This window comes from Hemitrygon akajei, chromosome 9, assembly GCF_048418815.1.
Source record: "Hemitrygon akajei chromosome 9, sHemAka1.3, whole genome shotgun sequence".
Lineage (NCBI taxonomy): Eukaryota > Metazoa > Chordata > Chondrichthyes > Myliobatiformes > Dasyatidae > Hemitrygon > Hemitrygon akajei.
The window spans coordinates 149,568,902-149,713,080 of record NC_133132.1 but is presented as its reverse complement, the minus strand read 5'-3'; the positions used below and the strand labels follow the sequence as shown (position 1 = coordinate 149,713,080).

The 144,179-nt window shown below is 40.8% G+C and overlaps 1 protein-coding gene across 1 annotated transcript; it reads right to left on the bottom strand.

Annotated features, from left to right (window-relative positions):
- Positions 1–56,291: 56,291 nt before the first annotated feature.
- Positions 56,292–130,581, bottom strand: LOC140732686 (adhesion G protein-coupled receptor F4-like). Its single transcript, XM_073055370.1, has 17 exons — positions 130,564–130,581; positions 130,281–130,419; positions 120,453–120,519; positions 116,059–116,223; positions 115,679–115,825; positions 98,572–98,799; positions 91,130–91,236; positions 88,513–88,571; positions 87,373–87,491; positions 84,893–85,065; positions 81,000–81,170; positions 66,839–68,215; positions 62,779–62,820; positions 62,634–62,690; positions 58,875–58,941; positions 56,588–56,642; positions 56,292–56,376 (listed from the first exon to the last, which is right to left on the bottom strand). Exons 2-17 carry the CDS (start codon positions 130,392–130,394, stop codon positions 56,292–56,294), a joined length of 3,033 nt encoding a protein of 1,010 aa, XP_072911471.1. The 5' UTR covers positions 130,395–130,419; positions 130,564–130,581.
- Between the last annotated feature and the right edge of the window lie 13,598 nt (positions 130,582–144,179).

The window sequence follows — 144,179 nt, the reverse complement described above, 5'->3', positions numbered from 1 at the left end:
TAAGGAGCGGTGAAACCACTGACAGAGGCCATTGGACTGTGGGTGATACACTGTGGTGTTATATAGCCTGATGCCAAGGTTCTGGGCTATTGCAGGTCAGAGGTCGATATGAATTGGGGAACACAATCAGAGGAAATATCGGATGGAGTACCAAATGGGCGACCCTGGTGTTCAGCCACATCTGTGGACATCATTGGTGCTAGAGTGACAACCTCTGGCGACCTAGTGGAACTGTCCACCATGGTAAGGAGGTGCATAAACCAAGGCGCGGTGGTGCGGGGTGTGGGGGGGAGGAGGATCAACATGGTCCACGTTGACATGGTCAAACCGTCTCTTAGGGACCTCTAAAAGTGCCAGTGGTGCCTGGGCATTATGGTTAATTTTTGCCCACCAGCACTCCATACAGCTGCAGTCCAATCACTCACATTCTTTCTAAGGCCGTGCCACACAAACTTTGATGCCACCAGTTTCTGTGAGGCATTCTGGCCCAGATGTGAGTATGGAGTCAAAAACAGTCTGCCTCCAGTTTGCAGGCACTATGGGGTAAGGGCAACTGGTTGAGACATTGCAGAGAAAAGAAACCTCGGCTTCACCAAACTTAATATCAGCCAACCACAGGCCTGTGACTGCTGTTCGGCAAGCCCGGACCTTTGGGTCAGTAGCTTGGTTGGCTACCGTGCCGGCATAGTCAACCCCCATGGTTATGGCCTCAATGGCTGGCCATGAGAGGCAATCAGCCATAGCATTATTTATTCCCTTGATATGTTGTATATCACTTGTGATCTCTGGTGTGTAGGCCCTCTAGAAGTAAATTACAATGGCAGACAGCAAGAGAGAGAGACCATAAAGCTAATAGTCAAGCATGCTGTACTTCCTTTCGGGAGGTACAGAGCTGCCAGCTAAAGAAGGCAAGTGACTACCACATGCCTCCAACCAACTATTTGGGCACAGCACCCACAGCATTGTCTGAAGCATCAGTTACAATGGCTATGGGTGCAGAGGGTGTGGGTGCACCAGTAGGGTCACGTTGGAAAGTGTTATCAAATGCCCTGGTCATGTCAGATGACCAGTCAAGCATGTGATTATGGGTATTGCCTTTAAGCATGCAAGACAAGGGGAGCATAAGTTCAGCAGTTCCAGGAATGAAACCATGATAAAAATTTACCATACTTGAAAACTCCAGTAGTTTTTAGTAGTGTGGGGCAGTAGGAAATACACAATAGTGCCTACTTTTGATGGGAAAGGATTCAAACCCTCTGTGGGGATGCGATGGCCAAGAAAGTCAATGGTTGACAACCCGAACTGGTGTTTAGCAGTGTAAATAATGAATCCATGTTCAGATTTGGACATCTAGGTAAACAAAACGAAAGTCTAGATCTCTCAATACAGAGTCCATCAGCCATTGAGAAGCCTATGCTGCATTTTTTCAGCGTAAACGTGACACGCAGACATCAGAGTCATGGACCATATGGAGGGACTATTCCACTAGTGTACAGTGGCAAGTCTTTCCATGTTGGCAAACTCAGCCTTCACGGTGGTCAGCTTTTCTGGGTCCAGTCTACGAGCACAGGCATGCAGTGGACCCAGAAAAAAAGCCAAAATGTGGGCTTAGGGAGGCTCAAATTCACCCAGCAGTGAGTAAGCTCACATACGGTAGTGCATACTCTTGATAGAGTCATTGTGGGGAACTTACTGGAGAAGCAGGGTAACAACCCAAAATTCTTGACGTACAGAGGCCATCAATTCTTAAGATCAACTAACAGTCCTTGGGCATACAGGAAATATGCACCGAGCAGAGGTCTAGCCACTTTAGCCAGGACTAGTTTGCAGGTGTAATATTGCCCACAGAAGCAGAGCATCACTCGTGTCCCAAAAGTCTGGATCCTGTTTCCATTGGTGACCTTCAGTACAGTTTTGAAGCTCTTTGCCTTCTCATCAAAACACACTCAATTGAGCACTCGTGACACACAGGAAGTGCCACCTGGAAAGGGTATCCATAATGAACAGACAGACAATGCTGGCAGCTGAAATCCATGATGTTCACAGACCTCTAATGTCCCAATGCGTTGTCACTGTTGAAGCTGCAAGACAGTCGGCACTTCCTAGCGTTTGTACCAAAGCGAGCACGGTGAAAACACGGGCTTGGCATTGCCGGTTTCTCAGCTGAAGGTGTCCTTATGTGGGGGCCTCGCTACCAGGCTTATTGAGATAGAGAAACCAGGAGGAATGATGCGCCACTGCCCAGATGAGTGTAGACCATCAGCCATTTTAGCAAGTTCCTATACTCTTTCACAGGTGCACTAGCGAGGGCTAGGAAAGCTTGATCAGGCATTTGCTGCGTGAAGAGTTCTTTAAAATAAAACAAGGATGGTGATTTCCCAGCAGAGACAGCATGTGGTCCAATAGTTCTGATGGCTTAGCATCACTGATGCTGGGAAAGGAGAACAAATGTTTAGCGCAGACTCAGACTCCACTGGTCCAAAAGTCTGTAAAAGTTGAGTTTTCAGCGATCAGTATTTATTCTGTTCAGGCAGCTGTTCTAATAGACTCACCACTCTCGCAGTTGTGGAATTTCTGAGTGATGCTACACATAGTGGAATTTGGTAACCAAGCTGATCTCCAGCTAGCCCACACAATTTAAAAGCAGAATACGCCATTAATGATCTGTGGAATGAGGCCCGGGCTAGTGTGAAATTCAACGTGGAGTCACAGCAATTTGTCACATGATGGATTTCTTGATTGTTAAACAACAAACTGTAGTTCCTGGTACAGGATGTAGAGGCAGAGAACTGTTCGCTATTCACAGAAGGCCCTCCAAATATGCACTCAAACTTCAGTAGAAGGCATGTTTGTAGTTGTCATTAGCAGTAATCCAGCAGAAGAAACCAGCCACATTCCAATGGTTTTGCGTGCATGGTTTAGATGAGGAATGCATCCTTAGACAACATAGTCTCACAATGCTTTATATATTTGTTTATTTAGCAATATAGTGTAGAATAGGCACTCTGGCCCTTCAAGCGACGCAGTCCCTGACAAGCCCAATTTAACCCTAACTGTACTCGGTACATCTTTTGACCGTGGGACAAAACAGGAGCATCTGGGGAGAACCCATGCATTCCACGGGGAGTATGTACAAATACATATAGAGGACTCTGAGATTGAAATCCAGAGTCTGAGAACCTAAGCTGTAATATTGTCCTGCTAGCCACTACACTACCATGGTGCCCAACATGTTACTATAGTAATACTGCTCAAAAACCCCAACAGTCACTTCCCCAAAATCTCTAACAGTCGTTATTATTATATTTAAACTCACCAATACTTTATGAAAAAGATTTGAGAGATAGGGTGAATTATCTGTTGGAAAGATGATCAGACTGTTGCAAGAAGCACAAGGTTGTTAAAGTAGGTGATTTTAACATTTCATATATTGACTGGGACTCCCATACTGTAAATGGAGTAGATGGGATCGAGTTTGTCAAATGTGTTCAGGAAAGTTTCATTCATCAGAGTGTGGAAGTTCAAGTGAGAGAGATTGTGATGCTTGATCTGCAGTTAGGGAGTGCAAAAGGGCAGCTGTCAGGAATTTGTGTGCAGGGGAACACTTTGCATCTAGTGACCACAATGCCAACAGTTTCAAAGTAAATATGCAAAAAGATAGATCCGGCCAATGAGTTGAGGTTCTAAATTGGAGAAGGACCAATTTTGATGGTATCAGAAATGGTCTGGGAGGTGTGGATTGGTATAGGTTGTTCTCTGACAAAGACGGGAGGCCGTCAAAAGTGAAATTTTGAGAATACAATGTGTACAGGTATCTATCAGTATAAAAGTTAAGGATAACAAGTGCAGGGAACCTTGGATTTTAAGAGATACTGAGGCTCTTGTTAATAAAAGAAGGAATATGTCTTGTTATGAACCCGCAGGTTTTGTTTACCATATAACCGTATAACAATTACAGCATGGAAACAGGCCATCTCGGCCCTTCTAGTCCATGCCAAACGCTTACTCTCACCTAGTCCCACTGACCCACACTCAGACCATAACCCTCCATTCCTTTCTTGTCCATATACCTATCCAATTTTACTTTAAATGACAATACCGAACCTGCCTTTACCACTTCTACTGGAAGCTCATTCCACACAGCTACCAGTCTCTGAGTAAAGAAATTCTCCCTCGTGTTACCCTTAAACTTTTGCCCCCTAACTCTCAACTCATGTCCTCTTGTTTGAATTTCCCCTACTATCAATGGAGAAAGCCTATCCACATCAACTCTATCTATCTCCCCTCATAATTTTAAATACCTCTACAAAGTCCCCCCTCAACCTTCTACACTCCAAAAAATAAAGATCTAACTTGTTCAACCTTTCTCTGCAACTTAGGTGCTGAAACCCAGGTAACATTCCAATAAATCTCCTCTGTACTCTCTCTATTTTGTTGACATCTTTCCCATAATTCAGTGACCAGAACTGTACACAATACTCCAAATTTGGCCTTACCAATGCCTTGTATAATTTTAACATTACATCCCAACTACTATACTCAATGCTCTGATTTATAAAGGCCAGCGTTCCAAAAGCTTTCTTCACCAACCTATCCACAGGAGATTCCACCTTCAGGGAACTATGCACTATTATTCCTAGATCACTCTGTTCTACTGCATTCTCCAATGCCCTACCATTTACCATGTATGTCCTATTTTGATTATTCCTACCAAAATGTGGCATCTCACACTTATCAGCATTAAACTCCATCTGCCATCTTTCAGCCCACTCTTCTAACTGACCTAAATCTCTCTGCAAGCTTTGAAAACTTACTTCATTATCCACAACACCACCTATCTTAGTATCATCTGCATACTTACTAATCCTTTCTTTCTTTTTAAATCTTTTTATTAATTTTTAAACAAACATAAATGAAACATGAATACAAAGTGTTTGAGAGTACATAGTTGATAGTTTAAGTAGACATTCAAATATATAATAATCAGTATACATAGCCTCCCAAACTCATATTATTTATGAACAAAAGAAACAAAAAGAAAAAAAACCAAAAAAAAGAGAAGAAAAAAACACTAACCAACATGAGCCATTGCATAATGTTAGATATATACAGTAGTGCCAATAACTCCGAACCTCCATCCAAATAATTAAGGATAATAAAAGTGAGGTTTAGGAAAAGACAATTTAACTCATATGAAAATGTTGAATAAATGGTCTCCAAGTTTCTTCAAATTTAACTGAAGGATCAAAAACAACACTTCTAATTTTTTCTAAGCTCAAACAAGAGATAGTTTGAGAAAACCACTGAAATATAGTTGGAGGATTAATTTCTTTCCAATTCAATAAAATAGATCTTCTAGCCATTAATGTAACAAATGCAATCATTCGTCGAGATGAAGAGGATAAACGACTATTATCCACCATTGGTAAACCAAAAATTGCAGTAGTAGGATACAGTTGGAAATTGATATTCAGAACTCTTGAAATAGTACTGAAAATATCTTTCCAGTAATTTTGTAAACAAGGGCAAGACCAAAACATATGGGTCAATGAAGCAACATCAGAATGACATCTGTCACAGGTTGGATTAATATGAGAATAAAATCAAGCAAGTTTATCCTTAGACATATGAGCTCTATGTACAACTTCAAATTGTATTAGGGCATGTTTAGCACAAATAGAGGACGAATTGACTAATAGTAAAATTTTCTCCCACTGCTCAGTGGATATAAGACAATGAAGTTCTTCTTCCCATTCCTTCTTAATTTTTTCTGATACTTCTGGCTGTATTTTCATGATCATATTATAAATGACTGCTTCTAAACCCTTTTGACAAGGATTCAGAGCTAAAATTCTTTCCGTAATGTCCAATGGACATAGTTTCGGAAAAGACTGTAACTCATTATACAAAAAATTTCTAACTTACAAATATCTAAAAAAATGGGTTTTAGGTAAATTATATTTATTAGATAACTGTTCAAAGGACATAACGCTATCATCCAAAAACAAATCACGAAAACATGTTATACTTTTTGTTTTCCATAAAAGAAAAGCTTGATCCATAAAAGAGGGCCAAAAAAATAGTTAGATATTATAGGGCATGATAAAGTAAACTTATTCAAACCAAAAAATTTACGAAATTGAAACCAATTTTGCAATGTATATTTGACTATAGGATTAGTTATTTGTTTATTCAATTTAGATAAAGAAAAAGGAAGTGAAAATCCTAAAATTGAAAACAATGAAAAGTCTTGTACAGATTTACATTCCAAATTTACCCATTGTGGGCAAGCAGCTGTAGTCGATTCTTGTGTCCAAAATATTAAATATCGTATATTAACTGCCCAATAGTAAAATCTCAAGTTTGGCAAAACCAAACCGCCCTCCTTCTTAGGCTTCTGTAAATATTTTTTGCCTAGTCTAGGATTTTTATTCTGCCACAGATAAGAAGATATTTTGGAGTCAATAATATCAAAAAAAGATTTAGGAATAAAAATTGGTAATGCTTGAAATAAATATAAGAATTTGGGTAATACCATCATCTTAATAGCATTAATTCGACCAACCAATGACAAAGATAGTGGAGACCACCTGGTAGCAAGTTGCTTAATTTGGTCAATTAAGGGTAAAAAATTAGCTTTAAATAAATCTTTATGTTTTTAGTAATTTTAATACCTAAATAAGTAAAATAATCTGTAACAACTTTAAATGGTAAATGTTTATAAATTGGAACTTGCATATTTAATGGAAATAATTCGCTCTTATTAAAATTCAATTTATAACCAGAAAAGTTACTAAACTGAGCAAGCAAGGATGAAATAGCAGGAATAGATCTCTCAGAGTCAGATATGTATAGTAACAGATCATCAGCATATAATGATAACTTATACATCCCCTCCCCACGAGTAATACCCAAAATATTAGGTGATACACGAATGGCTATAGCCAAAGGTTCCAAAGCAATATCAAATAGTAAAGGACTTAAAGGACAACCTTGCCTTGTACCACGGAATAACTGAAAAAAAGGAGATCTTTGATTATTGGTAAAAACCGAAGTCAAGGGTTTATAGTATATTAATTTAATCCATGATATAAATTTTGAACTAAAATTAAAATGCTGCAATGTATTAAATAAATATGGCCATTCAACTATCAAATGCTTTTTCAGCATCTAAAGAAATGACACATTCTGGTATTTTGGGTGAAGGAGTATAAATAATATTAATTAATTTTCTAATGTTAAAAGATGAATAGCGATTTTTAATAAATCCAGTCTGATCTTCAGAAATGATTCTAGGTAATATATTTTCTAATCTAGTAGCCAAAATTTTACTAAAAATCTTAAAATCCATATTCAGCAAGGGTATAGGCCGATAGGATGCACATTCAATAGGGTCTTTATCTTTTTTAAGAATTAAAGAAATAGAAGCTTCATAAAAAGATTGTGGCAATTTGCCTATAATTAACGCATCTTTAAAAATTTTACAAAGCCAAGGAGAAAGTATAGAGGAAAAAGATTTTAAAAATTCTGCAGAATAACCATCTGGACCAGAAGCTTTACCAAAATTCATTGAAAAAATAGCCTTTTTTATTTCAGTTTCCTTTAAAGATGGTGATCGGTTGGAGCTTAAAAGAGTTCAGAAGGAACTCAGAGTACAGATAAGGGGGGCAAAGGAGCAGTATAGGAGGAAGCTAGAACAAAAGCTGCAGAAAAAAAGCATGAAGGAGGTGTGGGATGGGATGAAGATCATCACCGGATGCGGTGCAAAGCGGGGGGCGAACATAAGTGGAGATGTGGAGAAAGCGAACCAGCTGAACAACTTCTTCAACAGGTTCGACAGCTCAATCTCATCCTCACCGCAGAAATCCACACCAGGCTTACTTCCCTCACAGGAAAATAGCCACTCACAGGAGACCTTGCCCACGCCCAGGATTACGGCTGCACAGGTGGAAGGTCAACTGAGGAAGATCTGTACCAGCAAGGCGGCTGGACCGGATGGAGTTTCCCCACGATTACTGAGGGCCTGTGCGACTGAGCTGGGAGAACCACTACAGCGCATCTTCAATATGAGCCTGGAGCAGAGAAGAGTACCCAGACAGTGGAAAACATCCTGTATTGTCCCGGTACCGAAGAAACCACAACCAAAGGAGTTGAATGACTTCAGACCTGTTGCCTTGACATCGCACGTGATGAAGACCATGGAGCGGCTGATAATACAGAATCTGAGGCCACAAACCAGGCACGCCCAGGATCCTCTTCAGTTTGCGTATAAGGAGAAGGTGGGAGTGGAGGATGCTATCACGTATTTGCTGCACAAATCACTCTCTCACCTAGAGGGGGTCAGTTGTGCTGTGAGGATTACATTCCTTGACTTCTCTAGTGCCTTTAACACCATCCAGCCCAAGATCTTAAGGCACAAACTAACGGAGATGGGAGTAGACTCTCACACGGTGGATTGGATAGTGGACTACTTGACAGATAGACCTCAGTATGTGCGGTTGGGAGACTGTAGGTCTGACACGGTGGTCAGCAGCACAGGGGCGCCGCAGGGAACCGTACTCTCTCCGGTCCTGTTCACCCTGTACACATCAGACTTCCAATATAACTCGGAGTCCTGCCATGTGCAGAAGTTCGCTGATGACACGGCCATAGTGGGGTGTGTCAGGAATGGACAGGAGGAGGAGTATAGGAAACTGATACAGGACTTTGTGATATGGTGCAACTCAAACTACCTGCGTCTCAATATCACCAAGACCAAGGAGATGGTGGTGGACTTTAGGAGATCTAGGCCTCATATGGAGCCAGTGATCATTAATGGAGAATGTGTGGAGCAGGTTAAGACCTACAAGTATCTGGGAGTACAGTTAGACGAGAAGCTAGACTGGACTGCCAACACAGATGCCTTGTGCAGGAAGGCACAGAGTCGACTGTACTTCCTAAGAAGGTTGGCGTCATTCAATGTCTGTAGTGAGATGCTGAAGATGTTCTATAGGTCAGTTGTGGAGAGCACCCTCTTCTTTGTGGTGGCGTGTTGGGGAGGAAGCATTAAGAAGAGGGACGCCTCACGTCTTAATAAGCTGGTAAGGAAGGCGGGCTCTGTCGTGGGCAAAGTACTGGAGAGTTTAACATCGGTAGCTGAGCGAAGGGCGCTGAGTAGGCTACGGTCAATTATGGATAACTCTGAACATCCTCTACATAGCACCATCCAGAGACAGAGAAGCAGTTTCAGCGACAGGTTACTATCGATGCAATGCTCCTCAGACAGGATGAAGAGGTCAATACTCCCCAATGCCATTAGGCTTTACAATTCTACCGCCAGGACTTAAGAACTTTTTAAAAGCTATTATTAATGCTTTTTGAGATAGTGATTTAGATGCATATCATATTTTTTACTGAGTTAAGTATTGTATGTAATTAGTTTTGCTACAACAAGTGTATGGGACATTGGAAAAGAGTTGAATTTCCCCATGGGAATGAATAAAGTATCTATCTATCTATCTATCTATCTATCTATCTATCTATCTATCTAAGAATACACTATCCTCTACTGTTAATTTTGGAATATTCAATTTCCTTAAGAATTCATCTATTATAGAAGAATCCTCAGCAAATTCTGATTGATATAAGGAATTATAAAAAATCTTGAAAGGCTTTATTTATCTCTTTATGGTCGATCGTCAGAGTGCCATCTTGTTTACGAATCCTAGTAATCTGTCATTTAACCGAAGCAGTTTTCAATTGATTAGCCAATAATTTACCAGACTTATCTCCATATACATAAAACTGGGTTCTAGATTTAATTAACTGATTTTCAATTGAAGAGGATAATAACAAACTATGCTCCATTTGAAGTTCCACTCTTTCTTTATAAAGTTCTTTGCTAGGGGTCACTGAATAAATCTTATCAATTGCTTTGATTTTATCAACCAATGTTAATATTTTAGAATTAGTTTGTTTCCTAACTCCAGCAGAGTATGAAATAATCTGTCCATGAATAAATGCTTTAAAAGTGTCCCATAAAATTCTACTAGAGATCTCTGCTGTCGAATTTGTTGAGAAAAACAAATCAATTTGTTGTTTGATAAAATTAACAAAGTCTAAGTCCTGCAATAAAATAGAGTTGAACCTCCAAGATTTAGCATTAATAGATGAATCCATTATCTTAATAGATAACTTCAAAGGTGCATGATCAGAAATGGTAACAGAGTCATATTTACAATCGATAACATCTATAAGTAAACGGTGATCAATGAAAAAGTAATCAATTCTTGAATAATTATGATAAACATGAGAAAAGTATGAAAACTCTTTGTCATTGGGGTGTAAAAAATGCCAAATTTTGAAAATTCCTGAATCAGTCATAAAGGAATTAATAAGAGAGGCCGATTTATTCAGAAGAGCTTGGGTGGGCTTGGATCTATCCATCGAAGGGGTTAAACAACAGTTAAAATCCCCACCCATTATCAGCCTGTGCTGATTCAAATTGGGAAAGGATGTAAATAGACACTTAAAAAATTCAGGACAATCAGTGTTTGGAGCATAAACATTGACTAAAACAACTTTTTGACTAAAATGTAGACCAGTAATAAGCAAAAATCTACGTGGGTCTGAAATTGTTTCATGGTGTATAAAGGAGGTTGAAGAATCTATAAAAATGGAAATGCCTCTTACTTTGGCTTGAGAATTCGAGTGATATTGTTGGTCTTTCCAAAACCTAAAAAAGTGTTGACTATCCACTTTCCTTACATGAGTCTGTTGTACAAAGATAACATTAGCATTCATTCTATGGAATACTTTGAATATTTTTTCCGTTTGATCGGATGATTTAAACCATTAGTATTCCAAGAAACAAAATTAATAACCCTATCCATATTGACAATATTTATTATGATTAACACATAAGGTTAAAAAAAAGATGAACTCATGAATCCGGAAGAGGGAAGTAAGTTCAAGGAGGAACCGGAAGTCACGGCACTGCAACCATTTTTGTAGTTTCATATGAGCCCATGAAGTAAAACTAAGCATAAAGCAAGCAAAAAGAAAAGAAAGAAGAAAAATCCCCCTCCCTCCACCCTCAAAACCCCAGGAAAAAAGCCAAAAAGAGGCAAGCAAGCAATCTAACACTAAAATTACCCCCATGTCTCAAGACGGCAACTCAAACAAAAAAAAGGTGAATAAAAGATACAAACCACCCATATTATAAGAAAGGGTTGGCATAACAAAAATTAAAATATAAAGTTAGTATTATATATATAAAACAAAAGGATTAAAAAAAATTAAAATGATATAACCCATAAATGAATAATATTGAATTAGTGTTTTAAAAGAAAGTTTGAAACTTATTCAAACACATCAAAACGGATGTGACGTTCCAAGCACTAAGGTCTTTCAGGAAGAAGAAACAACATTTTATTTTTTAAAAATCTTAATATTTAAACATTGAAAATATAAAAAAGTGTATATGAACTTAAAAGAAAACCCTAATGAATTACTTTCAAAACTAACAGATTAATAATATGAAAAAATAACAAACTCAGAATAAACCAAAAATGGACTTTTACCATGTATAAAAAATACATGTAAGCCATACATAAAAAATCACATCATTTTATAAAAGATCCAAATCTATAAACTAATTATTACATTAGTCAACCCGATAAAATGTTATCCTTCAAGAAATCTTTGAGCATCCGCTGGAGATTTGAACAGCCGATAAGTTCCGTCTTCAAGAGTAACTCTCAAATGTGCTGGAAATAACAACGCTTGCTTGTAGCCTTTCTGATGAATTTCCGACATAACCGATTTAAAAGCCATTCTTGCCCTTAAAACTTCGGGAATGTAGTCTTCCAGAATACGGAATTTAAAATCTTGAAAGCTGATCATACCCTTTTTCCGTGCAGCCCGAATCAAACGCTCTTTGGTATGAGGATAACGGATCCGGAGAATTACTTGTTGTGGTTTCAAACTTGAATCTAAATGAAAACGAGAAATGCGATGTGCACGGTCGATTATTAGAGGGGAATCCAGTACTTCTGAGCCGAAGACATCCATTAAAAATTTGGAGCAAAAAAACAGTGAGATCACCATTCTCAACTTTTTCCGGAATCCCAATTAACTGAAGATTTTGTCTTCGAGAGCTGTTTTCAAGATCAGTGATTTTAGATTTATAACGATCCATCTGTTGAGAAGTCAAAGTTTGCTGTTGTTGCAAAGATTCAATTATACGATCTCTCTGGCGAGTGGCTTCTTCAAGAACTAAAATACTTGCTTGTTGTTTTTGTGACTCCAGTGTAAGTGCTTGAAGTTTTGCGTCAAATGTCTTTAAAATTTCATCGAACGTAGAAAGCTTTGCGGTTAATTTACTCTCCAGTTTTCCAAGTCTGTTGTCCATAAGATTCGCAATTGCTTCTAAAGTTACCGGTTCTTTCGTCTGTTTCGATTCCTTTGCTTTAGACATTTCAGCGAGTTGAAAATGATTCAAACAATTGAAAAAAATTTCATATGTTTAAACCCCTTTAGAATAGGTATAAAAAGATCAATTAGGGGGTGTTTGTAGGTTAAAAAAAAGTAAAAGGATTGGAGCAAAGCTTAAAACCGCTTCACTCCATAAGTGCCATCTTGAGACCCACTTACTAATCCAATTTACCACCTCATCATCCAGATCATTAATGTATATGACAAACAACATTGGACCCAGTGCAGATCCCTGAGGCACACCACTAGTCACCGGCCTCCAACCTGACAAACTGTTATCCACCACTGCTCTCTGGCATCTTCCATCCAGCCACTGTTGAAACCATTTTATTACTTCAATATTAATACCTGAAGATTGAAACTTCCTAACTAGTAAGGCCTTTGACAAGGTGTCAAAGGCCTTACTGGTCCATATAGACAGCATCCACTGCTTTACCCTCATCAACTTTCCTAGTAACCTCTTCAAAAAATTCATTAAGATTTGTCAAACATGACCTTCCACGAACAAATCCATGTTGACTGTTCCTTATCAGATGCTTTCTATCCAGATAATTATATATACCATCTCCAAGAATACTTTATTTACTCACTTATATATGCATATGTTCTGCTAATCTTTTTACCTTATCTTGTTTAATATTACTTTATTCATGTAGTTACTAATAAAATAGAGTTTATAACAGAAGACTCAGACTCCAGGTGTGTCCATTTCTCCTGGTTCTTTTTAACTTGTTACGGGGTACATTACAAAATTGGGGGCTCGTCCAGGATATGATAAAAAATTATGGGAGCCATTCTAAAATTTGTTGGGGGCTTGATTAACTAGTTGATTTGATTGGGGAAATTCCCTTTCAATTTGTGTGAGTGGATTAACAGCAGAAATGGATGTTCAGGAATTTCTGGCAGGGCCAGACACTGTGGCTGATTTGTGAAAAAGGCTGATTTGTGGGAAGTTGTTAATGCATTGAAACTTAGAGAGGCTAAGAAGAGTAAGGCAAAGGGGGAACTCCGAAGGGTAATAGTTGAGCACTATATTTCTACAAAGTACTTTAGTGAGGAGGAGTTAAAAATGTTCCCTCTAAGTACAGAGGAGATCCAGTTATGACTAGAACAAATTAGGTTAGAGAGAGTTAAATTAGAGGACGAAGGAACAGAAAAACAGAGACAGTTCGAGAGAGAGAAATGGCAGTGACAGGATCAAGCATCAGGTAGTGGTAATGAGCTGGTGGTACCATTTAATATCAGCCAAGAAATTAAGTTAGTACCACCAATTGATGAAGCTGAAGTCAACCAGTATTTCCTACACTTCGAAAAGGTGGCCCAGACTCAGAAATGGCTGAGGGATGAGTGGGCTGTTACATTGCAAAGTGTGTTGAAAGGGAAGGCTCAGCAGGCATTTTCTGCCCTGACCCTTGAACAGTCAAAGAATAATGCCAGGGTTAAGGATGCTATGCTTAAAGTCCATGACTTGGTTCCAGAAGTGTATAGACAAAAGTTCAGAAAGATTTAAGGAAGTCCGGGAACCAAACTTTTGTGGAGTTTGCCCATGAAAAATGGGTGTACTTTGATCGTTGGTGTACCTCAAAAGGGGCGAATGAGGGCATTGACAATTTAAGAGAGTTGATGCCGATTGAAGAATTTAAGAAGTGTGTTCCCGATGATGTAAGGGCATACTGAGATTAAAAGGATGCCGCTACCTTGAGGGAGTCTGCTAGGTTAACAGATGAGGTTGTTTTAACCCACAAGGTTGAATTTACTCCGGATGGGAGTTTCCCAGAGAGTAGCTGGGAGGATTGGGGCAACCTGGAATTTGAAACTGGGACTGGTATTGAAAGCCTAGAAGAGGCAGCTGTCCCGATTGCCTGTGTTCAGGTTGTTGAAGCACCTGTGAATTTCCAGGGTGCTGAACCTTGTGTTGAAACTCAGTTAAGATCTGAGGTGTCTGACTCAGTTGAAAAGAAATGCAGTCTTTTTGAGTCAGATAGACTTGGTTCAGTGAATAAAGGGTTAACCTTGGTGTCCCCGGAAATTGAGGATTCTCAGTCACTTGTGTTAGACGGTGTTCTAAAAGTTGGTGATGAGTTGAAAGCTGATGAGGTAAATATTATTGAAAATATTGAAAAAGGTGCAGTTTCTGAATTTTTGAATAAAGAACTTGTGAAGTTTGGACTGGTTTCGTGACCTTTGACCCTGCTTTCAGGAAAATGGCCTTTTGCAGTATGTGTTAGCTTGTTAAATTCTGTTTTAGCATCTGGAAGTAAACAACTGCAAGGTCATGGAGTTATTTTTCATAATTGCAATGTGGAGAGAAAGGGTTATTTTGGTTTTGAGAAGCCACCTGTCTGGGTCACTATGGAGATGAGTCGCACGAACAGAATAGATGGATTGTTTGGAAATTTTCATAGTGTAAACATGGTCATCGTAGGCTTACTGATGGTACTGAGTTTGGTAAACACTGGGGATGTTTATTCAGCAGTACAGCTAACAAGCAAGCCTATGGCTGATACTGATGTTTACCCCGCGTGCGCAGTAGCCCGAGGCATGTCTAGAAAGGCTGCTGACGCAGATAGCAAAGACAGGGGTTTAACTTCTTTTTAACTTTTTTTTTATTTTTAGTGAACACAAACAAAAACAGAAACACTAAACATATGCTAACAAAGCCAGGGAATCACACATAAGCAGCAACAAATATATAACTATTAACTTTAAATATACAAATAAACAAGAAAGTTCACTCTAAATACTGTTGGACAGAAGGAACTATATCTAAAAGGAGTCACAAATCAGAAACATTTACAGAGATTACCCGAAACATTGACAGATTTGTACAGTCTTTACAGCTTTCTGGTTATGGGAAGTTTTCAGAGTATTAATGTATAGTTTGAAGTCTGACGTAAAAAAATATAAATGAAAGTTTCTTATTGCTGTATTTGCATTTATGGATATAAAATTTGCTGTAAATTATCAGAAGATTTATGATAAAGAAATGTTCTCTATGAGATTTGGTATTATTAGTGAACCCAAATAAGACATTTTCAAAACAAAAAGTAAAATCCGCATTAATATATCATTCTATAAATTGACAAACATCAACACAAAATATTTTAACATATTCACAATCCCAAAATAGATGAAATAAATCGTCTGGATATAAACTACAAAAAGAACAGTTTGTTTCAATATCAGAATTAAACCTTGTCAAATAAACATTGGTTGGATAATATCTATCTATAATTTTAAATGAAATTTCTTTAATTTTATTCCTCAATAAAAATTTATTAAATAAGCCTCAAATACTCCTCCACCTCAGATTCCCCAAGTGACTATTCCAAAAACTAACGGCCGTAGGAATAGAAGTAATGTCTTTTTGAAACAAACTTCTAATACCTTTGTTATTTTTTTTGAAAGACAGAGGAAAATAAATCTTTCCTACAGCCGTACTGGATGGATCCAAATTGGGTAATTCAAATACCAAATATGACGTATTTCTAAACAACATAATTACACCAGAGGGAATTGCATCGATAACAGCAGGAAATTCTTTTGGAGTCACAGGAAATTCAAAGGTGGATAAAAACTCAGTATAACTCAGTAAAGTACCACTTGAATTAAATAACTGTTTAACTAACAAAATATTATTATCAAACCAATCTTTATAAAACAAAGATTTATTCTTATAAGTTATGTTGTGGTTATTCCAGATAAAGTAACTATAGGGAGAAAAATTGTGTTTGTAAATCAAAGACCAAGGTAAAAGTATCTGTTTATGAAACTGAGATAAACGGAGAGGAACTTTGTCTATTTTGTAATTACATAAAAGAAAAAAATTTCAATCCACCAACCTGGGAAAAGACAAAAGAAGGAATACAATTCCATATAGAAGTAGGATTATGTAAAAATTGTTTAATCCAATCAATTTTAAAAGTATTATTAAGTCTCTCAAAATCAAGAAAATTTAGAATAGTCATAACTATTCATGACAGCAGATTTTTTATATAATGAACTTTGTTTTTCCATAAAAAGTTAAACAACATGGTGTCTATCTATTTACAGATTTTTTTAATTGACTTATAAGGGGAGAGCTGTATATATAATCCTGGAAAGACATTCTGCTTTACAAAGCAAAAGCCGGCCTTTCAAAGATAAGTCCCTTTGAAGCCACTGGTTTATTCTTTTTTTGGTTTTGTCTATAAGAAGCAGAAAATTATCCACACACCTTAAGTATTCGTTTTTAACAATAGTTATGCCCAAATATGTAACTTTGTCTTTTACTGGAATATTATTAATTATAGATTGAGTGCAACCTTTAAGAGGAAACAATTCACATTTGTGAATATTTAAACAGAGGCCTGAGGTTTTGGAAAAAACAGAAATACAGTTTAAAGCCAATGAGATTTCCGAAACATCATTTAAGAAAAGAGTTGTATCATCTGCAACCTGATTAATCAGAAAATTGGAATTTGCACAAGAAATGCCTTTTAGAGGACTAGACGATGGAATAGGTGAGTAGCTGAGCACATAAAAGGAAAAAATAAGGTGAGATAGGACAACCTTGTCTCACCCCCCCCCCATTCACATCAAATTCGGTGAAGTCCCCAACTTCAACTTTTTAGAACTATTAGCATTTGTGTACAAAGCCTTAACAGTCTTAGAAAATAATGGACCAAATCCAAATTTACCAAGAGCAGTGAAGATAAACTGATGTTTAATAGTATCAAAAGCTTTGTAGAAATCTAAAAACAGTATAAAACTATCATTTTGAACAAGATGAGAATAATCAATAAGATCTAAAACTAATCTGACATTATTAGAGATATGACGACCCTTCATGAAACCTGACTGCGTTTCATCAATAATAAGTGGTAAAACTACTTTCATCCTGTTAGCAAAGATTTAGGCCAGAATTTTATAATCACTATTGAGAAGGCAAATAGGACACCAATTATCGATAAATAATTTATCTTTTCTTGATTTAGGAATTAAAGTAATAAGGCCCTGTGTTAAAGAAGTGGGAAGAAATTCTTTATCAATACATTCTAAAAACAATTTTAGTAAAAAGGGAGCTAGGGTGTCAGAAAACATCTTATAAAATTCTGCAGTCAGACCGTCCACAGCCAGCGACTTATTATTTTTTAAATTTGAAATGGCAGCCTTAACCTCTCCCAAGGTAATAAGAGCATCACACAGGTCTTTCTGATCATTGGACAGGTTCCTAAGAATATTAATATCATTCATGAAATGTAGTGTAGATGCTTTACAATATTTTGAGCATTTCAGTTTACTATAAAAAGCAGAACAATATTTTGCTATTTTTTTGGAGTCCTCTGTAATCACACCATCAATATTAAGCTGATGAATTGAATTGAATTGGGCATGCTGCTTTTCTAAATGAAAGAAATAAGCTGTACTCTGTTAACCCTCTTCCAACCATTGTTTTCTAGATCTCACATATGCACCTTCTGCCTTTATAAGATAAAAATGGTTAACCTATCCTTTAACAAATCCAGCCCCTCTTTATCTTTCCCTGAAAGGTTATCTGGGAACAATTCACATAAATTTGCAATCTTTGAGATCAATGATTGTTCTTGCAATTTTCTTTTCTTTACTAAATCACTACTGTATTTCCTAAAGAATTTGGCAGATCCAAATTTAAAAAGTTCCCAATTTGTAGATAAATTATTCTCTACCATCACTTTATGCAAAAAGTAGGTTGCCAGCTTTTTAATGTGCAAAGAGATAACTTCATGGTCCAAAATGGAATTATTTACTTTTCAATAAGATTTAAAATTGGATTCAGCTGAAGATAATGCAATTTGCATATGGATAGCTTTATGTCTGTTAAAGGTGAGGGAAAAAAATAAAAGTGACATTATTATTTCTTAAGGTATCGGATAGTAACCAGTAATCTAGCCTAGACATGCATGTGATAGATTTATTAGTCCAAGTATAATTCTTAACTCCAGGAAAGTGCTCTTTCCAAATATCTATGATATTAAACTTCTGAATAAAGCTAGTAAAGTTATTATAAGTAGAGTGTTGCCTTGGTGGCCATCGATCAATATTTTCATCTAATACCATATTAAAGTCTCCTCCCATAACAATAAATAGATCAGGAAATTTAGAGAGCCAATAATCAAAATGTTTTTCCAAAATCTCAAGTAATCTATCATTATCATTTCTAATATTATAACCATAAATATTAGCAATAACAAACATTTTACGAACCAAAAACTGTCCATTGGTGTCCACCTCAGAGTGCAAAGCATCTCCTTTAAAGTTAAACATCAGAATACGAACACCTGCAAAATGTTCAGAACTATGTGAAAATCAAACATCATTCCCCCACTGGGATTTCCATAGTTTAATGTCTTCAGTCACATAGTGTGACTCTTGGATTAAGAGAAAAAAGTGAAAAAGACAGTTTTATGAGAGACTATATATATATATATAGACACACACACACACACACACACACACACACACACACAAAAGAATTCTTCATCTCTAATAATAAACGTTAAAAAAAACTATCCCAGTCCTATATAAACAAAGGCCAGACTCGAATATTAGTAGAGGTAGTAGACCAGTTGCCACACCAACATGTTACCATTCTGCTCGTATCTCTTTACCATCAATGAAAGCTCAGGTCCCAGCAAAGAAAGCACACTTCCCATCTTTTCTAGCAGCCTCCACCAGCGGCCTCAGTTTCTGTCTGGCCAACTTATCAGCTGCAGGCAGGTTCTCGGCAATCCTCAGGCTCTGCGAGAGCAAGTATTCATTTTTTCTGGCTTGTTTCCATACCAGATCCCTTGTGGTTCTGTTTGAAAATCGAACAATGGTAACCCGAGGCTTCTTATCCCCTCTTATCCAACCTAGACGATGTACAACATCCACATGTAGTAGAATCTCCTCCTTGGCCTCCAGAGCTACTGCTTGGCATATTTGAGTTACTTTATTTTTAATATTTTCATCTGTTTGCTCTGGAATGCCGTGGATTCTCAGATTCCACCTTCTCTGATAACTCTCGGCCTCATTCAGCCTCAGCTCCAAAGTCTCAATTCTCTTTTCATGGTCCGTGCAAATCCCTTTAATCTGCACAACATCAGACTTCAGGGTATTCACCTCTTGAAAAATAAAGTCGAGGGATTTCTTAATATCATCGATGCTATTTTTATTGTTGCCAATTCTCAATGCCAGATCATCAGACCTATCGTTAATTAACTGCGCTATAGTTTGTAAAGTGACCTCTGCTTTCTTCTTTTTAACAGCAGGCTTCACCAGAGTGTCAAGGTCTGACTCAGGTAAAGGCTCCAGGCTGGGGTCAACCTTCGGATTTTGAAGCTGGGAATAACTGTGCTCCCGTTCCAAAGCAGCAGCACTAGACGTTTCCAAAGGCACTCCAAGCTCCGTATCTTCAGGGAAGGACTGCACCTTGTTTTTTTCTGCCACTTTTTGCTTTCTTTCTTTGTTCCTGGGCTTCTTTGAAGGCATTAAAACTTTCCAGAGCACATGGTATCATCCACCACGTGACAATAAAAAACACAAAATATATCTTCCAAAGCCAAAGAAAACATCAAAAATGGTAAACGATTGAGTATTGAGCAACACTGGACCAGGATTGTGACATTAAAAATTTGAGATGAAGATCAACACACTATCTCAAGCATAAAAACTTGCCACTTCACTGGGCGCCATCTTGCATGTCATCCGACAGGGGTTTAACTTATGAGAATTTGTCAGAGACTTTTCTACCTTCCATGATACATCAGGATTTGGGTAGTAAGGAGGATGAGAAAGGTTTGTCCTTGTCCAGGGATGAATTTATAGCAGAGTCAAGATTCTGAAATTGCTGCATTAAAGGAGACAGCTCTTACAGAAGAGGAGGTTCAGAGAGAGTCAGTAGGATATTATCTTAAGGAAGGGGTGTTAATGAGGAAGTGGAGATCACCTACTGTGCCTGCAAGTGAGGATTGGGCCATTGAACATCAAGTGGTGGTCCCAAAAGTTTACAGGGCTGAGATTTTAAACATGGCTCATAATATGCCTATAAGTGGACACTTTGGAGTGAGAAAGATAGTAAACAGGATTCTGAAGGAATTCTACTGGCCTAATTTAAGAAAGAATGTTGTGAACTTTTGCAAGACTTGCCATACCTGTCAGGTTGCGTGAAAACCTAATCAAGTGATCCCAGCAGCACCACTTAGACCAATACCTGCTTTTGGTGAACCTTTTTCTAGGGTCATAGTGGATTGTGTTGGCCCATTGCCAAGGACTGCAGCTGGCTATGAGTATTTGTTAACCATCATGTGTGCTGCGATTAGATTCCCTGAGGCGGTGCCTCTCAGAAATATCGGGGCCAAGGCTGTGGTAAAAGCGCTTATAAAAATTTTCACACTGGTAGGTCTACCTAACAAAATCCAATCTGACCAGGGCAGTAACTTTACTTCGAAAACATTCCAGGGGATAGTTAAAGAGTTGAGAGCTAAGCACCTTGTGTCATCTGCATGTCACCCGGACTTCCTGGGGTTCAGTCAGTTTGAACTTGCTTTTGGTCACAAAGCTAGGGGACTTTTGATCCTACTCTAAGAGCAATGGTCAGATCAGAATGTAAGTATGAGCGTGCTTAGTTATGTTTTGGAATTCAGAGACAGACTTAACAAGGCTTGTGACCTTGCAAAGCAGAATTTACAGCATTCTCAGCTAAAGATGGAGCTGTTCCCTCTCCTTATCAACCCCCTTCAAGCGAGATTTAGTGGACCATATGAAATAATTGAGAAAATTTATTCTTTGAATTATGTCATTAGAACTCTTAACCAATGCAGAAAGGCTACACAGCTCGTCCACGTAAATATGATCAAGTGTTAACATGACCCCAAACCTGCACCTGTAAGTACCATTATGACAACGGAGGAGATTGTGGTGTCTGGTACTGGGATACCTGAAAAACAACTGAAGAGCTTAATTAACAAGTATAAAGATTTATTCCCTGACATTCCAAGACCGTGCATAGCTGTGGTCCATGACATAATTGTAGATAAATTTGATCCCATTAAGCAACACCCTTACAGAATGAACCAAGACAAAAATAAAGTGGTTGAACAAGAAATTGAATACATGCTAACAGCCAGCACAATTTGGCCATCCACTTCAGACTGGGCGTCACCTTGCGTGATTGTCCCTAAGTCTGATGGGAGAATGAGATTCTGTACTGATTACAGGAAAGTTAATGCAGTAACTAAGACAGATGCTTACCCCATCCCAAGAGTGGATGACTGTATTGGCAGAGTGGGGAAGGCTAAATACCTTATAAAGATTGACCTGTTGAAAGGTTACTGGTGTGTTCCTTTGACAGAAAGGGCTAAAGAAATAAAGAAAGGGGCTTATATTGATGACTTGGTTGTATGCAATGACACCTGGGAAGAGTGTATCTCAGCAGTAGAGAAACTGTTTGAAAGGCTGTCCAAGGCAAGTCTCACTGTAAACCTTGCTAAAAGTGAATTTGGCCATGCCACTGTCACATATCTTGGCTATTTAGTGGGCCAGGGCTAACTGGCACCTGTGCAGGCTATTGCTGAGGTTCCCGTTCCGATGGGCAAGAAAGCGTTTTGAAGGTTTTTGGGAATGGTTGGGTATTACCGTATATTTTGTAAGAACTTCACAGACATCGCTCTCCCCCTAACGAAACTCCTAGGGAAGAGTGAAAGATTTGTGTGGAATGACCTTTGCCAAGAGGCATTTGACCACCTAAAAACCATTCTGTGTTATCACCCTGTTCTCAAAGCCCCTGATTTCAATAAACCATCTTCAATCGCGGTAGACGCTAGTGATGAAGCTGCTGGGGCAGTATTGTTGCAAAAGGATGATGATGAAATTGAACATCCAGTAGCTTATTTCTCAAAGAAATTTAATGTGCATCAGAAAAATTACGCCACTGTTGAAAAAAAGTTGCTAGCACTCATTTTAGCATTGCAACATTTCAATACCTACCTATGTCCTGCGCAGAAACCACTTATGGTTTACACAGACCATAATCCATTAGTGTTTCTGAGTAAAATGAAGGATAAGAATAGAAGGTTACTTAACTGGAGTCCGATCTTGCAAGAGTATGACATGGAAATAAAACACGTCAAAGTTAGTGACAATATTATAGCAGACTGTTTGTCTAGATGTTAAGTTTGAGTTTGTATTGCTTTCCTATGTTACCTGATAATTACACATGTATTGCTTTAAGCTGTATAATCGATAGTGAAGATAAAAAAATCCTGTTTCATCAAATTTTTTCCTAAAAGGAGAGAGGTGTGATGAGATCTGAAGGATTATTCTAAAGTGGACTGTTCCTTTAAACAAGAGAGAGAGGAAGCAAACAGCTTGTGTGCTATTTCAGCAGCAGGGAGAGAGAGAAAGTCTGTGAGCTGCCTTGGAAACTGAAAGGTGGAGCTATATGATGGACAGTTTGTGTTCTGCACTTGTGAGATATATACAAGGTCAGTTGACTTTTTAACCAGACACACATTGCCAGAGGCAAGGAGGACGCTGGTGAGCTTTGTGTGCCCATGACAAGTGTGGGGATTTTGCTCACAGTGTGGACAAAGGAGTGACCGGTGGGGAGCTATCAGTGTGTTTAACCCTGGCCTGGGTGGATAGCACACTGTGGAAAACTGACGTTCCACTTCCTGTGGTCACAGGTGGTGACTTCAATTAAGTTTCGGGAGCAGGTGGACAACGTGGAGGATCAGCATCGGCACTGGCATTGGAAGATAAACCAAATCCCTATCTCTCTCTCTCCAACTCTACTCAAATCAAATTCCAGAACTGAACTGATTACTTACTATACCACCATAAGACTGTATCACCTAACCTCCTGAGCTGGGAAGCTTGGGAACTTTATTTACTCACTTATATATGCATATACTCTGCTAATCTGTTTACCTTATCTTGTTTTATATTACTTTATTCATGTAGTTATTAATAAAATAGAGTTTATAACGGAAGACTCAGACTCCAGGTGTGTCCATTTCTCCTGGTTCTTTTTAACCCATTACGGGGTACATAACAGGCAGTCAAAGGACTCAGCTTAAAATTTACATTAAAAATTACAGCAAAAGTTTAGAATACTTCCTTCCAATATTTTTCAAGACTTGGGCATGTCCAAAACATATGAATGAATGAAGCTTCTCCATTGTTAGACCTGTCACAGTAGGGAGATATATCCATATAAAAATGAGATAGTTTATCCTTGGTCACATAAGCCCTATGGACCACTTTAAATTGTAGGAGGGAATAACAGGCACATAACAATGAAGTTGTAACCAGTTTAAAAATCTCATTCCAGATTTCTTCAGAAATTGAAGTCTATAAATCTTGTTCCCAAAGATTTTTGATTTTGTCTAAAGAATCATTTCTCATTCCCATCAACATATCATAAATATTGGATATTGAACCGTTATAAACAGGTTTCAAACTAAGAATTTCATCTAATAAGTTCTTATCAGGACTTTTAGGAAATGTATATAATTGAGATTGCAGAAAGTCTCTAATTTGTAAATATCAAAAAAAAGTGGGTTGTTGGTAATCTATATTTAGTTGACAGTTGTTCAAAAGAAGAAAGACTTCCTCCACAAACAGATCCTGGAAACATTCAATACCCAATCTATCCCATTGTTTAAAAACTACATCAGTCATAAAGGGCTTAAAAAAATTAAGAAAAATGGGACTAGAAAGAGAAAATCTCTATAAACCAAAGTGTTTTCTGAATTGTATCCAGATACTCAAGGTGTGTTTAACTACCACATTTTCAGTTATTTTACTTAAAGATAAAGGAAGTGAAGATCACAAAGAGAGATAATAGAAAATTTAATAACAGAGTTAGCTTCTAAAGAAACCCACCCCAGTCATCATGATTAATATAATATAATCAAAACATAAGATTCCATATATTAACTGCCCAAATATAAAACCTAATTTTTTTTTAACTTCTGGAGATTAACTTTATTTTTCCATATATAAGAGGATAAAATAGAGTCAAGAGAATCAAAAAAGGATTTAGGAATAAAGACGTGTAAGGCCTGGAAGAGGTATATAATTTTAGGTAAGATATTCAGTTTAATAGAATTAATTCAGCCAATCAATGATAACAAAAGAGGTGACCAATTTGATAATGTTCTTTTTATATAACTTAATAAAGTAAGAATTTTTTCTTTAAATAGGTATTTATAATTCTTAATAATTGTTACACCCAAATAAGTAAATTGATTTCTTACAGTTTTGAAAGGAAGATCAGTATTAGTTGATACCAGATTATTCAAAGGAAATATTTCACTCTTATGTAGGTTCAATTTATATCCAGAAGACTGGCTAAAACAAGAGAGCAGAGAAAGTGCAGAAGGTAATGAAGTTTTGGCATTGGAAATAAAAAGCAATAAGTCATCTACATAAAGTAAAATTTTGTGGGTAGTACCTTCTGCAAAATACCAGTGATATCACTAGATTCTCAAAAGGCAATAGCTAAGGGTTCTAAGGCCAAGACAAAGGGCAAAGGATTCAAAGGACGACCTTGTCTGGTTCCACATTGAAGGTTAAATGGTTTAGAATTCTGAGAACTAGTAAGAACCCGAACAGAAGGAGATAAATAAAGTAATTTAATCCATTGAGTAAAATTGGGCCCAAAATGAAATGTTTCTAAAATTTTAAATAAATAGTGCCAATCAACCTGATCAGAAGCCTTCTCAGCATCTAAGGATATCACACATTCCGATATCTCCTTAGGAGAATAGATACATTTAATAACCAGCGAATATTAAACTGGGAATATCGATTTTTAAGAAATCCAGTCTGATATCAGAAATGATGGATGGTAAAATATTTTCAATTCTATGAGCCAGAACTTCAGATAGGATTTTAGTATCAACCTTAAGCAAGGATATTGGTCTATATGAAGAGCATTCAATTGGGTTCTTTTTTTTTTAAGGATAAGTGAAATAGAAGCTTGATAAAAAGATTGCAGAAACCTATCCAACTTAAAAGAGTCCAAAAAGACTGAGGTATAAGCAATGAAGAAAAAAGCCTTATAAAATTCTCCAGAAAATCCATCAGGACCTGGAGCCTTCCCAGAGATCAGTGAATGTACAGCCTCGGCAATTTCTTCATGAGAAATAGATTTATCCCACTGTTTTTGATTATCCACAGAAAGTGTAGGAATATTTAATTGGTCTAAAAATTATTCATTACAGTATTATCTTTAGGAGGGTTGGAACTATGAAGTTTAGAATAAAATTCTATAAAGGTATCATTTATTTCTAAATGATCAGTTGGCCTGACACCATTAGCTTTACAAATGTCTTTAATCTGTCACTTAGCAATATAAGTTTTAATTTGGTTAGCCAATAATTTACCTGTTTTATCTCCATGAATATAAAATTGACTTTTATCCTTTAGGAGTTGAGTTTCAATAGGATATGTTAATAAAAGATCATATTTAGTTTTAATTTCAACCCGTCTTTTATATAGAACAGGATCTGAAGCCAAGGCATATTCTTGGTCTAATTGTTTCAGCTGATTGGCTAAATTAATTCTCTCTTTATTAGCTTTTTTCTTAACACTTGCAGTTTAAGAAATGATTTGTCCTCTATTATATGCCTTAAAGGCATCCCATATAACAATGCTAGAAGTTTCCTCCACCATATTCTCTTCAAAAAAGAGAATAATTTGTCTCTCCAGGAATTTAAGAAATCCTTGTCAGATAACAAAGTTAGATTAAAATGCCAGAATCTGTTTGTTTGAGGAAAACCAGGAAGATTTAAAGATAAAAGCACAGGAGCATGATCAGAGATAGCAATCTCTTTATATTCGCAAGATTGAACTAGTGGAATCATGTGGCTATCAATAAAATGTATTGACATTGCCAGAGAGAGATGGAGAACAGGCAGAGAGAAAGAAAAAAAAACAAGCAACTAAATATTGTCAGGGATGGGGTAAGAAGGGGAGGAGGTGCATTAACAGAATTTAGAGAAGTCAATGTTCATGCCATCCGGTTGGAGGCTACCCAGCCGGTATATAAAGTGTTGTTCCTCCAACCTGAGTGTGGCTTCATCTTGACAGTAAAGGAAGCCATAGATAGACAAATCGGAATGGGAATGGGGCGTGGAATTAAAATTTGTGCCACTGGGAGATCCTGCTTCCTCTGGCGGACCGAGCATATGTGTTCAGCAAAATGGTCTCCCTGTCTGCGTCGGGTCTCACCAATATATAAAAGGCCGCATCGGGAGCATCGGACGCAGTATACCAAGCCAGCCGACTCACAGGTGAAGTGTCGCCTCACCTGGAAGGACTTCCTGGGGCCCTGAATGGTGGTGAGGGAGGAAGTGTAAGGGCAAGTGTAGCACTTGTTCCGCTTACAAGGATAAGTGCCAGGAGGGAGATCGGTGGGAAGGGATGGGGGGGGGGAACGAGTGGACAAGGAGTCGCATAGGGAGCGATCCCTGCAGAAAGCAGAAGGGGGGGGGGGGAGATGTGCTTGGCAGTGGGATCCCGTTGGAGGTGGCGGAAGTTACGGAGAAATATACGTTGGACCTGGAGACTGGTGGGGTGGTAGGTGAGGACAAGGGGAACCCTATCCTGAGTGGGGTGGTGGACAGATGGGGTGTGGGCAGATGTGCGAGAAATGGTAGAGATGCATTTGAGAGCAGAGTTGATGGTGAAAGAAGGGAAGCCCCTTTGTTTAAAAAAGGAAGACATCTCCTTCATCCTGGAATGAAAAGCCTCATCCTGAGAGCAGATGCGGTGGAGACGGCGATCGTAAATAATTTTTTTTGCATCATATTTACTCAGGAGATGGACATGTAGTCTATGGAAGTGAGGCAAAGCATTGTCAACTTCATGGACCCTATAGAGATTACAGAAGAGGAAATATTTGCTGTCCTGAGGCAAACCACATAGATAAATCCCCAAGGCCTGGTAAGGTGGTCCCTTATACCCTAAGGGGGGCAAGAGCAGAAATTATTGGGACCCTCACAGAGATATTTAAATCATCCTTAGCAACAGGTGAGGTACCAGAGGATTGGAGGATGGCCAATGTTGTTCTGCTGTTTTAAAAAGTCTCTAAGCATAAACCAGGAAATTATAGGCCAGTGAGTCTGACATCAGTTGTGGGAAAGCTATTGAAAGATGTTCTGAGGGACTACGTATATAAGTAGTTGGATAGACAAGGGCTGATTAAGGTTAGTCAACATGCCTTTATGCATGGTAGATCATGGTTCAATTTAATATCAGAGAATGTATATAGTATACAACCTGAAATACTTACTCTTCACAGACATCCCTGAAACAGAAGAAAATAACCCCAAAGAATAAATGACAGAAAACGTTAGAATCCCAAAGTCACCTCCCCCTCCTGCGCACAACAAGCTGTAAAAGCATCAACTCTTCACCCCCAGCTCTAGTAAAAGTATCAGCCCCTGCCACCTACCATACAAGCAATAGCAAAGACCCTGAAGATCATGACCCAGAGTCCATCAAAAGCCACTGTCCATCCCAATACTTCAACATCTCAAACAGGCTCTCTCACTTACTAATGTGGGAGAGAGAGATTTTGCTCCTGCAACAGATGAGAAAGAGACCAACAGCTCACTGTTTTACTGTTGCAATCTGCAGAGTCATTTATTCAAGTTCCCCTGACTTGAGGGCCTTCTTTTAAAAGGCAGCAAACACCGCTGTCTCAATGTCACAATCTCCCGTGATACATCAGTCAGCGACACTAGTGACAAATCAGTTCATCCCCAGTGCGCACGCTGAAGGTGTACATCATCCAAGCCACACCTGGAAATCCTGAAACACAGGCAGCTCAATGAGTTCTGAGAGCAAGAACACTCCACCATGAAGAACCTCAGTTTGAGCACAACTGTAGATCATGAAGTCTGACAAGACTCCAGCCACCTTATAAAGGGAAAAAGAGGCACTAAAAGAGAAGAAATTTAACTGTTTCATGTCAGAACTGGAAGAAGTTGGCCAGGTCTGTTAATACCTCTGGAGCCATCTTTAGCTCCTCCCACTCTGGATCCAATCTTATAGAGTTTTTCAAGGAAGTTAGCAGGAAAGTTGGATGAAGTCAAGGCAGTGGAAGTTGTTTACATGGACTTTAGCAAGACATTTGACAAAGTCCCACGTAGGAGGTTGGTAAAGAAGGTTCAGTCACTCGGTATTCAAGATGAGATAGTAAATTGGATTGGACATTGAGTTGTGGGAGAATCCAGAGAGTAGTAGTAGATAGTTGCCTCTCTGACTGGAGGCCTGTAACTAGTGGAGATGTGCAGGGATCAGTGCTGGGTCTTTTGTTGTTTTGTCATCAGTATCAACAATCTGGATGATAATGTGGTTAACTGGATCAGCAAATTTCCATATGACACCAAGATTAGGGATGTAGTGGATAGTGAGGAATGGTATCATGGCTTACAGTGAGATCTGAGCCAGCTAGAAAAATGGGCTGAAAAATGGCAGAAGGAATTTAATGCAAACAAGTGCAAGGTGTTGCACTTAGGTAGGACCACCCAGAGTAGGTCTTACACTGTGAATGATAGGGCACTGAGGAATGTGGTAGAACAACAGGATCTGAGAATATGGGTCCTTAATTCATTGAAAGTGGTGTCACAGGTAGATCAGGTTGTAAAGAAAGTTTATGGAACTTTGGCCATTATAAATCAAAGTACTTATGTTATAGAACCATAAAACATTACAGCACAGAAACAGGCCTTTTGGCCCTTCTTGGCTGTGCCGAATGATTTTTCTGCCTAGTCCCACTGACCTGCACCTGGGCCATATCCCTCCAAACCCCTATCATCCATATACCTGTCCAAGTTTTTCTTAAATGTCAAAAGTGACATTCACCACTCCATCTGGCAGTTCATTCCACACTCCCACCACTTTCTGCGTGAAGAAGCCCCCCCAATGTTCCCTTTAAACTTTTCCCCCTTCACCCTTAACCCATGACCTCTGGTTTCTTTCTCCCCTGGCCTCAGTGGAAAAAGCCTGCTTGCATTCACTCTATCTATACCCATCATAATGTTATACACCTCTATCAAATCACCCCTCATTCTCCTACACTCCAGGGAATAAAGTCCTAACCTATTCAACCTTTCGCTTGTAACTCAGTTTCTCAAGTCCCGGCAACATCCTTGTAAACCTTCTCTGCACTCTTTCAACCTTATTAATATCCTTCCTGTAATTAGGTGACCAAAACTGCACACAATATTCCAAATTTGGTCTCACCAATGCCTTATACAACCGCACCATTACATTCCAACTCTTATACTCAATACTTTGACTTATAAAGGCCAATGTACCAAAAGCTCTCTTTACTACCCTATCTACCTGTGATGCCACTTTTAGGGAATTTTGTATCTGTACTCCCAGATCCCTCTGTTCTACTGCACTCCTCAGTGTCCTACCATTTACCTTGTATGTTCTACCTTGGTTTGACCTTCCGAAGTGCAATACCTCACATTTGTCCGCAATAAACTCCATCTGCCATTTTTCTGCCCATTCCTTCAACTGGCCCAAATCCCTCTGCAAGCTTTGAAAACCTTCCTCACTGTCCACTACACCTCCAATCTTTGTATCATCAGCAAATTTGCTGATCCAATTTGCCACATTATTATCCAGATCATTAATATAGATGACAAATAACAATGGACCCAGCACTGATCCCTGTGGCACACCACTAGTCACAGGCCTCCACTCAGAGTAGCAATCCTCCACTACCACTCTCTGGCTTCTTCCACTGAGCCAATGTCTAATCCAATTTACTACCTCTCCATGTATACCTAGCGACTGAATCTTCCTAACTAACCTCCCATGCGGGACCTTGTCAAAGGCCTTACTGAAGTCCATGTATACAACATACACTGCCTTCCCTTCATCCACTTTCCTGATAACTTCCTTGAAAAACTCTAATAGATTGGTTAAACATGACCTACCATGCACAAAGCCATGCTGCTTGTTTCTAATAATTCCCTGTCTATCCAAATACTTGTAGATCCTATCTCTTAGTATTCCTTCCAATAATTTACTTACTACTGATGTCAAACTTACCGGCCTATAATTTCCCGGCTTACTTTTCGAGCCTTTTTTAAACAACGGAACTATGTGAGCTATCCTCCAATCCTCCGGCACCTGACCCGTGGATATCGACATTTTAAATATTTCTGCCAGGGCTCCTGCAATTTCAACACTAGTCTCCCTCAAGGTCCGAGGGAATACCCTGTCAGGTCCTGGGGATTTATCTACTCTGATTTGCCTCAAGACAGCAAGCACCTCCTCCTCTTTAATCTGTATAAGTTCCATGACCTCCCTACTCGTTTGCCTTGTTTCCATAGACTCCATTCCATTTTCCTTAGTAAATACAGATGCAAAAAACTCATGTAATATCACTCCCATTTCTTTTGGTTCCATACATAGCCAACCACTCTGATCTTCAAGAGGACCAATTTTATCCCTTACTATCCTTTTGCTCTTAACATACCTGTGAAGCTCTTAGGATTATCCTTCACCCTGACTGCCAAAGCAACCTCATGTCTTCTTTTAGTTCTCCTGATTTCTTTCTTAGGTATTTTCTTACTCTTTTTATACTCCTCAAGCATCTTATTTCCTCCCTGTTGCCTATACATGTTATACATCTCTCTCTTCTTCTTTATCAGAGTTCCAATATCCCTCGAGAACCAAGGTTCCTTATTCTTATTCGTTTTGCCTTTAATCCTGACAGGAACATACAAACTCTGCACTCTCAAAATTTCTCCTTTGAAGGCCTCCCACTTACCAATCACATCCTTGCCAACCTGTCCCAATCTACGCTTTTAGATCCTTTCTCATTTCTTCAAATTTGGCCTTTTTCCAGTTTAGAACTTCAACCCGAGGACCAGATCTATCTTTATTCCTGATCACGTTGAAATTAATGACGTTATGAACACTGGAACCAAAGTGTTCCCCTACACACACTTCCGTCACCTGCCCTAACTCATTTCCTAATAGGAGATCTAATATTACATCCTCCCTAGTTGGTACATCTATATATTGATTTAGAAAACTTTCCTGAACACATTTCACAAACTCTAACCCATCCAGACCTTTAACAGTATGGGAGTCCCAATCAATGCGTGGAAAATTAAAATCCCCTACAATCACAACTTTCTGTCTCCTGCAGTTGTCTGTTATCTCTCTGTAGATTTGCTCCTCCAGTTCTTGCTGACTATGGGTGGTCGATAATACAACCCTATTAATGTGGTCATACCTTTCCTGTTTCTCAGTTCCACCCATATGGCCTCAGTAGACAAGCCCTCTAATCTTTCCTGCTGAAGCACTGCTGTAATATTTTCCCTGACTAGCAAAGCCACACCCCCACCCCCGACCCTTCATCCCTCTGCCTCTATCATGTCTGAAACATCGGAACCCTGGAACGTTGAGCAGCCAGTCCTGCCCCTCCTGTAGCCAAGTTTCAGTAATGGCTTTTATGTCATAATTCCACATGTCAATCCAGGCCCTCAGCTCATCTGCCTTTCCCACAATACTCCTTGCATTGAAATATACACACCTCAGAAGATTGTTACCACCACACACAACCTTACTATTTATGACTTTGCATGAACTACTAACACCATTTATTTTTACCCCCGTTCCGCTATCTACTCTGGCACTTTGGTTCCCATCTCCCTGCAAATCTAGTTTAAACCCTCCCCAATAACACTAGCAAACCTCCCTGCAAGTATATTGGTCCCCTTGTAGTTCAGGTGTAACCCGTCTCACTTGTACAGGTCCCACCTGCCCCAGAAGAGGTCACAATGATCTAGAAATCTGAAACCCTGCCCCCTACACCAGTTTCTCAGCCATGTGTTCAGCTGTCAGAGATCCTACTCTTGCCCTCACTGGCACATGGCACAGGTAGCAATGCTGAAGTTAAAATGTTGGTGAGGCCTAATCAGGAGTATTGTGAGTAGCTTTGGTCACCTACCTACAGGAAAGATGTAAATAAGGTTGAAAGAGTACAGAGAAAATTTTCAAGGACATAACCAGGTTTGGAAGACCTGAGTAATAAGGAAAGGTTAAATAGGTTAGGACTGCATTCTTTAGAACATAGAAGATTGAGAGGACATTTGATAGAGGTGTACAAAATTATGAGGGTATAGATGGGTAAATACAAGTAGGCTTTTCCATTGAGTCTACGTAGAATTACAAACAAAAGTCGCGAGTTAAGGGCGAAAGGTGAAAAGTTCAAGGGGAACATGAGGGGAAACTTCTTCATTCACAGGGTCATGAGAGTGTGGAATGAGCTTCAAGCATAAGTGGTGTATGTGAGCTCGATTTCAACATTTAAATAAAGTTTGGATAGGTACATGGACAGTAGGGGTATGGAGGTTTATGGTCCCGTTGTAGGACAAAAAGTTTAGGCAGTTTAAATGGTTTTGGTATGGACCGGCAATGGGCCTGATTCTTAGCTGTATTTTTCTATGACTCTTTGAAAGGTACAGCTTAATGAAAGGTGAGTTGATGGCACTTAGCAGCAACTCCTTCAAGTTCATCCGCAGAAACAGTTTAATTTCTACCTTTAATGTCTCCTTTTTCCTTTTCAAGGTGGATGAGGTTCCGTCGGAGACCCTGACCTAGATTTACACTCAGTCTTCAGTTTGGTTCTTTGCCATGGTGAGACCTACAATCAGCCACTTTTGGATATCCCAAGGATGCAACTGATCATGAGTCTGTGGATGATCTGACTCCATACAGGTACCACTGAAGAGCTGTGGGTGAAAACAGAACATCGGTAAAAGCGGATCAGTTGTCGATCATTCTCTCTCTCTTCCCCCCCCCCCTTCTCCACCCTCTCTCCCCTCACCCCCCTCTCGCCCCTTCCCTCCTTCCCCCTCCCTCCCCCTCTCTCTCCCCCCTCCTCCCCCCCTCTCTCTCTCTATTTCTGTCTCTATCTATCTATCTCTATCTGTATCCCTATCTCTCTTATATTGGTGGGGAAGAGTTTTTGCTGATTCTCAAGTCGGAGAACTCAGTAAAAAAGAGACACAGCAGACTTTAGCATCGCAAATCAGCAAGTTATTTTGTTTATATCTCCCTCACTGTGAAAGGGTGATGTCTTTCTGTCCCTTTATGTCAAATTGTCGGGGTGAATGATTAGTTTTTGTTGTACAGCAGATCAGGGTCTCTATTGGGGGCTTTGCTATTGTTTGCTTGGTGGGTGGAGGGTGCTGATGCTTTTTAAGTGCTTTGCTGCTTCTTGTACTTGTGGGGGGGGGAGAGTGGGGAGCTTTGGGATTCAAATGTTTTACTGTCTCTCATTCTTTGGGGCCCTCTTCTGTTTTGTGGATGTCCACAAAGAGCAAGAATTTCAGGTTGTATATTGTATACATTACTCTGATAATAAATGGAACTATTGAATTGAACTTTTGAACTATTGATTTGTCAAGGACCAACAATTATAACTTTTGAGAAGGAGGCAAGGAAGGTTGATGGTATACGTGTAGGTCTTAGGCCAAGCAACAATGAAGGAATGGTGATATACAATATTTCCAAATCAAGACGATGAGTGACTTGAGGAACATCCAAGTATTAGTGGTCCCATCCTCTTGTTGCTCTTATGCTCAGTGGTAGACGTCACAGATTTGGGAGTTCTTGTCAGAGTAGCTAAGCAGTACAGTATGTCTTGTAGATGACTTGCACTTGTATTCACAGTATTTAGTAACTGGTCCTATTTAGGATCAATCCTTCTATTGCAAATATGTATATCATACTGTAAGTAGAGAAAGTGTACCTGTACACAATATTTAATGTCCATACAGAACCAGGGCTCCGTATGGTTAAAGCAAGATAACTCTAACACTCAAATCATTTTGCAATAGAGGCTCAAAGACAACAGAGAGTGTCTAGGTACAGTTTCAGAAGTTTCATTTGAATCATGTACTTAAATATTTTGGGTATAGACAAATGCTTCTTTAGAAGTATATATTAAGAAGGATTATCATTTGCTTTCTTTACCTGAACCTTAACTTTCAATAAATCATGTACAAAGGCACCCAGGGCTTTCTGAACAGCATTGTCTTTCAACTTCTCAGAATTTAAAAAAAACACTCAGATCTTCCTGTTTTTACCCAAGTTCAAAGTAAATTTATTATCAAAGTACATATATGTCACCACATACAAGCCTGAGATTCATTTTCTTGCAGGAAGCACAGTAAATTCAAGAAACACAAAGGCCACACCTAAAAGGACAAGCAAACAATCAATATGCAAAGGATACCAAACTGTGGAAATAACATAAAAGAAAAATACAAACAAAATTAAAAAAAAAATAAGCGATAAATATCGACAGCATGAGATGAAGAGTCCTTGAAAATGAGTCCATAGGTTATGGGAACAGTTCAGTGATGGAATGAGTGAAGTTATACGCTCGGCTCAAGAGGTTGATTGCTGAGGGGTAATAACAATCCATGAATCTGGGGGTCTCGCTCCTGAGATTCCTGTACCTTCTTCCTGATGGAGGCAGCGAATAAAGAGCATGGACTGAATGTGGGGGTCCTTGATGATGCTGCTGTCCTACGACAGAACTCCATGTTGATGTGCTCAATACTGGGGAGGGGTTTACTTGTGATGGACTTGGCCTTATCCACTACTTTTTGTAAGATTTTCCATTCAAGGGCATTTGTGTTTCCAGATGAAGCCATGATGCAACTAATCAATGCACACTCTACCACAAATCTATAACAGTTTGTCACAGTTTTAGATGTCATGGCAAATCTTTGCAAACTCTTAAGGAAGTAGAGGTGCTGATGTGCTTTCTTCGTAAATGGCACTCACATGCTGAGACCAGTCAGATCCTTTCAAATGATAACACAGAGGAATTGAAAGTTGTTAATCATCTCCACCTCTGATCCCCCAGCTCATGGACATCTGGTTTCCTTCTCCTGAAGTCAATAATCATTTGCTTGGTCTTGCTGACATTGAGCGAGAGGTTGTTGTGGCAGCACTCGGCCAGATTTTCAATCTGCCTCTTATGTAGTCACAATGTGTGCTAGCAATATTGGAACCCAAGTGCAGGGGACAGACAGACTCTGGTGCAGAGACCACGATGAGTGTTTAGTCATAATAATTCCAAAAGGACATTTGTGACTCAGCTGAGCAAGAACATGAGAAGTAATATTCTCGTAACTTGGACCCTGTGATTAGTGCTAATTAGACGTCCGTTTAAATAATAAAAGTAACACGGAAACCCTGAGCCTTAACAAGCTTAAACAGAAGGCAAACACAAAGTACACTGCAGATGCTGTGGACAAATCAAGAGGTTCAAAAAAGCTGGATGAACTCAGCAGGTCGCTGCTGCCCGACCTGCTGAGTTCATCCAGCTTTTTTGTACGTCTTAAACAGAAGGCACCAGAAGATCTCATTACAAAGAGTGAGTCACCGAAGAAAAGCACAAGGAAGTCTTAAACGATTAATGACTGTTGTTAAATAACTATGAACCAATTCAGACACTCTAAAAACCTCAGAGCCCAATGATATCCAATGACCTGCACAGGCCCAAAGAACTCATTACAAAAATGCTGCTTCATCACCACCTTTGAAATAGTCAACGACAGTGATGGTGTCAGCAAATTTAACTGTGGCATTGAAGCTATACTTAGTCTCACATTTATAACTACAAAACAAGTAGAGCAGGGGGCTAAGCACACAGACCTGTGGTGTACATGTGCTGATGGAGATTGTGGAAGAGACATTGTTGCCAATCCTGACTGACTGGGGTCTGCAGGTGAAGAAATCCAAGATCCAACTGCACAAGAAAGTATTGAGGCAAAGACCTTGAAGCTTGTTGAACAGTTTTGAGCGGATGATAGTATTGAACGTTGAACTATAGTTGATAAACACACCCTGATGTATGCATCTTTACTGTTCAAATGTTCCAGGTTTGAGTGAAGAGCCAATGAAATGGCATATGTTGTGGACATTTTGAGTGGATGAACTACAATTTTCCACACTATATTACATCTTTCTTATCTTCACCAATTCAGTTTGCTATTGATAATCACAAAACCTCTGCATTTTCCTTGTAATTAATACTGCCAGCTGTTTTGTATCCTTTACAAACTTGGATACATTGTATTTGATTCCCTCATGAAAAGCTGGATTCCAACATAGAGGCCTTACTAGTCACAACCAAGACAGAAAATTATTACAATTCTCAGGGCTCATGGGAGCAAGCAAAGAAAGAACGGGAGAGAACTTTTTTAAAACAATATGGTCCAGTCATTTTAACTACAATTCACATCAATAATCACATGAATTTCAGAATTTCGTAACATTATCTGACAGCATCGATGAGAGCAACCATTTTGAAGACAGCAGCATTCCGAGAAGAGTCACTGTTCAAACACAGCAGAGTGACCTTCCATGGAGAGCAACCACTCGGCCACTTCACTTCAATGTTTCAATCTTCCGTAATGCTTTAATCAGTGACAAATTGAGCCAATCCTGGTCCCACGACCCCCCCCCCCCCCAATCTCTGAGATTCCCGGGACAGCTCATGCTTGCATTCCCTTCCTGGAAAATTTTCCTGGAGACAGCAAAGCACTATATCCTTCTTCCCCTCCTGGAATTTTTCCTGAGACAATAGAACACTAGATCACTCAATCAAACTCCAAACTGTAAGTCACAGCCTCCAACAATTTCAGAAACATATTCAAAGGTTCAAAGGCTCATTTAATGTCACAGAAACGTATACAATACACATCCTGAAATGCTTTTTCTTCTCAACCATCTACAAAAACAGAGGAGTGCCCCAAAGAATGAATGGCAGTTAAATGTTAGAACCCCAAAGACCGCCCCAGCTCCCCCTCCCGTGCGTAAGCGGCAGCGAGCAATAATCTCCCCAAGCGGCAAAAATAAAGCACACCCACTACCAGCACTCAAGCATGAGCAAAGCAATATCAAAGACATAGACTTGCAGTTACCCCAAAGACTACATTGTTCACCCGATAATTCGACATGCTGCAGGCTCTTTCTCTCCTAATAAGGGAGAAGGAGGTGACTCCATTCCATTTTCCAACGAGTAGAAGAGATAACAAACAACTCTCTGGAATATGATGTGAAAAGTCTGTTATGTCACTTTTTCCGAGCTCTGTGTCTGGAGATCGCAATGATTCCGGGCCCCCAGGCACAAAGTAGATGTTCTGACTCTCCCAACGACAGACAGATGTGGCAACACTGACCATTGATTCTCCCATCTCCAGTTATTCGAGATCCTAGGTTTCTGAATCCGTGCCAAAATTTTAGGCTGAGACTTTGGTGTGCCAAATAGCGGCCGATTGTGATCGGTCCCATTCCCGCAAAGAACCGCAGTCAGTGTGTAACTCCTAGTCAGGGTCTTCAAAAAAACCCCAAAAGGGAAAAATAGAGATATTAAAGATGGTAAGAGAACTGTTTTTGAAGATGCAAGCAAAGGAATCGCCGTTGAGCGCCATAACTACTTAGAATAAGTAGAAGATGTAGAAAAAAATGAAATAATCAGTTCCATAGACTATCTGGAAGATGTTGTCTGAGGAATTGTTGCTCAGTGGCACCATTTTGACTCAATGGTTCAGTGTGTTGGATCTAAGAAGGGGGTATTATCAAATACCAATGAGTAAATCTGATAAAGAAAAGACAGCACTTATATATCCTTATGGACTTTTTTCCAGCTTGGAAAGATGCCACAAGGTAAATCCAAAGCACCAGTTACCTTCCAACGTGTTATGAAGCAGACCATAGGAGACATGAACCTGCTTGAAATATTGGTATACAGTTTGGAAAAACCATTGAGATGTAGCTGGAGGATTCATCTCTTTCCAATTCAATAAAATAGATCTTCTAGCCATTAAAGTAGCAAATGCAATCATATCCTGTTTAAATTTAGAAAAAATTAGAAGTGGTACCTTTGATCCCTTGGTTAAATTTGAAGAAACTTGGAAGCTTTTTATTCAATACTTTCCCAGAATGTAATTTGACCTTTTCCGATTCCTTTATATCATTCATTAATTTGAGTAGAGGAGCGGAGTTGACGACACTATTGATTTTTTTTTAATGTAATAGAATAGCCCAGCTTTGTTCAGTTTAGTTTTAGTTGTGTTTAGTTTAGTTTATTTTGTTCTTGATTTTTCAATTTGGGATTTTTTTCCATCTTTTTACTTTTTTTTGTATCTTGTCTATATCAAGGGTTTGTGAGGTCTATTATATTGGTGTTACTCATTTTACTCATGTGTTAATTGCCAACAATGTAATCCCATTCCCTTTGTACTATTATGACCGTTAAGTACAGGTGTCCCCCATTTTTCGAACGTTCGCTTTATGACAATTCGCTGTTAAGAAAGACCTACATTAGTACCTGTTTTCGCTAACCAAAGAGGATTTTCACTTTTATGAAAAAAGACGCCCGCTTTATACGTGTGTTTACCAAGAAAGACTACAATGACCGGGAAGCCTTGTGCGGGAAGTTGTTTGCGCATGCGTGTACGTGCGTATGTGTGTAGGAATGCACATGCATGTACATGCTGATTTTTTTTCTCCAAATCAATTTTGGCTTGCTGTCTTCCTGATATTGATAAGTGAAACTACACCGTACCTACAATATTTCAACTTTATATAGGGTGTATATTTATCATATCATTCCTGCTTTTACAATATGTTAGTGTTATTTTAGGTTTTATGTGTTATTTGGTATGATTTGGTGGGTTATTTTTTGGGTCAGGGAATGCTCAGAAATTTCTCCCATATAATGGTAATTGCTTCTTCACTTTACAACATTTCAGTTTACAAATAGTTTCACAGGAACGCTCTACCTTCAGATTGTCGGAGAAACCTGTATCTGTTTTTGAAAAAATTCAATAAAAAGATTGAGAAAGAAAGAAATATTGGTGTACTTCGAAGATCTCATAATGTTTGGGTCAGCACTACAGGAGCATGAGAGAAGACTACTGAAGGTGTTAGACCACCAGAAAGATGAATGTTTAAAACTGTCACTGGACAATGCCAGTTCTGTAAAACATCAGTCAACTAAGTAGGACACATGGTCCCTCAGAATGGAGTGACTACAGACCTTTTTAAGATTGGCCACATGGCCAAGACCCAGAACTGTGAGTGTTCTGTGCTCATTCTTTGCCTTCTGTGGTTACTACTGGAGATTTGTGAAGAACTACTCCAGAGTAATTTACCCTTTGAATCAACTCCTGCGTGTTTTTCTCCCCTCAGTGAAGAAATGGAAAAAACCAAAGGGAGAAGCCAAGGCTTATCTTTTCCACTTTGGAGCCTCTCAGGGAAAGATGGAATGTAAAATGTGAAAAAGCATTTCAGTTACTTAGTTACTAAATAATGCACCTGTGCTTGTCTTTACAAACCCCCAGTTGCACACAGATACTAGCCATCAAGGGTTTGATGGCTTTTTATATCAAGAGCAAGATGAAGGCCTGACACCTATTGCTTTCATTAGCTGGAGTTTGTCACCACCTGAGCGAAATTACCCTGCTCTCAAATTGGAGTTTCTAGCATTGAAATGGACAGTGTTAGACAAATTCAATGACTACCTATATGATGCCAAGTTTGAGGTATGAACCGACAACAACCCACTAGCTTATATTTTGACTTCAGCAAAATTGTATGCTGCAGGTCATCATTGGCTGATGGTATTGTTTGCCAATGATTTCAGCCTTAAATATAGGCCACAAAATCGGAACACTGATGTGGACGCATTGGCATGTTTCCTGCCTTGAGCCTTGCTGAATTGCCAATAGCCCAGCAAGACAGGTGAAAATTGTATTGGTGAAATTTGGTAAGCTGCTTTCAAGTGAGATATTTCAAAGACAAAACATCCTAATATACCCTTATTAATGAGAGAATGAGAAAAACTGGAGCTCAGGAATAAAGTCATTTACAGGGTTACTTCTCCTCCAAACAGAACTCAGCATTCTCAGTTGATTTTTCCTGAGAAGTACAGAAAGATTGTACTGAGGTCACTTCATGATGCCTCAGGTCATCTGGGATATGACAAGACTTAAGCATTGGTCAGAGATCATTTCTGTTGGCCATGAATGCAGCCTGAAGGTGTAGATTACTGTAGCTCATGCATTTGATGTATTCAGAGAAAGACATGACCTAATAGAGTTGCACTCTGTCTCACATGCAAAGTGTTGGATCTTTCTTTCCACACAGCCGTTTGAAGTAACACTACGAAAGTCTTGGTCATCACTGATCATTACACCAGATTCACTCAGGCATCCATAGTTGCAAAAGTGTTGTGGGAGAAATACTCTATTCATTATGGCCTCCCAAGAAGGATGCACAATGATCAGGGAAGGGATTTTGAGAGCCATCTCATACATGAGTTACTGAGCATGCTCAGAGTCGAGAAGTCAAGCACCATGCAATATCATTCTCAAGGCATTCCTCAGTCTGAGAGATACAACAGGACATTATTAGACATGCTAGGAACTCTTGATACCAAGAAAAATAGCAAGTGGAGTCAACATTTGGACATTTGGTACATTGTTATAACTACTCAACCTACTATTTACATACTATTTAATGACAAAAACATCTCCACAATCCTCATCAGCACAGGAGCACCACAGGGATGTGTGCTTAGCCATCTGTTCTATTCACTTTACACCTATGACTGTGTGCCTAAGTACAGCTCCAACACCATATACAAATTTGTTGATGACACTACTGTTGTGGGCTCTATCAAAGGTGGTGACAAATCAGCATACAGGAGGGAGATAGAAAATTTGGCTGAGTGGTGTAATAGCAACAATCTCTCACTCAACGTCAGTGGGACCAAGATTATCGTCTATAGGAGAGGGAAACTAGAGGTCCATGAGCCAGCACTCATTAGAGAAACCAAGGTGGAGAGGGGTAACAACTTTAAATTTCTGGGTGTCACTATCTCAGAGGACTTATCCTGAACCCATAATATACTTGCAAATAAAGCATGACAGCACCTCCACTTCCTTAGGAGTCTGTGGAAATTCAGCATGACATCAAAACCTTGACAAACTTCTATAGTTGTGTAGTGGAAAATGTGCTGACTCTCTGCATTATGGCCTGGTATCAGAATATCAATGCCCTTTGAATGGCTAATCCTACAAAAGGTAGTGGATTCAGCCCAGTGCATCATGGCTAAAATCGCATCTGCCACAGAAAAGCAGCATTTATCATCAAAGATCCTCACCACCTAGGTCATGCTCTTTTCTCCTGCTGCCATCCTGCAGAAGGTTCAAGTGCCTCAGGACTCCACCACCAGGTTCAAGAACAGTTACTACCCCTCAACTATCAGGCTCTTGAACAAAAGGAGATAACTGCACTCATTCTATTTATGATGTTCCCTCAAGAGATGGTGTCACTTTAAGGACTCTATCTTGTTATTTCATGTTCCCCTTATTTAATGCTAATTATTTATATTTCCATTTGCACAGTTTGTTCCTGTTTATAGGTACTATTCTAAGTATGCCCTCAAGAAAAAGAAAATTATCTCAGGGTGGTATGTGGTGATTTGTATGCACTCTGATTATAAATTTGGCTTTGACTTTGAATTTAATGTTCGGACGCGAAGCGAGATTACCTGTGAATCTTTGTTTTGGAATCTCTAGTAAGAACTTGCCACAGAAAATTTACCTCGGATATGTGTTCGATATGAAGCAAGAACTGTAAAAGCTTATAAATTAGCAGCCGTTTCAACTGGAAAATAAAACCAAGAAAATAAGAAAAGATACGATCGGAAGATTACATTTCCTCCAAGCGAAGCGAGCGCATACTCGGACGGCTTCGAGGCGGGTTGTGAGACGATGCTCGGCGCCATTAATCGCCGATTAAAGCGTTCAGGAAGATTGAGACATCGAGGTGAATGCGGAAGGCGAGCAGAATTCGAATCAAAATTGTAATATTTTGATCGTATCTCTTGTTGTTTTCTTGCTTTAATTTCTGGCTGAAACAGCTGCTAATTCATAAGCGGAACTGATGAAGAGATGTCAGAACCTTTCACTAGTATACTGGACAATCAGAAGCGATATTAGATAGTGGAGGGGGGAACTGGACTGCTATATAATTGAAGATGAAGCCGAGTCTAGTCAGAGGACGGGAGAAACTGAGCTGCAGAATGGAACAAATGATAAGCAGGATGAGACATCTCAAGGTAAACATGAAAACTTCTGAGAAAATAGTAAAACTGATGAATATTGACTGAGAATCAACTACCAAAGGCAGATGAAACTGAAGCAGAGTTAAGATCTCAGAAAGTCAGGAAACCAGATACATCTGGAAATCAGTGTGCTGTGTCAATCGCTATGTTGAGATATATTACAGCCGTTTACAAATAAATCCGAGGTCCAGTAATCGCTTAATTCATTTAGATGCCGTAAGCCATATGCCCGGATACTGTCAGAACCTAACTGTTCTTGTTACTGAGTAGGTGTTGTGTTATTAATAATGAGTTTGATAAGTTCCAAAGGTTTGCAAAGTTTTGAGGAAATGCCAATTGTAGTCGAGAAAGATTGTGAAATGCTGGTTTAAGACCATGCTTTATTATATTAATACAGTCACGCTGTTGGGTATTTTATTTAATGCAGTTTTTTTTCCAATATGCAGTAAGTGTTCCTTTAATTACTTTGTACAAACGGGAGTTTCATTGTTTTTGCTGTTTAAAATAAAAATTCAGTTAGGTTTGGGAATGTTCTGGAGAGGGCGCGAGACAGGGCGGGGGCAGCCATTTTCTCCAGGGAGCGCGGGGTCGTGAAGACGTTTGGTGGAAGACGGAGAATGGAAATGGACAACAAAATGCAGCCGGAAAACAAGGTGAAATGCTCTCAGAAGCCTCCTGGAAGAACAGGTACTGATGAGAGAAAATACTCATGTAGGCTATGGTTTCACGGAGAATGTGCAGATAATTTTCAGTTAGTTAGCTAACACACATTGGAGAAAGTTCGACGGCTTTTTCCTTGGACGTTGCGTGGATGTTTATTCATCTTTTGCTTGGGCTGGTTCTTCAGCGCAGAACCACTTCAGGACCGTGAGTAAACGAAATGAAGCAAAGTGAATTGATTATGCAACCATGAGCTCCAACCATTGAGTGTATGCAATAGACAGATACACTGTATTTATGATGGGCCCTTTATTTTGTTTGTTATAGTTCAAAATATTTTGTCAGTATAATTTTAATCTTAAGTTTACACTGGTGTGAGCTAAATTATTGCATCTTCATGAATGGTGAATTTTCATGAGAGTGTCAGTATTCATACAAGTGATAAGTCTTATTTCCCATTAAAGGAACATGCAGACTTTTCTGTTTTGTGTTTACCCATATCATATCTACCCCAGACCTGATTATTTACTGGAAATGATCCTTTCATCGTTATTCGCCATGCATTGTGGAATTGTGTTATGACTTCCAGTAAGATATCGACATGTTCAGACACAGCGGAATCTCAGAGGCCGACCTAAGGTGTTTTATTTTCTCCAAGAACCTCGGGTACTGCAAGTCTGAGCTGCTCATTGGCGGAGGTGCTGGAATGGGTGCAGACCGTGTTGTTGCCTGCTACAGAAAGGCATCGAAGGCATCAGGGCTGGTGCGTGAAAGTGAGGTGCAGTGTAACTGTTGGTGATGGTCTTCGACGTTTCTCTTGCGATCGCAAGACCCTGTTGGACATTAAGGAATGACAGATACCACAGGCCAGCTTCTCTTGTTTGGTGGTGCGACAGATGGCAAGGGAGCAGTGTGGCTTTGGTTGTAGCGAGAACTAGATGTTAAGCTGTGGGCTTGTCAGCTGCTGCAGTCCAGGAAAGGAGGCTCCAGAGACGGTGTAGCACGTATCCACGCTTGGATGGGGGCGGCCCTCCCATTGGTACTGCCCTGGACTGTCCCATCGGTGGAATAACAGGCTGGATTGCATGCAACTGCGCGCTGCCGCGAACCATACCATCAACTTGTGGGACATATCACTCAGGGACTTGGACTATATATATGTTAATTTTTTTTTGAGTGACTATTTTTTTGCTCACTGTTTTGAAAGTGCTGTGTATTTTTTGCACCTTGACCCCAGGGGATCGCTGTTTTGTTTGGCTATATTCATGTATGGTTTAATGATAGTTAAATTTTAATTTGAATGTTGCTGGAGTATTGTGAGTGGTTTTTGGGCCCCTTAGGAAGGATATGCTGACTCTGGATTTCAGGATTGAACAGCTAGTCACATGCAGAGCTTTTGATGGCTCTGGGACTGTATTCAATAGAGTTCAGAAGAATGGAGGTGACCTAATTGAAACCTATGGAATGGTGAAAGGCCTTGATAGAGTGCATGTGGAGAGGATGGTCCCTGTGATGGGGTTGTCTAGGACCAGTGGGCACAACTTCAGAATAGAGAGGCATCCTTTGAGAATGGAGAAGGAATTTCTTTAGTGAGAAAGTAGTCTGCAATTTACTACAGTGTTGTTGTCTGAGTCCCATTCATGCTATTTACTGGTTGGGCCTTCATTTTAAATTTAATTTAAAATCCATATTCAGAACTCAAGGTTGGTTGCTGAAGTTAATATTTGCTATGTACCCTAACTCTAGAAAATGACCTAACAAACCAACCCTTCTATTTTCCTCTTCCAAGCCAGTTATAAACATCACAAAGAGATCCCAATACAGATCACCATGGAATACAACAGTCACCGACCACCAAGCAGAATATTCTCTATGTATGAACACCCTTTGCCTTTTTTTGGGCAAGCCATTTCTAAATCCATGTAGTCAAGTTCCCATGGATCCCATACCTTGTGACTTTCTGGATGAGACTACATGGGGAAACCTGTCAAACAGCTTGCTAAAATCCATATACTCAATACCACCACTCTACCCTCACAAATTTGTTTTTTCACCTCAAAAAACACAAAATTAGGCTTGTGAGGCATGACCTGCCCCTCACAAAGCCATGCTGACTATCCCTAATAAGATTATGCTTTGCACCTTGTTTTCCTGTCTGTCAGAATACTCTTCATTAGTTTACACACGATTATTCCTATTTCCTTTCTTGAAAAATTGAACAACATTTGTCATCTTTCATTCCTCTAGTATTGCTCCTGTCACCAGCAAGGATGCAAAGGTCATTATTAACCCTCAGTCTCTTTCCTCGCTTATTGTAGTTACCTGGGGTACAGTGGATTGCAAAAGTTTGGGCACCCCTGATCAAAATTTCTGTTGCTGTCAATAGCTAAGTGAGTAAAAGATGACCTGATTTCCAAAAGGCATAAAGATGACACATTTCTTTAATATTTTAAGCAAGATTACTTTTTTATTTCCATCTTTTACAGTTTCAAAATAACATAAAAGGAAAAGGGCCCAAAGGAAAAGTTTGGGCACCCTATGTGGTCAGTACTTAGTAACACCCCCAGACATCCCAACTCTCCCGGAAGTTCCGGGTGTCTCCTGCATATTGATACAGGCTCCCTGATGCCTGCAAATTATATACAGTATCCTGGAAATCGATTTTTTTTTTTGAGAGCGAGAGAGAGAGAGACATAGTGAGAGAGTGACAGAAAGAGCATCCTGATTGGTCTCTCATTGTGCTAAGTAGACCTATCAGTTTTCTCTGTGGGCGGGCTTTACAGTCGACCTCTCTCTCTCTTTGTCGATCAGTTTAGTTTAGTGTCCTGTAGCACCACGGCAGAGTGTACCAAAAAAAGATAATATTAAACGTACTTCACCCAGACTACACTAAAGTGTACCCCTGCCTAATAGGGGTAAAAAAATAATGACAGTGTTGCTCACTGCACTGTTTGCAACAGTGACTTCTCTATTGCCCATTGTGGGTTAAATGACTATAAAAGACATGTTGAGGTGAGTTTAACCGGTGTTATTTATTCATTAGCATAGCTAATGTTATTTAAACTAGCTGGCTAGCTGCTAAGGAGCTACTCTGTTGATGTCCTACGTGATGAGGCCAAACTCCCTGTATGTAGACTTGCTTAAAGTTGTAATAGAATAAAAAAATGACTCCATGATAATATAATATAATTGTGAATCTTGTGAATGTGATGTCTTGCAAAATTAACAAATTCATTGACACAGACTGCTATGAGTGTGAGACTTCTGGCAAAATGCTCAAATCTGCCAAGCAAGCCACATCACAGTACAAGGAAAGTTTGTAAAAGAAATAGAAAAGCTACTTGTATTATCATTTAGCTACAGTATTAACATTGAGACTGCCAACAAAATACTGAACAAGGAATATATATATATAATATGTAAATAGTTAAATAGTTTCAATATATGATCAGATAAATTGTTGTGTTCTTTCAAAATCAAATGTCCTGTATATATACATCCTTGGAGGTTGACCCGGGGGGGGGGGGGGGCATATATAGGGTTGCTTGGGGTGGGGTTGGTGGTACTATCTCCTTGAAATGAGTTTTTGCAGGGTGGGATGTCTGCACCCCCTTTGGCAAGTGCCACAGCTTGTAAATGATTTCTGTAGCCAGCTAAGAGTCTTTCAGTTCTTGTTTGGGGGGATTTTCGCTCATTCTTCCTTGTAAAAGGCTTATAGTTCTGTGAAATTCTTGGTCCGTCTTGCATGCACTACTCTTTTGAGGTCTATCCACAGATTTTCAATGATGTTTAGGTCAGGGGACTGTGAGGGCCATGGCAAAACCTTCAGCTTGCTCCTCTTAAGGTAGTCCATTGTGGATTTTCAGGTGTGTTTAGGATCATCATCCTCTTTTCATCTTCAGCTTTTTTACAGATGGTGTGATGTTTGCTTCCAGAATTTGTTGGTATTTAATTGAATTCATTCTTCCCTCTACCAGTGGAATGTTCCCTGTGCCACTGGCTGCAGCACAAGCCCAAAGATTGATCGATCCACCCCCGTGCTTAACAGTTAGAGAGGTATACTTTTCATGAAATGCTGCACCCTTTTTTCTCCAAACATACCTTTGCGCATTGCGGCCAAAATTCTGTGACACAATTTCTGTGAATTACAGTATGTCATTCAATGGAGTAAAGTTCAACATCTGCCTTTTTGAATGGTCATTGCAACATTTCTGTAGCCCATGGCCCAAGTGCAATATTACTGCCCCACTTTATGTGACTTCTGGCAAAGTCAGGTTTTGCCTGAGTTATGACAGCATCTTAACTTTCCCCTTTATTGATCAGCTCTTGAAGTTGGACTTAAACAATAGATGATTGACTGTGGTCATTAATTCATAACGATAAAGAAATGCAGACAGTATATTGATTCATACCAGCACCAAGCAATCAACAGCAGCCAATGTGTCTGTTTTGTGGAACAGTTTTTTCAAATGAGGCATTAAAACCAACCAGGCTCCTTGAACATTGGAAGAGAATACACCCTGATAAAGCAAACAAGAACTTGGATTATTTTCATTCATTTTGTGAAAATTTTCAGAAATGGAAATCACTTCAAGACATGTTTGTCAACACTTCACAACAAAATGGTGATGCTTTGTGTGCTCATTGCTGAATTTGGAAAACTCCATACAATTGGAGAGCTGATTCTGCCAGCAGTAATGCCGTTTCTGATTACAGTTTTGCATAAGTCACCAAACCAAATAATTGAAGTGATTTTGTTCAAAGATGAATAGATGAAATATTTGGGAATGTGGAAAACTCATTGTGCAACACATGTAAGCTAACAGTATTTCCTCTGCATTTGGATGAGTCAACTTTGCCAAGCAAAGAATCTTTGCTTCTTGGTTATGTTTGCTTCATAAGAGATGAAAGCTTGGTTCAAGAGTTGTTATTTGCAAGGGGTCTAGAGAGATATATAAAGGAGGAGTCAATATTTTAAGTTGTTGAGCAAATTTTCAAAGAGAACTGTTGTGTATTTAATATTTCAGTAATATTTGAGTTGTAAATGTATTGTTTGGTTAAGTTTTCATTGTTGTTTACATTATGCACTATGGATTATCTGTAAAACTATTAAATAGCATACATCATTACGCCACCACATCACATACGTTAATTGTTAAAGTATAAACAAAAGTAAATGGACTGCATTGCATCGGAAAGAGAAAAAATAAGTCAAGTTACAGTTTCATTAAAAGCACTGATCTGCATGCTGTTGATGAAAAATCTGATAATGATGAGAGTGACACAGGACTGGGTACCTTGAGATTTATAACATGAAAACTAACAATAGACAAGTATTATGGGCTTACACCAAAAGTCAATGGCAAATTAAATAAAATGGAATAGGCTTGGCTATTTCAGTCATTCCACGAAATGAAGTTGAATAGCATTTCAAAGAAACTAAACTACAGATATCCCAACTAAATATTTATACCACAGAAAAGATAACTCCTGTGGGAATGACATTTCTAATGGTGAAATATAACAACTGACAACCACATTGAGCTTGTATGAGGTAAAAACAGGAGAGCCAGCATTGTGGGGGGATAAGTGTCTGACAACAAATTAAGAAGGGTACTGAGTGATGACACAACAGTCTCCATGAGGTTCAAAAAATCATATCAATGCTTTTGGTTGCAGAAAGAAATCTCTGTACGCCATCCTACACTGTGGAAAAGAAGTCAAGATCTTTATTGCTTTTCCAGCTTAATAATTAGTGGAGCAAACACGAGGAAATCTGCAGATGCTGGAAATTCAAACAACTGTTCTGTGTCCTGACGAAGGGTCTTGGCCTGAAACGTCAACAGCGCTTCTCCCTATAGATGCTGCCTGGCCTGCTGTGTTCCACCAGCATTTTGTGTGTGTTGTTGTTTTAATAATTAGTGGAGCATGGTTTCAGTGTAGTCACCCAACTTCTTTCAAAGCAAGGAAACAGACTGAAAATTACTGAACGGGGGATCTGAGACTGCTTCTGAGTGACATTCTGATGTTGAGAAGCTGATATCACTGCACCAAGCCCATCCATCTCACTGAAAGGTGAAAAAGCAATTAAGTAGGAAATATTTGGATTACTAATCTACGTTCTAAAAGTGTTGTTGAAGATTGTTTTTACTGTAATTAAGTAAATAAATAATTTTATTTGTAGCTTTAAATAGATTGGAATAATTTTTGCAATTATTTGCCATTGCTTTAAATTTGCAGTTCCTATTTTCTTTCACTGTGCATCGTAAATCAAAATTTTTTATAGTTTTTTATGTAATGGCTGGAAATGGAGAGGGGGCACTGAGGATATGGTCTGGGAGCCAAGGGGGCAGTAACCAAAAATTGTTTGGTTTAAATTTACCTTAGAGTTGGAAAAATATGAGCACAAGATTGTTGGCTGAAGGACCTGTATTATACTGTACTGTTCTGTGTTATATGTTGTAATTAGGAATGAGCAATAAATAATGGCCTTATCAGTGATGCCCACATCCTAAAAAATGGAATAAGCAAAATATCATTATTATTTTTACTTCTTTATAAGAACTAAGAGCATGAATTACATTTTAGTAGAGCAAATTGAATTGTATGATCAACCTTAAGCCTTATGACTTCTATTGCCTGCCTTACGGTTATAATTAATTTGCTGTGCATTGAAAATCTATATTATTGTGTCTAGCTTTCATAACTGTAGCAACTAAATAGATTGGAAAGCAGATTTGATTATTGTAAATCTGAATTCAATTTATGATTGTATTGAGGAACCACATATTACACTTTAATATATACAACATCTTATCAAAGTACTTCACATAATTAGCTACTTTTAGGTTGAGTACCTGTTGTTATGCTGGCACTTACATCAAAGGTTAATATAGGTTTCCCCCGCTATCCGAAGGTAGAGAGTTCCTATGAAACCGTTTGTATGCCAAATTGTCATAAAGCAAAGAAGCAATTACCGTACCATTAATTTATATGGGAAAATATTTTAAGCATTCCCAGACCCAAAAAATTTAACCTGCCAAATCAAACCAAATAACACATAAAACCTAAAATAACACAAGCATATAGTAAAAGGAATGATATGATAAATATACAGCCTATATAAAGTAGAAATATTGTATGTACAATGTAGGTTCATTTATCAAAATCGGGAAGACAGTGTGAGCGAAAATCGATTTGGAGAAAAAAATTGGCACATACACACATATGCACATACACGCATGCGTACACAACTGCCCACACAAGGCTTCACGGTCATGGTAGTCTTTCTCGGGGTAAACACACGTATAAAGCAGGTGTCTTTTTTTCGTAAAAGCGACTCTTTGGTTAGCGAAAACAGGTACTAATGTAGGTCTTTTGTAACAGCAAGCTGTTGTAAAGCAAACATTCAAAAAATGGGGGCCACCTGTATTTGGAATGGTTACTATTGACAGACACTACAGTCAAGGAAGTGTGTTGGAAATCCAACTTGTGGAATACAAGCATTATTGGTTCTGCTTAATCATTGCTATAAGTGTTTTACAAGAAACACTGGTACAAATATTCATCATTAAAGAGTATTGAATTTATTTCTCTTTATAGCAATGGAAAGAAAAGAATTGGCAGAAGAAAAAGGTCCAGTACTAATCATGTAAATATTCAACAAATTTTCATTTAGGTCATTGTACATAAAAGTGAAGTGATGGAAGTTATCCAAGACGTAACCACGATTACCAATGGGCATGGTGAAGTTGTGATGTTTCAAGTATTTTCTACTAATGTACATTGTACAATGTTTAACCATCCTCAATGCTGTCTTACTCCTCCATAAATCAGAATTTTCAAGCTCAGTTAAACACACTGGAAAGCAGATTTCAACTTTGACAGGTTTTTAAGGTCAATTCTTGTTCAGGTTCTTCATAGTGAGGGCCAGAGTTAGTCCAGAATGCACAGATTTTGGCATCATGCTGGTGCATACACCACAGCATGGATTGTTGTCAGATTTGGAACAAACTTAATGTTGTCTCATTAAGTAACAATTATTGAATGAGGAATTACACAGGTCAGGTTTCCACAGCAGTTTTGCAAATTTACTCAGTGTGTGGCCAAGCTATTAACAGGACTTTGCTTTTAATATTACTTTAACCTTTTTTTTAAAAAAAAGCAGATTAAAAATGTAAGGAACACACACAAAATGCTGGTGGATTGCAGCAGGCCAGGCAGCATCTATAGGGAGAAGCACTGAAATGTCGACAGCGCTTCTGCAGATTTCCTCGTGTTTGCCCCTTAAAAATCTAAGGCATTTGTTTTATGAAAGCAAATATTTAGTCAATGGCCTGCGTTGAATTTACTGCTCTCAGCGTGGACAACTTTGATCTCTAAACTGGTTCCCTTGTTAGAGTGGAATAATTCGGCCAGAGCTCTACTTTTGGTAACAAGGGCTTGGGTAGGGAGTTCTAAGAGTGATAGAATTATACAGCACAGGATCAGACCCTTTGGCCCAGCTTGCCCATCGAATATCCAATGACAGTTAACCCCATTTACAGTAGTCAGTCTGTGGCCTTCTATGTCTTAACAAGTGAAGTATGAATGTTGTAAGAGTCTCCGTCTCTCATCAGTTCTAATGCTGATAACCTGAAATGCATTCTTTTTTTCCTGTTGCCTATTAAAACTTTGCTCTCAAGATACAATATTGACAGAACTAACTTACATTCTTACTGCCCGTAATGCTGCTGGCACTTAGGGCAGCAATGACGGTCCTCCATCTCTGTCTTTAGACACTCAGATGTGGAAGGATTCTTCATTGCTGTTTCCATAACAATTTTGTTTTACTAGTCAGTGGCTGTTAGCCCTGAGATGAACCCTGAACTTGGAGGACTGATGAATCACTCTTAGTCTGGCCTCAAACAACACACACAAAATGCTGGTGGAACACAGCAGGCCAGGCAGCATCTATAAGGAGAAGCACTGTCGACGATTCGGGCTGAGACCCTTCGTCAGGACTAACTGAAAGGAAAGATAGTAAGAGATTTGAAAGCAGTGGGGGGAGGGGGAAATGCGAAATGATAAAAGACCAGAGGGGGTGGGATGAAGCTAAGAGCTGGAAAGGTGATTGGCAAAACTGATACAGAGCTGGAGAAGGGAAAGGATCATGGGATGGGAGGCCTTGGGAGAAAGAAGTGGGGGTGGGGGAAGCACCAGAGGGAGATGGAGAACAGGCAAACAACTAAATATGTCAGGGATTGGGTAAGAAGGGGAGGAGGGGCATTAATGGAAGTTAGAGGTCAATATTCATGCCATCTGTTTGGAGGCTACCCAGCCGGTATATAAGGTGTTGTTCCTCCAACCTGAGTTTGGATTCATTTTGATAGTAGAGGAGGCCATGGATAGACATATCGGAATGGGATGTGGAATTAAAATGTGTGGCCACTGGGAGATCCTGCTTTCTCTGGCAGACCGAGCATAGGTGTTCAGCGAAAACGGTCTCCCAGTCTGCGTCGGGTCTCACCAATATATAAAAGGCCACACCAGGAGCACTGGACACAGTATACCACACCAGCTGACTCACAGGTGAAGTGTCGCCTCACCTGGAAGGACTGTCTGGGCCCCTGAATGGTGGTGAGGGAGGAAGTGTAAGGGCAGGTGTAGCACTTGTTCCGCTTACAGGGATAAGTGCCAGGAGGGAGATCGGTGGGAAGGGATGGGGGGGGGATGAGTGGACAAGGGAGTCGCGTAGGGAGTGATCCCTGCAGAAAGCAGAAAGGGGGGGAGGGAAAGATGTGCTTAGTAGGATCCCGTTGGAGGTGGCGGAAGTTACGGAATATTATACGTTGGACTTGGAGACTGGTGAGGTGGTAGGTGAGGACAAGGGGAACCTTATCCCGAGTGGGGTGGTGGGCAGATTGGGTGAGGGCAGATGTGCGGGAAATGGGAGAGATGCATTTGAGAGCAGAGTTGGTGGTGGACGAAGGGAAGCCCCTTTGCTTAAAAAAGGAAGACATCTCCTTTGTCCTGGAATGAAAAGCCTCATCCTGAGAGCAGATGCGGTGGAGACGGAGGAATTGTGAGAAGGGGTAGCATTTTTGCAAGAGACAAGGTGGGAAGAGGAATAGTCCAGGTAGCTGTGAGAGTCTGTAGGCTTATAGTAGATATCAGTAGATAAGCTGTCTCCGGAGATGGAGACAGAAAGATCAAGAAAAGGGAGGGAGGTGTCGGAAATGGACCAGGTAAATTTGAGGGCAGGGTGAAAGTTGAAGGCAAAGGATTTCCTCGTGTTTGCTTAGTCTGGCCTCTACCCTTTGACCTGTTTGGCATGAGTGATCCAACCAGGAGCCAAAGCATATAGCACTAATTCCAGCCAACAAAGCTCTCTTGAGTCATTGAGGTATGCAAGCCTTCAAATGACAACAAGGTTGTGGTCCTCTTGGAGGTTACAGAAATAAGTAAACACTATATTGAGAACAAATATAAATCTGTGTATAGTACCGTAGAATGAATCGTGAGAATTGACTTTGTACTGTCAATATGTTTATTACATTCACTTTACATTGATTTTATTTATTGACAGCATCTCACTTATTTAACAAGTTACATCACATCCATTACAATTGCTTTCTGTATTCACAAGTATCATAAAGTAGAATAGTAAGGCATGAAGAGGAACAGAGTACATTGACAGGTGTCCACTATGATGACATTTTACAAAAGTTTTCTCTATTCATAACTCATAGCTGTTTAACAGGTCCCCTAACATGAAAAATTATTTTAAACAAGTGTATATTTCAATACTTAAGATATTATTAAAGGGAATTTGAAGTATAAAAGCAACAACATGCTTCCATCTGCCATAAAAATGCTTTTCACAAGTGTATTTTGAACCTTGTTAATTAACTGTAACAGTTTAAAATTGCTATAATACATCATAGAATGACATTGTGCAGATCATGATGCCAATTTGTACTAAATGTCCTCCTGCTGTACCTACTTCATATTCCTACATTCCATTCATATTCATGCGTCCATTTAAATCCAGCAAACTGCCATCTTCCACTAACACCCCAGTAACCTGTCCTATGCATAAAAAAACTTGCCCCTCATGTCAACTTTAAATTCACCCCAAACAACTAACCTTAAAATTATATCCTCTGGTGTTTGGCATTTCTACACTACTTCTGACTGTCTACCCTATCGATATCTACTTCTATCAGATCTCCCCTCAGTACTCAAGAGTATTTAAACATAATCATATTATTAAATTTATATAAATCAGCTATTAATAAAATTTAAATTTCTTTCTTCTGTGGCTTCAGTTATCAGAATTCAATGGGCTGACACAGTCATACCATAATTATTAATTTGTCATTTTCCATTAATGTAGTTCATCCATACCAAATATCTAAGCTCAACTTTTGGATGGCTTATCGGAACAGAGTCAATGGGCTGAATTACTGATCCTGCTCCTATATCTTATAGTCTTCAGCAGGTGAATGAGATTGTTCAGAAAATTCAAATTAATAAATAATTGTATTGCAGTGAAGCAGAGTGCAAGATAAAAGCAGAACTGAAATCTATTCATATGCACATGACCACTAATTTGGATCCATAATTACCTATTACTAGCACCCACAACTGATCAAGCTGCGAATAAGACATAGGACCATATGACATAGGAGCAGAATTGGGCCATTTGGCCCGTCGAGTCTGCTCTGCCATTTAGTCTTGCTGGGTTTATTTTCCCACTTAACTCCATTGCCCTTCTTCTTCCTGTAACCTTTGATGCCCTTACTAATCAGGAACCTATCAACATTTGCTGTAAATGTACCCAATCATTTGCCCTCCACAGCCATTTGTAACAATGAATTCCACAGATTCATCACTGTCCAAATAAAGACATTTCTCCTTATCTTTGATTCCCAGGATGTTCTCCTTTATATCATGCACTGAAACAAAAGCACTAAACTAAAATTTATCTGGGAATTTTTCCAAAGGGAAAGCAAAATCCATCTTGAAATGTCATGTAATAGAAAGACTCAACAGAATACAACTCAATGTTATTGTTGCACTACCCATTAATTCAAACAGCATTTAAGACCATAAGACATGGGAGCAGAATTAGGCCATTCAGCCTATCGCGTCTTCTCCGCCATTCTATCATGACTGATTTATTATTCCCCTCAACCCCATTCTCCTGCCTTCTCCCCATAACCTTTGATGCCGTAACTAATCAAGAATCTATCAACCTTCGCTTTAAATATACACAGTGACTTGGCCTTCACCACCATCTATGGCAATGAATTTCACAGATTCACCACCCTCTGACTACAGGAATTCTTCCTCATCTCTGTTCTAATGTGACATCCTTGTATTCTGAGGCTGTGCCCTCTGGTCCGAAAGTCCCCCACGAAAGGAAACATTCTCTCCATATCCACTCTATCTAGATCTATCAATATTCAATAATATGAGCAATATTCTATAATTTCAAATTAACAGCCAGGAAGTTAGGAAATTCATGTGATCTGCCATTCAATTGAATCTTGCTCTGAGTAATCCTATGCTTTTGGAAAAGTACAAAACCCAAGAAGCCATGAGAATTTCAATAGATCCATTATAGGAGATAAAGAATATACCTGAGATTGCACTGGCTGTTGGGGAGAGGTAGGGGGGAGTGACCTGTAATCAGACAAAATAAGCAGTACACAAATATAGCTATCTAAAATGAAAATAATAAACAAAAGAAACTCTGCAGATGCTTGAAATCCAAAGCAGAAGTTCTGAAGAACAGTCATGGCCTGAAATATCAACCGTTTGTTCATTTCCATGGACATTGCCTAACCTGCTGAGTTCCTTCAGCATGTTGTGTGTTTTATCTAAAGTGAAATCTGAAAATTGTCTACATAAACAAATTACCCAGTTTGAATAATCTATGTGAGTGAATAATTTAATTAATGGCAAAATCTTATGCCAATCCATACAATACAATAGATAATTGTTTTTTAATATCCACAATGTTCTTATTCTTCACATTAATATTAGCTATTGCCCTAGAATACAAAGAAAAAATTGATTATCCTTTTGATAATATTAATTACATGCCAAACATTCCCTACAGTTTTGAAACTTCTGTCATAAATCATCGGTACTTCTTAATTCACTGCTGAAATGGGCTTTGTTAAGATGGTAATAAATTTTCCTCTGCATCTGAAAAGTCAGTTTTATCTTCTGAGCTCCAGCAGTTAACTCAGAGTAGAATACCTCATGAATGTGTCCTTGCTATCTGAATGCGAGCGACCTGAAATATTGAGCTTCTCTGAAAGAGCAAGAGGAAATTATATGGTTAAAGTTAAGCAGAAATGCCATATTAATGCACATCTTTTTACTGGTTCATCTGCTGTTTTACTTCTGTACTGAATGAAACATCAGTTTTAACAACATTGTACTTCTAGTGCAATTTCTCTTCAAATGAAACACTGTGATTAGAACCTGATAGGAGAAAAGCGAGGAAAGATGAGCAAAGTTATGATCATATGAGTAATCTTCAAAAGGATGAGAGACAGAAATGCAGAGGGATTGGTAGACAGAGCTGAGAGTGTGAAACTGAGATACCCAAACGTTATCATCTAATGGGTTGAGTGAGGAGGAAGAGCAGAGAACACAGACTATAACGTAATTCTGGAGGAGGTGTCAAACACAGGAAGAATAAGGTGATATGGGCAGTATTTTTGAATTTAATTCACTGTGGAGTTCATTATGAGATACATTTGCTTTGTGGTTATGCTTTTGCTTGTCTAGAGCTCCGGGTAAAAAACCCAGAAGATCTGATTTCAAAACTAATTACAGCAGCAGGAGAATTCCAAGCAATAAATAAATTAGAATAAATGACTAACATTAGTGATGACAATAGAACATGCAGATAATTGTTAGTTCCCATTAATGGGCTTCAATAGAATAAAATTAGTTTAATCCCTCCCCTTGTGAAAATGGGGGATGTCTCCCTCTCCCCTATTAGGGAGAGAGAGAGAGAGAACCTGTGTTTTGTCGAATGCTGGATGAAATGCGATAGTCTTTGGGGTAACTGCAAGGTCTGTGTCTTTGCTATCGCTGAGCGCATGCTTGTGCTCTGTAGTGGTGCGTTTTATTTTATTGGGGGGAGCTGTTGCTTGCTACCGTTTACACGGGGGAGGGGGGAGCTGGGGGGGAGGACTTTGCGGTTCTCAGGTTTAAATGTCATTCATTCTTTGAGGCACTTCTCTGTTTTTGTGGATGTTTGCAAAGAAAAACAATTTAAGGATATATATTGTATACATTTCTTTGATATTAATTTGGACCTTTAAACCCACATCTCTAGCCCTGAGGATATTGGTCTCCACAGGTTCAGGTGTAGCCTATCCTTTTTGTACATCATACCTTCCCCAGGCGATTCCAATGATCCAGGAATCTGAAACCCTGCCCCCTCCACCAATTTTTCAGCCACATATTCATCTGCCAAATGTTCTTTTCTTACACTCGCTGGCACATGCAATGGGCAGCAATCCAGAGAATACTGGAGGTCCTGATTTTCAGCTTACTGCCTAATGCCTCATTCTCTTTTCAGGACCTCCTCCCATTTCCTACCTATGACATTGGTCTCAATATGAACCACTACTTTCAGCTGTTCAGCCCTTTAGAATGCTGTAGGCTCAACCTAAGACATCATTGACCTTGCCACCTGGGTGGCAATATCCCATCTGGGTGCTCTCTTTCACATCAACGGAATCTGCTCTCTGCTCCTCTAACGATAGAATCCCTGGCAGGGCAGAAGCTGGAATGAGTTTTAGTCTAAGTTGGGTGATTGGGAAGGGAGGATTAATCAGGCATAGAAACAGGCAGTAGTGGGAGAGAGGCAAGAGTGGAGATAGCGAATATTACTGAGGGGGTAAACACGCAATCTTACTGGCAGACAGGGCTTGTGCTATTGCAGAGGTTGGACAAACTTGGGTTGTTTTCTCTGGGGTGGTGGAAACTGAGGGGAGATCAGATGGAGGTTTATAAGATTAGCGAAGCATGGATAAAGTAGACAGACAGCATCTTCTTCTGAGAGTTGAAATGCCTCATACCAGAGAGCATGATTTAAAGTGTTTCGGGGGGTGTAATTTTAAAGGAGATGTGAGAGACCAGATTTTTTACTCGGAGTGGTGGGTGACTGGTTGGTGCTGCCTGGGGTGGTGGTAGAGGCAGATATATTAGGGACATTTAAGAGGCATTTGGATAGGCACAAGAATGTGAGGAAAATGGAGGGATATGGTCATTGTGTCGGCGTAAGGGATTAGTTTGCTTGGCTGTTTGATTATTAATTTTTTGGCACAATATTCTGTGCCAAAAGGCCTGTTCCTGTGATGTACTGTTTGTTCTGTGCTATGCTCAATCAGGTTCATGGAGCCAATTTAATCAAATCATTAAAATACTACAAACTACTCATTTACTGCTAAATGATAACTATTAAGAATGTGAAGTTACAGTAATTACTTCAAACCAACTGTGCACAGTTTTATGTTATACTTACTTCTTCTCCCAGGAAGTGCAATTCCATGCTTGGAGGTAAATCTTCCTGTGGAAGCACTGTGTTCTAACTGAAAAAGTAAAGGGATGGTGTTAATGCATGAAGCAACAGCTTCCTTCTAATTCCTCCTTCATCCATTTCTCAGTTCAGAATGTCTCTTAACACTTATCTCAGTGCAATCCTGTCACCGGGGCTCGTACACCAACTTGGCTGGTTAGCTAACTCTGCAAACAGCCATATTACTCAGAGAAGGCCACTTTTCCTAAGCAATATATGCCCAGGGTCAGTATGATTTGGGGTTTATCCAAACAGGAAGGTCATAATGTTACAATTAAAGCAATGTCAATTTGAGCAAATGCTCAAATCGTGGATCAGCCATGATTGATTGTTGGAGCAGTCTCAATGGGCCAAATGGCCTAATTCTGCTCCTATGTCTCATGGTCTAAATTCTTTGTAAATACTGCTCATTCACAGTCATCAGTAGCATAGAAAAGACAGATCATACACCAGCATAAAATTATAAATAATGTATATTTACCAATTTTCATCTGTTTCAAACAGCCCATTACAGTTAAACCAGTCTAAATGTGCACATAAATAAAACGCTGAAGAAACTCAGCAGGCCAGACAGCAACAGTCGACGTTTCTGGCTGAGGCCCTCCATCAGGACTGAACATAAAGATTGCAGCTCATTCCTGTATCAGCTCAGTGTATCACTTTACTCACTACTGAACTTGCATCACCCTTCTTGGAATCCTCCACCTCATGAGCACTCTTTGCAATCAGATCTCCCCTTTAGATGAGGTTGTCCAGGTGTCTTTCCTGGTGCTCTTCTCTGTGCACCTCCCACCAAAAGACCCCAAACCAGGCTGCCGTCCTTCAGAAAACTCTTTCCACCCCCCAGCTCTCCAAAACCCAGTCTCCCTAAAATGGGTACTGTCTAGCAGAGTGGTCATCGTGGGAGTCCCGTTGGAGTGGTCTGATTCAGAGTGGTAAGGCTTTGGCGAGAATAGGTAGAGACAAGGTAGGTAGGTAAGTTCATTTCTTATTTTTTTCTGAATTAACTCTTGTGAGGATAGGGGGTACGTCTACAGGGCCAGTGTTCTGCTCTGGGTGCCAGATGTGGGATTTTCAGGAGTCTACTAATGGCCACACCTGCATCAGGGGCATCGTGATGCAACTCCTTAGAGACTGTGTTAAAAGAACTGCAGCTGTAGCTCGATGACCTTTGGGTTGTTAGAGAAAGAGAAGAGGGGATAGACAGGAGCTACAGGGAGGTAGTCACCCCAAGGCTCCAGGAAAGAGATAAATGGGTGACTGTCAGGAGAGGGAAAGGAGAATGTCAGATAGTGGAAAGCTTCAGCCTATCTTATCACTTGCCAGCAAGTACCCTGAAACCTTGTCCTACTAATGGACTCCAACATCTTCCCAACCACAGAAGTTGTGGCAGCTGGTGTATAATTTCCTTTCTTCTGCCTCTCTCTCTTCTTAGAGTGGAGCAATATTTGCAATTTTCTAGTCCTCTAAAACCATGTGATTCTTGAAGGGTCATTATTTATGCCTCCACAATCTCGTCAGCTACCTCTTTCATTCCATTTTCATATTGTTATATATGCCCTGAAAAGCCAATGTTGATTCCACCTTTTCTTCACTATTTCTCCACAACTCAGATGAAGAATCTGAATCAGAATTGGGTTTAATGTCACTGGCATATGTTGTGAAATTTACTAACTTAGCAGCAGCAGTACAACGTAATACATTATAAATATAGCAATAGATAAATGCATTAGAATAAGTACATCTATGTATATTAAATAGTTAAATAAAGAATAGTAGTGCAAAAACAGAAATAAAAAAGTGAAGTCATGTTCATGGGTTTCATGCCCATTTAGAAATCAAATGGCAGAGGGGTAGAAGCTGTTCCTGAATTGCTGAGTGCGTGCCTTCAGATTTTTGTACCTCCTTCCTGACGGTAACATTGAGAAAGGGACATGTCGTGGGTGATGAGGTCCTTAATAATGGAGGCTGGCTTTCTGAGGGACCGCTCTTGGAAATATCTAGGATACTACAGAGGCTAGTATCCATGATGGAGCTGACTTGTTTTACAACTTTCTGTAGCTTCTTTTGATCCTGTGCAGTATTTCCACATGCCCCCACTGCCCCATATCAGACGGTGATGCAGCATGTCAGAATGCGCTCCACAGTACATCTCTAGAAGTTTTTTGAGTGTTTTAGGTGACAAACCTTATCTTAAATTCCTGATGAAATTTAGCCACTGTCTTGCCTTCTTGAAACTGGATTGATATATTGGGACCAGGTTAGATCCTCAAAGATACTGACACCCAGGAACTTGAAATTGCTCACTCTTTCCATTTTTGATTCCTCTAGGAGGATTGGTTCATGTTTCCTTGTTTTAGCCTTTGGTAGGGTTTCTTCCGATAAGATGGGGGTGTGTGAACATGCAGCAGCCACTTGGAGACCAACCAAAGCTGCTTTTTTCCTTGTTAAATGTGTTTTAATACATAGTAAGACTATTCTTGACCGCAATCACTATATACAGCTGGTCTGTCACATCAGTGAGCTGCTTATTGTTCGGAATAGCTGCCTGGGATGTTGTTGAGCCAGGCTTGTTGGACTGAGGAAGGTGTGTCGGGCCGAGGGAATTGAGTCAGGCCACCAAGCCCAGGGAGCCGAGTCGTGTCATCAGGATGCAGAGGAAGCCGGATTCTGTTCAGAAGAGCTGACCTGGGTGCAGACTATGCTGCTGCCTGCTGCTTGAAGCCTCCATAGTTGGTGCTTTCAAGTTGGCGTGAAGGCGGTGTGTAGTGAAACCATAAGTGACTGTCTTGGAATTTCTTTTGTGATCACAAGACCCTATTGGACATTGATTGCCACAGGCCTAGTTCCTTTGATAGGTGGTCAGACAGGCATTGAGGCAGCAATGTCACCACAGTTGTAGCAAGGACGAGGGTTCAATCCTCAAGCTTGCATTGCAGTGTGGTGTCCAGCTGTCAGTGCTGCCCTCCAGTGTTGGGTTGGTGGAATTCCAGGCTGTACTGCCAGGAACCATCAATTTCTGGACTTTGTCACTCATTGACTTGGACTAAAAATGTGTTTACTTATATGACTTTGTACTTCTTTTCTCTGCTCATTATTTTGATTGCATGTGTCTGTTTCTTCACCTTAACACAGAGGAATGCTATCTCATTCAGCTGTATCCACATATGGTTTGAATAACAAACGTGACATGATTTTATTTTGATTTTTGAGAAGTGTGCACATGAACTGAAATTGGACTATTCATGGAGAGATGCATTCACCATATTACACTTTGTCACACATCGTTAACATGCTCAGTGATTGTTGATGGTGAAGGTGGAGTTGGTGTGGTGGGTGGGTGGCCTTTCCTCCACAACTCTCTGCCTTAGAAACACTTATCATCTTGTCCAATTCTTGCATCCTTTTCTATCCCCATCACTCAGACTCCTGACACTGTCCTTTTTTCTTGCTGTCTACATTCTCATTTGCACAGAAAGTTTGTGCTGCCTGAGCCCTGTCCCGAGGACCATCAGGTGTCTTAATGTCTCTAATTCTCCAGTTTCCATGAGAAAACAATACCAAACTCATCTTTCTGACCTCATATTTACCCACATTTCTCTAAATCCCTAAACATACCTGTTCAGCATCTGCTCTGTGTGTGTGTGTGTGTGTGTCTCTCTCTCTCTCTCTCTCTCTCTCTCTCTGTTATTTTAACTGCCTTACCCTTGATTGGGAAGAAAATCCGGTCAATGAGGACTTCTTCAATAGAGCCTCTCGCACCTGTTTTAGCAAAAGAATAAAACATCATTTTAGGTTCGCTACAAAACAAATTGCAGGAAAACTGGTGAAGATAACAGCGGAAGCTCACCTTCTTATCCATGCATGTTCCGACAACCAAAATAAAGAAACCCTAGAAACGAAAAATAAATTTCAGAAGCTAACAAGTAGATCCGTAAAGCCTTTAAAACATTTTGTAACATTGCATTTTCGCTTTGGTGGTCCAGCTCAGGTCTATCAACCCTGACTGGCCAAAAAACAAGTTACAGAAAGAGCAATGAAGAATGCTTTTATATAGACAGAGATTGAGGACCTTCATCGCTGCCCAAAAACTCAGTGGTGTAACAGGCAGTAGGTAAGTAAGAAAGTACTGCTCTTTCACTGTCATTATGATACCTTATTTTCTACATTCTGATTTCTTTCCTTTGTACTCCCTCAATGTGTTGTGTACGGAATGATCTACATGGATGGTGAGCAGACAAGACTTTTTACTGTATCTCAGGACATGTGACAATAATTAACCAATTACCAATATAAACACGTACAAACAAGCTGGATGAACTCAGCAGGTCGGGCAGCATCCGTTGAAATGAGCGGTCAACGTTTCGGGCGGAGACCCTTCATCAGGACTGAAGAAGGATGGGGCAGGGGCCCCATAAAGAAGGTGGGGGGAGGGTGGAAAACCAATCAGAGGAAAGTTCAAGGGATGGGGGAGGGGAAGTAGGGAGGGGATAGGCAGGAGAGGTGAAGAAGGAATCTTAGGGGAAAGCACTATGGGTAGTAGAAGAAGGCAGAATCATGAGAGAAGTGATAGGCAGCTAGAAGAGGAGACAGAGTGAAAGTGGGATGGGGGAAGGGAGAGGCAGGGAATTACCAGAAGTTGGAGAATTCGATGTTCATACCAAGGGGCTGGAGACTACCCAGACGGTATATGAGGTGTTTGTGGTGAACTACATATACCTGTCTGGACACAACCCCCCTGCTGACTGCTCCTGTGGCTCCTCCCACAGACCCTGGTATAAAGGTGATTGAGGCCTGAGCCCTGCCCTCAGTCTCCAGGATGTAGTATGGTGGTCAACTACTGCTTGTTCTTTCTTCCAGTCAATAAAAGCCGATATCTCGCCTCACGTCTCAGAGTTATTGATGGTGCACCAGTGTTGCTCCTCCAACCTGAGTTTGGCCTCATCATGGCAGTAGAGGAGGCCAGGTATGGACATTCTCCCGTCTTCAACCCTCTTCCTCCTCCTGGACACCCCCACCGGGCCTTCTACCTGCACTCGATCTTTTCATCTCCAATTGTCGCTGAGACATCAACCGTCTCAACTTCACCACTCCTCTCTTATATTCCAACCTCACTCCCTCTGAATGCACTGCTCTCCACTCTCTCCGCTCTATCCTCTCCATCAAACCCGCAGACAAAGGTGGTGCCTTAGTAGTCTTAGTCTGGCGGACGGACCTCTACCTCACTGAGGTCAAACGGCAGCTCTCTAACACCTCCTCTTACTTACCCCTGGAACAGGACTCCACCAAGAAACATCAAACCATTGTCTCCCATACCATCACTGCCCTTATTAACTCCGGAGATCTTCCATCCTCAGCCCAAAAACTCATAATTCCCACACCCCGCACTGCTCGGTTTTACCTCCTCCCCAAGATTCATAAGCCTGACTCGCCTGGTAGACCCATAGTTTCGGCCTGCTCCTGCCCCACCGAACTTGTATCTGCCTATCTGGACTCCATTTTGTCACCCATAGTTCAGTCCCTCCCTACTTACATCCCATGCCCTCCATCTCTTCAATAACTTCCAGTTCCCTGGTCCTGACCACTTCATTTTCACTATGGATGTCCAATCCTTATACACTTCAATTCCCCATCAAGAAGGCCTCAAAGCCCTCCGCTACTTTCTTGACAATAGACCTCACCAGTTCCCCACCACCACCATGCTCCTCCGGCTGGTGGAACTGGTACTCACACTTAATAACTTCTCTTCTGGCTTTTCCCACTTTCTTCAGACCAAGGGTGTAGCTATGGGCACTCGCATGGGCCCCAGCTATGCCTGCCTCTTCATGTGTTACGTGGAACAGTCTATTGCACCAAATCTATACTGGTACTGCTCCCCAACTCCTCCTTCACTACATTGACGACTATATTGGTGCTGCTTCCTGAACCCATGCTGAGCTCGTCAATTTCATCGACTTTGCCTCTAAATTCCACCCAGCCCTCAAATTCACTTGGTCCATCTCGGAAACTTCTCCCCCCTTTCTCGATCTCTGGAGATAGACTGTCCACTGACATCTTCTATAAACCCACTGACTCCCATAACTACCTTGATTATACCTCTTCACACCCTGCCAAATGTAAAAATGCTATTCCCTATTCCCAGTTCCTCCGTCTCCGCCGATCTGTTCCCAGGATGAGGCTTTCCATTCCAGGACATCCCAAATTGCTTCTTTCTTTAAGAATTGTGGTTTCCTTTCTGCCGTCATCAACGATGCCCTTACCCGCATCTCCTCCACTTCCCGCACTTCAGCCCTCACCCCGTCACCACAACAGGGAGCGTTTTCCCCTTGTCCTCACCTACCACCCCACCAGCCTCCGGATCCAGCATATTATCCTCCTCAACTTCCGCCACCTTCAACAGGACCCCACCACTACGAACATCTTTCCCTCTCTACCCCTCTCTGCTTTTCACAGTGATCGTTCCCTCCGCGACTGCCTGGTCCACACGTCCCTCCTCACAGATCTCCCACCCGGTGCTTATCCCTGCAAGCAAGCGCAAGTGTTACATCTGTGCCTACACATCCTCTCTTACCACCATTCAGGGCCCCAAACAGTCCTTCCAGGGGAGGCAACACTTCACTTGTGAGTCTGTTGGTGTAATATATTGCATTCGGTGCTCCTGGTGCGGCCTCCTCTACATCGGCGAGACCCGACGCTGATTGGGGGACCGCTTCATCGAGCACCTCCGCTCCGTCTACAACAACAGACAGGATCTCCCGTTTACCACCCACTTCAACTCTGCTTCACTTTCCCATTCAGATATGTCCACACATGGCCTCCTCTACTGCCATGATGAGGCCAAACTCAGGTTGGAGGAGCAACACCTCATATACCGTCTGGGTAGTCTCCAACCCCTTGGTATGAACATCAAATTCTCCAACTTCTGATAATTCCCTCCCTCTCTCTTTCCCCATCCCACTTTCACTCTGTCTCCTCTTCTAGCTGCCTATCACCTCTCTCATGATTCTGCCGCCTTCTACTACCCATAGTGCTTTCCTCTTCGATTCCTTCTTCACCTGTCCTGCCTATCCCCTCCCTGCCTCCCCTCCTCCACCCCTTGATCTTTCCTCTGACTGGTTTTCCACCTGGCACCTTCCACCCTCCCCCCACCTTCTTTATGGGGCCCCTGCCCCATTCTTCTTCAGTCCTGACAAAGGGTCTTGGCGTGTACTTTGTGTTTGCCAATATAAACAAAAAGATTTCCTCCCCAGAGGACAGCAGTGAATCAGTTTTTTTTTACTATAACCCAGTGTTTATGGTATGAGCTTATTCCTCAGATTCACTATTACTGAATTTAAATTTTCCAGCTGCCATTTTTGGATTGAAATTTGTGTCATTTATTTAACCCTGAAGTACCTCTGTGGTTTGATTAACTATTATCTATTGTTCTTTGTCTTCACTACAATTGTGGTCATCCCTTAAAAGTATGGCAGTGCTCCCCCATGATGCATGTTGGGATGTGCTGGCAGTGTTGAAATTGCAATTCAGAGAAGCGCCCCATGGAGTAGTGACATGGAAATCAAGAAAACTGCAGATGCTGGAAATCTGAAATAAAAGAACAAAGTGCTGCTAACACTCAGATCAAGCAACTTCAGTAATATTCTATTTCACTGTCATGGCGAATGGGCTCTCAAAAAACAAAATTTTCCATGATCCCTACTCTGCAGAACTCATCCATGTGTTGGACTTTAGTTACTGTCACATAGAAAATGTTGTGCAGACTTTTATGAAATCTTTTATGACTTTTATGAATATTGAACTGAACCACTAGAAGATATTTAGTTGCTCTTGATTGCTTTACATAAAATCTAGTACATAATTATAACTATGCCGTTATACATCAAATGTCATAATCCTTTTTTAATACATACCTGAAATGCATTGAGAATTGTAAATATATATTGGAAAGCAATATGGGGGTTCTGTTGAAAGGTTGGTATTCCAAATGCCCACGTGAGTCCAAGGATTGGGGTTAGCACTGCAATACTCCTCACAATCGGTTTTATTGTATCCTTCTCCTCATTATGGCCCCTGGGCCTGTCTCCAATTGTTGGTCGTAGGAGCTTGAATATGACCACAACTAGAACAATAACGTTGCTTGCGACAATAGACAAAGCCGGTATAATGAAAGCAAGTATTGGGTATTTTTCCCTCCAACTGAGCCAACAGGCATCTTTTCTTATGTAACTGTCCTGTGGATAGGTAACTCCGATTGTAATGGCTGAAATTATTATTGGACACAGATAGCCGATGCCAAATGAGATTCCCATCAAAACAGATTTGCTGATATTGTGGAGTAAGAAAACCAGGTGGTAGACAAGTAGAAGGCCAAGGACGAACATCCAAAAGAATAAGGCGAGGTAGAAAACATGAATGAAAAAGGTTGCAGCCGCACAAGCTCCTGTATCTTGTTTTACAGTGTCTGCCACGATAAACCATACATCTGCTATCAGCAAGTTGATAGCAATGTTCAGAATTGCCACGTGGCGAATATTTGATGCTTTACTCTTGGTCACGTGCTTCCATACCACTGCTTCTATAATGATGGTTATTATTAAGCTTGCTAGAGAAACGGCAACTCCAATTCGGGTTATAAAATTCAAAATACTGTTCTCCTCTGTCTTAGCAGACATTAAAATGCAAAAGGATGTTAAATGCTCACAATTACAAATGACGTTTTCTCCATCAAGATCCGGCGTACAGCCATCATTATTCCATGTACCATTAAGAGTAAAATCCCAAAATGCACATTGGGCAGAGTTAAAATCAAGTGTAGGGTTTCTCGTTGAGAAGTTCATCTTAGTTTTAATTGGTTTCTTATCACTTAATGTTATTGTCACAACAAGACCATTAATTGAGAAATCTCCTTCGAAGTTTGCATTGCTGGGTAAAATATCAATCCATGTTGGATATCCAATTGTCACAACTACATTGTCTACCATCTTTTCAAGTTCATCAGTAGGAATGAATATATTAGTAGATAAATTGGTGTAGCCTTTAGTGCTAAGATTATCGAAGGTTACATTAAAGGGGCTTTTTGTTTCACGGCTGTTAATTTTAGTAGCTCTGAGCTGTAGATTCTCCTTTCCAAAATCTAAAGTGTTATTCGTCAGGTTGAGACGACTACTAAATGTCTCCGCTGACTGTAATAATTTAGAACTGATAGTTTCATTTCTCGTGCTGGAGAGAATACTCCAGGCTTTTATTGATTTATTAGAAATCACAGAGTTTACAGTTTCCAAGAAATTCTGAAAAACACAAAACAATGCATTATTAATCAATCAAATGTAATTCTCAGCAATTCACATAATTTCGAAATAGAAAAAGGACAAAAAAAAGACTTGAACATGCAAAGCATTCAAGAAATGACTAAAATAGGTTGACTTCACTCAGCCCCCAGCAACATCCAACCAACCACAAAATATCTTTAGAGATACTGAACCAGAAAAAGCCAGGGCTAATAAAGCTAAAAGAAAATTATGGTAAAATTTCTTCCCCCACATCCTTGGATAATTGTAACACACGGATACTGGAAATGGGATGTTATGTTGAAGTTGTATAGCACATTGGTGAGGCCTAATTTGTAGTATTATGGAGAGTTTTGGTAACCTACCTGCAGGAAAGATGTAAGTAAGGTTGAATGAGTACAGAGAAAATCTATAGTGATGTTGCTGGATCTGAAGGACCTGAGTTATAAGTAAAATTTCAATAGATTTGAACTTTTTTCCTTAGGACGTAAAAGATTAAAAGGAGATTTGATAGAAGTATACAGAATGATGAGGGGAATAGATAGGGTAAATGCAAGCAGGTTTTTCCCACTGAGGTAGAGTGGAACTACAACCAGAGGTCAAGGGTTAAGTGTAAATGATGAAAAGTTTAAGAGGAACGTGAATGGAAACTTCTTCACTCAGAGGGTCATGAGAGTACGGAACAAGCTCCAGTTCAGGTGGTGAATACGCGCTCAATTTCACCATTTAATAGAAATTTGGATAGGTACATAAGAACATAAGAAATAAGAGCAGGAGTAGGCCATCTGGCCCATCGATCTGCTCCGCTAATCAATAAGATCATGGCTGATCTGATTATGGACTCATCTCCTCCTACTTGCCTTTTCCCCATAACCCTTAATTCTCCTACTGTGTAAAAATCTATCTGCTGCGTCACTGGGCAGATAATTCCACAGATTCACCGCTCTTTGGGAAAAGCAATTCCTCCTCATCTCCATCCTAAATCCACTCCCCTGATTCTTGAGGCTATGTCCCCTAGTTCTAGTCTCACCTGCAGGTGGAAACAACTTCCCTGCCTCTATCTTATCTATCCTTTTCATAATCTTATATGTTTCTATAAGATCTCCTCTCATCCTTCTGAGTTCTAGCAAGTACAGTCCCAGTCGACTCAATCTCTCCTTATTGTCTAACCCCTGCATCTCTGGAATCAACCTGGTGAACCTCCTCTGCACCACCTCCAAAGCCAGTATATCCTGCTTGAAGTAAGGAGACCAGAACTGCATGCGATACTCCAGATGCGGCCTCACCAGTTCCCTGTACAGTTGCAACATAACCTCCCTGCTCTTAAATTCAATCCCTCTAGCAGTGAAGGCCAACATTCCATTTGCATGGATAGGTACATGGAGGCCTATGGTCCGGGTGCAGGTCAATGGGAGCAGGCAGTTTAAATGGTTCAGCACAGGGCTGATGGGCTGAAGAGCCTGCTTCTGTACTGTGCTTTTCTATGACCCTATGACTTTAAGTTTATAAGTGATATGAGCAGAATTAAGCCATTTGGCACAACAGGTCTGCTCCACTCCATGGCTGATTTATTATCCTCCTCAACACTATTCTACTGCCTTCTTTGCTTTAACCTTTGACACTGATACTAATCAAGAACTTATCAATCTCTGCTTTAAATATACCCAATGCCTTAGCCTCCATGGTCATCCGTGGCAAATCCACTCCAGAAAATGTGTACTGGAAGCACCCACTTTTTTACAATATAATTTTTGCCTCTGTCAAGAATTTTTGCACTTTCTCTTTGAAGGTTTGCAGAGGGACAACCCAAGCCAGCAAAACATTTCAGCTGCTCTGCAAAAAGAGCAGTTTCCTCCTCTTCCTTCTGGAAAGGCCAATTGACTGTCCTGAACCTGTAAATTGTTCTGTGTTATGAGTTACTCTTTTTTTTCCAAATGTTAACCATATTTTTGTACCTTTAACCATTTAAAGGGACGAAAATTATGCAATGTGTCCCAAAAATCTATTCAGAACTTATATTTCTTGACAAGTACTTAATGGTACTATAAATATCATTCAATATCCTGTTTATTCTGCCAGTGGTTCTCTGGATTACTCATGGAAGTGAAGTGACCTGTGCACATAGTTCATCTAATTTGAAAGCTGCATTCTCTGCTAGGACCATCAAGGTCTATTGTTTTTAAGCAATATGACTTTTAACCTATTCTCCCATCACAGTGAACACTTCAAGTAAAGAAATTTCAAAATTGTTAACAAATGTACTCACCATGATGATAAACATCACTTTCAAGGCCATTCACAAACACAAATGTAACTCTAGTATCTAACTCCATTGCCGAAGGAACAGAGCTGGTAATTTATGCCTCGACTCCTCCTCCCACTCACGGACATGTAAGACACAGCCGCTTTCTGTCTGCCTTTAATCTCTCCCTTTTCCGACTTAAACTTTGAAATTTCAACTTTACTCAGTTGGATCTGTAGAGCAACAGTTATAATTATGGCTACTTTAAAGGGCACCAGGCGAAATCCGGACCCAGCTAATGGAAAGTTTAAAAAGGCTGACGAGTTCTCGGAAGAACCCTCTTGGGTGAAGAGACTAGAGTCTCAGATCAGCTATCGGCACTGAAGTAACTCAACTAAAAGAGAAATTTGAGAAAAAATTGACTCTTTGAGCCTCGATCTTAAAGAAGTTAGTCGAAATGCGGCTGACCTTTCTTCTCGTTTGGAAAAGGCTCAACAACAATTTGTGGATCTGGAAGCTCGGTCACGTTGGAATAATATTCGAATTGTTGGATTAAAAGAGAAATCAGAATCTGCCGACACACTGGATTATTTTGCTAAAATGTTTCAGTCTTTATTTCCGGAGGTTTGTTCGCAACTGCCGGAGATTGAAGTGGCTCACAGAACCGGTGCTTTAAAACTTTTGGATGAAGGTAAAAGCAGGCATATTGTTGTGCGTTTTCTCCGTTTTAGAAACAAAGACATTATTAAGCTTGCAAGAAAACAAAGGTTGTTTCATTTTCAAGGTTCGGAGATTCGCTTTTCTGAAGGTTTTCCACGCAAAATTGTTAAGCGTGCTGCATTCACTTCAATTATGAGATTAGCGTATCGAAAAAGCTATTTCCATCGTTACAATACCCTGCCAAATTAAGGCTAAAGATAGATTGGATAATTTAAAGATGGCGATTGTTTTTCTTTTGTGCAAATATTTCAAGAATTGTTTTGGATGTGTTTTTCTTCCCTTATCTAATATTATGAAGGTTACTTTCAAAATTGAAGGTCGTTTAGTTCTACAAAAAAAACTGTTCCTTCCAATTTAATTATATTGAGATTCATGTTGTCTGTAATGAGTTTTATGTTCGTTAGAGGGAGACAGAGATTACATTTTTCATTTTTTATTATTATTTAGGTAGGTGGAGTTTATTACCGCTTTCCTTTTCTTGGGGATTGCGTCGATTGATATTGACTTATTTCTGGGCTTTTTAGTTTGGGTACGTTTTTTTTTTCTCTTTTTATCCCCATTATGGAATCCCGGAGCATACGCAAATTATTATTATTGTTGTTCATCGCCGTCATTTTCGATTATCTTATCCTGTCATGCGTCTAACTACTCTTTTTAGATTCAAAGTCTCATGATGATATCTAAACAGTTAAATGTTTTAAGCTGGAATGTCCGTGGTTGGAATCATCCTATTAAGTGTAAGAAAACATATAAAATTATTAACTGATTCCGACCTGATATAATCTTTGCTCAAGAGATGCATATCAGGTTATGTGATAAGAAACGATTTTTTAAATCTTGGAGGAGTTCTCAGTTTCATGCAAACTATCAGAATAAAATTAGAGGTGTTTCTATTTTTATTGATTCTAATATCCTTTTTAATCAGGAGGACATTATAACCGATATTAATGGTAGATTTTTGATTGTTAAAGGATTAATTTATAATAGGAAAACAGTTTTGGTTAATATTTATGGACCAAATGTAGATGATCCCTCTTTTTTTAAAGCTGTCTTTGCTCTGTTACCTGATTTAAATGAATATATGTTATTAATGGGTGGTGATTTTAATACTTGTTTAAATTCTTTAATGGATAAGTCATCACCCAAACATCAACTCCCTAATCGTTCTGCATCACTTATTAATTCCTTCTTAATTGATTATGGTCTAATTGATGTATGGAGGCATATGCATCCTAGCAATAGAGAATACTCTTTTTACTCACATGTTCATAATGTATATTTGAGAATCGACTATTTTATAGTTGACCCTCGACTTCTGTTTAATGTTCAGAAATGTGAGTATGATGCAATTGCTATCTCTGATCATGCTCCTTTAAATCTAATATTTGAACTGAAAGATGTTGCTTCAACCTGCCCATTTTGGCATTTTCCAGAACACTTGTCACAAAGTTCAGAATTTGTTGAGTTTATTGAAACTCAGATAAAAGAGTTTTTTTCTCTTTAATAATACAGGAAACATCTCAAAGTTAGTAATTTGGGATACATTAAAAGCCTATTTACGTGGTCAGATTATTTTGTATATAGCTAAACTGAAGAAACAAACAAGAATAGAATTAGATAAAATCTCTAAACAAATTAAAGAATTAGATAGCATTAATGCAATCTCTCCAAATGTTGTTTCATTTAAAAGAAGAGCAGAATTACAATCACAATATAAATTATTATTAACATATCCTATTGAAGGATATTTGCTTAATTTGAAAAGTCAATTTTATATTTTTGGGGGTAAAAATAATAAGCTCTTAGCCTCCCAATTAAGAGCAGCTAGAGCTAAAAGGCAAAGTTTAAAAATTCATAAAAATAATGGAGATCTAGCAAGTAACCATGAAGACATTAATAATATTTTTCAAGATTTTTATTCTGATCTTTATAAATCTCAATTTCCTGCAGATTCCTCCAAAATGAAGGCTTTTTTACATAAGATTAAATTTCCTCAAATTTCTGCTGAAGATCAACAGATGTTTGATGCTCCAATTACTGAACATGAAATTCAGAAAGCTATTTTATTAATGCAATCAGATAAAGCTCCTGAACTCGATGGTTATTCGGTAGGATTTTACAAAATTTTGAAAGATTACTTGCTTCGTATCTTTTGGAAATATTTCATGAATCCTTTGAGAAGGGTGGTTTACCTTCTTCCTTTTATGAAGCATCTATTTCCTTCATCTTTAAGAAAGATAAAGATCCTACTGAATGTTCATCATATAGACCTATTTCACTATTAAATGTGGATGCAAAAATTCTCTCTAAGGTAATGGCTAACCGCTTGGAAAATATTTTAACCAAAATCATCTCTATGGATCAAACGGGCTGTATTAAAGGCCGTTACTCTTTCTCTAATGTTCGGAGATTGATGAATATTATATATTCACCAATATCTAAGCAACCTCAATGTGTTATCTCTTTACGCAGAAAAGGCATTTGATAGAGTTGAGTGGCCATATTTGTTTAAAGTATTAGAAAAATTTGGTTTTGGTAATAATTTTAATAGGTGTATGCAAATGATTTATAAGAATCCTATTGCCACAGTTATTACTAATAATTTCAGGTCCCCTTTTTTACATTATCTCGTGGTACTAGACAGGGATGTCCATTAAGCCCTTTATTATTTAATCTTGTATTGGGGCCTTTGGCTACAACACTATGTGAAGCTAAAAATATTCATGGTATCTCTATGAATGGAACCATGCATAAGATTTCTCTTTATGCAGATAATCTTTTGGTGTTTATTTTGAATCCTGAGGAATCAATTCCTAATCTTTTGGAAACACTAAAATACTTTGGTAAATTTTCAGGGTGTAAACTTAACTTGAATAAAAGTGAATTGTTCCCATGTTCCCCTGTTTTTATATATAATGATATTCTTTTTAGAATTCGTAATACTTTAAAATATTTAGGTATTATAATTACTAAAAAATATAAAGATCTTTATAAAGCTAATATTGTTCCTTTAATGGACTCCATGAAACAATTATTTTCTAGATGAAATCCATTTACTCTCTTTTTAATAGGCCGTATCCATGCTGCGAACATGATGATTTTACCTAGATTTTTATATATTTTCCAAAATATACCAATCTTTTTAACTAAAATTTTTTTTTGATCAAACTGACTCTCTTATTTCTTCCTTTATTTGGAACAATAAAAGACCAAGAATTATTAAGTATCATTTACAAAAATCTAAAAAAGGAGAGTGGACTTGCACTTCCTAATTTAAGACTATTATTGGGCTGTTAATATCAAACAATTATGTTTTTGGCTATATTGACTTGACAAGAGCCAAAGTCCACTATGGGTTGATTTGGAACTACAAGTTGTTAAACAATTTCATTTAACTTAAATATTAGGAGCTCCATTACCTCTACAACTCTCTAAAATTCCAAATTTAAATCTTTACAGTCCTTACAGATTTGGTTTCAGTCTCGCAATATTTTTAATTTTAAACAATTTAAGTTGTCTAGTTTTCTATATCGAAACTTTTTATTTAAACCTTCAATAACCGATCCCATTTTTCTCCTATGGAAAAATAAAGGGATCCATTCTTTTAGATTTATTTTGTGATGGTCGATTGATGACTTTTGAAGAGTTAATTAATAAATATTCTCTCGCTCAAAAACATTTTCTTCATATCTTCAGGTTAGACATTTTTTTACAACAATATTTATCTAAGTTTCCATATTTACAAGAATCTAATTTGTTGGATACCATTTTGAAGTTGAATCCTTTAGTGAAACGTTCTATTAGTAGAATTTATAATTTTGTTACAAAAAGAGAACCTCTCACTGAAGATTAAACAAGATTGGGAGAGAGAACTTAATATGACCTTTGTTAATGAAGATTGGTTGCGAGTTTTGAAAAACGTAAATTCTATATGTATCAATCACTGTTTAATTTAGTTTAAAATTGTTCATCGTTGTTATTTAACAAAGGAGAGACTATCTAAAATATTCCCTAGTATAGATAACCACTGTGATAGGTGTAAAACTGAAGTAGCTATTTTGTCACATATGTTCTGATCATGTTCTTTATAAAAACCATTTTGGAAATCTTTATTTTCTACAATTTCTAAAGCTCTTTAACTTACAACCTAACAGATTGACTGTCCTATTTGGAATATTTCCACATCATATTCGGGGTATTTCATCTTCAGATCAACATGTAATTGCATTTGTTACATTATTGGCAAGAAGGGCTATTTTATTAAAATGGAAAGATACTTCTGTCCCTACATTAATTGAATGGTTTTCTCAAGTAGTTATGTCTCAGTTTGGAAAAAATTAGTAGAACTTTTGATCCCTGATTCGACTGTGAGAGAAGATGGGGATCTTTTGCCAAATATTATCATTTAATTTGAATTATTTTATATGGTTTCCTTCCAATTTTATTTTATATAAATATGAATTGGCGGTTGATGATTCTTTTGTATATCTAGAGGATGGCAAGACGTATTGCTCCAGGGGTTGATTCCTAATGGGTTTTTTTTGTAGTTAGTGGGTTTTCTTTTTCTTAGTTAGATGGGGCTCTTTTTTTCCTTACATATAATTTTTTTCCATTTTTATATATTATGATCAGTTTTTATTTCCTTCAGCCTTATTAATTGTATATATATAAAATTGTTGAAGTTTTGTATCCACTTTATAGCTGTAGAAGATTATGTACCAATAAAAAGATTCTAAAAATGAAAAAAATTATGCCTCGCTGATTATTGACCAAAGAAATGGATCTAATTCTTAATACAAGGCATCAAATTCCCACTGTTGTAAGATAGCCACTGCAGGCAGCACCCCATGACTGAAGGAAACAACTGCATCATTGGAATGATTAGTCTTGCAGAACTGATTGAGGAGCACAGGGCAGGAGGCCATATGCAAAGAGCCTGTTTCCACCATCTTCAAAATCACCACATCCTATCTGCATAAGAGCATATAAAAATAGGAATGGGGCTGTCTACCTGGTCTCTGAAATTTGCCCTTCCATTCAATAAGAATAAGGCTTTACTGCTCCAGGCTTCATCTCCTTTTTATGCCAGTTCCCCTAGCCTTCAATTCCCTGATTTTTCAAAAGATTATCTATTTCCAACTTCCTCCAATGGTCTTATGGTCCAGTCTCACAATACTCTGGGGTAGAAAATTCGATATCCATCACACTGAAAATTTTCAGCTATTTATGAGACCATAAATCTGTCATCACTGAAATATGTGAAATGCTGAATAAGTATCATTAACCACACACCCAGCTAGTGGCACAGTGGCAACAGTGCTGGACTCCGGAGTGAAGGCTCCCGAGTTCAAATCGAAGTCGGGCCACCCCCAAGCATGCTTTCCATCCATGCTGGGTTGAGTGTTGAGCTGGCCACTTGGCCCCATAAACAATACAAGGGTTGAGTCAGGAACATTCATATCGGGACCCGGTTAATCCGAAAGGAGACCAATCCTGACACCACGCGCCAGACAAGAATGGCTGACTGGTGCAATAGGCTAAAAACAAATTAACTACACTCAGCTTCATAAAGCCCAGGGTCATGTGGATTCACAAATTCCCCACCACACCTTCTCTAAATCTCTGCTTTGTCTTGCAATCTGCTGCTCGTGACTGCATCAGGCACTGTGCTCACACAGAGAGATAATTTCACCCACTTCCATTTCAGTGAAGAGCAGGTGGGACCTTGTGCAGTGAGATACTGAACAACAAACAGAATATGCTGGAAGAACTCAGCAAGTCAGGCAGCATCAATGGAAGGGAATTGTCAATGGTTCAGTCCTGATGAAGGGTCTCAGTCCAGAACACTGAATGTATATTCCCCTCTGTAGATGCCACCTTATTTGCTAAGTTCCTCTGTCATTTTGCATGTGTAGATCCAGATTTCCAGCCTCTGCAGAATTGCTTGTGCAGTGACATATTGTTGGTTTCTCGCAAATGTAGTAGAATTTACCAGGACCTGGTACAGAGAAGACATGAGGCCTGCATAGATCAGTCAGGCATCACTGAATACTGTACACTCGTGTCCCAATAAAGGCATAAAAATCCAGATCATTTACTGACATACAAAGCTTTCCACTTCCAAATGTGCAGGTGGTTGTGTATTATTGTCTGTTTGTCCTGACGATAAATGCTATATAAATGCTATATTCCCTGGCAGTGCAATAATCTCTTCATGCCTCAGAAAGATGGAAAAACTAGATATTTTCTATGATCAGCACTGCTCAGAGAAATTCTGTGTGTGTGTGTGTGAGAGAGAGAGAGAGAGAGAGAACCATCTACGACCCAATAAATCAATGCATTACTCCCCTGAAAACAGCAGATGGTCAAACACTTCTGAAGAATCAGAATACCATTCTGCTGAGGTGGGCTGAGCATTTTAACACCCTGCTTAATCAGGATTCTGATGCAGACCCCACCATCCTGGATGAACTGCCTGAACTTCCTCCTACCCATGACCTCAGTCTACCACCAGCCTTCCAGGAGGTTCTATCAGCTGTCCATTCCCTTAAGAACAATAAGTCCCCTGGCACTGACAATATCCCTGCCGAGTTACTGAAGAATGGAGGGTACCTGTGTATGCGCACCTTCTACCAGTACATCACCAAGGCCTGGACTGACAAGAACATCCCATAGCAATGGAGAAATGAAAACATTGTTGTAATTTATAAGAACAAGGGTGAAAAGGCCATCTGCGGCAATAGTAGGGGCATATCACTCCTTTCTGTTGCCGGAAAGGTCCTGACTAAGGTGATGCTTCAGAGGCTCATCAGCAACATCACTGAGTCAATGCTGCCTGAATCGCAGTATGGATTTAGGAAGAACAGGAGCACAATTGACATGATCTTCACAGCCCGACAGCTTCAGGAAAAGTACCGGGAGCAACATGAAGACCTGTTTATAGCCTTTGTTGACCACTCCAAAGTATTCGACATTGTGCAAAGTGAGCTCTTATGGGATGTCCTCCTCAGGTTAGTCTGTCCCAATGAATTTGTTAACATCCTCCACCAATTCCATGATGGGATGACTGCTCGGATGACCATAGGAGGACAAGAGTCCGAGCTCTTCTTTGTACGTACAGGGGAAAGGCAGGGGTGTGTGCTAGCGCCAACGCTCTTTAACATCTTCCTCTTGTGTGTTACCAAGCTTCTCCAGAATGAGATTGAGGATAGCAGCAGTGTGGCAGTGGATGTCAGATTAGATGGCAACCTCTTTAACATCAGGAGGCTTCACGCAACCACAAAACTCCATAGAGAGCGGGTCCTGGAGCTGCAGTATGCAGATGACTGTGCTCTTGTGGCCCATACTCTGGAGGATCTTCAGACTGTCCTTGCTGTGGCGGTGAGAGCGTACAGCAGGATGGGGCTGACCGTCAATACCACCAAGACAGAAGTGGTTTGCCAATGGAGTGCTAGTGTCCCACCCACCCTACCTGCCTTCACTGTTGGTGATGAAAAGCTGTCAGTAGCGCCATCTTTCAAATATCTGGGGAGCATTCTCTCCGGGTATAGCAGCATTGACAACGACATCCAGAGCCGCATTAAACAGGCATCAGCTGCCTTTGGGAGACTTTGGCGTAGAGTCTTTCAGAAAAGGAGCCTTTGTCCCTCCACAAAGGTTGCTGTATACCAAGCAGTCTGTGTCACCACTCTCCTTTATAGCTGAGAAGCTTGTGTAACCTACAGCCATCACATCAAGTCCTTGGAATGCTTCCACATAAGCTGCCTTCAGTGCATCCTGCGAATTACCTGGCATGAGCGGGTGCCTCACACTGAAATACTTGGAAAGATCAACTGCAGAAGTATTGAGGCCATGATCAGCCAGCGTCAGTTGCAGTGGCCGGGGCACGTGATAAGGATGCCCCCATGTCGGCTACCCTGCAGAGTGTTATACGGCTAGCTGCATCATGGTTGACGCTCAGCTGGAGGGCCGAAGAAGCGCTATAAGGATCAGATGAAGAATGTTTTAAGGAAGTGCGAGATCAGACCTGAGGACTTGGAGGATGTTGCTGCTGACCGTATCACTTGGTAACAGCTGTGTAGGGACGGGGTTCGTATTCTAGAGATGGAAAGAACAACCAGAAGAGAGCCAGGAGAAATGCAGCCATGGTTGCCATCACTTCCACCACTACCACATATACATGTCCCACCTGCAATATAACTTGTGGGTCCAGGATAGTCATCAAAGATCTCACCGTTAAAGGAGTGGACATCATCGGATTCTGATGGACAACCAAAGAGAAGAGGTGGGGGGGAGTGATGGAGTGGAGGAGGATGTTGTTCAAGGGCTACCTGCCACTTCCATAATTCCTCACACCACTTCACAATGCATCAACAGCAGCTGGATGTCACAGCAATAAGAATTATGCTGAAACACAGCATAAGTGATGCATAAACACAGCACAGAAATTATAAGAAAAATGAGATCCCCATGCAGACATTAGTCCAGGGACATCCGGTGGGTGCAGAGATAACATCATTGTGTGCTCTATAGTTACAAGGCCAGTCACTTAAAACTTAGAAACATAGAAATTGCTTCTCTTGGAGGGTAGAGAATCTGTAATTGCCACCCCTGTGGATGATGGATAATCAGAAATTGATAAATAGGTATAGTTAGGGTAATTGAAAGATCAGAGAATGTCAGGCTTTTGGGACCTGACACAGAAGAGGAATTTAGGCTGGATGAGATCAACCAGGATCATATCGAATGGCAGGACATGCTTTGGGGAAGCCTGGTGGCCAGCTCCTGTTCCAGTTTTCTTGTGTTTGCTCCACAACCTGAACATTGCAAGTCAGTAGTAAGTGTCAGAGGAAGGTCAGCACACAGACCAAAATCCTTAGGGGCATGAGGAGTAGGCAGAGGAGCAGGAGGATGTGCAGGACTACAGGAGAGATTTTCCAGGAGACACCGGTAATAAAGAGCCCATTGACAAGAAACATCATATCAAAGGAGAATACATAATCATAGTCCACAAAACCACTCGCTGTCTCTAACACGAGGAAATCTGCAGATGCTGGAAATGCAAACATCTATCCATAGATGCTGCCTGGCCTACTGTGTTCCACCAGCATTTTGTGTGTGTCACTGTTTCTAACACCTGTAATGTTCATCAGTTATTATCCCAAGTGAGCCCTGATGACACGTCCCTCATACCATCTTTTGCAGGACTACCTGCAACAATCAGAACATAGTAATGAAAGAATCTCTGATCCCATTGCTGAAGTCTGTCAATATAACTGAGCAGCTCACCCTGACATTTCCTGAGGATGTGAGGGCGGATTGACACAATGGAGGAAACAGCCACGTATCAACACCAGGTTCTTCATGTGGTGACTTTGGTAGAGCTCTGGGCTCGCTCTACACAGGAGCTCCCACTTTATATCTATCTAACTAATGAGAAAGTCCGGATCTTGTTCAGTAGATCTACAGGTTGCTTCTCTTATCGCTGAAGCCTCTATTTCCTCCAAGGTCGGTGAAGTTGTGTTGCCTCTTTATTTGGCATTAAATGCTGATACCCTCTGTGACCACTGTAGAGAATGAGGTGAACTACTGGGAAATACACTTGACCCTATATATGCACCATAGATCATTTCAAACACAGCTTTCTTCCATTTCACAATGATTTGCAGGTGATCCCATGGGCTTCAGGGCTTAATATTGTGCTGCTTCAAGTATGGTTCCACAAACTGCTTACATACTGTTCACCTTGCTGAACCACTTTAATGGTAAAAGACATATTGCAGAAAATGCCCTGGACTTTTCCTGGTAGATGCTTGTTCTTACCTCCAAATCTGTTTCATTAACAGTATTGTTTACTTTTGAAAATGTCGTCAGGATGGTTACGACAGCTTCTACATTTCCAGGTTTGGTGATGTTTGGCTCTTGTGAGGCCGTAGATAATCGAAGAAGAAGACTGGAAAAATTCTTTGTCACTTCAGCAGGAGTCTCTGCCTCCTGCAAAATGAAAGTAGAAATGCTTCTAAGGACCTTTATGTACAATGTACTGTGTATGTTAATCAAAATGGCTTCTTTGTTTTGTTAAGAGTAGGAATGCTTCTTTGTATGATAAGTGCTTTCTCTCGCAGTTGTTTAGCTTTAGACTTGCTGATATCGGGATTGTATTCATTTGTTAACCAATGGGGGAATGTTATTTTGTCTTGTGGGGCTGGGAGCTTGGGGGTTTTCGCGGTCTTTTCAGGGAGTCGGGAAGAAGACGCCGAGGAAGGTGGACGTGGGCTGCACTGCTCGGTCGACCACCAGGGTGATCCCAGGTGCGAGGACTTGGAGGTCGGAGGAAAGTGACGAGGGTTCGAATGGATAAGCATACGGTGTATTGGCCTTCATCAATCGTGGAATTGAATTTAGGAGCTGAGAGGTAATGTTGCAGCTATATAGGACACTGGTCAGACCCCAGTTGGAGTACTGTGCTCAGTTCTGGTTGCCTCACTACAGGAAGGATGTGGAAATTATAGAAAGGGTGCAGAGGAGCTTTACAAGGATGTTGCCTGGATTGGGGAGCATGCCCTATGAAAACAGTTCGAGTGAACTCGGCCTTTTCTCCTTGGAGTGACAGAGGATGAGAGGTGACCTGATAGAGGTGTATAAGATGATGAGAGGCATTGATTGTGTGGATAGTCAGAGGCTTTTTCCCAGTGCTGAAATGGTTGCCACAAGAGGACAGAGGTTTAAGGTGCTGGGGAGTAGGTACAGAGGAGATGTCAGGGGTATGTTTTTTTACGCAGAGTGGTGAGTGCGTGGAATGGGCTGCCGGCAGCGGTGGTGGAGGCGGATAAGATAGGGTCTTTTAAGAAACTTTTGGATAGGTACATGGAGCTTAGAAAAATAGAGGGCTATGGGTAAGCCTAATCATTTCTAAGGTAGGGACATGTTCGGCACAACTTTGTAGGCCGAAGGGCCTGTATTGTGCTGTAGGTTTTCTGTGTTTCTATGTTTCAAGCGATCAATAGCACAACAACTTTAAAACAACTCTCAGATGTGTTAAAGTACTGCAAAGAGTTTGGTTAAATCCTTACATTGTATCACATTGGGAATCCCACCACACAAGTCAAGCACTTTTCTCTCTGCTGCCATCAGGAAGATCATGCAAAAGCCTCAGAACTCACTCACTCCACCAGGTTCAGGAATAGTTATTACCCCTAAACCATCAGGCTCTTGAACCAGAGGAGATAACTTCATTGACCTTCTCTTGCCCATCACTAAACTGTTCCCACAACGTGTGGACCCACTTTCAAGGATACTTCCATTCACGTTCTCAATATTTGTTGCTTATTTATTGTTATTATAGGAGTATTTTTATTTTTTCTCAGCTCAACTGGTAAAACCTGAGGTACAGGCAAAACCAAGCACATTCATTTCTCAATTGCTAGAAACTTTCGGACTATTATAGTGTTGTTTAGTATTGTGGTTTCTAAAGATTTACATAAATACTGCTGTGTAGGCCTAATTGTTTAATTCTATTGTGTAGTGACTTTGGGATGATACCAGCTGTAGATGTTACTATTGGAACAATGTAATCTGGTTGAAGGGTCTCGGCCCAAAACTCTTTGTTCTTCTCCATAGATGCTGCCTGGTCTGCTGAGATCCTCCAGCATTCTGAGTGTGTTGCTTTGTATTTCCAGCGTCCGCAAGTTTTCTCATGTTTGTGGATCTATTAAGTAATTTGTTCTTGCTTGTTTATCCTTTATTATTATATCCAAATGGTTATTATGGATTTTCTGAACTGTACTACATATTGGTGAATAATATAATTTGCAGGACTCTGAATTTAAAACTTGATTAGTCTTGTATTTATAGCAAGGTATAGTTTCTTTTATGAGATTGTATTTTAAAGCAAGATTTTGGTGAACGATGTTTACCACTTGATTATGCCTGTGTAAGTAATCAGATTGAGTTGAACTGATGCAGGGTCCTGTAATGTATTGAATTGTTTCCTGTTTTTTTTTGGCATTTCCTACAGTTATGGTCTTGAATGTGTTGGTCTTTTATTATGTATGTTAGATTGTTTTTTGTTTTAACCACCTGGTCTTGTATTGCCACAAGGATCCCTTCTGTTTCTGGGAAGAGGTCTCCAACTCTGAGGCATGCATTTGATGCTTTCTTGTCAAGATCTGATTTGCTGAGATCATGGTCATGCTCTTCTATTGATTAATTTTTTCTTCTATATTTATAATTCCTTCATTATTCTTGGTTGTGCTTTCATTGAAGTTTAATGGTGCGTACTTCTGATCAGAATTGCAATGGGTGGAGTGCTGAATCCTGAAAGTATATACTTACAAGCTGTTTACAACTGTTGTGTAAATTTATTATATCTGTCATTCCCTTTCTTTCTATCCTAGGTAGTGGTAATCTAAACGTGTTCAAATGTGCATTGTGTTTTCTAAAATTTGTCATTTCTCTTCTTACTTTTTCTTTGTAAATTTGCCAGCTCAGTTTTGACCAAGGTATTATATCAAAAGAACACTTTAATATGGATATTTCTTTATTATATTTTTACTATTGAGCTCTGTTTGAGAGATTTTCTTAAGCCTTGAAATAAATTCTGTTGGAAGTTTTTCTTATATTGCTCCGTGATCGATTTTCTTTCCTTGTTGATATCCCGGATACTTATATGTTTAATATTCATCCATTGGTTGTATTGTATCCTGCTGCTCTGTTTTGTATTCCATCAGCTCTATTGCATCTTTCTTTCTGTTTGATGCTCTGCACTTATCAAGTCCAAAATTAATGTTTATATCTTTAGAAAATAGTTCTACTGTTCAAATTAATTGCTTTAGCTTTACTGACGAAGATGTGTCCATATATAGAAGGTCTAATTCAGTTGGTTGTTTCGGATTTGATTCCCAATTTTCCTTCAATGCAGTACATTAGAAAGTGGGTTTAAAGGTAGACAGAACCATTGCAGGCTTAGAGAGTCTCCCTGGAAAATGCTTTACATACTTTAATACCCTTATGACATTCTTTCTGCTCTTATGTAAGTATATTGTGATTATCTAAGTGAGTGGTGATTCATTGCAAGATGCATGATGCTTCAATTTTATATATAGTTTATAAATAAGTAATAGGACAATATTCTGATGGATCATTTGTGATTTCTGCATAAGATAAGAGATATGCTTTACCTTCTTTCAAAAATTTGGGTAGGTTTTCAGAATTTTGAAGAAAATTTTTGATATGTATTAATAGGTACAGATGAAGGCAAGTAAGTTGTTATACCAATAATTACAAATATTATCACTACTTGTACTTTTCCAGTTGTAAGTATTTTTATAACTGCTTTTAGCAAATCCATTGTAATTTCAGGTGTTTGCATTTCTTCATTTGTATGAATGCGCTCTTTTACCTCCCTGATCTAGCTTGCTTCATCATTGTGTGTCACCCTGCTTGACCAGAAGTTCATCATCTCTGTGTTTGTTGGTAATTCTGTGGCTGGGGTTAGTAATATTTTGGCACATCAAATTTAGTTTCAATGTCCTGTAAAACCTCTTTTCATTGATTCTGTTATGGTTAATGGTTATTGGATTTATTGTGTATGCCCACAAGAAAATGAATCTTAGTGTTGAATATAATGACATATATCTATTTTGATTTTTAAAATTACATTGGACTTTGAATTTTGGTTAAATCTTATATTTGAATACATTCTTTGCAGAACCTACCTTAAGAAGGTTATAAATTTCTGGTATTAGACAGAAATCATGTTCATCATCATATTGCCCATTCTTTCCACATCTTCTTCTCCTGACACCTTTCATTCCCATACAGGGGATTTCTGCAATAGAATTAAATTTTGTCGTTCCAAATTCGCTGTCAGTGCATGGAATTTCATCTTCTGTTGAAAGAAAAATTATATAGCTTTCCAAAAGGTAAATAGTCTAGTTTCCCCAAGCTTATGTCATGCTCCATGAGTGTATTTGATAAGTTCTGGCTTGGCAGAGAGGGCTTTGACAAAGTTGACCTAGTCTTGCTCCTATTTCTTTTACATTATTATTCACCTGCCCAGTACTTTCCACATTGGCTTGTTTGTGTTAAACTAGAATTGATGCTCCACAGACGACAATGCCAGGGGCTAACACTGCAGCCTTATGCCAGTCGGACATGAAACTAAAATCCTCTTTAATCTTACAGACAGGCCCTTGGAGGAATATTTGTACTAAGTTGTCTGCTTTAGCTCATGCTGGCAGAAGTTTCTATCAGCCGGTGTGGCAAAGGACAGATACCTGCATTGGACATGCAATGCAGTTCTGGCTCCAAGTTTGAGGAGGGCACGGAGCGACCACTCCCCACTGAACATCAACGGCTCCTCGGTAGAGATCGTAAACAGCACCAAATTTCTTGGTGTTCACCTGATGGAAAATCTCACCTGGTCCCTCAACACCAGCTCCATAGCAAAGAAAGCCCAGCAGCGTCTCTACTTTTTGTGAAGGCTGAGGAAAGTCCATCTCCCACCCCTCATCCTCATCACATTCTACAGGCGTTGAGAGCAACCTGAGCAACTGCATCACTGCCTGGTTCGGAAATTGCACCATCTCGGATCGCAAGACCCTGCAGCGGATAGTGAGGTCAGCTGAGAGGTGGGCCTCTCTTCCCACCATTACGGACATTTACACTACACGCTGCATCCGCAAAGCAAACAGCATTATGAAGGACCCCACACACCACTCGTACAAACTCTTCTCCCTCCTGCCATCTGGGAAAAGGCACCGAAGCATTCTGACTGTCACGACCAGACTATGTAACAGTTTCTTCCCCCAAGCCGTCAGACTCCTCAATACCCAGAGTCTGGACTGACACCAACCTACTGCCTTCTACTGTGCCTATTGTCCTATTTTCCCTCTTATGGGGTGTATATAATCCTGTGCATTCTAATTGCTTCCAGAAATTCCAGCTGTTGCTGCTCTGCTGTCATCCCTGTCAGTCAATCCTGGCCATCTCTTCTCTCATGCTTCTGTAATTCCCTTTACATGGACCATGACTTCTGCCTGTTCACCCTCCTACTTAAGGATACTGAGGACTCAATCCGAGATATTCCATATCTTGGCACCTGGAAGGCAACATACCATCCAGGAATCTTGTTCTCACTCACAGAGCCTCCTGTCCCTTCCCCTGTGTAACAAATCCCCTATCACTACAGCATGCCTCTTCTCCCCTCTTTCCTTCTGAGTCACAGAGGCAGAGTCAGTGCCAGAGACCCAGAATCTGTGACTTTCCTATGCTAGGTATTCCCCCCCACCTCCAGCAGGATTCAAAGTGATATATCTGGTGTTGAGGAGGATTGCCATAGGGGCACTGTGCACTAGATTCTTACCACCTTTCCCCTTCCTCACCGTCGACCATTTTCATGTGTCCTGTATCTTGGATGTAACTACCTCTCTATATTTCTAAACTATCACCCTCCTCAGCCTTCTGAATGATCCGGAGTTCATCCAGTTTCAGCAACTCCTTAGCGCGAATTGTTAGAAGCTGCAGCTAGATGCTCTTCTCGCAGTTGTAGTCGTCAGGGACACTGGAGGTCTCCCTGCCTTCACACATTCTGCAAGAGGAGCATTCAACTGTCCTGTCTGGCATCTCTACTCTCCTAGCTGAGCAGATATAAAAAAAGGGAAAAAAACTTAAGCTCAAGCTTTTCTTTCCTTTTCTTACTTTACTGAAGCCTCTCTTTGTTGAAGCATTGAAGAGCTAAAGCCTCACGGTCACCACTCTGACTCTGTCCACTCAGATGACTGACACAGTGACAATAGCCTCTGCGCTACCCCTGCCTTCCTTTAATTAGCTCTTGTCAATCAATCCCAAATGCTGATTGGTCGCTGGTCGAAGCTCTGTTTCACTATCATGACCTGCTGCTGCCTTTTTGTACTCAGGCAGGGGACCTGATTGAAGTCCCCTACCTTCAAAACTTCCAATGTCCAGTTTGGCCGCAGGTCAAAGCTCTTTTTCTCATCACTCTCATATGTCACAAAATTTGTTGCTAGTTTTTTTTGTGGCAGCAGTACAGTGCTACATAAAATGGCTACAATTCTGTGCAACAGCCCCTGTATTGTGTTGCCATCTGTTCAATTGGGTCATACAATACTAACTTAATTTATAATGTTAATTTCCCTTTGTCAAGACATAATTTACTGTTCAGAAATCTACTTACCTGGTAAAAACTTTGTAGTGTAGTTCCCTTCAGAAAGAGTCTTGACCACTGCTTTCTTATCCTCTTTGGTCAGAGACAAGCTAGAGAATACTTGATGAACCACAATGGTGCTCCCTTTTCTGAATTAATAAAAGCAGAAAAAAAGTATTAGAGCAGATGAACAGCCCAATACCAATGTATTGAATGACATTTCCCTGCCTTTTTTGGAGTACTTAAGACAGAATTAGATCCTGGTTTCTCTCTTCAAAATGTAAATCTGGAGATGCAAAAGAGATTTTGTGTGATTCAAAGGCTCCTTCAGACAAAAGTGACAGGGATATGCAGTACATTCCAGTATTGAGAATATGTCATCTGGCATAATTTCCATCAACTTTATCCCAGCAATGCTGGTTGCTAAGTCTTGTTAATTTCCGGTATTCAGAAGAGAATTTAAATGAAGGGAAAATGTAACTTGAACTGAAGCAAATACAAAAGCTGTTTGTTTGAACTTTACATTCATTTTGAGGCACAGACTTGTGACCATTGGTGCACTTACAATGTGTCTTGGGCTACTGTAATATCCAATTCAACTTGAGTTCTCCCTTCCCAAAGCAACTGGTGCAGAGACACATTTTTATTCCAACACTTCTCCTTCACTGGCAGGTGCAAGATGCTGGCTGATCCCTTGGTTTCATATCTCATGAACACTAACAGCCGCTACAGTTGGCCCCGTGTGCCACCATGCATTTATTTTATACACAGTTACTAAGGTCGAATCCCCAACTCCACCCCTAAGACATGAAGAGCAGGTGTATTTGCATGTGGAAACCAGCCTGAGGTGGTGCTCAGACTGCACTCAATGAAGAGTCTGGAGAGTATATAAAACTAGCTAGATTGTGGTGCACAGGTACCCTACTCACTTCTGGAAGTAATTCAAATGTGCCTATAAAGTCTCTTGTTTTTGTTAATAACTGCCAGGTTAATGTTGATAGTAAGGTAAAATGATTATAAGGATGAAAACTAGCCCCATGTAAACGTTCCAGAAATATTTCATTGTTTCTTGTGCATTTTGCAGTTCCCTCCTATTAATCAGGCTTTCTGTAGTTTGCCATTAACTCTTTAAAACTAAATAAATATCTACCCTCAAAATACTTCACTTACGAGAATCCCAAAACTTTTACGGAAGCATTTTCATCCACCTTTTTGTATGCTTGATTAAGCTGAGGAAAGGATAGAAATATTAAAAAAACACATTTTCAAAAACAGAAAAACAGAAGTTACACAATTTTACTATATTAACATGTGTAAAATAAAATCCACGTTAATATTTTAAATTGCTCCTAATTTCAATGGCAGCTGAAGCTGTTTGCTGTTGGTTAGGTGTTTTCATATATAGTTGGTGTTTATGTTTCTTTTTGCAAGGCATATTGCTAAAATGCAGGCAATGAAATAAATAAGGCATTGAACATTTGAAGGAACATTGAATATTTGGCTGGTCTGTAAAAGTAAGTGCAATAATGAGGAGTGAATAGAGGGAGAAATTCAAATGTCAATCAAGAGCAGAAGGGGAATTAAAGAAAGGAGAAAATAGATTGAGATGATAAGAACAGGAAGGAAAAGTTTAAAAAAAGTGAAAGTACAATTTTACCATTTAGACAATATAAAATTACAGCAATTAAACACAAATAAGTGAAACTGCCCACTTTTAATGGTTAATTTTCAATAATAGGATAATTGAGAGGATGCTTAACCAGAAATCGACAAGGATTATCCCTCTGTGCTGAATTTAATACCCTTTGTTTCAGACATCATAGGTCTGAATGCATTGCGATGATGTAGCAGACGGTGCGATGTTGTTGTAAGTTTTACAAAGCAGTACATCCTGAACTACAGCCTTTGGATGTTTCAGTTTCATAAATAATCTGAGGCTTACTTCAAATTGCTGTACCACCTACCTAAAAATAACAAGTTTTACTTGGCCTACTATTATTTTGGCTACAAAATCTGGGTACGTTATGTATCTCAGAGTTCTTATTTGAACACTACTTGCATCTGGATAGTTTCTCAATGGGATTAACGTCATAATGCTGCCTTGTACACTGTCTTAATATATGAAGGTGTGCTTCTGCCATTTCTGAACCTCCACCCTTCATTACATATATATTGCAGTGTTAATGGATTTGTGAGGTAAAAGTATGAGAGATCCACTGATTCGTATATTATAAGATAATTTTTGACTCATAGTCACATCACTTATTCTCAAAAATATGTTTGGATTAACATAACTGCTAGGAATAGTTTGACTTTGAAGAAATCATCTCTGGTTGCTGAACCAATTCTTCACTTTGGTTTGAAGAACTTTTTTCAGATGAATAAACACACCATTTGAAAAAAACATTGGTACGGCATTCATAAGGACTTAATACCAATAAAATCATATCGAATAATTGAGAATTCAATCATAGTTGCAAATGATGTAGGATGGATTTTCTACTAATTTTGACAAGAATTTGTTTCAGTTTGAAGTAGGTTCTTTCATGGGGCTTAAAATGGGCATTTCACTCACAAGAGAATGAAAGAGTAAACCATAGATATTATCAAGACCCGAGGTACAGAAAGACCAAGACAAATATTCTCTAGTAGTAAGTCAGTTTTGTTACTCATGTTAAAAATAAGATATTGCTGTACATACATATTTTGCAATAAAGTCTCTTGTGTCAGAAGTATTTATGTTACTGAATTCCTGTTAAACTTTCTTTTAACATTCTAAGTTGGTCAATCACATAGAATACAAAAAAAAAACATGGAAATAGTCAACAGAGTAAGCAGCATTTGGTGTAGAAATGTTAATTCCATTTTTCTTTTCATAGACACTGGCTGCTTCTCCATACATTTCTGATAGTTTGTGAGTTTACTTAAAATCTGTATCAACTTCTATATTTTGATTTTGGACAGTCATATCAAAACACATACATGAGGAAAATAATGGTTGGAACTTCTTCATCTTAGCCCTGTCACTCAGCAGAAGTTCAGGATTCCTGTATAAGCAGGTGTAAACAAGCCCTTTCTAAACTCCTGCACAGTCGTGCAACTGCTCTCAGTGCTGTTCATGTCAGACTCATTTAAATGGTCCTTTGATGGTGGGCAAACTTCCACATTTTCCTAACCCTGATGATGGAGAAACTACGAGCAGATCTCTGTCAGTGCCTGAGACCTCTGTTATCGTTAAGAACACATTTAGTCAGTAGGACACCAGTAATTCAGGCAACAAACAGATTAAAGGAAATCTTGAGCCAATATACAATAATCTATGCATCATTGTTATTTGAAGCACCAAGTGATCCTCCCCAAATGCTTTCTGAGTGTTTCACACATTAACAGAATTCACTCTTCCTACAAATTGGTGTCAAATGAATTCTTTTAAAAATAATACAAAAATTTGTATTGGATAATGCCAGAAATTACATTGTCTTCCTTAGCTGCCCAGAGACTTTATTATCTTTATTAAAGATTGTACTTCAACATGTTAGCCTGGGCCTAATAAGGCAGAAATTCTTTTGCCTTCATAAAGGGTCTAGGCTTGAAACATCAATCCTTTCTTTATTTCCATAGATGCTGCCTGACCTGCTGAGTTCCTCCAGCATTTTGTGTGTGTTACTCTGATTTTCCAGCATCTGCAAACTCTGTCGTATTTGTTATATAAACCTGAAGGTCAATATTTATCAGCAGCACATTATATCCTTTCAGAGTTCAGAATGTTATTCACTCGGTTACATACCAATGAAGTGAATTCTGCTGAACGACTTTTATACTTGGCCGAGGAAGAATTTTTCAGTTCATTACTGAAGATCAGATTTTCAATAATCAATGCAAATGTTTTACTTTCTGTAACAGATATGTATTATTAACCATTTTATTATTTCAAATATAAAAGGTGCAATATTTTGCGATTACTGTAGTTTATAATAAATTTTTGTGATTGTACTATTCAGTATTCTACAAGAAAATACAGTTGCTATTTTTCAAAAAGATCATAGAGTCATAGAGTACAGTACATGAACAAGCCCTTCTGCCCATCTGGTCCATGCCAAACCATTTAATCTGCCAACTCCTATTGACCTGCACATGGACTATAGCCCTCCATACCCCGAAGATCCATTTACCTCCTCAAATTTCTCTTAAACATTAAAATCGAAATCGTATCCACCACTTGCACTGGCAGCTTGCTCCACACTCTCACCACTCTCCGAGTTAAAGAAGTTTCTTCTCATGTTCCCCTTAAACAATACACCTTTCACCCTTAACCCATGGTCTCTAATTGTACATCCCTCCATTTTGAGGTTGAGCGCTCTGACAAAGACAAAGTTGGATAGATTTTTATAGTAGGGGAATTAAGGGTTATGGGAAAAGGCAGGTAGGTGGAATGAATCCATGGTCAGATCAGCCATGATCTTATTGAATAGCGGAGCAGGCTCGGCAGACCAGATGGCCATCACCTGCTCCTATTTCTTATGTCCTTAAGTACAGAATGTTTCCCATTCTAGTGAAATCTAGGATCAGAGCGCACAACCTCAAAAGAAAGGGATGTCCATTTGAAAAGGAAAGCAGGAGGAATTTCTTCAGCCAGAGGGTGGTGTATCAATGTAATTTGTTGCCACTGATGGCTGTGGAGGCCGGGTTATTAAGTATATTTAAGGCAGAGGTTGATAGATTCTTGATAAGTCAGGGCAGGAAAGGTTGTGGAAAAAAGGCAGGAGAATGGTGTTGAGAGAGAAATGGATCAGCCATGATCAAATGGTGGAGCAGACTCGATAGGCCAAAAGGTATAATTCTACTCTGATGTCTTCTGATCTTATGATACTTTGTCCTAGAAAATATCAGTGAAGAACCTGGTTTTAGCAGACAGATGAAATACACCTGACTCAGAAATGATGCAGACATGCAAGTTATTCCGACACCTGTTAGCTTCCAAAAATACAGCTGAGAGAATACAAGGAAACTGGTACAAAGAATTTTCATTTGAATCTAAAAGCAAACTATTAATGTGCTTTGTGCCAATCTCATTAGCATGTGTGTGATGTACTCCCGGTGTTCATTGAGAGGACACAGAATGGAATGTGGTTCTCAGTGGTGATCTTCAAAAGTGCAGATATTGTACATGTACACATACTATGAAGCAGGAATTTTAAGCATTTTACAGAAAATGGGAAAATAAACAGAAGCAGGAGAAGGCTACATGGCCCTTCAGAACTTCTGTATCATTTAGCATGTATGTCCATTTCAGCTTCATTTTCCTGTATTGTCCGCATATTCTCCTCGTGCCCAGGAATTGATCAACTTCATAGAGTCACTGAGGTAGGCCATTCAGTACATTATGTCTGTACCATCTACCAGAACAACTCACCAGCTTCACTCCCTGGCCCTTCTCCTGCAGTTTTCCATTTTTTTTCTTAACTATTTATTTTATAATGAAGGTCACTAGGGAGCATACCTCTTCTGTGTCCACAGCCCCTGTATTGTAGATTCCATGTATTGTGCAAAAGAAGTTCTTCCTCATGCCACTCCTAATTTTCTTCCACTTTCTTTACCAATGATCTCTGGTCTTCATGCCTCCACCAGCAGGTAGAGCCTGCCACTTTCCATTCTGTCCAGACCCCTCTTCATTCTATATACTTCTTGCCATCTACCTTTTTACCCATAGAAAGCAGCCTGAGCCTCTCTCCTCTGCTTTGTAAAACGATTTCTTTCTCCCAAGAACAGTGCTCTTAAATCTATTCTGGACTCACTCTTAACATCCTTCCTGTAATGAGATGAGCAGAATTGAATGCAATATCCATTCAAGGGTTGACCTCTACTTTTATAAGGATTCAGTAGGACTTTTCTTCTTTAATTCTGCTTTGATAAGGCCCAAAATTATGTATGGCATATTAACCACTTAATATGGCTAGGATCAACGGGCTCTGGGACAGCTTCTTCCACAAGGACATCCAACTAATTAATTCACACTGATACAATTGTATTTCTATGCTATATTGACTGCCCTGTTGTACATTCTATTTATTACAAACTACTATAAATTGCACATTTAGATGGAGACGTAATGTAAAGTATTGTACTCCTTATGTATGTGAAGGACATAAGAAATAGTCAATTCAATTCAATTCAACCTGCTCTTTCACTGATCTGTGCACCCACACACCAGGTCCCTCTGCTCTGCACCCCTTTTAAAACCATTTTGCGTCATTTTAACTTTCCCACCTAAATTCATCATCTCACATTTCTCCACAGTAAATTTCATCTGCTTTTTTCACCAGCGAGGTTTACTGGCAGATCCACTATCATCCCATTGAAAATGGCCTTCCTCTAATAAATCACTTTTTGTTGATTGCACCTTCTCTTTTTCCAAGGCTTATTTAAATTTTATGACATTATGATTTCTATCTTCAATGTGTTCCTTTACTGAAACTTGGAATATCTGACCCACTTCCTTTCTCAGAATGAAACCCAGCCATTCCTCCTTCCTCACTCTCCACATCCACTTTACCTAGGCCTTTGAACATTTGATAGGTTTCAATTAGATTCCCCCTCATTCTTCTAAATTCCAACAAGTACCTCAGTAAGTATATTTAAGACAAAGTTGGATAGATTCTTGCATAGTAGGGGAATTTAAGGGTTATGGGAAAAGGTAGGTAGGTGGAGATGAGTCCATGGCCAGATCAGCCATGATCTTTTCGAATGGCCAGACAAGCTTGACGGGCCAGATAGCCTATTCCTGCTCCTATTTCTTATGTTCTTAAGTACAGGTCCAGACCCATCAAACAGTCCTCATATGATAAACCTTACTCTCCCGAAATCATTTTTATGAACTTCCTTTGAACCCTCTCCTAGATAAAGGGCCCAAGACTTTTCACAATATTCCTAGTGAGGCCTCACCAGTGCTTTATATCCTTGATTTTATATTTTTTATTACATTCTCAAAATGAAGGCTAACATCACATTTGCCTTCCTGACCAGTGACTCAAGCTGCAAGTTAATCTTTAGGGAATCCTGCACGAGGTCTCCAAAGTCCCTTTGCAACTTAGATTTTTGAATTTCTGCCTGTTTAGGAAATAGTCTGCGCTTATATTCTTCTAGCAATGTGCATGACCATACATTTCCCAGCACTGTATTCCACCTGCCACTTCTTTTGTAATCTATTAAATCTGTCTAAATCCTGCAGCCTCCCTGGTTCCTCAACACTACCTGCCCATCCATCTATCTTGATATCATTCACAAACTTGGCCAAAAAGCCATCAATTCTTTCATCCAAATCATTTTCATAGTGTAAAAAGAAACTGTCCCAATACCGACCACTGTGGAACACCACTGGTCTCCGGCAGCCAATCAGAAAAGGGTTCCTTGACTCCCACTCTTTGCCTTCTGCCAATCAGCCAATCCTCTATCCATGCTAGAATCTTTCCTATAATACTATGGGATCTTACCTTGCTGAGCTGCCTCATGTGCAGCACTTTGTCAAAAGCCTTCTGAAAATCCAATTACTGAACATTGACCAATTCCCCTTTGTCTATCCTGCTTGTTATTTCCTCAAAGAATTCCAACATATTTGTCAGGCAAGATTTTCCCTTAAGGAAATCTTGCTGACTTTGGCCTCTTTTACTATGTACCTCCAAGTACCCTAAAACCTCATCCTTAACAATTAATTCCAACATCTTCCCAACCACTGAGGTCAGGCTCACCAGCCTATAATCTCCTTTCTCTGCCTCCCTCCCTTCGTAAAGAGTGAAGTAACATTTGCAGTTCTACAGTCCTCCAGAACCATGACAGAATCTATTGATTCTTGAAAGATTATTACTATTGGATCCACAATCTCTTCAGTTACCTCTTTCAGAAACCTTGGCTGTAGTCCATCGGGTCTAGGTCACTTATCTACAATCAGACCTTTCAGCTTCCCAAGCACCTTCTCTCTAAGTAATAGAAACTGTACTCACTTCTGCACTCCATGACAGCCTTGAATTTCCAGCATTCTGCCAGTGTCTTCCAAGTGAAGACTGATCAAAAATTCTTTAGTTCATCCACAATTTTTTTGTGTTCCATTACTACCTCTGCAGTGTCACTTTCAAGTGATCAACTCTTGCCTCTCTTTTACTCCTGATGAAATATTTTGGTAACCTCTTTGATATTATTAGCTAACTTACCTTTACATTTCATCTTTCCCCTCCTTATGGCCTTTTTAGTTTCTTTCTGTTGGTTTTTAAAAGCTTCCCCATCCTCTAAATGGGGTAGGTGTGACCTATACTAAAGGGTCAGGTTGCACTTCAATCCCAGAGGGACCAATATTCTTGCAGGCAGGTATATAAGAGTTGTTGGGAGTGGTTTAAACAAATATGGCAGTAGGATGGCAACCAGGATGATAGAGCTCAGGATCAGACCAGAGGCTTTATAAGTAGATAATGGATTTAACATGAATATAAGGAAGGACAAAAAACATAGAAAACCTACAGCTCAATACAGGCCCTTTGGCCCACAAACTTGTGCCGAACATGTCCCTACCTTAGAAATTACCAGGCTTACCTATAGCCCTCTATTTTTCTAAACTCCATGTACCTATCCAAAAGTCTCTTAAAACACCCTATCGTATCCACCTCCACCAACATTACTGGCAGCTCATTCCACGCACTCATCACTCTCTGAGTACAAAACTTACCCCTGACATCTCCTCTGTACCTACTCCCCAGTACCTTAAACCGGTGTCCTCTTCTAGCAACCATTTCAGCCCTGGGAATAAGCCTCTGACCATCCACAGGATCCATGCCTCTGACCATCTTATACAACTCTATCAGGTCACCTGACATCCTCCGTCTCTCCAAGAAGAAAAGGCCGAGTTCACTCAACCTATAAGGCATGCTCTCCATTCCAAGCAACATCCTTGTAAATCTCCTCTGCACCCTTTCTATGGCTTCCACATCCTTCCTGCAGTGAGGCGACCAGAACTGAGCACAGTACTCCAAGTGGGGTCTGACCAGGGTCCTATATAGCTGCAACATTACCTCTCGGCTCCTAAATTCAATTTCACCATTGATGAAGGCCAATACACCGTACGCCTTCTTCACCACAGAGGCAACCTGCTCAGCTGCTTTGAGCGTCCTGTGGACTCAGATCCCAAGATCCCTCTGATCCTCCACACTGCCAAGAGTCTTACCATTAATACTATATTCTGCCATTGAGAGCACCAGCCTCTCAAAACACTTCAGCACTGTGGATATAATTGCCACTGGGTGATAGTCATTGAGGCAGATTACCGGACTTCATGATTTAACCAGGTGGGTACCACACTCTGCCGGGGTGAGAGGATGAAGGTATCTGTGAACACACCAGCTAGTTGGTCAGCGCAGATCTTCAGTGCTCAGCCAGGTACTCCGTATGGACCGAATGCTTTTCTTGGATTCACTCTTCAAGGCAGCCCACACGTCACCTTCAGATACTGAGAACAAAGGACCATAACGAGATATGGAGGTGTGCCATGGTTCCTACTTGTTCTGGTGGTCAAAACAAGCCTGAAGGCATTGAGTTAACCTGGAAGTGAAGCTCTGCTGTCCCCCATGTTGCTTGATTTAACTTTGTAGGAGTTCATGGCATTCAAACCCTGCCATATCTGTTGAGTATCCCTCATTGATTCCACTCTAGTCTGGAATCTCCAATTTGCCAGTGAAATTGCTTTCTGGAGATCATTCCTGCAACTTTTGTAGCATTCTTGATCTCCAGACTCGAATGCTTCTGATCTGTACATCAATACTTCCTGAAAATTCATCTTAAGAGGATAAAGTGGTAAAGAAAGTGTACAACATGCTTGCCTTTATCAAACAGTGTAATGGGTATAAAAGCTGATAAATCATGTTACAGCTGTATAAAGCTTTGGTCAGGACATATCTGGAATATTGTGTGCAGTTCTCTTCATCACATTACAGGAAAGATGTGGAGTCTTTGGCGAGGATGCAGAAGATGTTCTCCAGGGTGACATCTGGATTAGAGAATATTAACTAGGCAAGGTTGGCCAAATTTGGATTGTTTTCTCTGGAGTGTCAGAGACTGAGGGTGACCTGACAGAAATATATAAACCTATGAGAGGCATACATAAGGTAGATAGAGTCCTTTTTCCAGGGTGGAAATGGCAGATATATACTGAGGTCATAGTCTTAAGGTGAGAGGAGAAACATTTAAAGGAAATTTACAGGATTTTTTTTTTACACAGAAGATGGCACTGCCAAGTTGGATGACCATAAGATATAGGAGCAGAATAGACCATTTGGCCCATTGAGTCTGCTCTGTCATTTCATCATGGTTGATCCATTTCTCCTCTCAGTCCCAATCTTCTGTCTTCCCACCCCCCCACCCCATCATCCCCTGACTAATCAAGAATCTATTAATCTGCCTTAAATATGCCCAATGATTTGACCTCCACAGCTGCCTGTGGCAACGAATGCCACAGATTCAGTCTCCCTGTATAAAAAAATTCCTCCTCATCTCCATTCTAAAAGGATACCTTTCTCTTCTGAGTCTGTGTCCTCTGGTCTTAGACTGCTCCACCATGCTACAGCTGTATGGAAGCAGGTGGAAGTAGATATCATGGCAACACTTGCGAGGCACTTAGACATACAAATGAATATATAGGGAATGGAAGGATATAGACCAGAATTTAATTTGGCATCATGATCAGCACAAATGCTATGGGCTAAAGAACCTGTTCCTGTGTGGTACTCTTCCATGTTGGGATGTGAATGAGTGCAGACTAACCTCGGTTGTCTTTATAAGATGGTGTTTCAAATAGCTTGAGACAGTTTTAAGTATTTTGTTTCTTAAGGTAAAAGCATAATTGAGATGAAGTATAATTCTACTTTTCTTCGAATAGCAAAGAATCTACCACACGCCTTACTGGTCTGAACATCAAGTTTCTGAAGATTTTTAATGAAGGCACATAACCTAATCCCAAAGCCAAGCATTCAGTGTGAAGGATTTTGATCACAGGGATATTAGTGTCATCAAGTTATGTTACCAATATTGAAGTGAACTGTAACACTGTACTAATTCAGTAATATTATCATTATAGTCTTCCATTGTTACACAGTGCAGCATTATTTCTGCTAGTTCATTGGAATAACATTACCTTTCTCACAAAGAGTTCAGACTTCTCTGATTAACAAGGGATAAACAAGTTCAATGTACCTCTTTGAACTGGTGGTGATGTAGTTGTTTTCGATGTACTTGTTGATGTACTTTGTGTGGGTGTCAGATCACAGAATTGCCTTTCTACTGGGTAGGCTCTGATGCATGTACAGGTCTGGTCTGCTGTAGTATTTGCACTGCAAGAACGGTACGTTCTACAAAATGTTGAGTTCCAAGTAAGTTCACTGATGCATGTACATTGAGTTTCATTGTTGACCAACTGGCAGACTAGAGAAACAAAAAGCAAAAGTTAAAATTTAAAACCATAAATTACTGACAATGGGCACAGTGGTGTATTCCTCTAAAATTAGGAATGAAGTCACAACATGGAAAGTGTACCTCATAGGGTATATCGATGCCTAATAGCAACTTGTTAGATGCCTTGACTTACAAATTCAGGAATTCCACCTTACTAAGCAAAAACTTTGAAAATCTAACAAAAGATTATTGCCCAGAAATTAATCTCTGATATATTTTTTTTAGCATTGTATTGTAGAAACAAAAATCGTCAGCTCCCCTTGCACCATTGAGCATTAAGGAACTTCGAGCGTGCCTATCATTGTTAACATCTCATCAGCATAAGTGCCAATTTAATGTAAATTCATTCCAAATGAGTGTTCCTTAATTTCCTGTCAAGTTGGGTTGAGGAAGACTGTAGCAATTTTTAAATTATTGTTGAGTTTTGCATTGGACGATCAAGCGAATGCCCATTGGCAAAAGATAATGTTTAGGTTCATCAGCACATTCTCAAATTTAAATAATAGGCTAATATTAGACATAGCCTGGTTTAACAGATACTTGTCAAAGGGATTATTATGGTATCCTCATCCAAACTGATTGGCTACACACTGGTCAGTGTATGTCTTGGCATAATCCAGAAGCTCCTATGTACTGCTTGACAGATTAATGATTATAATTATTGATTTCTTACATAAATAGTGACAATTTATGAACAGAGTTTTTCATTTTATCATTCTAGGTGAACACAAGCATGCACTAGAGCAGTTGTTAACTCAAGTTTTAACCAACTTTAATTCTGTCCATCCTCTCCCACATTTTTCATATTGTAGACATTCAGTGCATATATTCATGTACCCCACAGTGTTCATCTGAGATGGAATATGGAACTGAATGTCAGACATTTAGCCAGAAAGAATGCAGAGCTAAGTGTGGCATTTAATTTGCTGGAAATAATGAAGTAAATGTGAAAATTATTAAAAGAAAATTAACCTAAAATCAAACCTAAGTTATTCAATTAGTATCTAGAGATCAGAGACATGGGTTCATCTGCTATCATGGCACTTAAATTCAATGTTTTAAAAGCTATGGAATATGAAACAGTGTCACCGATGATAAATAAAATACTTCTGGAGATGACTGAGTGATTAGAATTTTAAAAAAACTTACCTGGTTACTTAATGCTCTTAGAAACACAGAAAACCTCCAGCACAACACAGGCCCTACGGCCCACAATGCTGTGCCAAACATGTACTAAATTTAGAAATTACCTCGGGTTAAACATAGCCCTCTATTTTCCTAAACTCCATGTACCTATCATCATCTTATACACCTCTATCAGGTTACCTCTCATCTTCTGTCGCTCCAAGGAGAAAAGGCCAAGTTCACTCAACCTGTTTTTCATAAGGCATGCTCCCCAATCCAGGCAACATCCTTGTAAGTCTCCTCTGCAGGCTTTCTATAGTTTCCACATCCTTCCTATAGTAAAGCGACCAGAACTGAGCATAGTACTCCAAGTGGGGCCTGACCAGGGTCCTATATAGCTGTAACATTAACTCTCAGCTCTTGAACTCAATCCTATGGTTGATAAAGGTCAATACATTGTATGCCTTCTTAACCACAGAGTCAAACTGTGCAGCAGCTTTGAGTGTCCACTGGACTCAGACCCCAAAGTTCCTCTGATCCTCCACACTGCCAAGAATCTTATCATTAATACTGTATTCTGCCATCATATTTGACCTACCAAAATTAGCTACGTTGCACCTATCTGGGTTGAACTCCATCTGCCACTTCAGTCCAGTTTTGCATCCTATCGATGTCTCACTGTAACCTCTGACAGCCCTCCATGTCATCCCCAACCTTTGTGTCATCAGCAAATTTACCAACCCGACCCTCCACTTTGTCATCCAGGGCTTTAACAAAAATCATGAAGAGAAGGGGTCCCAGAACAGATCTCTGAGGCACACCACTGGTCACCAACCTCCATGCAGAATATGACCTGTCTACAACCACTCCTTGCCTTCTGTGGGCAAGCCAATCTAGATCCACAAAGCAAGGTCCCTTTGATCCCATGCATCCTTACTTTCTCAATAAGCCTTGCATGGGGTATCTGATCAAATGCCTTGCTGAAATCCATATACACTAGATCTACTGCTCTATCTTCATCAGTGTGATTAGTGGCATCCTCAAAAATTTCAAATAGGCTTGTAAGACATGATCTGCCTTTGATAAAGCCACGCTGACTATTCCTAATATTATGCCTCTCCAAATGTTCATAAATCCATCCTCTCAGAATCATCTCCATCAATTTACCAACCATTGAAGTAAGACTCACTGGTCTGTAATTTCCTGGGATATCTCTACTCCTTTCTTGAACAAGGGAACAACATCTGCAACCCTCCAATCCTCTGGAACCTTTCCTGTCCCCAATGATGATGCAAAGATCATTACCAGAGGCTTAGCAATCTCCTCCCTTGCTTCCCATAGTAGACTGGGGTATATATCATCTGGTGACTTATCCAACTTGATGCTTTCCAAAATCTCAACAACATCCTCTTTTGTAATGTCTATATGCTCAAACGTTTCAGTCCGCTGTAAGTCATCCCTACAATCGCCAAGTTCCTTTTCCATAGTGACTACTGAAGCGAAGTATTCAGCAGCCCTCCCTCCTCCAGTTCCATACACACTTTTCCACTGTCACACATGATTGGTCCTAGTCTTTCATGTCTTATTCTCTTGCTCTTCACATTCTTATAGAATGTCTTGGGGTTTTCCTTAATCCTTCTGGCCATGACCTTCTCATGCCCCCTTCTGGCTCTCCTAATTTCATTCTTAAGCTCCTTCCTGCTGGCCTTATAATTTTCGAGATCTCTATCATTACCTAGTTTTTTGAACCTTTTGTTATTATTCTATAGATTTATTGAGGATGCCCACAATAAATAAATCCCAGGATTGTGTATGATGACATATCTGTACTTTAATAATAAATTTACTTTGAAATTTGAAATAAATCCAATTAAAGGTGGATTAATTTAAACTTTTCTTCACTCTCTGCAACACATACTTCATATGCATGCCATTAGTTGAAGGAAAATAAATTTTTGAAAAAGCTTGTCTTTTAATTCTTTAAAATAAGCTTCATTGTGCTAAAAAAGGAGATGAATGGAAGTTTGTCTCCCATTGTCCAAGGTCAGTGACAATCAGGTGTTAAGACATATTCATTGCTCAGCAACTTCTGGCCACCAGATGGAGAAATATGCTTGACTTCGAAATCAATGAAAATTGGACTGAAAATGCATATAACTCTTAATTGACCACTTGGTTGCTAAAATTGGTGAAAATGCAGGAACTTCGAAGCATAAACTGGAAACAGATGTTCTCAGGGAAATTTATGGAAGAAATGTGGCAAATGTTGGGGGGATATTTGCATGGAATTCTGCATAGGTACGTTACAATGAGACAGGGAAAGGATGGTAGGATACAGGAACCATAGTGTACAAAGGCTGTTGTAAATCTAGTCAAGAAGAAAAGAAGAGCTGACGAAAGGTTCAAAAAGCTAGGGAATGATAGAGATCTAGAAGATTCTAAGGCGAGCATAAGGAGCTCAAGAAAGAAATTAGGAGAGCCGGCAGGGGCCATGAGAAGGCCTTGGTGGACAGGATTAAGGAAAATCCCAAGGCATTCTACAAGTCTGTTAAGAGCAAGAGAATAAGACGTGAGAGAATAGGACCAATTAAGAGTGACAGTGGAGAAGTGTGTATGGAACTGGAGGAGATAGCAAAGGTACTCAACAAGTGCTTTGCTTCAGCATTCACTACAGAAAAGGATCTTGGAGATTGTAGGGATGACTTGCAGCAGACTTACAAGCTTGAGCATGTAGATATTAAGAAAGAATATGTGCAGGAGCTTTTGGAAAGCATTGAGTTGGATAAGTCACTGGGACCAGACGAGAATGTACCCCAGGCTACTGTGGGAGGCAAGAGAGGAGATTGCTGAGTCTCTGACGATAGTCTTTGCATCATCAATGGGGACTGGAGAGGTTCTGGAGGATTGGAGGTTTGCAAATGTTGTTCCATTATTCAAGAAAGGGAGTAGAGATTACCCAGGAAATTACAGACCAGTGAGTCTTACTTCAGTGATTGATAATTTGATGGAGAAGATCCTGAGAGGAAGGATTTATGAACATTTGGAGAGGCATAGTCAGCATGGTTTTGTGAAAGGCAGGTCATGCCTTACGAGCCTGATTGAATTTTTTGAGGATGTGACTAAACACATTGATGATGTTAGAGCAGTAGATGTAATGCATGTGAATTCCAGCAAGGCATTTGACAAGGTACCCCATACAAGGCTTATTGAGACAGTAAGGAGGCATGGGATCCAGAACTGGCTTGCCCACAGAAGGCAAAGAGTGGTTGTAGACAGGTCATATTCTGCATGCAGATTGGTCACCAGTGGTGTGTCTCAGGGATCTGTTCTGGGACTCCTACTCTTTGTGATTTTTATAAATGACCTGGATGAAGAAGTGAAGGGATGGGTTAGTACATTTGCTGATGACACCTCTGTTTCAAAAAGGATGTAGGCAAAAGACAGGTCACTATAGGCCAGTAAGTTTAACATCTGTAGTTGGGGAAATGCTTGTAGCTATCATTAAAGAAGAAATGGGTTAGTAAATTTGCTGATGACACAAAGGTTGGGGGTGTACAAGATGATGAGAGACATTGATCAGGGTTAAAGAGACTCCTGTATAGGTACATAGAATAGAACATAGAAACCCTACAGCACAATACAAGCCCTTCAGCCCACAAATCTGTGGTGAGCATGTCCTTATCTTAGAAATGACCTATAACCTATTTTTCATGTACCTCCATGTACCAATCCAAGACTCTCTAAAAAGACCCATTGTATCCGCCTCCACCACCGTTGCCAGCAGCCCATTCCAAGCACTCACCAGTCTCTGCGTAAAAAAACTTACCCCTGATATCTCCTCTGTATCTGCTTCCAAGCACCTTAAAACCGTGCCCTCTTGTGCAAACCATTTTAGCCCTGGGAAAAAGTCTCAGACTATCCACACAATCAATGCCTCTCATCATCTTATACACCTCTATCAGGTCACCTCTCATCCTCCGTCACTCGAAGGAAAAAAGGCCGAGTTCACTCAACCTATTTTCATAAGGCATGCTCCCCAATTCAGGCAACATCCTTGTAAATCTCCTCTGCATCCTTTCTGTGGTTTCCACATCCTTCTTGTAGTCAGGTGACCAGAACTGAGCACAGTACTCCAAGTTGTGTCTGACCAGGGTCCTGTATAGTTGAAACATTACCTCTCGGCTCCTAAACTCAATCCATGACTGATGAAGGCCAATGCACCATATGCTTTCTTAACCACAGTGTCAACCTGCACAGCAGCTTTGGACTCGGACCCCAATATCCCTCTGATCCTCCACACTGCCAAGAGACTTACCATTAATACTATATTCTGCCATCATATTTGACCTACCAAACTGACCCACTTCACACTTATCTGGGCTGAACTCCATCTGCCACTTCTCAGCCCAGTTTTGCATCCTATTGATGTCCTGATGTAATCTCTGACAACCCTCCACAGTATCCAGAACACCCCCAACCTTTGTGTCATCAGCAAATTTACTAACCCATTTCTTCTTTAATGATAGGTAACTTCAAGCATTTCCCCAACTACAGATGTTTAACTGGCCTATAGTGACCTGCCTTTTGCCTACATCCTTTTTCAAACACTGGCCTGATACTTGCCTTCTTTCAATCTGCTGGGACCTGCCCAGAGTCCAGAGAATTTTGGTAAATTATGACCAAAGCCTTACTATGACTTCTGCCATTTCTTTCAGTACCCTGGGTTGCATTCCATCAGGACCAGGGGACGTATTTATCTTCAGGCCCGCAAGTTTGCTCAGCTCTACCCCTTTAGTGATAGCTATTGTATTGAGGTCCTCACCATCCATCACATCGCTCTTTGGCATGTTAGATACGTCCTCCACCTTGAACACTGACAGAAAACAGTACCTCAAAGTCTTGGCCATTTCCTCATTACCCAAAATCAATTCCCCCTTCTCGTCCTCCGAGGGACATAACATTCACCTCAGCCACCCTTTTCCATTTTATATAATTAAAAAAGCTTTTACTATCCATTTTTCTATTTTGTGCTAGTTTATTTTCATCATCTAACTTCCCTTTCTTTATTGCTCTTTAGTGGTTCTTTGTTGCTTTTTAAAGTTTTCCCAATCTTCCAGTTTCCTGCTACTCCTGGTGACTTTATATGCTCAAGTTTTTAGTCTGATGCCTTCCTGTATTTCCTTATTTACCTAAGGCTGGCTTTTCCCTCCATTACTGTCCTTACTTTAGGGAGTTGATACACCTGATCTGTTTTGTTCGTTTTTTTGTGTAGGAGGAGGAATTTGGGGGCCGATGTGCTTAATGTGTTTTGCTTATGTTTTTGTGCGGGGAGGTGGGATTGGGGGTTGATGATCGTGCTGCCTTTCTTTTCTTTCTTGTTTCCATGGCTACCTAAAGAATGGATGAATTTCAGTATTGTATACTTTGATAATAAATGAATAAATAAATAGAGTGAGGAAAGTTACGGCAAACAGTGTACAATGTTGAGAAATACAAATAGATAATCTGGAGAAGCAGAATGTTTTAAGTGGTGTGAGAGTAATGAATACTGTCACTCAAAAAGATTTTGTGGCATGCTATGCGGAATAATATATTGATTATGGATTGGGTAACAGACTCAAAGCAGGAATTTGGAATGAGTGACACACACCAAATGCTGGAGGAACTCAGCAGGCTGGCAGCATCCATGGAAATGAATAAACTGTTGACATTTTGGGCCAGGATCCTTCATCAGGACTGGAGATAAAATGAGGAGTCAGAGGAAGAAAGTTGGGGGAGGGGAGGAAGAACCAAAAGGTAATAGGTGAAAGCGGGAGGAGGCGAGGGGGTGAGGTAAAGAGCAGGGAAGTTGATTGGTGAATGACAGACATACTTTATTGATCCCGAGGGAAATTGGGTTTTGTTACAGCCGCACCAACCAAGAGTAGTGAAGGAATTTAGCAATATAAAACCATAAATAATAATAAGTTAATCATGCCAAGTGGAAATAAGTCCAGGACCAGCCTATTGGCTCAGGGTGTTTGACACTCCTAGGGAGGAGTTGTAAAGTTTGATGGCCACAGGTAGGAATGACTTCCTATGACGCTCAGTTTTACATCTCGGTGGAATGAGTCTCTGGCTGAACGTACTCCTGTGCCTAACCAGTACATTATGGAGTGGATGGGAGTCATTGTCCAAGATGGCATGCAACTTGGACATGAGATACTGGGCTGGAGAAGGGAGAATCTGATAGGAGAGGACGGGAGACCATTGAAGAAAGAAAAGAAGAAGAGCACCAGATGGAGGTGATAGGCAGTTAAAGAGATCACAAGATCATAAGACAAAGGAGCAGAAGTAGGCCATTGGGCCCATCGAGCTGCTCCACCACTCCACCATGAGCTAAACTATTCTCCCATCTAGTTCCAATTTCCGGCCTTTTCCCCCATATGCCTTGATACCTTGACTAATTAGATATCTATCAATCTCCTCCTTAAATACCCTCAATGATTGGGCCTCCACAGCTGTATATGGCAACAAATTCCATAAATCCACGACCCCCGGCTAAAAAAATTTCTCCTCTGCTCTGTTTTAAATGGATACTGTTACGGACTCAGCAACAATAAAAATATAAGTGAGGCAGGGGTTTTTATAACAAATAAAACATTTATTAAACACTGAAAAACAAACCCCCCAGAAGTAAACAAACCATTAACGTAACCGGAAATCAGCTGCTGTGCGGCAGCTTAAACAGTTCTTAAAGTAATGAAGCGAAAACAGTTCTTAAAGCGATGTTGCAAAAACAGTTCTTCAAAGTAGTACTGCAAAAGTTCAAAATGCTTACAGTCCATTAGAGAGACTTTTCAGACGATTTAAATTCTCTTTCACGTCGTGCCGTTGCGGTTCCCAGTTGAACTATACTTTTCCCACGGAGAATTTACGAAGATGAAATGAAACGGCTTAAAGACACTGACCTTTCCTTGACAAAACTATTCCCAATCCTTTCTGCTACCATTTGCAGGGATTAACATGGGGACAGCCAACGAATTCCTTCCGAATGAGGATCAAACAAGGTCGAACCTATTTCACCGTCGAAATCGACTTTCCTCGATCTTTTAACTCCCGAACTCCGATCTTCGCTCTCCACTGATTTTCAACTGGCAGTATTATAAAGAAACTGCTGGCAATGACCTTTTAAACTTTAGGCATTAAATAAAACTCCATCTTTTAACCAAAACTGTGTCATAATATTGAACCACGCAGTGGCATGAAATGAAAATGGCAAATCCAGCCACGAACTGCCCCTCCTCACAGGGAGGGGTCCTCCTTTAATACCCTGTAAAAAAAATCTGTCACATGACCTCTACTGGCGGGAAAATGACGTCACTCCACCATCACAAGACCACTACCTTAAGTGTCCAGTATAGCTTCAACACCACTGTCACGTGTCACGGGCACGTAACAGTACCCTCTAATTCTAAGACTGTGACCTCTTATCCTGGACTCACCCACCAAGGGAAACAGCCTTAAGGGATAAGGTGAGAGGGGAATAGTGAAGTGGGGGAGGGCATTCCTGGAAGTTCGAGATCTGTTTGGAAGCTACCCAGAAGGAATATAAGGTGTTGCTTCTCCAACCTGAGTGTGGCCTCATTGCCACAGTCAAGAAAGCCATGGACTGACATGTCAGAATGGGAATGGGAAGTGGAATTAAAATGGTTGGGCCTGGAGTGATCCCAGTGTACTCTACTCCATAGATGCTGCCTGGCCTGCTGAGTTCCTCCAGCATTTTCGGTGTGGTGCTTGGATTTACAGCATCTGGTAATTTTCTCTTGTTTGGAATAAATGAACTGTGTTTGGATTCGGAGTCTGTAACCACAAGTACCACTAGGATCGGTGCTACAGCACCAACTGTTTACATCAATTATTTGGATGTAATGTTGTGCAACCAAAGCTCGCTGGTGACCTAAAGCTAGGCAATAGTTTGAACTGTGAGGAGGGTGCAGAAAGGCATGAGGGTGATGTAGACAAGTGAATGGTCAAAGATATGGGGAATGAAATTCAATGTGGGAAAATGTGAAACCTTGGTAGTGAAAAACAGGTTGAGTATGTTTTTAAATGATGAGAGATTGAAAGATGTTGGTGACAGAGGCACCTGGGTGTCCTTGAGCATGTATCATTGGAAGATTCAAAATTATTATTAATGTCACTTCCTGTACATATTGTAAAGGAGAACAAAATAATTGTTACTCCAGATCTGAAGCAAGCAATTGAAAAGAAATGTAGTACGTTCACCTTTTTATTACAAGAGTATTTAAATATTTGAATGAAGATGGCTTGCTGTATTTATAAAATGCAATGGTAAAGCTGCATCCAGAATAGGGTTTCCTTGTCCAAGGAAGTTTAGAAGCAATAAAGAGAGTTTGAGGTATTTTTGTTTTGTAAGGAAAGATGAAGCAGACTGGGCCTATACTTTCTAAAGTTTACAAGAATGAGAAAAAATCAAATTGATTTGGACAGACTTCTTATAGGCCTGTGGTGAACTACATATACCTGTCTGGACACGCCCCCCTGCTGACTGCTCCTGTGGCTCCTCCCACATACCCCCTGCTGACTGCTCCTGTGGCTCCTCCCACAGACCCCCGCTGACTGCTCCTGTGGCTCCCACAGACCCCCTGCTGACTGCTCCTGTGGCTCCTCCCACAGACCCCCTGCTGACTGCTCCTGTGGCTCCTCCCACAGACCCCTGTATAAAGGCGATTGAGGTCTGAGCCCGGCCTCTCTGTCTCCAGGATGTAGTATGGTGGTCAACCACTGTTTGTTCCTTCTTCCAGTCAATAAAAGCCGATATCTCGCCTTTACATCTCAGACAGAGTTATTGATGGTGCATCAATTTTATTGACTGGAAGTTTTAAAACATGGAAACCGTTTTACTTCCGGAAAGATTGGATTTGGACCCCCAAGACCCTGAAGCAGCTCTTGCCTTTGAACTCTGGCTTGCATGCTTCCACTCATACTTGGAGGAGATTCGTGCAACTGAACCCGCTGTTATGCACCGAATTCTCCTCTCGAGGGTCACCCCAAAATTTTATTCACTTATCAGAGGCCTGCCGACCTATGAAGGGGCACTGGACGCCCTCAAAAGACAGTACCTGCGGCCGGTGAACACCCGTCTACGCAAGACATCGCTTAGCTACGCGACGACAGCGGCCTGGAGAATCGAGCGCCCAGTTTCTCTGAGCCCTACAGACGCTCGTCAGGACTTGTGACTGCAAAACGCTCATGGCGGAACAGCATGCGGAGCTGCTAGTACGAGACGACTTTGTTACAGGAATTAGGTCAGTGTATGTGCGCCAGCGGCTGCTGGAAAATGCCGATCTTACCTTACGCTCGGCGATCGAGATGGCCGACATGCTGGAGGCTGCTCTGCATAACGCTGACGCTGTCCAGCCACGCGATCCCCCACCGGTTCCATGGACACCTCAGACCCCGCCGCCGCCGGTTCCCGCGATCGAATTCGCCAACGCCGCTGCCAGTTGTGATTCCACGAACTCCCCGAACTCGACCACGGCTGCGGCCAGTCAAAAGCCCGCGCAGTGTTACTTCTGCGGACTCGAAAAGCACCCCTGAAAACGCTGCCTGGCCCGAGAAGCGACCTGCTCCAGCTGTGGGAAGAAGGGCCATTTCGCCAAGGTCTGTAAGTCTAAACCACGAGCGGGGTCGGGCAGCGCTGCGTGTGAGACATGGGGGCCGCCATCTTGCATGCCCGGATGTGGGCGGCCATCTTTGTTGGCGTCAACATGCCCCGTCCCCGACCCACGGGTGTTTACCGGGCACGAAGACGGCAGTTCAACTCTGGCCTCCGTAACCCTCGACCAAGTGCCCCACACCAGCTTGCAAGGTCAATGATGGACATCCTGGTGGAGGGGCACAGGACTAGCTGCCTGTTTGACATGGGCAGCACTGAGAGTTTTATTTACCCGGACACAGTGCAACGCTGCGGACTCATGACACGGCTGGTAAGCCAGAGGGTCACCTTGGCTTCTGGGTCGCATTCCACAGACATCCGGGTGGGTTGTGTAGCGACACTGGTGGTGCAGGGCACAGAATATCGGAACTTTGCGCTACTGGTCATACCTCAACTGTGCGTGCCTGTGCTATTGGAGCTGAACTTCCAGAGCCATCTCGAAAGTGTGACTATAGCATATGACGGGCCCCTCCCACCACTCACTGTCAGGAATCCTCAGTTTGGTGGGACTTCGTCACATACCCCGCTACTGACCACACACACACACCGACCCACACTTCCCACCCCGCACCATGCCGACAGCTGCGCCACTGACACCACTTGCAGCCTCTCCACCCTCAAGATCCCTCCCCCACCGCTGTTCGTCAACCTGACCCCCGACTGTAAACCTGTAGCAACTAAAAGCAGGAGGTACAGCGCGGGGGACAGGGCCTTCATTCAGTCGGAGGTGCAGCGGCTGCTCAGGGAGGGGATCATTGAGCCAAGCACAAGCCCTTGGCGGTCCCAGGTGGTTGTTCGGACTGGGCAGAAAAATAGGATGTCGTGGACTATAGCGAGACCATCAATAGGTTCACACAGCTTGACACGTACCCCCTACCCCGCATCGCGGATATGGTCAACCAGATAGCTCAGTACAAGGTGTTCTCGACAATAGATCTGGAATCCGCTTATCACCAGCTCCCCATCTGCCCAGAGGACCGCCCCTACACCGCCTTCGAGGCGGGTGGCAGGCTCTATCACTTCCTGCGCGTCCCATTTGGTGTCACAAATGGTGTCTTGGTCTTCCAGAGGGAAAAGGACCGGATGGTGGACCAGTGCCAATTGAAGGCCACATTTCCCTATCTGGATAACATTACTATCTGTGGTCGCGACTGGCCGGATCACAACGTCAACCTCCAACGATTTTTCCAAGTGGCCAAAGCCCTGAACCTTACTTATAATAGGGACAAATGTGTGTTCGGAACCACCTGACTCACTATCCTTGGGTATGTCGTGGAAAACGGGGTCATTGGCCCTGATCCCAACCGTATGCGCCCCCTGTTAGAACTCCCTCTTCCCACCACTCTCAAAGCCCTCAGACAGTGCCTGGGCTTCTTTTCCTATTACGCCCAATGGTCCCCCATTATGCAGACAAGGCCCGCCCCCTGGTCAAGTCTACCGCTTTTCCCCTCTCTGCCGAGGCCTGCGCGGCCTTCAGCTGCATTAAAGGGGACATTGCCAAAGCAACGATGCATGCGGTGGACGAGACCATTCCCTTCCAAGTAGAGAGTGACGCCTCCGATTTCACGCTTGCTGCTACCCTCAATCAGGCAGGCAGGCCAGTAGCATTCTTTTCTCTTACCCTTCAAGGCTCTGAAATTCGGCACTCCGCGGTGGAGAAAGAAGCCCAGGCCATAGTGGAAGCTATTAGGCACTGGAGGCACTATCTCGCCGGCAAAAGGTTCACCTTGCTGACCGACCAGCGCTCGGTTGCGTTCATGTTCAGCAACCAACAGCGGGGCAAAATCAAAAATGATAAAATTTTGCAGTGGAGAATAGAACTCTCCACCTACAACTATGATATCCTGTACCGGCCTGGCAGACTGAATGAGCCCCCTGATGCCCTATCCCGGGGAACGTGTGCTAGCGCACTGCTCGACCAGCTATACGCCCTTCATGCACATCTTTGCCATCCGGGGGTCACCCGATTTTACCATTTCGTGAAAGCCCGGAATCTGCCGTACTCCCTGGAGGACATCAGGACGATGACCAGGGACTGCCAAATCTGCGCTGAGTGCAAACCGCACTTCTACCATCCTGAAACGGCGCAACTTGTCAAGGCCACCCGCACTTTTGAGTGACTGAGTGTTGACTTTAAGGGCCCCCTTCCCTCCACCGACCGCAATGTCTATTTTCTCAATATTATCGACGAGTACTCGCGGTTCCCCTTTGCCATCCCCTGCCCCGACACCACTACCACGTCTGTCATAAAAGCCCTGCCCCAGCTCTTCACTCTGTTCGGATATCCCTGCTATATCCACAGTGATAGAGGGTCCTCCTTTATGAGTGACGAGCTGCGCCGGTACCTGCTAGCTAGGGGCATTGCTACTAGTCGGACCACGAGTTATAATCCCCGGGGAAATGGACAGGTGGACAGGGAGAATGCCACAGTGTGGAAGGCCACACTTTTAGCCCTTAAGTCAAAAGGGTTGCCGGTCTCTCGATGGCAGGAGGTCCTCCCTGAGGCACTCCACTCTATCCGCTCCCTGTTATGTACGTCCACCAATGCCACCCCTCACAAGCGCCTATTCTCTTTTCCCAGGAAGTCTGTCACTGGGACCACCCTACCAGTGACGTCCCCAGGGCCAGTGCTGCTCCGGAAACATGTGAGGAGTAATAAATACTCCCCACTGGTCGAGAGGGTTCACTTTCTACATGCGAACCCCCAAGGATGCCTACGTGGTCTTACCTGATGGGCGGGAGGACACGGTCTCCATCTGCGACCTAACGCCCGCAGGAGCAGCAGACCATTACCCCGAACACTCCACGGTAATTATGAACCCTGTACCCGAGGTGACACCGCGCACACCAAGCCCTACACAGACTCCTCACGACACTCATATACCGGGCGTCTCGTACGCGTATGTTCCAGGCGCCTTGCACACACGAGGGATCACTGACGCCTAGTGGGCTGACACCTCCAGTCAGGCCGGAACCAGCACAACCACCGTCTCCGGTGCAATCACCACCGGCACCAGTGTAATCACCACCACCGGCATCTGTGCAATCACAGCCGGTGCTACATAGATCGCAGCGACAGATTCGACCACCTGATAGACTTAACCTGTAAATATACTTGTAAGAAACTTCGCCACATGGGGACTCTCTTTTAAAACAAAGGGGGGGGGGTGAATGTGGTGAACTACATATACCTGTCTGGACACGCCCCCTGCTGACTACTCCTATGGCCCCTCCCACAGACCCCGGTATAAAGGCGATTGAGGTCTGAGCCCGGCCTCTCAGTCTCCAGGATGTAGTATGGTGGTCTGTTCCTTCTTCCAGTCAATAAAAGCCAATATCTCCCTTTTACGTCTCAGAGAGAATTATTGATGGTGCATCAAGGCCTTAAAAGGGTTCATATAGAAATAAAATCTCCTTTGACTAAGTTGCCTAGAACAGTCCCAAAATATGTGATGGGCATTCAAGATAGGGCTGAGGTAAAATGTTGTCATCCAGTGGGGAGTAAATCATTGAAATTTGTTGCCAAGTGGTCCGTAGAGATTCAGTTACTCTGTGTATTCAATACACACACCAAAAGATTTTTAGACATCAAAGATCGTGAGTTGATACAGGGAAGTGCCAATGAAATGAAGGATCAGCCACTATTATTATTGAATATGTTCTAGCAGGATACAACACAGAAACGTTCCCTTTGACCACAATGTTGTGCTGAACCAATTAAATGTCTAACTAAAGGAATCCCTCTGCCTACACAATGTCTACATTCTTCAATTCCCTACATATTTACGTGTATAAGAATCTCTTAAATGCCTCCACCACCATCCCTAGCAGTGTATTCCAGGCACCCACTAATCTCTGTGTAAAAAAACTTCCCCACACATTTCCCCTGAACTTACCTTCCTTCTCCTTAAATGCATTCCCTTTAGTATTAGAGATTTTGTCCCTGGAAAAAAGATAGTACTTTTCTATTTATGCCTTTCTTAATCTTATAAACCTCTGTCAGGTCTCTCGTCAAGAGAAAACAACTCCATATTCTCCAGACTTTCCTGATATACCAAGTCCATTAATACAGACTGCATCCTCGTGAATTTCTTCTGCATCTTCTCCAAAGCCTTGACATACTTCCTATAATGGGGCGACCAGAATTGAATGCAATACCCCAGATGTGGCCTAATCAATTATTTAAAAAACTGCAAAATAGCTTCCTGACCTTTGAAAACAATGCCTGATCTTTGAAAGGCAGACTCTTCACCGCCCTATCAACCTGTGCAGCCAGTTTCAGGGAGATATGAACTTGGACTCCAAGATCCCGCTATACACCAGTGCAATTAAGGGTCCTGCCATTTAGAGTACCATCCCTTTACATTTGATCACACTTCACACTTGGCTGGATTAAACTTCAACTTCCATTTTGCTGCCCATATCTGCAATTGATCTATATCCTGCTACATCATTTGGCAATCTTCTACACATTCCACAACACAACCAGTCTTTGCAATGTCTGCAAACTTACCAGCCAACCTATTTACATTTTCATCCAGGTCATTTATATATAGTATATATAAAACAGCAGAGGATATAAGGACCCAGAGTACCCAGCAGGCATCAAATAGCCAATTCACTGAGAATGCTATACAGCTTTTAGATGAACCTCCCATGAGAGCCCTTGTCAAATACCTTAATAACACCCATGTAGACAATATGCATGGCTCTACCTTCATCAATCACCTTCTCAAAAAATCAATCCTGTTAGTAAGATGCAACTTGGCTCACAGAAAGCCATGCTGTCTGTCTATAATTAGGTCATGGTTTTCCAATTGCTCTGAACTACTATCCCCAAGAATAATTTCCAAACCCACTTCTATTTTATTTCTTATGTATATTTGAACAAAATAAATTTAGCATGTTGCTACAGCAAAGGCAAATGGAATGAAAAGTTTATGGTGAAGACGATATCATTTAGAATTAAGGAAATATTGCTTCAGCTGTACAGGGTGTTGATGAGACCAGGCCTGTTTCTTCAGAACAGATATACTTAACTGAGAGACAGAACAAAGAAGGTTCACCAGTTTGATTTCAGTTATGATAGAATTATTTTATGAAGAAGGATGTAGCAAATTGGTCCTACCCCATCTGGAGTCTGAGAGATGTTCCAATTGAAGTACACAAGATCCTGAGGGACCTGACAGACTAAATGCGAAGAGGATGCCCCCTCTGATGGGTGTATCTAGTGTAAGTGGTTAAGAATTTCTTCTTCCAAACAATTCAGAAATCTTAGAATTCTCTACCCTGTGAGCTGTGTCCAGAGCTATTATGGACAGTCAGTGCAACTTTATAAACTTTATAAAGCTTACTGTTCTTCATACGGTCTTCTGTGTATAAAATTATGAGGGCCATAGATATTTAATAAGAGGGACATTTAATAGGAGCAACATTTTCACCCAGACAGTGGTCTGCATGTGGAATGAGCTGCCAGAGAAAGTGACTGAGATGGAAACATTTAAAGGGATTTGGACTGATACAGGGATAGGAAAAGTTTAGAGGGATATGAACCAAATGAGGCATAAATGGCACTAGCTTAGGTTGGAATCTTGGTCAACATGGGCAAGTTTCTATGCTGTATGACTTTAAGGGAAAATTAGAGTTCGAAGAGAAAAGAGCATATAAGAGATGAGATCAGCCAAATTCATATTGAGTATTGACAAGAGTGTAAAGAGTGTTATTTTGGATAAAAATCTTCCTTGTACTCCTGTCCCTTATGCGATAAGTTCCCTGAAATTTCACCAAAAATCAAGCCCCGCACTATTTCACATGGCTAAACTGTTTTTGTACTCAGATCTTTCAGAAGTAGTGCTGTGTTTTGAATGTTGTCAGAGGCCCCCTAGGCCTGGATGAGAAATGGAAAAGCACAGGGGTGAGAGGGAACACCAGTAGCAACCATTGGGAGGGAAGCACAGCCGGAAAAGGTGGAAGTCATCTCATTTTTAATATAAAATTCAAAACATTCCTCCTCCTCTTCTGGACATCGTCCAAAAAAATGTCTGGAGCTGCAGCTGGCAGTAATTTCCTTTTCAGTCATTCCCTGAGCCTTGCGGCTATATTCCAAACACCTAAATTGAACCTGGCCGCTAGGATCCCACTCAGTCAAAACTGTAATAAAACAAAAAAATTTTATATTTCTGCAGTTAGTGCAAACATTTTGTGCTACATCCTTATTAGCACTAAAACCCTTGACTATTTGCTTCAATTTTTATCCAGAATAACACTTAGATTTGATGTTATGACATTACATATGATGTTATGTTAATTTTGAGGAGACATAAAATGAATTTGTCAAAGTCATGTTTTGTACAAGGTGGTTCATTTATTTTATCGATACTCACCTGTTGTAGGAGTGATCCTGGTAACATTGATGCTGCTACCGGTTTCAATGTATACTGAAAATGGATAGGTTAGATTATCCACGATCATTTTCAGTGCGTCAAGTGAAAATCCATTTTCAGGTATGCTTAATTCAACGTTGACATTATATGCGGCCTGTTGATTGACTGTACCAATTAGCAAACAAAGGAAAAAGAGTGAAAGCATTAATATATAAATGAAACTCAATTCTGAGCACATTGAAGAATATCAAGACCAAGCTACTCAGGTGTGTTTGAAAAGGAACAACTGGACAAAGGAAAGTAGCATGTAGTGTTAACACGCATTATCATAGCTTAAAAGCATATACAAAGCTGGTGTGTAGTATTTCTCCATAAAATTTAGTCTCATTTTGTAGAGCTGAACTAGAAGGCTCTGCCATACAATAATCATTATATAGTCTACTGGAATGCTCTCTTAAAAATTGTCTCTCATCACCAGTGATCACAAGACTGCAGCAGTCTTGATGGCAACTTAGGACCATGGGTCAATACAAAGACAGGCAGGGAAATATAGAGGGAGTCTTGGTTACCAATGGAGTCAGTAGCAAGTCTTCTCAGGATATGTAACTTTTCAAATAATGGGTGTTTTCCCAGGGTAGCAGGGGTCTAAAAGATTATGAAAGAGAAATAATAATCTCTCCTGAGATAAATTAACACTATGGGGAGAATAAAATGGAAACTGGTTTCTTGGACAGACAATTTCTGCAGGGATGCATGAAGAGGACTGAAGAATATTGAATGTAAATTGTCATCAGGTGAAATTTGGCAATAAATAAAATACAAAAGCATTTGAAATAATAACGTATTGAGTGATAAAAGTAAAGGAGTAACACATACAAATTTCTGGAGTAACTGAGCAGGTCAGTCAGCATCTGTAGAAAGGAACAGAGTCAATGTACTGAGCTGAGATTCTTCAACCTCTCCATAGATGCTGCCTGACCTGCTGAGATCCCCCAGCATTTGTCTGTGTTCCTCTGGATTTCTGCCTATGTGTTTATGAAAAGTAAAGGAATGTTTCATTAAGACTGGCTCGGCATAGCTCAAATACCACCTATAAATTTGTTGATGATACAACCATTGTTGGTAGAATCTCAGATGGGGATAAGAGGGCATACAGGAGTGAGATATGCCAACTAGTGGAGTGGAGTCACAGCAACAACCTTGAACTCGATGTCAGTAAGATGAAAGAGCTGATTGTGGCCTTCAGGAAGGGTAAGACGAAGGAACACATACTAATCTTCATAGAGAGATCAGAATTGGAGAGAGTGAGAAGTTTCAAGTTCCCGGGTGCCAAGATTGTGTACAGTTCTGGTCACCGAATTATAGGAAAGATGTCAACAAAATAGAGAGAGTACAGAGAAGATTTACTAGAATGTTACCTGGGTTTCAGCACCTAAGTTACAGAGAAAGGTTGAACAAGTTAGGTCTTTATTCTTTAGAGCAGGGGTGTCAAACTCATTTTAGGTCACGGGCCGGATTGAGCAAAATGCAGCTTCATGCGGGCCAGATCAGTCGGACGCGTGCGAACGCAGCTTTTGTTACCTCCGTTTTTTTCAGCCTGCTGTCATGTGTCTCAGTCTCTGCTATAACTACAAAGTGTTTCACTTTACAAATTCCGTTTCTTATGAAGAAGACTGCCGAGCAAGACTGCCGAATAAACACTAAAAACCCTGAAAACCTGGTACCTGAATAAACTCAGCATTAGCCATATCATACGCCATAGGCGCTTCAATTACTGGGGCCAGCTTTAATAGTAATTAGATATTATCTCGTGGGCCAAAGATAATTCCACCATGGGCCGGATTTGGCCCACGGGCCTTGAGTTTGACATATATGCTTTAGAGTGTAGAAGGTTGAGGGGGGACTTGATAGAAGTATTTAAAATTATGAGGGGGCTAGATAGAGTTGACGTGGATAGGCTTTCTCCATTGAGAGTAGGGGAGATTCAAACAAGAGGACATGAGTTGAGAGTTAAGGGGCAAAAGTTTAGGGGTAACACAAGGGGGAACTTCTTTACTCAGAGAGTGGTAGCTGTGTGGAACGAGCTTCCATTTGAAATTGTAGAGGCAGGTTCAATTTTGTCATTTTAAAAAAATTGGATAGGTATATGGACAGGAATGGAATGGAGGGTTATGGGCTGAGTGCAGGTTGGTGGGACAAGGTGAGAGTAAGCATTCGGCACGGACTAGAAGGTCCGAGATGGCCTGTTTCCGTGCTGTAATTGTTATATGCTTATAAGATGTCTGAAGACCTAACCTGGTCCCAACATATCGATGCAGTTATGAAGAAGGCAAGACAGTGACTATACTTCATTCGGAGCTTGAAGAGATTTGTTATGTTAACACATTGTCACGGTCTGGTCCGTGGACTGCACATTCCAGTTCATGGTCCGGTCAATGGACTCCGCATTCCAGTTATTTTTTTTTCCCCATGTTCCGTTGGGTGCCTTGTTGAGGCACCTGATCCTCATTTCGAGCCTGAAACATAATAGCTCTGGGATTCCTTTACTGGACTGTCATCAGAAACTCACACCAAGAAGCTTGTCACCAGAAACCAGTTACCGGAAGCTTGTCACCGGAAGCCAAGCCGGCAGATTCAGGCTCCGGGCTGCTGAAAAGTCTGGACCATCATCGGAGCTGCTGAGAATCGTGGGCTCTAAGGTGCTTCTGTGCCTGTGACTGCTCAGCGAATTCAGTCGTTTTCGTGTCCAGCTGAGTTGCTGGCTATTTGCCGCTGCTCTGAGTAAGATACGACTTCTGTTGTTTTCGTGGCTGGCTGAGACTTGCTGGTCGTTTGCAGCCACTCTGAGCAAAGATACGAATGGACTGTCATTGTGTGGTTTTGTCTCCTCATTGTCCAAGTCCTGTCCAGCTGAGTGGGTCTGGCCATTTGCCGCTGCTCTGAGTTGGGTATTCTATCTCTTCGTTGTCCAGGTCCGAGTTCCAAGTCAGGTCAGGTCCGAGTTCCAAGCCAGGTCAGGTCCGAGTTACAAGTCAGGTCAGGTCCGAGTTACAAGTCAGGTGAAGTCAATTCAATAGACAATAGACAATAGGTGCAGAAGTAGACCATTCGGCCCTTTGAGCCTGCAAAGGGCCGAATGGTCTACTTTGAGATCATGGCTGATCATCTACTATCAATACCCGGTTCCTGCCTTGTCCCCATATCCCTTGATTCCCCTATCCATAATATACCTATCTAGCTCCTTCTTGAAAGCATCCAGAGAATTGGCCTCCACTGCCTTCCGAGACAGTGCATTCCAGACCCCCACAACTCTCTGGGAGAAGAAGTTTTTCCTTAACTCTGTCCAAAATGACCTACCCCTTATTCTCAAACCATGCCCTCTGGTACTGGACTCTCCCAGCATCTGGAACATATTTCCTGCCTCTATCTTGTCCAATCCCTTAATAATCTTATATGTTGCAATCAGATCCCCTCTGAGTTCTAAGCCGAGTCGAGATCCAAGTCCCGAGTCCGAGTCCAAGTCAAGTCCAGGTTTTACCAGTTTGTTATCCAGCATTTACGTCCATGTTGACATTTTCTCCTCATTCCTGGCCTTCCTAGTAATTTTCAATAAAGACAGTTCAGTTTATACTATCTCAGTGTCTGTGTCTTGCACTTGGGTCCGCTCCCAACACTCCCTTGTAATACAAATACACTCAAAAATTTCTGTAGATGTATCGTGGAGAGCAGCTTTTAATATATAATATTTCTGTTTTTTGCACTATTTTTAATCTATTCAATATGCATATACTGTAATTGATTTGCTTATTTATTATTATAACTTTTTTTCTTCTTCTTCTAGATTATGTATTACATTGAACTGCTGCTTCTAAATTAACAAATTTCACAACACATGCCGGTGATAATAAACCTGATTCTGAAATTCAGGAGCCTCCATCGTACATGATTGATATCTAGGGAAAGTGAATTCAAGGTGCCTGATTTTGCATCTTCTTGCTTCACGCTGTTTGTGAGAGAATAACTGGTCCTTCGTACTTTGGTAGAATTGTTGAACCATATCTCCAAAATGTGTTTACAAATTTACAGAATGAGAGTCTGGACTGGACAAGTATAGAGCAGATGATAAGTAATTTGTTCAACTCGTATGACTTCTTGAATGACTGACTATAAATAATTGTGATATTGACACAATAAAATTTAGATTTCAATTAATCCCAAACTTACTTAGTTTACTGATTCAGAAAATGAGAATAACTTGATTTCAAAAGTTAATAAGATATTTTAAAACAAATTTCAGTCATTGAAGATAGAGTTTCAGAAATTGTTTCAGAATGTCCTCATTCTGAAAGGATGTAGCAAGGTATGATAATGTCATAATACAATTAATTACTTACCATTTCTTTTTTGCCTGTTGAGATCAATTTGGCTTTTACTGGCTTCTGTTAATATACTATCTTCAACCTGAATTTTGCATATTGAAATAATTGAGTTATGTAATACTGCTTAAAAAATCTTTCAAGTTCAAATTATACTTAAACTCTGTTACAATGTTTTTTCAGTTTGGTTCACCTATCTAAATGAACAATATTTGTCCTACTACTTAATAACAAGTATGATAAAATGAGACAAACCTGACTAGAATTTAAGTAACTTATTAGCAATAAGGTTTGCACAGATGACAGCAGCCAACCATTCATGCGATATCAACAACTGTGTTTATAATTGTCTCCTAATTATCTGCCCTCCCTCTTCCACATCTAAAACCCTCTCCATTGCCTGCATATGATATGTTAAAGATTTAGTAATTAATGGTAACAGATCATGTATAATGCATTGAAGAACTTAGCAGGTATCATTTTAAATCCCAAACTAAAAGCAGGAGCATGAAACTTGCAATGCTGAATCAAGGTAATGCTTCACTTTCAGAAGTTTCTCTGTTGAATGGGATGGAGGTCCTGAGGTCACTGATTAACTGGTCTTTGAAAATGCATCCTCATTCTTCGAACATGATTTATTTCCTTGTGCACAAGAGATACAACTTGGCCCCTGTCACTAGGTTGCTCTGAAATTACAGTTTGAAATTGTTAGTTACTGAAACAATAATCCAAACTCTGGCACCTACTATGTCATAGTACGCCAACGTGACCTTCAAGATGTCACCATCACCCGGGCCATGCGAGGTGCTGAGTGTTGGACAGATCACAGGCTGGTTCGGTCGGTCCTCAACGTGCACATAGCCATTTGTATCATAAGCAACCAAAGACTGTCAGTGTCATTCAACATGGCAGACTGCAAGACCCAGGTCAAGTCCAACATTTTCAAGATGTACTTAATGAAAAACTCTCCAGCAATTCACTGCTTGTGGGAGGCTGTTCTGTAAAGTGGACGCAGTTCAAAGATATCATCACGCAGACTGCAACAACTGTACTCGGACTGAAAACACGAATGCATCAAGACTGGTTTGATGAAAATAGATTGCTGAACCTCTGGCTAGGATCTTTATGTCCTCGTTGTCCACAGGAATGGTACCGGAGGATTGGAGGGAGGCGAATGTTGTCCCCTTGTTCAAAAAAGTTAGTAGGGATAGTCCAGGTAATTACAGACCAGTGAGCCTTACATCTGTGGTAGGAAAGCTGTCGGAAAAGATTCTTAGAGATAGGATCTATGGGCATTTAGAGAATCATGGTCTGATCAGGGACAGTCAGCATGGCTTTGTGAAGGGCAGATCATGCCTAACAAGTCTGATAGAGTTCTTTGAAGAGGTGACCAGGCATATAGATGAGGGTAGTGCAGTGGATGTGATCTACATGGATTTTAGTAAGGCATTTAACAAGGTTCCACACGGTAGGCTTATTCAGAAAGTCAGAAGGAATGGGATCCAGGGACGTTTGGCCAGGTGGATTCAGAATAGGCTTGCCTGCAGAAGAAAGAGGGTCGTGGTGGAGGGAGTACATTCAGATTGGAGGGTTGTGACTAGTGATGTCCCACAAGGATCTGTTCTGGGACCTCTACTTTTTGTGATTTTTATTAACGACCTGGATGTGGGGGTAGAAGGGTGGATTGGCAAGTTTGCAGATGACACAGAGGTTGGTGGTGTTGTAGATAGTGTAGAGGATTATTGAATATTGCAGAGAGACATTGATAGGATGCAGAAGTGGGCTGAGAAGTGGCAGATGGAGTTCAACCTGGAGAAGTGTGAGGTGGTACACTTTGGAAGGACAAACTCCAAGGCAGAGTACAAAGTAAATGTCAGGATACTTGGTAGTGTGGAGGAGCAGAGAGATGTGGGGGTACATGTCCACGGATCCCTGAAAGTTGCCTCACAGGTAGATAGGGTAGTTAAGAAAGTTTATGGGGTGTTAGCTTTCATAAGTCGAGGGATAGAGTTTAAGAGATGCGATGTAATGATGAGGCTCTATAAAACTCTAGTTAGGCCACACTTGGAGTACTGTGTCCAGTTCTGGTCGCCTCACTATAGGAAGGATGTGGAAGCATTGGAAAGGGTACAGAGGAGATTTACCAGGATGCTGCCTGGTTTAGAGAGTTTGGATTATGATCAAAGATTAAGGGAGCTAGGGCTTTACTCTTTGGAGAGAAGGAGGATGAGAGGAGACATGATAGAGGTGTACAAGATATTAAGAGGAATAGACAGAGTGGACAGCCAGCGCCTCTTCCCCAGGTCACCACTGCTCAGTACAAGAGGACATGGCTTTAAGGTAAGGGGAGGGAAGTTCAAGGGGGATATTAGAGGAAGGTTTTTCACTCAGAGAGTGGTTGGTGCGTGGAATGCACTGCCTGAGTCAGTGGTGGAGGCAGATATACTAGTGAAATTTAAGAGACTACTAGAGAGGTATATGGAGGAATATAAGGTGGGGGGTTATATGTGAGGCAGGGTTTGAGGGTCGGCACAACATTGTGGGCCGAAGGGCCTGTAATGTGCTGTACTGTTCTATGTTCTATGTAAAACCACGAGACAATTTCAGCAGCCCTTCAGGCCAAGAACAAGGCCTATACAGACTGGCAGAATGACCCGTTGTCTGTCTCAAAGAAAGACAAGTTTAAACACCGGCAGTCCAAACTACAGGTGGAACTGCATGAAATGCAGGACAAGTGGTGGCAGAGAAAGGCTGAGCAGGTGGAACGCTATGCAGACATGCATGCCACCAGAGAGTTCTTCAGTGCCATAAAGTCAGTTTATGGTCCTTTTAAATCAGGATGCTCCCCCTTGCTGTGTTGAGCCTGATGAAAGACCAGGAAGGACTGAAAAACCACTGGGCAGAACACTTTTCCAACCTACTCAATAGGCTGTCCACAGTTGATCCTGATGTCTTACAGCAGATCCCTCAGCAGCCAGTCAGTCCTGGACGGCCTAGACCTCCCCCCTCTACTGATGAGATCAAGAAAGCAATCTCGCAGATGAACTCAAATAAAGCAACAGGGCAAGATGGCATTCCTGCCAAGACCTACAAAGCATTAGGCCCAAATGCCTTACAGGCGTTCCAAGACATCCTGGAAGACAACTGGATCACAGAGGAGATGCCTGACTACTTCTGCGATGCCTTCATCATGTTTCTCTACAAAAACAGGGGAAGCAAATCAGACTGCAGAAACTACAGGGGTATCTCACTGCCGTCCATCGCAGCCAAGATTTTTGCTTGCATTCTCCTGAACATTCTTGTCACTGTCTCGGAAAGGAACCTTCCGGAGACGCAGTGTGGCTTTCGGCTAAAAAGGAGTACAGTAGACTTGATATTTGTCGTGAGGCAAGTCCAGGAGAAGTGCATCGAGCAGAACAAGCCTTTTCACTCTGTCTTCATTGACTTGACAAAGGCATTTGACACTGTAAACAGGGAGGCTCTCTGGATCATCCTGAGACATTATGGATGCCCGAGGAAATTCGTGAAGGTGATTCAGCTGCTCCACAACGGAATGACAGGACAAGTCCTTTGCAGTGGTGATAGGTCAGCTGCGTTTTCCATTTCCAATGGGGTGAAGCAGGGCTGTGCACTAGCCCTAGTCCTGTTCAATCTTCTTCACTTGCATGATGTCCAATGGTTGAATAATGTTAAGGTCATAAGATATAGGAGCAGAATTAGGCCTCTCAGCCCATCGAATTTATTCTGACATTCCATCATGGCTAACTTATTATTGCTCTCAACCCCATTCTTCTGCCTTCTCCCTGTAAGCTTTGACACCCTGCCTATCGACGTTCGCTTTAAATATAGTCAGTGACTTGGCCTCCACAGCCATCCGTAGAAATTAATTCCACAGATTCACCACTCACTGACGAAAGAAATTCCTCTTCATCTCTGTTGAATGGACATCTGTCTATTCTGTAGCTCTGCCCTCTGGTCCTAGACACCCACTATAGGAAATACCCATAAGACCATCAGACATAGGAGCAGAATTAGGCCAATCAGCATCCCTTTACAACGGTCTGATATCCACTCTTGCCTCTCTTTTACGCTTTATATATCTGAGAAATCTCTTGGTATCCTCTTTTATATTATTGACTAGCTTACATCTTTTTCATCTTTTCTCTCCTTATGACTTGTTTAGTTGCCTTCTGTTGGCATTTAAAAGTTTCCCAATCCTCTAACTTCACACTGAATGTTGCTATATTAATGCTCTCTATTTTCATTTTTTGCTGTCTTTGACTTCCCTTGTCAGCCATAGTTGCCTTATCCTCCATTTATAATTTTTCTTTATTTTTGTGATGTGTCTATCCTGTGACTTTTGGAATTGCCCCTGAAACACCAGCCATTGCTGTTCTGCTGTTATTGCTGCTAGTGTCCCCTTCCAATCAGCTGGCCAGCTCCTCTCTCATGCTTCTCAAATTCCCTGTAATCCACTGTAATACTGATACATTTGACTTTATTTTCTCCCTCTCAAACTGCACAGTGAATTCTGTCATAATATGATCACCTTCTCCTGAGGCTTCCTTTACCTTAAGTTCACTAATCAAATCTGGTTCATTACACAATACCCAATCCAGAATTGCCTTTCCCCAAACCTCAGCCCTATCACTCTAGTTTTCATCCCCCTTCCAATTTAGTTTAAACATTCCACAGTGATGTATAATCCTTCCGTTCTTCTGCTCCGCATCTTAGTTAATAAAGGAAATGATTCTACACACACTTTTAGATATTATTGACCTACTGGGCAATCTTTAGGTATCTACAAACACACCATTTAAGTTTTTCTTGTTTGTTGTCAAAGGCTTTCCTCCAGTACAATTTTTGAGTTATGACTGCTATGTTGCTGAAGCTGGTAACATTCTAGTGAATAATTGTTTGAATTCCTGTATGATGAGCCCAACAGAATCTCTATGTAAAACTGGGGATTTGAATCCAAGGGCTTTAATAGAAAGTATCCTTTCCATGAATACCACATTTGCTTTTTTGTGAAACATCTTTTTCCCCTCAGGCAATCCAACAACAATCCCCAACTAGAATGCTAGCTTAGCACAAAGGCTTTGTGTGGCCCCCTTTGAAGGTACTCTATTGATAATAAAATACTAACCACTTCGAAGTCCATAAATAGGGAGCCACCTTCTCATTCCAGTCTATCCAAGAAGCACTCATAGAATCATAGAGGTACAGCACAGAAATGGCGTACTGGCCCATGTAGTCCATGCTGAAACCATTTAGACTGGCTACTCCCATCAACCTGCACAGGGACCATAGCCCTCCATATCCCTACTATGTGTACTTATCAAACTTTGAAATCAAGCTTGCATGCACCATTTGTGCTTGCAGCTCACTCGACACACTCACAATCCTCTGATTGAATATGATTCCCCTTGTGTTTCCCTTAAACCTCACCTTCCATGGTTAATCCATGACCTCTGATTGTAGTCCAACCCAACCTCAATGGAAAAATCTTGCTTGCATGCACCCTATCTAAACCCCTCATCATTTTGCATACCTCTGTCAAATCTCTCAATATTCTATGTTCTGAAGAATATAGTCCTAATCTATTCAATCTTTCCTTATTACTCAGTTCCTTCAGACCCGGCAACATCATTGTAAATTTTCTCTGTAAAACTTCGATCTTGTTTACATCTTCCCTGTAAGTAGGTGACCAAAACTACACACAATACTTCAAATTAGGCATCGCCAATGTCTTTGCAATTTCAGCATCCCATCCTTTTTCCTCAATAAATTGATTTATGAAGACCAATTTGCCAAAAGCTTTCTTTACGATCCTATCCACCTGTGACCCGACTTTCAGTAAATTATGTACCTGTATTTCCAGATCTCTTTGTTCTACCACACTCCTCAGTGCCCTATTGTTCCTGGTTGATCCTACTGAAGCAAAGAACCTCACATGTCTGCATTAAGTTCCATCTGCCATTTTTCCAGCTGATGCAGATCTCTCTGCAAGCCATGATAGCCTTCCTCACTGTCCACTACAACCCCAATCTTGGTGTCACTAAAAATTTGCTGATCCAGTTAACCACATTATCATCCAGATCATTGATATAGATGGCAAACAATAAAGGACCCAGCACCAGTCCCTGCAGCACAGCACTAGTCACAGGCCTCCAGTTAGAGAGGCAACCCTCTACTATTACTCTCTGGCTTCTCCCACAAAGCCAATGTGTTATCCAACTTAATATCTCAGCCTGAATATTGAACAACTGAACATTCTTGACTACCTTCCATGCGGGACCTTGTCAAATGCCTTACTAAAGTCCACGTAGACAACATCTGCTGCCTTGCCTTCAACCGCTTTTCTGAAAACTTCCTCAAAAAGCTCTAGAAGATTGATTAGATATGACCTACCATGAACAAAGCCATGATGATAGCACCTAATCAGTCCATGTCTATCCAAATACATATTCACTCCCGTAGAATACCTTCCATCAACTTTCCCACAACTGATGTCAGCCTCACCAGCATATAATTTCCTGGTTTACATTTAGAGCCTTTTTTTAAACAATGGAACAAATTTGACTACCCTCCAATCCTCTGGTACTTCTTCTGTCGCCAAGAATGATTTAAATATCTCTGCTAGGACCCCAGCAATTTCTGCACTTTCCTACCATAGAGTCCGAGGGAACACCTGGTCAGGCCTGGGGGATTTATCCACCCTGATATGCCTCATGGTAGCAAACACCTCCTCCTTTGTTATCTGCGTAGGGCCCATGAAGTTGATGCCACTTTGCCTCACTTCTATTGTCTCTGTGTCCATCTCATAAGTAAATACTGATGCAAAGAATTCATTTAAGATCTCCCTCATCTGTTTTGTCTCCACACATGGATTACCATTCTGGTCTTTCAGGGGACTAATTTTGTCCTTTGCAATCCTTTTGCTCTTAACATGTCAGTAGAATCCCTTAAGATACACCTTCACCTTGTCTGCCAGAGCAATTTCATGACTTCCTTTAACCTTCCTGATTTCTTTTTTAAGTTTTCTCTTCCATTTCCTATACTGCATAAGCACCTCATTTGTACCTACTGCTCTGCATCTCCTTTTCTCTTTTAACCAGTGCTTCAATATCTCTTAAAAATGAAGGTTCCCTACACTTGTTATATTTATCTTTTATTCTGACACATCATCATCGTCATGTGCCATACTCTGCCAGAGCCTCAGCAACCACTTTCTTCCACTGCGATTTGTTGGCAGTCCAACCTCGTGCATCTCTGGCAGTGAGGCTGGTCCACTTGTCGATCCAGATTGTCCTCTGTCTGCTTCAGGAGTGGCTTCTTTCTACTCTGCCTCAAGCACAGTGCGTTCCAGTGTGTCATCAGTTCTTGAGATGTGTCCAAAATAACAAAGTTTCCTTTGGATAACTGATTCCAGAAACATCAGTTTCATGCCAATCCTTTCTAGGATGAAATTGTTGGATCTCCTTTCAATGTATGATACCCTGAGGATCCATTTGTATGTCCTCATCTCAAATGCTGTCAACTTCTTTTCATCAGCTGCTTTTAGGATCTATATTTCACTGCCATATAGTGTTACTGGCCAGATGAGACTCTTGAGGAGGCGTACATGCTCTCAAAATTTCATTTTTGATGGCCTCCCACTTACCAAGCACACATTTGCCAGAAAAGCACCTGTCCCAATCCATACTTGCCTGATCATTTCTGATACCTTCAAAACTGGCTGTTCTCCAATTTAGAATCTCAACCTGTAAACCACTATCTTTTGCATATTTACTTTGAAACAAATGACATTGTGGTCACTGGATGCAACGTGTTCCCCTACACAAACTTCTGTCATCTGCCCTGTCTCATGCCCTAATAGTAGATCCAGTGTCACACACTCTCTCGTGAGGACTTCTATGTACTGATGAAGAAAACTTTCATGAACACATTTGACAAACTCCATCCCATCCAATCCTTGAAAAATATGGGATTCCCAGCCAATATATGGAAAATTAAAATCACCTACTATAGCAACCTTATTGGCTGCAATCTCTTTACAAATGTTGTTCCTCTAAATAACTAAGACTGTTAGGTGGTCTGTAATATAGCCCCATTAATGCGGTCATACCTTTCTTATTTATCAGTTCCACCTATAACTCTTCACTAGTCGAGTACTTCAGTCTGTCCTGAGGAGCACTGCCATGACATTTTCTCTTACTAGTAACGTCACCCCTCTGCCTTTAATCCCTCCTGCTCTGTCACATCTAAAGCAATGGAGCCCTGGAATATTGTGCTGCCAGTCCTGTCCCTCCTGTAACCAGGTCTCACTATTGGCCACAAACTCATAATTCCTGGTGTTGAGCTCATCGGCCTTTTCTACGATACTCATTGCAGCTCAGGACACTAGTCTCCCCATGCTCAACCTTTTGATGCCTGACTTTGTCTAATGTCTTGCCAACATTTCTCTCCACAACATTTGCACTCTGATTCCCATTCCCCTGCAATTCTAGTTTAAATCTCACCTTGCAGCATTAACAAACCTTCCCGCTAGGATATTAGTCTCCCTCCAGTTCAGGTGCAAACCATCCCTTCTATACAGGTACCACCTTCCCTGGAAGAGAGCACAACGATCCAAAAATCTTATGCCCTCATGCCTACACCTACTCTGCACTGGCTGTTTAACCCCTTTCCTCCTCCTGACTATCACCCAGTTCCCTATGTCCTGCACCTTGAGTGTAACTACCTCTCTACACATCCTATTTGTCTCCCTCTCAGCCTCCTGAATGATTCAGAATTCCTCCAGTTCCAACTTCTACTCCTGAAAGCAGACTGTTAGAAGCTGCAGCTGGATGCACTTCTCGCAGTTGTAGTCATCAAGGACACCGGAGATCTCTCTGCCTTCCCACATCCTGCAAGAGGAGCATTCAACTATCCTGCCTGGCATCTCTACTGCTGTAACTGAGCGGATATAAAGAGAAGGAAAAAAAACATTACCTAGAGCTTTTCGGGTTTTTTTTGCTTTCTCTGACTGAAGACTCTCCATGCTGCAGTCTTGAGAGCTGAAGCATCAAAAATATCAGTCTAACTCTGTTCACTCTGACAATGGCCACCACGCTTGCCCCTGCAGTCCTTTAATTTGCTCTTACTAATCAATCCCAAACACCGACTGGTCACTGGTCAGAGCTCAACTGTCATGGTCCGGTGCTGCCTTTTTCTACCCGGTCTGCCAACCTGATTGAAATCCCCTCCTTTCAAACTTCTGAGGTCACGAATAACTGGCTTTGGAATTCAAAGATTCAAAGTACATTTATTATCAAAGTATGTATGCAGTATTCACTCCTGAGATTCGAATTCCCACAGACGGCCACAAAACAAAGACAACCACGGAACTTGTTCAAAAAAAGCATCAAACACACAATGGGCAAAAAAGAACAAATTGCACAAACAGCAAAAATCGAGCAAAAAACACAAAATATAAAACATTAAACCATCATCAGTGAAACAGTCTAGGAATGTTTTGTTCAGTTCAGTTCAATTCTGCACTGTTGTTTATTGCCTGCAGGCCACAGAGCTAGTCTGCCCTGAGCAAAGCCACACAAAATAGCAATAAAAATGAGTAATCTGAAACCCAAAACACATACAATATGAATGACAGAATTTTCATTATTTCACCAACCACCTGCATGTATAAAGTACATGACATGTTTTGCATTAACTTGCCTGAGGAAGGAATTGATTATTTCCTTGAAAACAGGAGAGTGAAAATTTAAGCACATTACTGCGAAGCTCTAATTTTTGCAGTTAATATTTTCAGTTGAAAAATATTTATCAGCAGTGGGTACTTACTGGAAGAGGAGAATCTGAGCTTTGTAGTTGATCAACTTTAACTTCAACTTCAACATGTTGACAGAAAATAATAAGCAACAGGCAGTGTAATACAAGCCTGACTGATAGCATCATCACAATTGTCTTTATGCTGGATTTACTGGAAGCAGAAATTGAATCACATGATTAGAAAGTAAAAGCTATCTGGCATTTTTTGCTATTTATTTATGGTGGAGACAAACTGTAGCTTCAATGCAGCAGGGGAAAATTTATTACTGGAGTTATGTCATTTCCTTTTACTTACTGTCATTCAGACATCCTTCCTGTATGTCAAAATGAAAAAGTGCAGATGCTGGAAATGTGAAATAAAAACACAATCAGAAAATATTGAAAACACTCAGCAGGCCAGGCAGCATCTATGTAAAGAGGAACATTTATGCCATGTGGCAGCGACCGCAAGAACAGTATGATCAGGCATATTAATGCATGGCTGAGAGACTGGTGTAGTGGGCAGAACTTCAAGTTCCTGGATCACTGGGGCCTCTTCTGGAGGAGGTAGGACCTGTACAAAAAGGACAGGTTACACCTGAACCCAAAGGGGTCCAATATCCTAGCAGGCAGGTTTAATAGAGCTGGTAAGGAGGGTTTAAACTAATTTGCTGGGGGATGGGAACCGGAGTGATAGGGGAAATCTGATAGGAAGGGGAAAACAGAAATAAATCACAAATAGTGTGCAACAGAGATGATAGGAACGACAGGCAGGAGGTGAGACATAATCACACCCAGTGGGATTATTTACAACAGAAAGCAACAAATACTGGACTAAAAGTGTTGTATTTGAATGTACGCAGCATAAGAAATAAAATGGATGATCTTGAAATTCAGCTACAGATTGGCAAGTATGACGTTGTGGCCGCCTCTGAAACTTGGCTAAAGGATGGCTACCATTGGGCGCTGAACGTCCAAGGATATATGGTGTATCAGAAAGATAGGTTAGTAGGCAGAGCTGGTGGTATGGCCCTGTTTATAAGAAATAATATTAAATCACTAGAAAGGGATAACATAGGATCGGAAGGTGGAGAGTCTCTGTGGATTGAGTTAAGAAATAGCAAGGGTAAAAGGACCCTAATGGCAGTTGGAAGCAGGTCTCCAAATAGCAGCCGAGCTGTGGATTACAAATTACAGCAGGAAATAGAAAAGGCTTGTTAGAAGGGCAGTGCCATGATAATCGTTGGGGATTTTAACCTGAAAGTGAATTAGGAAAACAAGGCCAGTACTGGACCTCAAGAGAGAGATTGGAGGATGTCTAAGGGATGGCTTTTTAGAACAATTTGTTGTTGAGCCCTCTCTGCTGGATTGGGTGTTGTGCAATGATCTGGAGGTAATAAGAGAGCTTAAGGTTAAGGAACCCTAAAGGAACAGTGATCACAATATGATGGAGTTCACATTGAAATTTGAGAAGGAGAAACTAAATTCCAATGTGTCGGTACTTCAGTGAAATAAAGGAAATGACAATGGCATGAGAGGGGTACTGTCCAAAGAGAGGGCATACAAGGAAGCTAGAGCTAGTGGGAAGATAGAGGATTGGAAAGCTTTTAAAAACTTTCAGAGGAAACTAAGAAGGTCATTAGGAATGAAAAGAGGAGTTATGAAAGGAAGCAGGCAACTAACATCAAAGATACTAAAAGGTTTTTTTAAGTATAAAAAGGATAAAAGAGAGTTAAGGCAGATATAGGACCAATAGAAAATAACACTAGAGATATTTAATGGGAGACAGAGATGGCAGAGGAACTGAATGCATATTTAGCATCAGTCTTCACAGTGGAAGACATCTGCAGTATACCGGACATTCAAGAGTGTCGGGGAAGTGAAGTAGGTCCAGTGAAAATTATGACTGACAATGTCCTCAGGAAGCTTAATGGTCTGAGAGTAGATAAATCTCCTGGACCTGATGGAATGCACCCTCGGGTTGTGAAGGAAGTAGCTGGAGAGATTGCAGCGGCATTAACAATGATCTTTCAAGAATTGATAAATTCTGACATTGTACTGGATGACTGGAAAATTGTAAATGTTACTCCACTATTTGAGGGTGGGGGACAGCAGAAAGGAAACTATAGACCTGTTAGCCTGACTTCAATGGTTGGGAAGTTGTTGGAATCTATTGTTAGGGATGAGATTATGGAGTACCTGGAGGCATGTGACAAGGCAGGCCAAAGTCAGCATGGTTTCCTGAAGGGGGAAGTCCTGTCTGACTAAACTATTGCAATTTTTTAAGCAACTTACAAGTAGGGTAGACAAAGGATGTGGTTTACTTAGATTTTCAGAAGGCCTTTGATAAGGTGCCGCACATGAGGTTGCTTAGCAAGATAAGTGCCCATGGAGTTACAGGGAAGTTACTAACCTGATTGGCAGAAAACAGAGGGTGGGAATAAAGGGATCCTATTGTGACTGGATGCTGGTTACCAGTGGAGTTCTACAGGGGTCGGTGTTGGGCCTGCTGCTTTTCAATGTATGTCAATGATTTGGACTATGGGATTAATGGATTTGAGGATAAATTTGCCGATAATATAAAGACAGGTGGAAGAGTAGGTAGTGTTGAAACAGAGAGAATTAGATAGTTTAGGGGAATGGACAAAGAAGTGGCAAATGAAATACAATGTTGGAATGTGTACGGTCATGCACTTTGGTGGAAGAAATAAATGGGCAGACTATTATTTAGATGGGGAGAGAATTCAAAATGCAGAGATGCAAAGGGACTGGGAGTCCTTGTGCAAGATACCCTACCGGTTAACCTCCAGATTGAGCTGGTGGTGAAGAAGGCAAATGCAATGTTGGCATTCATTTCTAGAGGTGTAGAATATAAGAGCAGGGATGTGATGTTGCAGCTCTACAAGGCACTTGTGAGACTACACTTGCAGTATTGTGTGCAGGTTTTGGCTTCTTATTTTAGAAAGGATATACTGACATTGGAGAGGGTTCAGAGAAGATTAATGAGAATGGTTCCAGGAATGAAAGGATTACCATATGCGGAATGTCTGGCAGTTCTTGGACCTGGAATTCAGAAAAATGAGGAGGGATCTCATAGAAACAGTCCAAATGTTAAAAGGCCTGAACAGATTAGATATGGCAAAGTTACTTCCCATGGTAAGGGAGTCCAGGACAAGAGGGCATGACTTCAGGATTGAAGGACATCCTTTTAGAACTGAGATGTAGAGAAATTACTTTAGTCGGAGGGTGTTAAATCTGTGGAATTTGTTGTTACGTGGCTGTGGAGGCCAATCATTGGGTGCATTTAAGGCAGAGATAGATAGGTTCTTGATTATCCAGGGCATCAAAGGGTATGGGGAGAAGTCATAGGAGTGGGGATGACTGGAACAATTGGATCAGCCCATGACTGAATGACAGAGCAGACTCAATGGGCCAAATGGCCTACTTCTGTTCCTATATCTTATGGACCAGCACCCTTTATCAGCACTAGTCTCATGAAAAATTCACTGTCTTCAATGTGAAAGAGCAGATTTCTAAGAAAATACATTGGAATGGGACTGCAGGGGCAGGGAATAAACTAAATTGAGCATGCTTATGATAATATAGCATAGGTCATGGGTGGTGACATGTGTACACATGATAGCATATACAATACTTCTGTTAGCAGGCAATATGCAATGCTACCCCTCTTTAAACCCCATCCATACCATATAGATACATAATGATTATCTTTACAAACCAAGAGCAGTGAGGATTTTTCAAACAAAATGCCTAACACTAGCTTGGCACCAGCTAGACAGCTGAACAAATGCATGGTGTTGTACAGTATGATTTGAAATCCTCACAAACCTGGTGTATAAATCAGGACTGTCATAAGGGGACAGGAGGCTGGACCCAAGTGCAGGATACAGGCACTGAAGTAATAGGGGCAGGACAGGATGTGTCTAAACAACAGACAAGATGTGGTGACCATGGTGTGCATGAGGGACATAACATTCAAGGTGATTCTGGGGTTCCAGGCAAGGCAGGATCCCAGAGTTCAGTCAAGGCAGGCCACATAACTCCTAGGCAGGGCCCAGACCTCCCAGGCAGGAACACAGGAGCCTGAGCAGGTTGCAGGACACAACCCATCAGCAGCAAGGGATGGAAAGGGGCAGAGTCCCCCACCAGGCAACAGCAGTCCAGCCAGGCTTGCCCAACAGAGGCAACAGATAGGAAGGGAACTAGGAGGGGAGCAGGCTTACTCAAAGAACTCATATTTAACCAAGAGAACCCCCAACCCCATTCAGTCCAAAAGCCCCCTATATACACCACCAGTCAATGGGCATCAGGTGCACCTCCTTGAGCCCCAACAGGCCACAATGATCCACAGGTGTGACTACTTGGGCTCAAGGATGAAAGGAGGGACGGCTACAAGGCCCGGAGTCCGGAGTCCGCGGACCAGATCAAGAACCGGAATGCGGGCTCTGGACCGGACCATAACAAGAACTTAGTTTGTAAATGGCTTCACTCTAGTACATTTTTTTCTTCTGGATATTCAGTGATAATAACAGACAATAATGTAAGTAGTTTAGCATCTCCATGAACTTTTTTGCAATAAACATGAAAACTATGGTATTTAAATTTATGGGTAAGTTATTTTTAAATTGTGTTTAACCTTTTCAAGTTGTTCAGAATGTCAGATCCACCAGCAAAGAAACAAAAACATTCAAAAAATGGGAAGAACCAGCACATATTTTCATGATGATAGAGTGAAAGATTTAAGAAGTTGATAAAGCATCATACATCTTATGTTCTTAAACAGTAGCATTATGAAACTGTTGAGCAATAGCTTTGCGATGAACGTGAGCAAGAACAAAATGAACACATTTCTCAAGAAATTGACAATATCAAAAATGCAGTCAAATATTTTAATCACATCAATTTTAGATGGATCCAAATTAGTTTTGCTAATTTTGAGGTTTCAAAGATTATTGCTAAATATGGAAAACCACTCGGTGATGCAGATTATGTTTAAAAATCACAGCTACTTTCTGCCATTTTTCTAGACAAGTAAAAATTACTTAGCATATTAAGGATTTGACAGTGAGCAGAATACAGTAAAAGATAAGGTATCAGACCATACAACGTAGGAGCAGAATAAGGCCATCTGGCCCATTGAGTCTGCTCCGCACTTCAGTCACGGCTGATTCTTTCTTTTACCCTCCTCCTAAAACCCTGTTCCCGGCCTTCTCTCTGTAACCTTAGATGCGTGTCCAATTAAGACCCTATCAATCTCTGCCTTAAATACACCCAACAACCTGGCCTCCACAGCTGCATATGGCAACAAATTCCACAGATTCACCACCCTTTGGCTAAAGAATTTTTTGCGCGTCTCTGTTTTGAAAGGGTGCCCCTCTATCCTGATGCTGTGCCCTCTTGGGAAAAGTCCTTTCAGACAGACAGACACACTTTATTGATCCCGAGGGAAATTGGGTTTCATTACTGCCGCACCAACCAAGAATAGTGTAGAAATATAGCAATATAAAACCATAAATAATTAAATAATAATAAGTTAATCATGCCAAGTGGAAATAAGTCCAGGACCAGCCTATTGGTTCAGGGTGTCTGACACTCCGAGGGAGGAGTTGTAAAGTTTGATGGCCACAGGCGGGAATGACTTCCTATGAGGCTCAGTGTTGCATCTCAGTGGAATGAGTCTCTGGCTGAATGTATTCCTGTGCCTAACCAGTACATTATGGAGTGGATGGGAGTCATTGTCCAAGATGGCATGCAACTTGGACAGCATCCTCTTTTCAGACATCACCGTCAGAGAGTCCAGTTCCACCCCCACAACAGCACTGGCCTTACGAATGAGTTTGGTGATTCTGTTGGTGTCTGCTACCCTCAGCCTGCTGCCCCAGCACACAGTAGCAAATGTGATAGCACTGGCCACCACAGACTCGCAGAACACCCTCAGCATCATCCAGCAGATGTTAAAGGACCTCAGTCTCCTCTGGAAATAGAGATGGCTCTGACCCTTCTTGTAGACAGCCTCAGTGTTCTTTGACCAGTCCAGTTTATTGTCAATTCGTATCCCCAGGTATTTTTAGTCCTCCACCATGTCCACACTGACTGCTTGGATGGAAACAGGTCACCGGTGCCTTAGCCCTCCTCAGGTCCACCACCAGCTCCTTAGTCTTTTTCACATTAAGCTGCAGATGATTCTGCTCACACCATGTGACCAAGTTTCCCACTGTAGCCCTGTACTCAGCCTCATCTCCCTTGCCGATGCATCCAACTGTGGCAGAGTCATAAGAAAACTTCTGAAGATGGCAAGACTCTGTGCAGTAGTTGAAGTCCGAGGTGTAGATGGTGAAGAGAAAGGAAGACAGGACAGTCCCCTGTGGAGCCCCAGTGCTGCTGACCACTCTGTCTGACACACAGTGTTGCAAGCGCACGTACTGTGGTCTGCCAGTCAGGTAATCAATAATCCATGACACCAGGGAAGCATCCACCTGCATCACTGTCAGCTTCTCCCCCAGCAGAGCAGGGCGGATGGTGTTGAACGCACTGGAGAAGTCAAAAAACATGACCCTCACAGTGTTCGCCGGCTTGTCCAGGTTGGCGTAGACTCGGTTCAGCAGGTAGACGATGGCATCCTCAACCCCTAGTCGGGGCTGGTAGGCGAACTGGAAGGGGTCTAAGTGCGGCCTAACCATAGGCTGGAGCTGCTCTAGAACAAGTCTCTCCAGGGTCTTCATGATGTGGGAGATCAATGCCATCGGTGTGTAGTCATTGGAGCCACTGGGGTGCGGCATCTTCGGTATAGGGACGAGGCAGGACATCTTCCACAGCATAGGAACCCTCTGGAGACTCAGGCTCAGGTTGAAGACATGGTGAAGTACTCCACATAGCTGGGGGGCACAGGCTTTGAGCACCCCGGGGATGACACCATCCGGGCCTGCAGCCTTGCTTGGATGGAGATGTTTCAGCTGTTTTCTCACCTGTTCAGCTGTGAAGCCCACCGTGGTGGTTTCAGGTGGGGGAGGGGTGTAGTCATGAGAGTAGGGTGGGAGGCTGTGAGGAGGGGAGAGTGGAGTATGTGTTGGTTGAGGGCCGACAACAGATGAATCATGTGGGGGATGGGCAGGGGCCGCAGTGCCAGATCTGTTGAAGAACAGGTTAAGTTCGTTGGCCCTGTCCACACTGCCTTCAGCTCCTCTGTTGCTAGTTTGCCGGAACCCAGTGATGGTCCTCATCCCACTCCAGACCACTCTCACGTTGTTCTTCTGCAGTTTCCACTTAAGCTTCCTCCTATACCTGTCTTTAGCCTCCCTGATCTTGGCTTTCAGGTCCCTCTGTATTGTCCTCAGCTCCTCCCTATTTCCATCTCTAAACACCCTCTTTTTAGTGTTCAGGATGTACTCAATGTCCTTTGTTACCCAAGGCTTGTTATTTGAATAACAAAGGACAGTTCTTGCAGTCCACACAGAAGTTGATGTAACCAGTGATGCACTCTGTGAGCCCATCAATGTCCTCTCCATGTGGCTCACAGAGTGCCTGCCAGTCTGTCACCTCAAAACAACCCTGGAGTGCCTCATAAGCCTCCCCCGACCATTTCCTCACTGTCCTCGAGGTTGCAGGTTTACTCTTCACCAGAGTCACGTAGCAGGGTTTGAGATGCACCAGGTTGTGACCTGACCTTCCCAGTGGGGGGAGGGGAGAGGAGCTGTATGCATCCTTAACGTTAGCATACATCAAGTCCAGGATCCTCTCCCCTCTGGTTGTACAGCTCACATACTGCGTGAAGTTGGGCAGTGCTTTAGCCATGGTAACATGGTTGAAGTCACTCGAGATGGTAATGAGGGCACTCGGGTGCTGGGTTTGTAGTCTGGCTATGACGGTATGAATGATGTTACCCGTTGATGTCGGGTTGGCAGAGGGAGGGATGTACACAACAACCACAATTGCATGTGAGATTTCCTTCGGCAAATAATATGGCCTACTTCTCGTCTACTCTGTCTAGGCCTTCCAAGATTTAAAAGGTTCCAATGAGATCCCTCCTCATCCTTCTGAATTACAGTGAGTAAAGACCCAGAGCCATCAAACTTTCCTTGTATTGATAATCCTTACATTCCTGGAATCATTCTTGTGAAACTTCTCTGGACCCTCTCCAATGCCAGCACATCTTTTCTAAGATGAGGGGCCCAAAACTGTTCACAATATCAAGGTGAGGCCTCACCGGTGTCTTATAAAGCCTCAGCATCACATCCTTGCTCTTGTATTCTAGACCTCTTGAAATAAATGCTGACATGGCATTTGCCTTCCTCACCACCGACTCAGCCTGCAAGTTAATCTCCAGGGTGTTCTGCACAAGGACTCCCAAGTCCCTCCGCATCTCAGATTCTTGGATTTTTTTTCCCTGTTTAGAAAATAGTCTACACATTTCCTGCTACTACTAGAGTGCATGACTATGCATTTTCCAACATTGTACAGTATTTCATTTACCAATTCCTTGCCCATTCTCCTAATCTGTCCAAGTCTTTCTGCATCCTACCCGTTTCCTCAACACTACCTGCCCCTCCACCAATCTTCATATCATCTGCAAATTTGGCAACAAAGCCATCTATTCCATCATCTAAATCATTTATATACAGCATAAAAAGTAGTCCCAACACTGACCCCTGCGGAACACCACTAGTCACTAGCAGCCAACCAGCAAAGGATCTTTTTATTCCCATTTGCTGCCTCCTACCAATTAGCCAATGCTCTAACCATGTATGTGACTTTCTTGTAAAGCCATGGGCTCTTAACTTGGTCAGCAGCCTCATGTTGGGAACTTTGTTAAAGGCCTTCTGAAAGTCCATAAATACAAAATCCACTGCATCCCCTTTATCCATCCTACTTGTAATCTCCTCAAAGAATTCCACAAGGTTTTTCAGGCAGGATTTTCCCTGAAGGAAACCATGCTGACTTTGTCCTATCTTGTCCTGTGTCACCAAGTACTCCATCACCTCATCCTTAACAATTGATTCTAACATCTTCCCAACCACTGAGGTCAGGCTAACTGGTTTATAATTTCCTTTCTGCTGCCTTCCTCCTTTCTTAAAGAATGGAGTGACATTTGCAATTTTTCAGTCCTCTGACACCATGCCAGAGTCCAATGATTTTTGATAGATCATTTCTAATGCCACCACAATCTCCAACACTACCTCTTTCAGAACCCTGGGCTGCAACTCCTCTGGTCCGGGTGTCTGATGTACCTTTAGGTCTTTCAGCTTTTTGAACACCTTCTCTCTCGTAACAGTAACTGCACCCACTTCTCTTCCTTCACACATTATAACATTTGGCACACTGCCATCTCCTTGGCCCCATTATTATTTCTCCTGCCTCATTTTCTAGCGGTCCTATATCCACTTTGATATTATTTACTAGCTTGTTTTCATATTTCATCTTTTCCCTTCTAATGATTTTTTAGTTGCTCTCTGTAGGATTTTAAAAACTTCCCAATCCTCATCTTCCCATTTATTTTTGCTTTGTTGTATGCCCTTTTGCTTTTGCAATAGCTTTGACTTCCCTTGTCAGCCACGGTTGTACAATAGCCACGGTATTTTACCATGTGAGTATTTCTTCATTTTTGGAATACTCATGTCCTGCACCTTCCTCATTTTTCGCAGAAGCACATGCTCTTGTTGCTCTGCTAACATCCCCGCCAGCAGCTCCTGCTAATTTACTTTGGCCAACTCTTCTCTCATACCACTGTAATTTCCCTTACTCCACGGAAATATTGTTACATCAGTCTTTACTTTCTCCTTATCAAATTTCAAGTTGAACTCAATCATACTGTGATCACCGGCTCCTAAGGGCTCTTTTATCTTAAGCTCTCTATCACCTCCAGTTCATTACATAACACCCAATCCAGTGTAGCTGATCCCCTAGTAAACTCAACGACAAACTGCTCTATATTACTGATTGGAACAAGCATGGCAGAATAGCTAACAAAAGATATTAGTTCCTGTAAATTTATTTCCACAGATGTTACGTAATTAGCTAGGCTAGCCATTATTGCTTAATTGTGTAGGTGTGATGAAATATGCAAAGAAATGGCTAATTTGGTAAAATTACCTGAACACACTACAGGGGCTGAGACATACAAGGCAGTAGTGAAAGAACTGTCTGGTTGGCAAGTCAACTTATCAAAAATAGTTTCCGTGACAACTGATGGTACACCCAGCATTTTCATTGTCATAGTCATTGTTTTCAGTGAGAAACGTAAGTCAAATTGAATTGTAGGAGTTGGCATAAAAAATATTATCCATTGTGAGTGCAGCAACAAGTCTCACTGAGAGTAAGGCACGTCTATTTTCCTGTCCTTGATTTTTTATGAATATGCACCAAAATTTGTAATTTCACGTTCACATTTTCTATGGTATATACATAGTACAATATCAATACTGTTTAGAAATGTTATTTTTCAGTTGCTTTAAAATATTAATATTAATTACTTTTGAACAAGTTTTCTAAATCCTTTATTTCAATGTGTCATTCTTCTATTAATAGCAAAGCAATGTAAGTAAGACCCTCGACTGGTCATCTATGACCAAATCAATATACAATCCAGTATACAAGTCAGGGAGGGAGGATATGGAGAGCAAGCTGTTGCCCATGCAGCAGGCTCCCCCTCTCCATGCAGCAGATGAATCCAACGGAACAGCAGATTCCAATACAGTGTGACACCAGCAGCATCTCAGGAATTGACAGTCAGCATTGAACTCAATGTAGGACAGCCTGAGGCACTCCAGCTCGAGATTTTTTTCCCTCAGGGTTATTTCTGAAACGTTACCAGTGAATGGGTATAGCCACAAGGTAGCGGAAATTTGAGATCAGAGTTTTCCTTCTCCTAGATGAGCCCCATCGTTGACAAACCCCATCTAACCAAAGTGACTTGCTTTAAGGTGCCAGTAACCCACCCAACTTTGCCCCTTCTCCAGTCAGAAACAGTTCCACCAGGCTTAGTAGCTAAGTCACATGTGAAGGTGGACTTGGTTGTCAGAGGCTATTTAAGATGCATGCCATTAAGAGCCTGTGATAGATCATGGTAGCTTATAATCAATAATTCCACTGGCTCTGACAACCTTAATGATCCCCCCCCTGGCTATGACAGCCTTAAAGAATATTTTTCATCATAGACTGAACTTAAAAGAGAATCTGAGCTGCCAATGCACTCCTGATATCAGCTGTAAAACTGCCAATTTCCAGTCAGTGTATTTCTACCAATTCAACGACAGGCAGAAAACAATGCATTGGGGTTGCACGTTTTCCTACACACGTCCATTGCATGCGGCGACTGAATTAAAGCAGATAATCTCTCTTGTAATCATAAGGAAGTGGGGGAACATCTTTGTTTTGACGATATAGGGCAGAGGTGTTCATTAACTTGTGGAATGTCGATTAACACATGCAAACTGGTAAAACAAGTAAACCGCCATACCAAGATTTTCCAGTCAAAGAAGCAATTATAATATTGAAACTGCTCATGTTACTCTTCTGTGCAACAGTCTCAATGCTGTGGACGTAAAATTATCAGCAAAGGGAACTGAAATATAAACCTATTTTAACACATAATACCAAAATTCTTCTCCTTGGAAATAATTCTTAAAGTTTTGTGATCTTAACCACCAGAAATTAGAGAGAGTGCAGAGATGATTTACTAGGATGTTACCTGGGTTTCAGCACTTAAGTTACAGAGAAAGGTTGAACAAGTTAGGTCTCTATTCATTGGAGCGTAGAAGGTTGAGGGGGGATTTGATCGAGGTATTTAAAATGTTGAGAGGGATAGATAGAGTTGACGTGAATAGCTGTTTCCATTGAGAGTAGGGGAGATTCAAATGAGAGGACATGATTTGAGAGTTAGGGGGCAAAAGTTTAAGGGAAACAGGAGGGGGTATTTCTTTACTCGGAGAGTGATAGCTGTGTGGAATGAGCTTCCTGTAGAAGTAGTAGAGGCCAGTTCAGTTGTGTCATTTAAGGTAAAATTGGATAGGTATATGGACAGGAAAAGAGTGGAGGGTTATGGGCTGAGTGCGGGTAGGTGGGACTAGGTGAGATTAAGAGTTCGGCACGGACTAGGAGGGCTGAGATGGCCTGTTTCCGTGCTGTGATTGTTATATGGTTATATGGTTAGAAATTCTTATTGTTAAAGTTATCAAAACAATTATTTTGACCTGTTTTCTAGTGAGCTGCAGAGTTTTTCTGCTTTGATTTTACTTGTTACAGATGAGAACTTCAGTTCTTCTTATGAGATATTCAGCTGCCTTTACTGCAGTTCTGGTGTATAGAAGTCTATATCAATAGTAGTAGAAGGCTATTAGTAGAAGGTTAATCACATCTATTCTAGAAGTGATTAACTCTGTGCTTCTGGAGAAGCTACATCTTCGAGCTAAAATCCAGCCCAATAAACAAGTGTGGGATCTAACATTCTAACTTTGGTCTGGACACTTACAGCCACTCAGAAAGACATTTCAAGAAATACTAAATGAAAAATCAGAAAGAAACTGAGGATTTTAAAGATCTGAAGTAAAAACAAAAAATGCTAGAAAAACTCAACAGATCAGATTCTGTATCATTGGAAACATGAAAAAGTCAGAGTTTCAAGTCCATAAAATCTGTTCTTATGAGTTCTAATGTAGGGTTCTGGACCTGTAAAAGTAATGGATTAGTTAATCCATGAGTTAATGGATTATTAAAGGAGCCCAGTTAATCTCAGATAGAGCTCTCCTCACCTTTAGACACATCTCCAAGAAGCACTGTCACAGGAAAGTGGCATCCATCACCAAGGACTCCCACCATCCAGGTCATGCTCTCTTTTTGCTGGAAGGAGGTACAGGAACCTTAAGTCCCTCACCACCAGGTTCAGGAACAGTTATTGCCCCTCAATCATCAGGCTCCTGAACCAGAGTGTAAAACTTCCCTCACCCTAACAATGAACTGATTTCACAAACTATGGACTCACTTTCAAGGACTCTACAAGACTTATTCTCAAGGGTTATTTACTGTTATTATTTTGTTTTTTCCTTTTGCATTTACACAATTTGTTTTCTTTTGCACTTTGGTTGTTTATCCATCTTTGCATGTAATCTTTCATTGATTCTATTGTGTTTCTTTGTATCTCTGTAAATGCCTGCAAGAAAGTAAATCTCAGGGTAGTGTATGGTGAATCTACGTACTTTGATAGTAAATTTACTTCGAACTTTGAACTTCAAAACTGTAACTGTTTTTCTTTCCACAGATGCCACCTGACCTGCTGAGTTTTTCCAGCATTTTCAGTTTTTATTTCAGGGAAGTGTGGCACTTTACTGTCCTGAGGCTAGTCAGCAAAGAATGTGCAGGAATTGCACTGTCTACTTTTGGAACATAAATTGTTTTATTGCATTTGCTTTTGAACAATGGACATGTGGAAATTATAATGAGACCTTCATATTGCTTAAACAGAGCAAATGTGTGCACACTGTAGCATGAGAATCTCTTTTCAGCATGTTACTGTGTTTGGTAACATAGAAGGAAATGCAAAGTTAATGATCTGGATGATGGGGTAGTAAATTGGATTAGTAAGTATGCAGATGATAATAAGATAGGTGGCGTTGTGGATAATGAAGCTTGCAGAGAGATTTAGGCCAGTTAGAAGAGTGGGCTGAAAGATGGCAGATGGAATTTAATGCTGATAAGTGTGATGTGCTACATTTTGGTAGGACTAATCAAAATAGGACATACATGGTAAATGGTAGGGCATTGAGGTATGTAGTAGAACAGAGTGATCTAGGAATAATGGTGCATAGCTCCCTGAAGGTAGAATCTCATGTGGATAGGGTGGTGAAGAAAGCTTTTGTAATGCTGGCCTTTATAAATCAGAGCATTGACTATAGGAGTTGGGATGTAATGTTAAAATTGTAC

Bases quoted from the DNA above. Each gene is read 5' to 3' on its own strand.
- LOC140732686 (XM_073055370.1), bottom strand. From the start codon at position 130,394: ATGATGCTATCAGTCAGGCTTGTATTACACTGCCTGTTGCTTATTATT. The intron at 116,224-120,452 runs GTAAGTAATTAA...TAATTGGTACAG, and splicing joins CAACAGGCAAAAAAGAAATG to TCAATCAACAGGCCGCATAT. The intron at 98,800-115,678 runs GTTTTGAATTTT...TTGTTTCTCTAG, and splicing joins TCCAGAAGAGGAGGAGGAAT to TCTGCCAGTTGGTCAACAAT.